The sequence below is a fragment of the Capricornis sumatraensis genome, chromosome 18 (genome assembly GCF_032405125.1).
Source record: "Capricornis sumatraensis isolate serow.1 chromosome 18, serow.2, whole genome shotgun sequence".
NCBI lineage: Eukaryota > Metazoa > Chordata > Mammalia > Artiodactyla > Bovidae > Capricornis > Capricornis sumatraensis.
Genome location: NC_091086.1, coordinates 42,163,265 through 42,307,443, shown reverse-complemented (window position 1 = coordinate 42,307,443; position 144,179 = coordinate 42,163,265). Strand labels below are relative to the sequence as shown.

The 144,179-nt window shown below is 42.2% G+C and overlaps 1 protein-coding gene and 1 pseudogene across 2 annotated transcripts; one reads left to right on the top strand and one right to left on the bottom strand.

Annotated features, from left to right (window-relative positions):
* Positions 1-40,686: 40,686 nt before the first annotated feature.
* Positions 40,687-41,407, bottom strand: LOC138094443 (eukaryotic translation initiation factor 4H pseudogene; annotated as a pseudogene).
* Positions 41,408-71,785: 30,378 nt separating this feature from the next.
* Positions 71,786-136,304, top strand: OSMR (oncostatin M receptor). Of its 2 annotated transcripts, XM_068990458.1 has the most exons (18): positions 71,786-71,855; positions 87,439-87,524; positions 96,559-96,731; positions 104,264-104,435; positions 112,257-112,526; positions 113,809-113,932; positions 114,463-114,614; positions 116,743-116,885; positions 118,969-119,122; positions 122,384-122,460; positions 124,255-124,477; positions 127,095-127,274; positions 128,399-128,503; positions 130,156-130,332; positions 130,967-131,134; positions 132,662-132,743; positions 133,767-133,839; positions 134,199-136,304. In XM_068990458.1, the coding sequence occupies exons 2-18, from the start codon at positions 87,452-87,454 to the stop codon at positions 134,772-134,774; spliced, it is 2,922 nt and encodes a 973-aa protein (XP_068846559.1). In that variant the 5' UTR covers positions 71,786-71,855; positions 87,439-87,451; the 3' UTR covers positions 134,775-136,304. The 2 variants fall into 2 exon arrangements, with proteins under 2 accessions (XP_068846559.1, XP_068846560.1); XM_068990459.1 differs by lacking the exons at positions 71,786-71,855; positions 96,559-96,731 and having other exon boundaries at positions 87,493-87,524.
* Positions 136,305-144,179: the final 7,875 nt, after the last annotated feature.

Below are 144,179 nucleotides of genomic sequence, written 5' to 3'. Positions count from 1 at the left end.
CTTCCTGCTTTCAATCTTTCCCACCATCAGGTTCTTTTCCAATGAATTGGTTCTTTGCATCAGGTGGCCAAAATATTGCAGCTTCAGCTTCAGCAACAGTATTTCCAATAAACATTCAGGGTTGACTTCCTTTAGGATTGACTGGTTTGATCTCCATGTTGTCCAAGGGAAAATCTTCTCCAGCACCACAGTTTGAAAGCATCAATTCATCAGCACTCGGCCTTCTTTATGGTCCAACTCACACCCGTACATGACTACTGGAAAAATCATAGTTTTTACTATACAGACCTTTGCTGGCAAAGTCATGTCTCTCCTTTTTAATATGCTGTCTATGTTTGCCGTAGTTTTTCTTCCAAGGAGCAAGTGTCTTCTAATTTCATGGCTGCAGTCACCACTGGCAACGATTAGGCTGCCTTAGATCAGTGTCCCCAAGAATTAGACTCTAAGATGGTGACTTGCATGCAAGAGATTTAATGGCAGGGAATGAACTGATAGAACAAGGCCTGTAAGGGAGTAAGGAAGTGGAGTTGGCAGAGGAACAAGTGAACTACGATGCAAATCTAGCTGATGTCTCAGCGAATCTCACGGGGGCACTGCAGACACACCTTCAGAGTCAACCTTTAAGGTAAAGGGACTGAGCCACTGTACCTTTGCATTAATCATTCACTGAGTGACAGCTACCCCTAAGGAGAGGATGTACTTAAGAAATCATGACTCCTTTCCTCTAAAGGCAATTCCTTTGAGTGAAACTCCACTGTGATCCTTCAACAGCCAATGCTCCTAGTGGTTGGAAAATAAGTGCATTGATCCTGAAGTGAGGACCCAGGAGGCTATAACACACAGTCCCCACTATACAGACTCTATGAATAGTTCCAAAACTTGCTTTTAAACCTAAGGGTATTTCCTGGTAATCTCTCCTTTTTAGTAGTTAGGTTAATTTCATTCTTTTCAATGGTTGCATAATATTCCAAAGGATGATGGACCACAGTTTCTTTAATCTTTCTCTGTTGATGAGCATTCAAGTTGTTTTCAACTCTTTACTGTTAGAAACAATCCTACAGATCAAATGGATTTCCAGTTTTGGATAGTGATGGAATAAGTCCCTCCCAAAGGATGCCCTTTCCCCTCTAGAAACAATGATAAAATCTGGATATAATAAAAAATCTACTACTTGAAGCCACTGGAGAGGGAACAGAAGCAGAAAGACTATAGTGGGGAGTGAATGCTTAGAGGAAAGAAGTGCTATGATGTCAGTTCCCCATTTCTGCAGCTTTTAGCCCAAGATTGATGCAGTCCATTTGGCATCTGGCAGCCTAGTGGTGAGGGCACTAATGGAAAAAGCCACAGTCTTCCTGGCTTGCAGAATCAGAAAAGTGAAGCTGGGAAGCTGTTACTAAAGTGAGTATAGGAATCCTGGGAGGGAAGAGAAAGGAACCTGGGAAAGGATCCCTACATCCTATCTAGCCTATCAGTCTGACCTCTGAACCAAGTACACATAGAAAAGAATAAAGCAGCTCAGCTACAGCAAATGATCTGAATCAAGACTAGAGCTGCCGCCCAAAGAAACATAATTTGCAGTCCAAGCCTAGTCAAGGAAATTGCCTGCTAAAGTAAAGCAACAACACACACTAGCGAAAAAGAATGGAAACCAGAAACTTCATAACTTTACTTTCATACTATGTGATACATTCACAAATAACTTGACATACAAAGAATCAAGAAAATGAAGCACATTCTCAAGAGAAAAGAGAGTGAACTACATCTGACCCTGAGATGAAGCAGATGTTGAAACTAACAGATAAGAATGTTAAAGCAGCTATTTTAACTCTTCTTGATAAAACAAAAGCAAAATATGCTCCCAAAGCATGAAAACACAGGAAAACTAGCAGAGATAGTGAAACAATAAAAGAGTGAAAATTCTAGAACTAAAAAATAGCTGAAATTTTAAAATTACTGAATGAATTTAATAACCAAATGGAGATATAGAAAAAGAATAAGTGAACTTGGAAATAACTCAATGATATTATCTATGTAGACGAACAAAGGAGAAAAAAGACTGAAAAAATGAACAAGGAGTCTCTCAAATAATATCAAATGATTAACATACAGTAGTTTCAGAAGAAGAAGAGAGAATAAATCGGGCAGAAAATAATATTTGATTAATGGTCAAAATTTTCCCAAATTTGTTGAAAAACAAAAACTTAACTTAGATTCAACATGCCTTGTCAACACCAATTAGGACAGACACAAACATACTAGCATTGAAATACATCACAGTTAAGCTATTGAGCTATTGTCCTAATAAAGGACAAAACTGGAAAGCAGCAAAAGAAAAATGATGCATTACATATTGGATTAGAATCCAATTAAGAAACGAATTTTCATCAGAAACTATGGAGGCCAGAAGAGAATGAGACTTCATTAAAGTGCTGTAAGAAAAAAAAAAAAAACCTATCAACACAGACTATCTTATCCAACAAAAATATTCTTCAAAGATAATGGCAAAATAAAAACTATTTCAGATAAAAGAAAACTAAGAATTCATTGCTGGCAGATCTACTCTGTGAGAATGCTAAGGGAAGTTCCTTAGCTGAAGGGAAAAGATTCTAGATGGAAATCTAGATCCTCAGAAAAGGATGGAGAGTATTTTTCTCTCAACTTAAAAAATAAATCTGTTAAATGCAAAAAGTATGACACTGACTTGTGGGATTTATAAGACAGGTATATGTAATACACATAACTATAAGAAAAAGGACAGAGCAGAGGTGGATATGGCTCTATATATTTGCACGTTTTCAATATTTTACACAAAATGTTATTATGTTACCATGTTAATTATGAAAAGAGTATATATTGTTGACTAGTGATCAACAGTCAACCACTAAGAAAAAAAATGCAAATAAGCACAACTAAAAAGCCAATAAAATCTAAATAAATTTAAAACATTCAAATAATTTTTAAAGGCAATAAAATATAGAGGAGACAGGTAAAAAGCAAAAAGTAACATTTGGTTAGCCTACCCAAACAGATCAGTAATCACATTGAATATTAACAGATTAAACAATTTAATCAATAGAAAGAGATTGTCAGAAAGAAGTTAAAAACTACCGCCTATAAGAGACACACTTTAAATCTGAAGACATAAAAAGGCTTATAGTAAATGAATGGGAAAAAACATACGTACTATGCAAATAGAAAGCCTAAGAAGACTGCAGTGGCTATGTGAATATAGATTCCAAAATGTTGTGGGTTGAATTGTTTCCCAAAAAGATATATTGAAGTCCTAACCACCCCCTGGTGCCTCTGAATGTGATCTTATTTGGAAATAGGGTCTTCGCTTATATAATCAAGTTGAGATGAGATCATAGTGGATTAGGGTGGACCCTAATCTCATTACTGGGCTTCTCTGTTGGCTCAGATGGTAAAGAATCTGCCTGTATTGCAGGAGACCTGGGTTCAATCCCTGGGTTGGGAAGATCCCCTGGAGAAGGGAATGGTATTTTTGGCTGGAGAATTCCATGGACAGAGGAGCCTTGTGGGCTACAGTCCATGGGATCACAAAGAGTCAGACACCACTGTGTGACTAACACCTTCACTTAAACCAATGACCAGTGTCCCTGTAAAAGTGAAAGTCACTCAGTCGTGTCTGACTCTTTGTGACCCCACGGACTATACAGTCCATGGAATTCTCCAGGCCAGAACACTGGAGTTGGTAGCCCTTCCCTTCTCCAAGGGATCTTCCCAACCCAGGGATCAAACCCAGGTCTCCCAAATTGCAGGCAGATTATTTACCAGCTGAGCCACAAGGGAAGTGCAAGAATACTGGATTGGGTAGCCTATTCCTTCTCCAGTGGGTCTTCCTGACCCAGGAATCAAACTGAGGTCTTTTGCATTGCAGGTGGATTCTTTACCAACTGAGCTATCAGGGAAGTGTCCTTATAAGAAGAGGAAAATTTGGACATAGAGACGTGAAGACAGGGTCAAAAAGACTGCGTAATGACAGAGGCAGAGATTGGATTGACAGATCTACAGGCCAGAGAATCCCAAGGAGTGCAGGCAACCATAAGAAACCGGAAGAGGAAAGGAGGCATTCTTGCCTGGTGCCTTCAGAGGGAGCATGGCCCTGCTGATACCTTGGACTTCTAGCATCCAGAACTGAGCATGTAATTTCTGCTGTTTTAAACCTCCCAATTTGTGGTACTTTTAGTTAACCCCAGGAAACTGATACATAAGACAAAAAGCATTATTAAAAATAAAGTGGGCTGTTTCATTATAACAACAGGTCAATTCATGAGGAAGGTGTAAACAATCATAAATGCATATGAAACTAAAAACAATCAAAGAATTCATGAGATAAGAACAGATAGAATTAAAAGGAAAAATTGAAAATTCCACAACCTTAGATATTTTATCAATCCTCTTTCAGCAATTACTGGAACAACAGACCAAAAAATCAGCAAAGACATAGAAGATCTGAAAAATACACTACCAACCACATAAATATATAAAGGAAAGAAGAGTTGTTAGCCTTGGAACATTCTTTCCTGCTTTCTGCAATTTTCCTGGTGTCCTCAATTATAGTCTTGGTCTTTTTTTCTGATATGCAACATATTTACTCTATTTCCCCCTCAAATTTGTGGTAGCAAATGTTTTTAATTTACTTTTTTAAAAATATCTTTCATCTTACATCATTTATGCAGCATTTCTTTTTACTCTTTCTCCTTGGTCAACTATTTTCAAAGTTCTCTTTTCTTATCTTCCATCCATTTCTCCTTTTTGTTCTGTTTTAAATTTATACTTCCTCTTGTAGATTTCTGGTTTTCTTAAAATAATAGTGGTAAACATTTCCAAATGCTCTAAATTACATCGTCTTTTAATCATTTTACCACGACCCTATGAAGTCTGTACTATTATCACCATTGTATAGATGAGGGCATTGAGGCAGAGGCAAGTTAAGTAACTTATTCCAGGTCACACAGCCAGTAAATGATGGAGCCAGATTCTAACCAGGCAGTCGACTTCCAGCATCTGTGCTCTTAACTACTGGACTATGAAATCTGTCTCCCTGGATTGCCAAATTAAATATTTTAGCTTCTATTTTATAATAACTCTCCTTGTATTTCCTCTTTATCCACTCCCTCATTTTCAAAGGTTTTGTTCATTCTATGACATATTATTCTTCATAAATTACTTCTTAACTCTTTTCATGGAAAAAAAATACTTCCCAAGCCTCCTGTGGAAGACTGAAAAATGGTCCCTCAAAAGATATCCATGTTCTAACCCCTGGAACTTGAGGAAATTATTTTATATGGCAAACTCTTTGTAGATATGATTAAGAATCTTCAGATGGGAAGGTTATCCTGTATAGCCTGCCAGGCTCCTCTGTCCATGGGATTCTCCAGGCAAGAACACTGGAGTGGGTTGCCATTTCCTAATCTTCCTGACCCAGGGATCCAACCCAAGTCTTCTGTCCTGCAGCCAGTTTCCTTACTGTGTGAGCCACCAGGGAAGCCCTGGATCACTTGGGTGGGCCTTGAATGTAATCACATGTATCCTGAAGAGAGAAGCAGAGGCAGATTTGACACCCAGAGGGAGGAGAAGGCAACGTGAAGTCAGCAGATGGAGATTTGAAGATGCAGGCCTCGAAGATGAGAGCGATACAGTCACAAGCCAAAGAATGCTAACAAGCTCCAGAAGCTGGGAAAGCAGGGAAGAGCCTCCCCTAGAGCTTCTGAAGGAAGGAAAGCCCTGCTGACACCTCGGTTTTCTAGACACTGATTTCAAGTTTACAGTCTCCAGAATGTGAGAGGAGAAATCTCTGTTCTTTTACATCTCCCAGTTTATTACAGCAGCCACAGGAAACACATCCTTTTCTCTCAGTTACACTGTTAAAATTTTCTTCTTGCCGCTTCTTTTAGGAAAAGAGAGAATTTTATAATATCATTTTTTAAAACAGTAAATATAGGCCCATTTTCATTCAATAGTTTCCTCCCCAGTTTAGGAGTTTCTTGATAGAACACAGAGGAGAGAGCATATGTGGACATGTTTCCAGAAATATAAAATGTGGTTCAAGACCTAAAGGTGATCTTCAGAAACTGCTCCTTAATTTTCAACATTTCCAAAGATCCAGGAAAGCCACAGGGTGATTTTTCTGCCTCTATTTAAGAGATTTGAACCATCTCTAACACTGGCATGACCTCTCCATCCTGTTGGGTTGTTAACTCATTGAGGAGGGCAGGAATTGATTCCCCAAACCCACTGCTATCTGCCCCTGAGTATCTGGCCAGAAACTACACATGGAAGATGAAGAAAAAGTGTGTATCAACAGCTGTGTTTTCCTTTTTCTTGCCTTTGCTGAGAGAGAGAGAGAGAGAATCATGTTTAGGTCCATACTCCGCACAGCTTATAAGAGCCCTTTATCAAGGTCCATTAAGATATATAAGGTGTTTGTTCACTATCATCATTAATATAATTATAATAATGTGACTTGTATTATGTTTAAAAGAGCAAGAACAAAAATATTAGATGCTGTGACTTGTATGTGCTTTGAACTCGCCAAATAGCATTGAAGGTCAGAGGAAGCAGTTTGATAATAACAAGATCAAGAATTAGAACATATTTTTGAACTTTCAGAATTGAAGGCAGTAGGGGCGAGATATAGAAGTTCAGGAAATGGATGATGGTGTAGAGAAAATGGTGTCATTTCAGAGTATAATTGAATATATACTCATTTTAATAAACACTTGCTTGGCTGAATTCTACAGCTTCCAGCTCTGCTTCAGAAGGTCTTTGTTGATCTTTACAAGGACAATTAAGTGGCAGGAATGTGTAATATAGTGAAACACTACCAAAACAAACAGCGCTCTTAAAACGTTACGTCGAAGTGGCCATTGTTGCTGGTGTTTCTGCAAGAGTCAGAAACCACTTGCTAATAGCTTAATTCCATTTCTCTGCAGACAAGCTGATCCGATTGCAGAAGAGGGACCCTGTGGTCTGCTGGTTAGAGAAAAGTCCTGGAAGCCTGAGTGAGCCCACGGTTTACAGCATAGCTGAGCAACTGACTCACTCTGAAACCCAGGGTTGCATCGTTTAACCTCACGGGGCTTGTTGTCCATCCAGCTGGAAAATGTGGAAAGATGTGAGGCTGAACTGAAAATCATTTGTGGCCCTGCTGATTTGCTGGACCACAGGGTACAGTTTGAGACTGCTGGGCTGACTGAGTTCCAGCCCCGTGGGCCGTGACTGGGAAAGGCACACCTTGCAAGAAGCAACGAGAGTTCATGCTGGTGAGAGTCTCCTCTACAGGAGAGAAAAGCCTCTCTGCAGAATCAGCGGCTGAGGATTTCTAGTCTCTGTCCCTGGCTGGTCTCTGTCAATAATCAGATTTCCCTAAATGGACCTTTAGTGGGTCTTAGTAGTATCTAGATCCCCAGCTTGCCAGCACATGCTGACTGTGCTCGGCAAGGTAAGTACCCTGCAGTGCCCCTTGCACCTTGTTCCAATGATCTGCAGAGTCTGTGGGGACTGAGGGTCAGATCAGATTTGCTGAACCAGAGAAGGACTTGAGGGAACAGAGGAGCAAGCCCTGGTTTCCAAACAGAAGTTAACATAAAACACATATCTTTTAATGGAAAGAAAATGGATTGAAATTTGGTGAGTTAAGTTAAAAGGGAAAACAATTCAAGGAAGGGACTGTTTATCTCATAGGAAATTGACATTTGGTATTGCCTTCGGGTTTCTGAAAGGCAATAAAGTATCCCAGGAATGATGGCTTCCGATCTGGGAACTTAAAAAATGTTGTAGTGCGAGACTGGCCTTTGAAGGTAACACATCTGATAAAACCTACTAACGTCTTGATGGGCAATAGGTAGTTTACTGTAAGCCACAAGGGAATTTCCAAACTGCCTGGGAACCTGATAAATTTTGCTTGAATTGACTCTTTTATTCCCAAGGCTAATAATATTTCGTTTGTGTTTAAAACACCTTTTAGCTCAGCTAGCAGGTCAAAGTAGAATTATTTTGGGTAAAATAAACCATTAGGATAGAAGCAGAAATAACAAGACAAACATGGCTGTTTACTCACTGTTCACAAATCCACACACAGCAGTTTATAGAGTTGAATATATATATATCCCTGCATCCCATCTTGGATGAAAACTATCATCTCAGCAAGAGTGGCTGAAAAAACACTCAGAACCCACATGAAGTTTGTCCTCTGCCTTGTGATTCTGGACATGGCTTCAGGGCCTGGCTCAACGTTTGAAGCCTTCGATGTCCTGTATAGGATGAGTCGTGTCCGACTTTTTGCAACCCCAAGGACTGTATCCTGCCAGGCTCCTCTGTCCATGGAATTCTCCAGGCAAGAATACTGGAATGGTAAGCCATTCTCTTCTCCAGGAGATCTTCCCAACTTAGCGACTGAATCCAGGTCTCCTGCACTGCAGGCAGATTCTTTACCATCTGAGCCATCAGGGAGGTCCTATGGGATGAGTACTCGATCCTACCATTAACTCTCGAAGAATAAGGGAGTGACACTTCTTTGAATATTTTTGAAAAGTTTTCATTCTTGGAATTATATTTTTATACTCAGATCAAGTATACAATGATAAAATTTAAAAGAATGAGGAAAACAAAACCAAAAATGAAATACAAACAAAAACAAGCTTACCTGTATTTTTAAATCAATGACAGTCTTACCAAAGGAGAGGGAAAAACCAACTTAAACAATTTTTGAACACAGTATCTTTATTATATACCCTTAGAATAAAGATAATAAGAACTGTAAATAAATATGAATTCCAGTTAATTGAACTGTTTGCCACAGGTGAGTGGCTCGGTTAAGTATGAAACTACTCTTAGTATATGATAGGATTAAAATCTAAATATAATGAGGATAAAGGGACCAGATTTCTCATGGTCAGAGAAGGTTGTGCTAGATTAGAGTTGGAGGTTTCAGTATGACCTCCTGGTTTATTTTATACCTATATCTTTACTGATACATATTTTACTTCTATACGTTTATCAGTTCAGTTCAGTCGCTCAGTCGTGTCCAACTCTTTGTGACCCCATGAATCGCAGCACGCCAGGCCTCCCTGTCCATCACCAACTCCTGGAGTTCACTCAGACTCACGTCCATCAAGTCGGTGATGCCCTCCAGCCATCTCATCCTCTGTCGTCCCCTTCTCCTCCTGCCCTCAATCCCTCCCAGCATCAGAGTCTTTTCCAATGAGTCAACTCTTCACATGAGGTGGCCAAAGTACTGGAGTTTCAGCCTTAGCATCATTCCTGCCAAAGAGCACCCAGGACTGATCTCCTTTAGAATGGACTGGTTGGATCTCCTTGCCATCCAAGGGACTCTCAAGAGTCTTCTCCAATACCACAATTCAAAAGCATCAATTCTTTGGCACTCAGCTTTCTTCACAGTCCAACTCTCACATCCATACATGACTACTGGAAAAACCATAGCCTTGACTAGATGGACCTTTGTTGACAAGGTAATGTCTCTGCTTTTGAATATGCTATCTAGGTTGCTCATAACTTTCCTTCCAAGGAGTAAGTGTCTTTTAATTTCATGGCTGCAATCACCATCTGCAGTGATTTTGGAGCCCCCCAAAATTAAGTTTGACACTGTTTCCACATCTATTTCCCATGAAGTGATGGGGCCAGATGCCATGATCTTAGTTTTCTGAATGTTGAGTTTTAAGCCAACTTTTTCACTCTCCTCTTTCACTTGCATCAAGAGGCTTTTTAGTTTCTCTTCACTTTCTGCCATAAGGGTGGTGTCATCTGCATATCTGAGGTTATTGATGTTTCTCCCGGCAATCTTGATTCCAGCTTGTGCTTCTTCCAGTCCAGCGTTGCTCATGATGTACTCTGCATAGAAGTTAAATAAGCAGGGTGACAATATACAGCCTTGACGTACTCCTTTTCCTATTTGGAACCAGTCTGTTGTTCCATGTCCAGTTCTAACTGTCGCTTCCTGACCTGCATATAGGTTTCTCAAGAGGCAGGTCAGGTGGTCTGGTATTCCCATCTCTTTCAGAATTTTCCACAGTTTATTGTGATCCACACAGTCTAGGTACAAGTACATACATTATCTATTACTTATGTCCGCTGAGAAGGCCCAGAAGCAATGACCCCACAGTAGCAACGAACACACCTATTGTCTAGATTTTAGTTTCTAAATACCACACCGTTCTTCACTAAAGCAGAGGCACTTGAGGAAATGGCTGATTTCATGGCTGGGACATGATGAGTTCAAGATGAGTTCAATTTCAAGATGAGTATGGAATATCTTCTCGTATAATAAACTGTATAAGAAAATCTCAGAGAATAAGGCACAGAAGGAAGTCTGAAGAGGTCCCCTCTGCCAAATCTAGGGTAATTTGAGCATGAAAATACATGATATTTACAGATTATCTATTGAATAAAATAGAAATCCATAAATTCATACTGATATGAATTAATGAGTAATTGGAGTAAATGAAGTAGAAGGGAAAACTAATCCCTATTATACATTGCCACAAAATAAATATAAAAGGAATAGAGTTTTAAAAATCACTTCACAAACAGCCTTATAAAAAGCAGTTCAGTAAGAATCATCAATAGATGCTAAAACTGGTAAGTGAAAGTTTGAGAAGTTTGATAATGATATATCTACAGAGTCTCAAAATATCTTCTTACAAAATACTTATTAATGACAAAGGGAAATGGTGAATTTAATGAGAAGAACCTGCCAAACACCTCCTGATCCTCGTAGTCCAACTTACCATTGCCAGTAATGGCACAAATTGACATTATGCACCTACCAATGTGATCTGCTGAGAAGAACACAAGGTGACCTCAGCAGTGCTCCTGCCAAAAATACATAATTTCACTCTCATCACGAGCAAACACTGCAGACACCTGAGTCAGGTTCTCCTCTTTGGTATGCTTACACTCTTCCACGGATATTTCCAGCATTGCATATATCACATGCACAATAAATATGCATTGATGACGCTTCTCCTAGACTGTGATTCTTAGGGTCAGGGACAGCTAATATTTCTCTTTGCATATCTCTAAGTATACCACCTTCCCACATATAACTCAATCATCACATATATTATGTATGCATGCTCAGTCGTTTCAGTTGTAGCCAACACTTTGAGACCCCATCCGTGTACTGTAGCCCAACTGGCTTTTCTGTCCGTGGGATTCTCCAGGCAAGAATACTGGAGTGGGTTGCCATTTTCTTCTCCAGGGGATCTTCCCGACTCAGGGATCAAATCCAGGTCTCCTGCATTGCCAGCAGATTTTTACCAACTGAGCTACAAGGGAAGCCCCTACTAGACTGTAAATTCCTTGATGGCAGAAACTCTTATTCATTTTTTTGCACCTCCAGCATCTAACAATATATGCTCAATAAATATGTGTTGAATGAATCAAAATGCCCAAACATGGTATAATATAAAAAAAAAATAGCAAGCATGGACAATAACAATAGTATACACTTGTACAGATTCTTATCATCTTGGACCCTGGTTTTTAATTATCAATTCCCTCCAAGAGGGAAGAGAGGACTGAAGTTGTAAAGGTTTTGCTATTTTAGGGTGGTTAATTTGGCAAAAGTAAGATAGAGCATGTGAAGTTTATAAGGAAAGAGGCTGATCTCTCCCTATAACAGATAGGGAAAAGTTAAAGCATCTGTTAAGATGCTTTATATGTTAAAATTTGGACAGCTGAAATTGCATATCATGGGAAATTTCTACAAATGATTGCTCAACATTCTGTTCTCCCATCAAGATGTGAACATCCAGAAGAGACAAAGAAATCAACTCTTCTAATTATTCAGTTCAGTTCAGTTCAGTCACTCAGTCGTGTCTGACTCTTTGCGACCCCATGAATTGAATCGCAACACGCCAGGCCTCTCTGTCTATCACCAACTCCCGGAGTTCACTCAGACTCACGTCCATCGAGTCAGTGATGCCATCCAGCCATCTCATCCTCTGTCGCCCCCTTCTCCTCCTGCCCCCAATCCCTCCCAGCATCAGAGTCTTTTCCAATGAGTCAACTCTTCGCATGAGGTGGCCAAAGTACTGGAGTTTCAGCTTTAGCATCATTCCTTCCAAAGAAATCCCAGGGCTGATCTCCTTCAGAATGGATTGGTTGGATCTCCTTGCCATCCAAGGGACTCTCAAGAGTCTTCTCCAACACCACAGTTCAAAAGCATCAGTTCTTCGGTGCTCAGCCTTCTTCACAGTCCAACTCTCACATCCATACATGACTACTGGAAAAACCATAGCCTTGACTAGATGGACCTTAGTCGGCAAAGTAATGCCTCTGCTTTTGAATAAGCTATCTAGGTTGGTCATAACTTTCCTTCCAAGGAGTAAGTGTCTTTCAATTTCATGGCTGCAATCACCATCTGCAGTGATTTTGGAGCCAAAAAAAATAAATAAATAAAGTCTGACACCGTTTTCACTGTTTCTCCATCTATTTCCCATGAAGTGATGGGACCAGATGCCACGATCTTCATTTTCTGAATGTTGAGCTTTAAGCCAACTTTTTCACTCTCCTCTTTCACTTTCATCAAGAGGCTTTTTAGTTCCTCTTCACTTTCTGCCATACGGGTGGTGTCATCTGCATATCTGAGGTTATTGATGTTTCTCCCGGCAATCTTGATTCCAGCTTGTGCTTCTTCCAGTCCAGCGTTTCTCATGATGTACTCTGCATAGAAGTTAAATAAGCAGGGTGACAATATACAGCCTTGACGTACTTGTTTTCGTATTTGGAACCAGTCTGTTGTTCCATGTCCAGTTCTAACTGTTGCTTCCTGACCTGCATACAGATTTCTCAAGAGACAGGTCGGGTGGTCTGGTATTCCCATCTCTTTCAGAATTTTCCACAGTTTATTGTGATCCACACAGTCAAAGGCTTTGGCATAGCCATTCAAAAGAATGAAAAACTGCCATTTGCAGCAACACGGGTGGACATATTAAGTAGTGACATAAGTCAGATAGAGAAAGAGAAATATCATATGATGTCACTTATATGTGGAATCTAAAAAATGATACAAATGAGCTTAATATTATTCCCATGTCAAAGTAGGAAAACTAAGGCTCACTGGCCTGAGAGAGCTGTTTACAAAACAGGAACAGCCTAACAGACTTAGAAAACAAACTATGGCTACCAAAGGAGAAAGGGAGAAGAGAGTCATAAATTAGTAGGTTGGAATTAATATATACATACCACTATATATAAAATAGATAATTAACCCATACGTATTGTATAGTACAGGGAATTCAATACTCTGCAATAACCTAAATAGGAAAGAGTCTGGAAAAGAATAGATATATTTTTATGTATAACTAAATCATATTTCTGTACACCTGAAACTAACACACTATCATAAATCAAGTATATTACAATATAAAATTAAAAAAGAAGCCCCCCTCCCCACCCCCACTCCCCGAGCAGGTTGTTGTAGGAAAAAGAAAATAATAAACATAGAGCACACACATGGCCACAGTGCTGGTCACAAGGTAAGTGCTCCATGTATTAATGTATATATTTGCTGCTGTTGTAAAAACAACAAAATGTGGTTGTTTCCACCCTTTTTAATAAAGAGAGAGAAATTAAGAAAACCAGGAACATGCTCCATAATTCCATTTTCTAGATGAGTCTCTCCGGCATGCCAGAGAATTCAATCAATGGAGAGAAACACCAAACAAAAACAGCCCCCAACAAGCTTGCCCCTGCTCTTCTCCCCAAGTGGAACCATAGCTTCTTCTTACTTTCAGAAAAAAACATTTCCAAAAAAAGTTTTATATCTAATTAGAGGCGAAACAGGATGAACACAAAAATTTTAGCAGTTGGTCAAATAGGGCATGTGGTGCAGTAAAAAACTGATGGCAGAAGCCGAACGCACACTTAACTCTCCTCCTTTCCCCTTCCTCCCTCCTTCCTTTCTTTCCTCCCTTCTCTCCGTCTCTGCCTGTCCCTCTTGATATTTTTCCCACATCAGATAGGAAGACTGAAGCACACTGACCTGCGGCAACTGAAGACCAGCCGAGAGAGGAACTCCCCTAAGTACCCGGTGGGTCTAAATCAGATCAGCAGCGGGGCTGTGGTGAAATTTCTCTCGGTGACCTGGGAGAACCCAGGGAGGAAATGATGAGAACATGGCTCACTAGACCCCAAATTTCAAACAGTGCTTCGACATGGATGCCCAAACAACATATCAGTCACCTCAGTGTGGAACTGGAGCCACCTTCCAGAATGGGTCACGAAAGGAGATATGAGTGCGCTGCAGAAGGCCACTTAGAGAGCCACGCTGGGCTAGACCCACCTCAGCCTGTTTTCTGACAGGTTTGCTAGACCAAGAACCAACAGGGAGTGCTGCAGACACAGCGGATCTAGATGTCACGCGGCGGTTGACATGGTTCCTTACGAAATTCTTGTGAAGAAGTAGAGACTGCGTTCTAGGGGCAAAGAAATTCACGTGGCTTCCTAATTGGCTAGACAACCAGGGGCAAAGGATGCAGGGGAATGGTCCACAGTACCCTGGAGGGTGACCCGGAGGGCGGTGTCCAGAGAAACGTCCCATCCTACCACACAAGGACACGGTTGGCAGGAGACTTTAGCCTTATCTGACATCCCATTTTCAAGGCAGAATGTGCTTTAATGTTACATGTGTAAATGAAAAGTAACCTTAAAAAATGTTAATATAATAAACAAATAACAAATACAATATAATAAAAATGCAATAATATGAAATACAATTTATAACATTTACTTATTAAACTAATAGATATTAATAAGAAAAGTTTAGTAATAATATATCTTTTTGATGTTTCCCCATCTTTTTCAAGAGAAATCCTAATCATCTATGTTACTTGTGCTAGAAAAATGGTTGCAATTATGCACCCCTTCGTATATTTGCATTCTTTGCAACAAGACCTTGCTGCATCTCCCATCAAGAGATGTCTCTGTCCCTTGAATGAAGCGGTCTTGTGACTTGCTCTGGCTAATAACATGGGGTAGAAGTGATGCCATGCCTATTCCAAACCTAGGTTTCAAGTGGCTGTGGGTGTTTCCACTTTCTTCCTGCCACGGCTGCGTGCACAAGCTCCGGCTAGCCTGTTGTATGATGAGAAGCGCATCATCTGGACACCCAGCTGACACCCTGCAAACTGCCAGCATGCAAGTGAGGCCAGCCAAGACCAAGACTGCCACCCGACTGACTCATGAGCAAGCCCAGTCGAGATCAGACAGGCCTGGGCCACTTCAGCAGAACTTTCCAGCTGATCTGTTGACTCGTGAGCGGTCATAAAAGTTTACTATCTTAAGTCATTGGGTGTTAAGGTGGTTTGTCATGAAGCAATAGCCAACTGTTACAGTCCATGCCTGTTGTACTTGATTTGTCTTGCTACTCTGGTGCTCATAATTCTTTGCTTCAGCCATGCTCTGAATGAGACGCTATGCTGACTTCTCCACAGCTCTGCAAAGGCAAAACCTCTGCCTGGTCCACCACCTCCTCCCCCAGGCGTCCTTCTTCATCCAGGGGACTCCTCCTCCTTGGAGACTCCTGTCAGGCCCCGCCTTTGCCAGGCGGCTCCCAGAGCCCCCTCCCCACACGCCTTCCAGCCTCCTGCGGCCTGCTGCTGACGGCCCTTATCTATACCTGTATCACAGCACTCCTCCTGGGTTAAAATCACGCATTTACTCAGCCTACCATTCTTGCTGCAGTGTGAATTCTGTGAGGAAAGAAGTCTTCTCCTTTACCTGTTATTCTAACAAACAGTGCAGTTCTTCTCCAGTAGTTGTTAGTGTTCACTGCTCCATTGTGTCCCATTTTTTGCGACCCCAAGGACTATAGCCCACCAGGCTCCTCTGTCCATGGGATTTCCCAGGCAAGAATACTGGAGTGGGTTTCCATTCCTTTCTCCAGGGGATCTTCTCAACCCAGGGATCGAACCTGGCTCTCCTGTATTGCAGGCAGATTCTTTACTATCTGAGCCACCAGGGAAGACTCCCCAGTAGTCGACATTCTATAAATGTTTGTTACATGATATCAATTAAATGTAAAGAGAGAGAGAAAGAGACAGAAAGAAGAAGGAGATAGGGAGGATGTGTCTATTTAGCCTTGAAAAAAGAAGCTATAAAGGGCTGACAAATTTAGTAAAAGATATCGATAGCTTGGGAACAGCTCCAGGTTACCAGTTAGATCTTCACTGGTCCAGACTAACCAGCTGATGAATTTCAGCTCCCTTAGCCATCTCCCCTTAGCAGGTGACATGTGTTCCTTGAAGGAGGAGATGCCGCCAATGATGAAAACTCTGTAAGGGTAGCTGAAAAGACACATGAAATCTATCAGGTGGGAACCAAGATCATGCAGTCCTATGTCTGAGGGCCTGTCTCCCATCCACAATTGAGTCACTGATTTGATCATTTTCAGGAACCACAGAAAAGCAATCCTAGACACAATGTAATGACTGCACAGACAGCATGTATTCATCACTCCAAGGAAAAGACTTCAAAGTGACATGATCACTCTCTTCAGATAACTTTTTTAAGGGCTGCTATATGGAGAAGAAATTTGCTCTTTCTCAGTCCCAAAAGGCAAAGTCAGAACCAATGGAGGCCGAAGTCAGACAGATGTATGGGTGGATTTCTTAATCACTGGGTGCGCATTAGTTACTCAGTTGTGTCTGACTCTTTGCGACCCCATGGACTATAGCCTGTCAGGATCTTTTGTGCATGGGATTCTCCAGGCAAGAATACTGGAATGGGTTGCCATTCCCTTCTCCAGGGGATCTTCCCAACCCAGGGATCAAACCCGGGTCTCCTGCATTTCAAGAGACTCTTTACCATCTTAGACACCAGAGTTAGCAACTCTTGAAAAATAGTGCCATCTTTGGCATTGGAGATGGCCAAAGAGAGACTAGCTGACAACAATATCAGCAAAGCTGCAAGAAAGTTTCATGTAATGGGAGTAGATGGAGTCCCCTCTCTGACAAGCTATTCACCCAAAGACAGTCCCACGTGGAAATTACCACATCCCCACTTCCCACAGGCTATCTGACAACCACCTGCCCAATTGTAAACACACATGAAGGTGTCTGCCTTACTCTAAAGAGACTCTTTCATGCAAAAGCACCTCTGCCTCAATCACACTTGCTTGGAAATCCCATCCCCTGGCTAGAGTTGACCAATCCGGAATAGGTATTTGACACCAGTCTGAAATTCAAAAATGAAAATTTGGGTACTGAGGGGTGACTGCCTTCTGAGGAACATAGGTAGCTGCTCTGCAGGAAAATACGGTAATAAGTGCTGACTGAGCAACTACTATATGCCAGGTACTGTTCTAGGCACAGGAGAACCTGCAGGAAAAAGAGCAAACAAAATTCTTGCTTTCATGAAACTCACATTAAGTAGGGGCCAGAAAACAAAGATGAGAGGCAAATAGAGAGCAAAAGCGCATTCCTGAGTTCCCTAACAGACCACAGAGACCTGGTTCTATGAGAAACACCAATGGCTCTTCAATAAATGTCGTGGTTTGCTTATGCCAACTGGAGGTGGTTTCTGTGACTTCCAACCCCAAGACTCTACGTGAAATGCATTTGATTCCATATCTATTCTCTTCACAACCACTCTGCAGCAGGGGAACAGGGGAACTTTTAAAGATCAATAGGTCAGAAGCTCATGGAAGAGAAGAGAACATTTTTCTTGCTACCTTTCCATTTATCAGTTCTCAGATTTAGGGGCTCCAGGTTTCTAGTTTCCATTAGGAAGACAGAGGGAAGCTGCTTCCCCAGATATTCAGGATGGCAGAGCAAAGGTTACATGATAGGCAGAGTTTTATGATCTTGGTTGCATCCAGGTATTATTATTATTATTTAATACATCCATACAACAGGGCAATCAGCAAGGAAGTACATTCTCCACCCAGGCTTACAATAACAAATAAAATCATTCCAAAACAAGAAAAAAAAAAAAAAAAGCTCTTTTCTCCCAAGAGCTTACAGGGGAGAGGCAAGTCAAACAATACAGGACATAGATATGGCCTGAGATGCGTCCAGGGAGTTTTAAATAGACCGTGTCACCGCGTGGTCGGGTTTCCAGGGGCTTTCTGAGAGCATGAGGGGAGAGCTATTTGGATGACCATTGGGCTGGCATGCTCAGCAGAGGGGTGCAGGTTCTAGGACATTGTGTGCCCCATTCTCCAAGGAGCCTGTGTTCCTCAGGCTTTTAGTTTTGGAATTTTCAACTTATTAAGAAAGTAGAAGAGAGATTAAGAAAAAAAAAAAAAACTTGCCATTTTGCCAAATCTGCTTTTATTTTAATGACTCCTACAGTGAGATGCAGATCTTCTTTCAATTTTATACTTGCTGATTAATTTCCTGTTGACTCTGAAGGTAACTGAAAACCTTTTGGATGAAGTAGAAATAGCCTTACTTGCCAGTGATTCTTGGTAATGGGATAGAGTCACTCAGGGCCAGCCTTTAGGAGCTTCCTCTGAGCTCTGGGTAGGTGGGTGGTTTGGGCACATGTCAATTTAAAATGTGTTCACTCATAAACATATTCAACATAAAGGCATTCTTTTCCCTCTTACAGTGTCCCAGGGTGGGGTGGGGTGCGTGGGGAAGTTCAAGTCATATTCCATCCTGGAGGTCTGCTCTAGTCTAAGTTGTGAAATCAGCTCTGTCTTCCCTCACCTGCCTTCCCACTCCCCCTTCTTTGACTTTTCCCATCAGTCTTGATACTTTCCTCTCTCTTCCAGTGTTCAGGTCTCTATAAAGTTTTATTCATCATACCCACTTGCTGGAAAGAAAATACTTTTATATTAGTCATGTACACCTGAATATGAATTTAAGCCCAATTTCTTCTCCTGAGGGCGTGTGTGCATGTTAAGTCACTTCAGTCATGTCCAACTCTTTGTGACTCCGTGGACTGTAGCCTGCCAGGCTCTTCTGTCCATGGGATTCTCCTGGCAAGAATACTGGAGTGGGGTGCCATGCCCTCCTCCAGGGGATCTTCCACACCCAGGGATTGAACCCCTGCATCCCTGTCTTCTGCACTGGCAGACAGGTTCTTCACCACTAGCACCACCTGGGAAACCCCTACATATTAACCCCTGCATTGCAAGGGCAGACAGGTTTAAGAGAGAAGTAATAGGCTGGTTGTTCCAAGACCCCACTCTAGTCTTGTGTTTCCTAAGCCAGACACTTGATTTCTCAATTTTGATTTTTTTAAAAAAAATGCTATAACATCAGAGGCTCAATAAGATAATTGTTGAATCTCCTTCCTGTGAATTTTAAAGCTTTCGACTTGTATTCCCAATATGAGCAGGGGGCGTCTGGGGCGAGCTGGAGCCTCCCCAGGCCTCTGAGCCAGTCACGCTGTGCTCAGCTGTCTTCATCTGGACGTGGGGGATCCGAGGCACCGTCCAGCAGCTGAGATGCGCTGTCTGCAGATTTTCTCTCTGGAAAAGTTCCTGCCAAGACTTCATGCGAGGAAGGTCTCAATCGTTCTGTTGGGTATTTATCCACACTTGAAATTCCTAATACTAACTTCGTGATGCTCACCTAATACAGCATGACCGCCATCACGACAGCTTTAAGCTTTAACCAAATGCGTCTGTGTAGAACCACGAATCCCCTTGTGTCCCCAGGGGCTCTCCTGAAGGGACAGGGGTTCCCAACCTGGGTTGCACATTAGACCCCCTGAGGAGCTTCTAAAAGTCCTATGCCCAGGTCATCTCCTAGACCACTCTTGTCAGACTTTCTCCCTATAGTGGACTAGACAGCAGGATTCTGAAAACTCATAATTCTGGTTTTCCTCAGAACTGAGGACCCCTGTTAAGACATCTGAGGTGGAGCTGTGTTTTCTAACCCCTGCCAGGGGTTAAGTAAGGGTCTTCTAACCCCTACTCTACCTCACTTCTCTTCTTTTTCTCAAAATCTATGTCATTTTGAGATTAAGGAGTCTCCATTTTATTACTCTGTATTTCACTGGGGAAATCAGACTTCATGCTGTCTTTCATCTCAACTTTTGTTTGTCCTTGAATAACCCACATGTCGGCCTCCTGAGTGTCCTAGTCCCTCAGATTGTAGGATTTTTTCTGTCCTTTCATACGTTAAATTAAATTCCATTAAGCCATGTTCACCCAACATATCTAAGCATTCCTAGGGGACCTAAGTTTCTGTGGATCCCTCTTGCTTCCCCTAAACTTTTTCTTTCTCTGTCTTATCTCCGGCCACCATTATTCTCTTCCTCATTGTTTTTCTTCATGATTGACACCATCTCCACTCCTTCATCCCCTCAAAGCACCGCTAATAAAAGATTCTGCATGTCACTTTATGGAGAGTCGAGTGCTAAGGAAGGGCATTAACACATAGAAGAGCAGGCATTGCCTCAAAACTGAATATCAGGCTTCATCGTCAGGCAGCCATGGAAAATTCCAGTCACGCTGAATTATATTTTACTTTTGGGGCCACATCCACTCAAGAGACTTTTTCATCTTTTCTCTCACTGTTAGTCTCTATTCCCCCAAATTCCTGACAAGAGTTTTTATGCAGGGAAATTTACCTGTTCACGTTAGACTGCACTAGTCTCAGCTGACTTGAACATCCCTATCCTCATTCATTTGGCTGAAACATAATGGGGTGCACAGTGGGTAGCATAACATCATTCCTTTAGCCAGGTCACTTTTTTGGGCAGAGCCCCCCTCCTAAGTCATGACTTCCACGTGTCTGTCCTCCTTGTCTGTTTGCCCTCATTCTGGTCTGAGCTCAAGTCCTTGATTCACTTAATAATCAATCAGTCCAGGGCTGGGTAGTACCAGACCATCCACTATGACCTTCTGCCAGGTGCTGGTTGGGTCAGCAGAGCATCAGAGTTGGGAGGTTGGACCAAGGATGATCCAGCAGCTCCACTTAGGGATGAACAAATTCAAAAGCAGCCTGGTATCAGCTGGGAAGGGTGGAGTGGTTCATGGTGGGCACTCGGGCCTCCTGGGTTCACATCCAGACACATGGTGCTGAGGCCCTGGGTAAGTTACTAACTTCTCATAACAGTGTTATCATTAACTCTGAGGCTAATAATAGGGGATAAGATAATGTATCCTATCTCATCAGTCTGATAGGATAAATGAACAAATACATGCAAAGTTCTTGGAACAGTGTCTGGACATTGGTACATGCTCAATCTTACTATGACCCAGGGTCCCACAGCCAGACAGAAAATACCAGATCAAAAATCCAAGCCTTTCAGTTTCCATTCCCCCATGGTTCTTACTCTGTCAGGCAATAAAAGAGAACATGTAGGTGAGCCCACAAGACCTTGCCAACAAGCTGAATAAACAAAACTAATACACCTGAAACAATTAGGGGCAGCCATTAGGGAATGACAAAAGGGATAAAACAGAGATTCTCAAGCTTGGCTACACATTAGCCTCATCTGGGGGATTTTTCCAAATTCTGATGCCTAGACCATTCCCCACACCATTAAATCAGAATCTCTAGGGATGGGACCCAGGCATCGACATGTTTCAAACCTCCTAGTTAATTTCAAAATGTAGCCAAGAAGGAAAATCACTGGCTGGAGCAACCATGACATCTTGATGGGCCATGTCAGCTTACAGAGGTGACACAATTTGCTTCTGATGATGACAAGGGCTTTCAGGAAAGCCTGAACCTAACCAAATCGCATGACTCCTCTTCCAGTCATTATGCTTTTAAGCTATCACTGATTAGGACTTTATTATGTGCCAGACTGGACACTCATCATACATTACCTCACTGACCCAATACAGTGATCCTATGAGACCAGTCCTATAATTAGCCCCACTGTACAGATACAGAAACTAAGCGTTGGAGAGATGATGTCACTGAGCCGAGGTGACACAGATCGATCTGGGACTCAGACACCGGCCTTCCAACCTAGGGCCTACAGAACCAGAGCCTGATTCCATCTCGCTGTTCTGCCCCCTGGAGCATCCTTTTCCAGAAATGCTTCTCTCACCTGCCACTCACAATCTGAGCGCAGAACTCTCCCCAACCTCTCACCATCATCACCTCCACCTTCTTCAGCACCATGACCCCAACCCCCATGCTGGTCATTTTAAAAAAATACAGCTTTTTTTTTTTTTTGCCTTTGATTTAATCCCTCCACCCTGAAAGAGATCAACTGTCCCCTTTCCTTGTCACAAACATTTACACAGCCTTTTTCTTAGTAATTCCCACTTTTAGTTTCCTTTATGGTTCCAGCTACTTTTATACCTAAACTGTTGTGTTTCCAGCCTGCTTTGTAGTCATCTGGCCTCCTCCCACTCAGAAATATTTGGCAAAGTATTAAGGCAAACCTTTGTCCCCATCTGTGTTCCCATCTCCAGTCTTCCAGAGTATAATCAATCATCTTAATCACCTTGCTCTGAAATGTCTTCATCAAAGGAATTTGCATTTTTTTTTCCTTTTAAAGACCAAACTCCTTATCTCATTTATTTCACATATTTCATATATATATATATATATATATATATATATATATATATAGAGAGAGAGAGAGAGAGAGAGAGAGAGAGAGAGAGAGAGAGAGTCTATTGCTGGTTAACAATATTTCCACAAATTTATAAATTTCAGGTTTATGTGAACCCTGCATTGATCAAATCTATAATACTATTTTGCCAACAGCATTTGCTTACCTCATGTCTCTGTGTCACACTTGGTAATTCTTGTAATAATTCAAACCCTTCCATTATTATTATATCTGTTATGGTGATCTATGATCATCTTTGATGTTACTATTGTAATTATTTTGGGAGCCACAAGCCACACCTGTATTGAATTTAATTGATAAATGTTATATGTGTTCTGACTGCTCCACTGACTGGCCGTTCCCACATCTCTCTCACTCCCTATCCCCTGAGCAACAGTACTGAAATTAGGCCAATTAATAACCCCACAATGGTCTCTAAGTGTTCAAGTGAAAAGAAGAGTCACACATCTCTCACTTTAAATCAAAAACAAAAAAATGATCAAGCTTAATGAGAAAGGCAGGTTTAAAGCTGAGATATGCTGAAAGCTAGGGCTCTTGTGTCAAAGGTAGCCAAGTTCTTAATTCGAAGGAAAAGTTCTTGAAGGAAATTAAAAATCTATTCTGGTGAACACATGAATGATAAGAAAGTGAAACAATCTTATTGCTGATGTGGAGAAAGTTTTAGTGGTCTTGAGAGAAGATCAAACCACTCACACCATTTCCTTAAGTCAATGCCTAATTCAGAGCAAGTCCCCTAACTCTCCTCAATTCTGTGAAGGCTGAGAGAGGTGAGAAAGCTGCAGAAGAAAAGTTTGATAATAGAAGTTGGTTCATGAGGGTGAAGGAAAGAAGTCATCACATCAAACTGCAGGGTGAAGCTACAAGTGCTGATGTAGAAGCTGCAGCAAATTATCCAAAAGACCCAGCTAAGATCATTAATGAAAGTGGCTACACTAAACTAACAGATATTCAATATAGAAAAATTCAATATATATTGGAAGAAGATGCCATCAAGGGCTTTCAGAGCTAGGGAGGAGAAGTCAGTGCCTGACTTCAAAGTTTCAAAGGGCAAGCTGACTCTCTTGTTGGGAGCTAATGTAACTTGTGATAAAGTTGAAGCTAATGCTTATTTACCATTCTGAAAATCCTAGGACCTTAAGAATTACACTAAATCTACTCTTCCTGTGCTCTGTTAGTGGAACAAGAAAGCCCTGATGACAGCACATCTGTTGACAACACGGTTTACAGAATATCTTAAGCCCGCTGTTGAGATCCACTGCTTAGGAAAAAGATCCCTTTCAAAATATTACTGCTCATTGGCAATGCACACAGTCACCTAAGGGCTCTGATGGAGATGTACAAGACTAATCTTATTTTGTGCCTGCTAACACAACATCCATTCTGCAGTACAAGTTGCTATGCTATGTCACTTCAGTTGCGTCTGACTCTGTGCGACCCCATAGACAGCAGCCCACCAGGCTCCCCTGTCCCTGGGATTCTCCAGGCAAGAACACTGGAGTGGGTTGCCATTTCCTTCTCCAATGCATGAAAGTGAAAAGTGAAAGTGAAGTCACTCAGTCATGTCCGACTCTTAGTGACCCCATGGACTGCAGCCTATCAGGCTCCTCTGTCCATGGGATTTTCCAGGCAAGGGTACTGGAGTGGGATCAAGGACTAATTTTGACTTTCAAGTTTCATTACCTAAGAAATACAGTTCATTAAGCTATGTGTGGCATAGATAGTGATTCTGTTGGTAGATCTGGACAAAGTAATTGAAAATCTTCTGGAAAGACTCACCATTCTAGATGCCATTAAGAATATTTTTGATTCTTGGGAAGAGATCAAAGTATCAACATTCACAGGAGTTTTTCAAGAATTTAATGACAGCTCTCACGGATGACTTTGAGGGGTTCAAGACTTGAGTGGAGGAAATAACTGCAAATGTGGTAAAAATAACAGGAGAACTAGAATTACAAGAAGAGCCTGGGACTTCCCTGGTGGCACAGTGGATAAGAACCCAGCTGGCAGTGCAGGGGACACTGGTTTAATCCCTGGTCTGGAAAGATTCCACGTGCTGTAGAGCAACTAAGCCCTTGAGCAACAACTACTGACCCAGTGTTCTAGAACCCACAAGCCACAACTACTGGAGCCTGTGCATTTCAGAGGCAGCGAGCCACAGCAAATGAGCCCCTGCACCCTAGCTACTGAGGCCTGTGCCTGTGCTCCACAACAAGAGAAGCCTGTACACTACAACCGAGAGTAGCCCCTGATCACCTCAACTAGAGAAAGCCAGCCCGGCCATGAAGACCCAGCACAACCAAAAGTTAAAAAAATAAGAATAATAAATTAATTAATTAATTAAAAGAAAGAAGTGGAGCCTGAAGATGTGACTGAATTCCTGCAATCTGATGATAAAACTTGAATGGATGAGAATTTGCTTCCTATGGATGAGCAAAGAAAGTGATTTCTCGATGTGAAATCTACTCCTGGTGAAGATGTTATGAAGGCTTTTGAAATAACAAGGATTTGGAATATTACATAAGCTTAGTGGATAAAACAGTAGAAGAGTTTGAGAGGGCTGACTGTAATTTGGAAAGGTCTACTGTGGGTAAAAGCTGGCTTAAAGCTCAATATTCAAAAAACTAAGATCATGGCATCCAGTACGATCACTTCATGGTAAATAGATGGGGAAACAACGGAAACCATGACAGACTTTATTTTCTCCAGCTTCAAAATCACTGCAGAGGGTGACTGCAGCCATGAAATTTAAAGACACTTGCTCCTTGGAAGAAAAGCTATAACAAACCTAGAGAACATATTAAAAAGCAGAGATACTACTTTGCCAACAAAGGTCTGTATAGTCAAAGTTACGGTTTTTCCAGTAGTCATGCATGGTTGTGAGAGTTGGACCATAAAGAAGGCTGAGCACCGAAGATTTGATGCTTTTGAACTGTGGTGTTGGAGAAGACTCTTGAGAGTCCCTTGGACTGCAAGGAGATCAAACCAGTCAATCCTAAAGGAAATCAGTACTGAATTGGAAGGACTGATGCTGAAGCTGAAACTCCAATACTTTGGTCACCTGATGTGAAGAACTGACTCATTGGAAAAGACCCTGATGCTGGGAAAGATTGAAGACGGGGACGACAGAGGATGAGATGGTTGGGTGGCATTTCCGACTCGATGGACATGAGTTTGAGCAAGCTCTGGAAGTTGATGATGGACAAGGAAACTTGATATGCTGTGGTCCATGGGGTTGAAAATAGTCAGACATGACTGAGCGACTGAACCAACTTACTGACTGTGGGTAAAATGCTATCAAACAGCATTGCATATTACAAAGAAATCACTTATGAAAGGAAGACTCAATGGATGTGGCAAGTTTCATTGCTGCCTTATTTTAAGAAATTACATTTGAATCAGTTCTAATGAGGTGGATGAAACTGGAGCCTATTATACAGAGTGAAGTAAGCCAGAAAGAAAAACACCAATACAGCATACTAACACATATATATGGAATTTAGAAAGATGGTAATGATAACCCTGTATGCAAGACAGCAAGAGAGACACAGATGTAAAGAATAGTCTTTTGGACTCTGTGGGAGAGGGCGAAGGTGAAATGATATGCGAGAATGGCATTGAAACATGTAAATTAGTATATGTGAAACAAATTGTCAGTCCAGGTTCGATGCATGATACAGGGTGCTTGGGGCTGGTGCACTGGGATGACCCAGAGGGATGGGATGGGGAGGGAGGTGGAAGAGGGGGTTCAGGATGGGGAACACATGTACACCCATGGCAGATTCAAGTCAATGTATAGCAAAACCAATACAATATTGTAAAGTAAAATAAATCAATTAATTTTTAAAAAAGACAATTTTACTCTTAAAAAAAAAAAGAAATTACCACAGTCACCCCAACCTTTAGCAGCAACCATCAACACTGAGGCAGGGCCTTCCACCAGCAGAAAGATTACAACTTGCTGATGATGGTTAGCATTTTTTTAGCAATAAAATATTTTTAACTGTATGTACATTGTGTTTTTAAACCTACTGCTATTGAACACTCCATGCTGCTAAGTCACTTCAGTCATGTCTGACTCTGTGCGACCCCATAGATGGCAGCCCACCAGGCTCCACCATCCCTGGGATTCTCCAGGCAAGAACATTGGAGTGGGTTGCCATTTCCTTCTCCAATGCAGGAAAGTGAAAAGTGAAAGTGAAGTCGCTCAGTCGTGTCCTACTCTTAGCGACCCCATGGACTGCAGCCCATCAGGCTCCTCTGTCCATGGGATTTTCCAGGCAAGAGTACTGGAGTGGGGTGCCATTGCCTTCTCCGGAACACTCCATAGACTACACTATAGTGTAAATATAACTTTTATATACACTGGGAAACCAACAAAATTCTGTGACTCTCTTTATTGCGATATTCACTTTCTTCCTGTGGTCTGGAACTTAACCCACAGTATCCGGAGGTATGATTGTAACACAATTTGTCAGTGTAACCCAGGGCAAAGACGGGGCAAATCCTCCCCTTAAAACAAAAAACCCTCAACTCTAACTTTTATGAAGTAGAGTTAAATGTGGGTTTCCCAGGTGGTTCTAGTGGTAAAGAACCCAATTGTCAATGCAGGAGACATAAGAGACACGAGTTCAGTCCCTGGGTTGGGAAGATCCCCTGGAGGAAGGCACAGCAACCGAATCCAGTATTCTTGCCAGGAGAACCCCATGGACAGAAGAGTCTGGTGGGCTAATGGGGTCACAAAGAGTCAGACACGACTGAAACGACTTAGCATGCATTTAGTATGTATTCTGAGTCAAATGTATGTGGATAGGAAAAATAGGACTTTTTGTGTTAATAAAATATTTACATTTGCAGGGAAATGAATCCTTGTTATGATGAGGTAGATTTCACTTTGAACTTTCAAAGAGAGAGCAAGCCATGAACCAGAGTGGAAGCCCTCTCCTTCTTTTCTGTTTGCCAAAGCTCACCTCTATACATACACTGCCTCCCTTAGCCAGTCATCTCAGAGACCAAAACTCACCCTTTTCAATGTTCAGTCAGAAGTTAGCCCAAAGAGAAAGGCCATCACACAGGACACAGAACAAAAGAAAGTACCAAATGATGTAGGACTTCGTTATCTTTCTAGGGTGTGCTGGGCTTAACCTCAGCAAGCAGGAATATGAAGGTCAATCAGAATTAGTTTCAGCTGTATGAAACAGAAAATTATAATGACTTGGGACTTCCCTGGGTGTCCAGTGGTTAAAACTCTGTGCTTCCAATGCAAGGGGCAAGGATTCAATCTCTGGTAGGGGAACTAAAATCCCACATGCCGGGTAGCATGGCAGAAAAAAAAAAAAAGAAAAACGGAATGACTTGAAGAAGGAAAAAGATTCTCTCTCTGTGTATCATGATTAAGAAGGCTGGAGGCAGCCAGAGCAAGACTGGCAAGTAATTTGCGGGTGTAGGGAAGCAGGCTCCTGCTCTGTGCCACTCTACCACGTGCAATCTCCATTACAAAGTAACATCACTGTCAAGGTGGTGCTGGTGTACGGTCACTGCATCTGTCTTCCAATCAGTGGGAAGGGAAAAAGGGAGAAGAAAGCCACCTGCTTCTCCATTTAAGGCCACGCTGTGGAGGCTGCACATACACATACCTGCTGACATCCACTGACCAAAAGAGAATCATATAGCTACAGCTAGTTGCAAGAGAGGCTGGGAAATGTAGTCTTTATTCTGGGAACTTAGTGTCCAGATAAAATCAGGCACTTAAAAGGGGGAGAAATGTCTATCAGTGGACAACAAGCAGCCTCTTGTACAGGTCCAGTGACCTGCTTGCCCCTTTAAGAGAGGGCTCACTGCCCAAGCTCTTGGGAGTGCCAACAGCAGACAGCCTTCAGCTCCGCCCAGCCACGGAGCATGCCTGACCCCAGGGCCTGCCCATGTTCACTGACTGCTTGAGGTGGGTGCATGGAGGCTGGCTTTCCAGCCCAGTGGGGGACAACTCCAACAGGCCATTTTTGCTCCAGAGCCCCCCAAAGGTTGGCTGAGCTTGCTCCTGGGGAAGTTTGAAGTTCAGTTTCTCCTTTGTCCCAATCTGGCTCCAGCTCTTTCATAGCTGTTGTCTCAAGGACACCGCCTAATAAGTTTCCTGTGCCATAAACTCTCCTTCCCAGGGAATTCAACCTGCCATGGCGGGGAAAGAGGACTTCCAGAGAAAAGACTATAGGAAGTAAAGAAAAAGAGTCAGGAATTAGGGATGTACATGAAGCTGTTAGTCAGAGTTCTCCAGAGAAACAGAACCTGCAGGATGTGTGTGTGTGTAAATAGAAAGAGGTTTACCATAAGGAACTGACTTCCCCAATTTCAGAGACTCTGAGACCCAATCTCAGGCAGGCCAAGTCCACACATAAAGTGAACCATCAGAGACACCCTCTCAAGGCCCAGGAAGTTCCCTCTGGATCCTCCAAGAATTTCCCTCCACCCCCAATACACACATGCACACCTGTGCTCACACCCACACATGTACACAGGCCCAGGGGGTGGACTTTTGCACCTACGGTGGTGTAAGCCAGAAAGCTGCCAGATTTCAGCACCCCCTCCCAGGCCCTGTAAAGCAAAAGACTTTACAGAATTCTTGGGTAAAGAATCATTCCAGGCATTGAATAGTAACTTCAGGAAAGGTGAGAGAAATCAGGATCCAAAAAACACAAAGGAAAGTGTCTCTCCACCCAGGGCAAGAGACGGCAGCAGCAGTTTAGGGGCTCACAAGGCCCTGAGCCATGTTTGTGCAAACAGTAGCCGAGCCAGGGAAGCTCATTCTTCCTTACTTTTCAAGTCCCGGTGAAACAGAAAAGAAGAAGCCATCCCTGGGGGTTCAGCAGGAACGGGCTGAGCTGTTGCCCACACAACCTCCCGGCTCAAGACTGGTCTAAGTCCATCCATTCTTCAATGATTTTTACCCTTATTTGTTGTCATCAACTCCTTTTTTTTTTTTCTGTATCGATCTAAATATATATTACAATTGCTTTTGTCTTTTCTGTTCGATTACTGGCAGCCCAACTAGGAAAGTTTAATATGTACCTAAGAGGGTCAAGGATGGCTTTCCTTCTCATGTGCACTCAAAAAAGTCAATATCAAGATCTCATTAGAATGTTCTCATAACTTTCCTATCCAAAATATACATAGACAACACACATTCTATAAATGTATACTATGTCATAAAACATAAAAGAATATATATAATATAGTCTATAAGTAATAGTGGGGTATTTAGAAAATATCAATTACTGGTTCTCAAAATCCTTGTTAGAATATATCCAAGCTACAACAAAAGAAACTTGGAAGACTCAGGACGTGGTTTAGAGCTGGGTGGCTTGTACTGATCATTAAAAAAAAAAAGCCCAGTCCCCCTGGGAAACTAAGACCCAGAGAAATAACATGCTTTGTCCCCAAACACCAAGTCAGTTGTGGAGTTGGGTTTTGAACACAAGTCTTGACCCCTATGGCACATCACAAACATGTTTTCTTGGCTTCTTAACTTCATACAGTAAGCCTGTCATTTTCAGAAAAACAGTCTCACATGCAAGTGGGACTTTCCATTGTTTGCTAATGGATTGGCAAATGATACTAAATTCTCAGCCCAACTTGTCTTCTTATTATATCCACAATGGGGTCGTCAGTGTCTTACCAGGCACAGAGAAAGAAGGGATTCTGCTCATGAATCTGGATTCCTCGGAGTTAGCTAAACTGCCCCAAACTTCAAAGATCTGCGACAGCTGACATTTTATTGCGTGATACAATAGTCATCCGTTCCCCACCCCTAGCCTCCATCAAAAGTGCAGTCATGTACATAAAGAATGACCTTTTTAAAAAAGAAGTTGAGCATTCTCCCTTGAAACAAATAGAGCTATGCTTCTGGTGTTGCAAACCAATATAGGCCATCACAGCCCCTCCCTCCAGGAAAATTAATAATCCATGTGGGTTTTCAGGAATTGCTAGAAGGATGACAACTACCCTTTCTAGATTTCCCGGAAGAATCCTGATTTCTTTCTGACAAATAAGTTCATTAAGCATGTAATGAAATTTGCTTTGATTTTTAGACCTTTGTAAATGTTTCATGTCCATCAAAACATTCATCAGAAAAAAAAATAATAATAACCCTGTGTTGGACCTTGCATTCTGATAGTGTGTTTGGAAATGTGGGGGCTGTAACGCAGTGGGAAGAACAAACCAGAAGACAACAGCCTCCAGGCAGAGCATCTCTGCCTAGGCTGGGGGACTGGCTCCTCCCACCTGCCCAGTCCCCAGGTCACTGACAGCAGGCAGCAAACACTGACCCGCTGCTTCCGAACACAGGCGTGGGCAGCACCCTAATTTCTCCCTACAAGGCAAATTTCATCTTGCCTTTTGCAGAAGATGCATTAGACTCATCTTTCCCTCTGAGGGTTACATGATGACTGGCTACAGGCCGTAAATACAACTGAGTCATGAGTGCAGAATTGCCAGTTGTGCCCATTCAATCATACTTAACACTCAGAAGTTCTATGAAACCCCAAACACACAAAAACTACTTGAAAGCAGGGTCCAGATCAGATCAGCCGTGGGGGGCGTCTCCCTCACTGCTGCTCCCTCTGCCATTTCCCCTGAAACCCGACCAGCTCCTCTAGTTGCATCTCCCTTTTTTCCAACTGAAAAATATAGATTAAAATTTTTTCTTTTGGTTTCTAAATACCGTTCTTTTTCTATTATTGAAGTATAGTTGATTTACGATAATTGTATTAGTATCACATGCATGGGCTTCCCTGGTGGCTCAGCAGTCAAGAATCCACCTGCCAGTGCAGATGACATGGGTTTGATCCCTGGGTTGGGAAGATCCCCTGGAGAAGAAAATGGCAACCCACTCCAGTATTCTTGCCTAGACAATTCCATGGAGGAGCCTGGAGGTGGCAAAGAGTCATTCACCACTGAGTGACTAAACAACAAAAGCAATCAGGTGTATAGCAAAGTTATTCAGCTTTTTCTTTTTCTTTTCTGCAGATTATATTCCATTGGCTTCCCACGTGGTGCTAGTGGCAAAGAACCCACCTGCCAATGCAGGAGACATGAGAGACATCAGTTCAATCCCTGCGTCAGGAAGATCCCCTGGAAGAGGGCATGGCATCCCACTCCAGTATTCTTGCCCAGAGAATCCCATGGACAGAGGAGCCTGGTGGGCTACAATCCATGGGGTCGCACAGAGTCAGACACAACTGGAGCGACTTAGCATGCAAGCATATGTTATTACATGATGTTGGGTATAATCCCTGTGCTATACAGTAAATCCTTCTTGCTTATCTGTTTTATGTCTAGCAGTTTCATTCTTTCCACCTTTCTGTCATCCCCTCTGCACCCCTGCACCTTCAGTCCAGTTAGATCTGCGTGTAAATGGTGAGCAGCACAATCTCTCTCCTTCCCGAAGCTGCTGTCAGTTTCTTGCTGCAGGAATCAATCTCGTCAACGGCCCCGAGCCAGAGTGTCCTGTGCTCCCCACCCTTTCTTCCTGTCACCTTCCCATTCATTTCCTGTGAGCTCTGACCCTTTCTTGGGAACATTAATTAACCATGATGCTTTTTAATCAGAATTCTAGGAAAGTGGATATCCGTATGACTCACTGCAGTTTAAAGCAGTATTTACTATATTTAATTGAGCAGATGAGGTTTGTTTTTTTCGTTTTGTGTTTTTTTTTTTTTTTACTAGACATTCACTGTATGGATTTACAACCATCTGTGTGAAACCATTCTGGGAAAGAAAAATAAAAAAAAAAATCAGCACCACTGGTTATAATGAGGCTTTGCCATATCACTAAAACTCTGAGTGAAAACATATGGGATGGTTATCTTTAAATGATCTCATAAATGTCTTTACTTAGGAATACAACAGATTTCTTTTATAATGCTTGGTTTAAAAATAAAACACCACCCTTGGAAATTATAGTCTACCACTCTTGGCTTGACAAGAAAAGGCTTTTACAACTTATATTGTTAGAAATTTTAAAGGAATCTACGATTTATACAATCATGAGCTTGTTAAATAAGCTATGTAAATTTATGTGGACCAGGGTCTAAATGAATTCAGGCCTAAATAAATCAAACCCTAGCTAGACCATGATTTAATTAAAAATTGACAATATGACTCATGGCACTTAAGTTTACTGGTGTTTATTGCCAAAAGAGGCATCATGGCTATGACAGAGAGAAATGTAGGAGGGCTGACAGACTCTTCAAGGTTAAAACAGAAGTATCAAGATGAACATGGCATTGTAGGAGTTTCTGTAACTGCTCAAATAAATGTCTTCAGAACACTTTGACAGCAAGTAAACTCACAAGGTAGTCATAAAAATTCATAGATGTACACCTTTATCTTCAGCTTTTATCCCTCTCCTCTAGGGTTTGGGGGTTTTAGGTTTCTCTTTACCTTCTTATGAATGTATGTCTATATAGATATAGATGTCTGCATATTTTATAGAGAGATCTTATGACTATATTTTATATATCTTTTCAAACTTTTGTTCTTGTTTTCACTTCTAATACATGACTTTTATACAGTATTTTCTCCTTTTTGTCTATTTTCTGGAATATACCCTCTGTGACTGGCACCCCTATTTGTGTTTGAGATGCTTGTGTAAGTTTGGTGACAAGCTTCCTTTCTGGAACATATGCAGATCACCTTTCACTTGGGGAGGCCCCTCTTCAGCCTGTCATCTCCCCCAAGGGCCAGAGACCACAGCCAGGGTCCCCTAGGCACAAGGCAGGTTTCAGGGGAGGGCAGGTGCAGCAGGAATGTGTCTGAACCAAAACCAGAACGAATAAGCAGACACGTATGTGTGTGCTTATGGAATACCAGAGCACTATTTGAAACCCAGATTCTCCTAGAACCTGAGGGCACACGGCCTTGGCAATCAGTGATCAGTATCTGACTCCCAGCCCCCAAATGGAGCAGGTGGAAAGGAGCCTGTAGCCCTACATCTGTTTCCACCCTGGCTATCTCCTCCTGTCTCAGCGCAGCCCATGGGCCCATCCACAGCTGGCTCCTCCCTGGGGTTCCCTCTGAGCAATACCATTGTGCAATGGATTCTCCACCAACTTCTCCAAGGTAGGCCTTTCCATCCTATTTGTGTCTTAAGGAGAGTCTTTAATGGCTTCAGGCAAAGGAGTCAGTAATTTAGGAGTTTCAGGACTCTGGCAGGGTGGGAAAGGGGTTTCTCCCTTAAGACAAAAGGTCTGTTGGTGTCCTCCACACCATCCAGGGGTCTTTTGGACCTGTGCTCCCCACCTCCCTACAGCAGGGCCCTCTCTTCCTCTGCAGCCAGCTGGTCTGAGAGCTGCAGGGCTGCAGGAGGCTGGGAAATACTAGGGCTCTCAGGGAAGGACAAGAGCCTGTACTCGCCCACACCCTGAGCTTACTCAGGAGATCGGAGAGGGAGCTGGTGTCCTTCCTTTCATTCTTCAAGACGAGCTTGGTCCTTTCTCCTCGGATTCTTGAACGACTTTTGGGAGAGTCAAATGGAGAGAAACACAAGATTTAGGACCATGTTTAAGATTCTGCAGACTTTTCCTCAAGAACAGCCAAAGCCCAGGGCCTAGAAGCCCCCTCCCTGCCAGTGGTGATCAACCAGGGAGGCGAAGCGGGGGAGAAAGGACACAGTTCATAGTGACAGAGGCACGAGCTGTGAGTAGAGCTGAGCTGGTGAACCTGATTTGGGGAGACCGGCAGCTCTTGTATTCCTCCCTCTTTTCCTTCCAATCCTCCCATAGCAGTTGGCAACCTGAGAGCTGAGCCGGGCCCGTGCATTAGCCTACGGCGCCACCTAGCCACCCCAGAGGGTACTCGAGAAACACTGTGCCAGGAGGTTTTAGGGGTTTTTTTTGTTGTTGTTATTTCCATACCCAGAAAAGGGGGTTTCCATTTCATTCACGGAGTTCTGGGAAATGGAATTTGTATAAAACCTTTCTTGCACACGATGGAAAACATTTATTAGCGTCTAATGAGAGAATGTGGCCTAAAAGCAATCGTAATAAAAACTTACGAGGGTAAGAGTTCAGTGCTCTACACTTGCATTTTGCCCTAGTAACAGCTGTGACTGCAGTTTTTGCTTCAAGAAGTTGATTCTGCCTCATGTTATTGAATCTACCCTACATTATAGACCTTATTCAAATGACAAAGAGCTACTGTTTCTCCTATTTTCTTTTCTTTTTCTTTTCTCCTCCAGGTCAGATTTAGCTCTGGGGGAGGCCTGGGAATCCTGAAGGGAACGGAGGCTCATGAGAGACCGATTCTATGGGGACACTTGGGACAATATCAGTCAAGGGTGTGGCAAATTTATGACATTGCTGTACCCCCTGCCACCTTTTCAGTCAGATGAGGCTGTCCCGGCTCCCACAGACCCAGCTCCAGGAGGAAATTCGGGAGCTTATCAAGAGAGCAGGTACATCCTCACCATAGATGTCATGGTCCTGCCGGCGAAGCTGGAGCTGGCCTTCCCATCTGAGATGGATAAAGCTCTGAGGCCAACAGACCCAAGGTTGCCTCTAAAGCTTCTGAAAAAAAAAAAAAAAAAGATGTCTTAATGACTGCATTGGAAATAGGCAGTCTTTGCCTAAAGGCTCAGGAGATCTTGGAGACTGTAAACATGATCTCTGGAGCCAAATGCCTGGATTCCACATGTACTTCTCTGTTATCTAAGCCCTGCCTCAGTTTTCTAGATTATGAGTATAATCCTAGTGTTTATTTCATTAGGTTTTGGTGAAGATTAAATGAGATAAACTATTTAAATGCTTCAGATGAGGCCTGACACATGGCAGGCACTTCATAAATATTAACGAATGTTTAATTATCCTAGAATTGAAAGGAACAACCTGAGTCTTCTTGCACTGAAACAGTTTTTGTTAATTAGCATAGCAAATCGTGCCTCTGTAGCAAGTCTCCGTGGCAATTTCTTTGGCTGTCCCCACACTGGCAGCAGAAACAGGAGGTATACATACAGCTTTTTAAAAAACCATTTTTTTCAGGGTTTCCCTGGTGGCCCAGTGGTAAAGAATCTGCTTGCCAATGCAGGAGATATGGGTTCAGTCCCTGATCTGGGAAGATGCCACAAGCCTCAAAGCAACTGAGCCCGAGCCCTAGAGCCCTGGAGGCCCAACTACTGAAGCTCGCGTGCCCCGGAGCCCATGCTCCACAAGAGAAGACACCACAACCAGAGAGCAGCCTGTGTGGCAACAAGACCCAGCACAGCCAAAGATAAATGAAAATAAATAAAATTAGTTTTAAACGTTTTTTAGGAGAAAGCATCCAAAACAAGAAAAAGTAGACCACCAGTTTATCTCAGTGGATGCTCAAATAATGTTGCTAGCTGATCAGGGTTGTTGTTGTTGTTGTTGTTGTTGTTGTTCGCTATTATTGTCCCTCTCCAAATCACAGCACCATCTCAGGCTGATTCAATGAACTTTCCTGAACAGTCCTATGGCCATATAAGGCTTTCTTTCATTTATTAGTTTGTAAGTTTCTTGAGTGCAAAAATCCTGCCTGGTCACTCTATGCCCCCAAACAACTAAAAACTTATATAATTCCCTGGTGGCTCAGTTGGTAAAGGATTCCCCTGTAATGCAGGAGACCACCTGCAGCATAGGGGACCCGGGCTCAATCCCTGGGTCTGGAAGATTCCCCTGGAGAAGGAAAAGGCAACCCACTTTAGTTGTCTTGCCTGGAGAAAGCCATGATCAGAGGAGTCTGTGGGCTACAGTCCATGGGATAGCAACAGTTTGACACAACTTAGAAACTAAACCACAACCACAATTTTGGATTAAACACCTAGACAGTTTGAAAGTGGTGCTTTTTCTGAATCATAGTAATATGACTAAGAGTCAGACATTATTAGTCAACTGAACTGACACTACAGTCAAATGAAAAAGGGTCTTAAGGAGCATCTCTTAAGGGTCAGCCTCTAGATATTATCATCGACTCTGGGCCATTATTGTCTTCCACCAATGCCTCACAAGAATCAAATTACAACGTAGCATTATGAACAGCCCATTTCTTGGGAAGTGGTAAACTGATGCCTTTTCCCGCAAGGTGAGGGACTGAAGAATTTACCAGAAAGCCTTGACATGGTGAGTAATGCCAACGAAATAGCACTTTATCTCCAGAAGACAGGGGGTACGCATTAACATACAAGCCTTTTAAAGCTGCAGCCCAAGTGCAACGCTTCCCCGAACTTCATGGATCAAGATAAATGAGGTTGTGGTCAGGTTCCAGTGCTGGAAAATGGCTTGACAAGTTTCATATATGTTGTGCCTCTAGGTTTCATTTATTTATTTAACCCTAATTAAACTCCAATTAAACAGAAAAAAAGAAGATGAATATTAATTTGGCTTGAGAGCAGAGTATCACGCTCTTTCTAATTTTTAATGCTCACCCTGCAGTCATATGGCAGAATTATAGAATCTCATCTAAATTGGATCAATAGCCCTTAATTAAACATTCTTACAATTTTTTTAAAGATGGGAAGACATGGATAGATATAAAAGGCTTTTTGACTGCTACACCATATAGCATTTTCTTTCAGGTCTAGTTGCAATGTTTTATATTAGGCATACCCAGAAATACAATCTTCATTGGCTTACAGTGATTTACTCGTATAACAGCAATTGCAATCCATGAGATCTTCTGACTTAGAGAACAGCTCTTTTTAATTGAAAACTGTGGCAAAGACCACCTGACCTGCCTCCTGAGAAACCTGTATGCAGGTCAAGAAGCAACAGTTAGAACTGGATATGGAACAACAGACTGGTTCCAAATCAGGAAAGGAGTACGTCAAGGCTGCATATTGTCACCCTGCTTATTTAATTTATATGCAGAGTACATCATGCAAAATGCCAGGCTGGATGAAGCACAAGCTGGAATCAAGATTGCCAGGAGAAATGTCAATAACCTCAGATACACAGTTGACACCACCCTTTATGGCAAAAAGTGAAGAAGAACTAAAGAGCCTCTTGATGAAAGTGAAAGAGGAGAGTGACAAAGTTGGCTTAAAGCTCAACATTCAGAAAACTAAGATCATGATATCTGGTCCCATCACTTCATGGCAGATGGGAAAACGATGGAAACAGGGTCAGACTTTATTTTTCGGGGCTCCAAAATCACTGCAGATGGTGACTGCAGCCATGAAATTAAAAGATGCTTGCTCCTTGGAAGAAAAGCTATGACCAACCTAGACAATGTATTAAAAAGTAGAGACATTACTTTACCAACAAATGTCTGTCTAGTCAAAGCTATAGTTTTTCAAGCAGTCATGTATGAATTTGAGAGTTGGACCATAAATAAAGCTGAGTGCCTTACAAATTATGCTTTTGAATTGTGGTGTTGGAGAAGACTCTTGAGAGTTCCTTGGACTGCAAGGAGATCAAACCAGTCAATCCTAAAGGAAATCAGTCCTGACTCTTCATTGGAAGGACTGATGCTGAAGCTGAAACTCCAATACTTTGACCACCTGATGTGAAGAACCGACTCATTAGAAAAGACTCTGATGCTGGGAAAGATTGAAGGAGAGAGGAGAAGGGAACGAGAGAAGTTGAGATGGTTGGATGGCATCACTGACGAGATGGACATGAGTTTGAGTAGGCTCTGGGAGTTGGTGATGGACATGGAAGCCTGACATGCTGCAGTCCATGGGGTCGCAAAGAGTTGGACACAACTAGCGACTGAATTAAGCTGAACTGAACTGTGGCAAATCAAGCACAGGTTATTATTCTATATTGTTATCAGACAGTGATATACTGGAGGTGGAAAAAACCCACTGGCTTCTCATACCTCCACACTGAGCCAACACCCAGCCTCTGACAGGCACCAGCGATCTAATGAAGTGTAATACTGTACAAATGATCTACTTGGCTGAAAAGTGTGGTCAAGTACATCGACATATATACTTGAAGATACCTGACTTTGTATTGTTATTGTTGTTCAGTCGCTCAGTTGTGTTCGACTCTTTGCGACCCTACGGACTGCCTGCAGCATGTCAGGATTCCTTATCCATCACCATCTCCCAGAGCTTGCTCAAACCCATGTCCATTGAGTTGGTGATGCCATCCAACCATCTCATCCTCTGTCATCCCCTTCTCCTCCCACCTTCAATCTTTTCCAGCATTGAGGTCTTTTCCAATGAGTTGGTTCTTCACATCAGGTGGCCAAAGTATTGAAGTTTCAACTTCAGCATCAGTCCTTCCAATGAAGGGTAAGGACTGATTTCCTTTAGGATTGACTAGTTTGATCTCCGTGCTGTCCAAGGGACCCTCAAGAGTCTTCTCCAACACCACAGTTCAAAAGCATCAATTCTTTTTTTTTTTTAAATATTACGTAAGGTTTTCTTTTATTTAAAAGATCATTCACAAAATACCATATCCATAGATTTACTTTCTGTCGTCATATAGCTGAATGTGTTAAGTGTTTGGAATTCCATTCTTACATTTAAAAGTCAACTGGATTGCCCAAAAGTTTAGATGAATTTGTTTTGTTCTTAATCTTTTCCACATTGAAGATGTAAGTAGGTCATCTGAAAGCATCAGGTTTGATTACAACCACATAATGCATGTCTTTCTTTAGATAAGTATTGGTGTTACACAAATGGTTCTTATCTCAGAAGCAAAGATGACAGGTGGAAGGAAGGATAGGAGGCAGAGTTCTGTGAATTGCTGAGACCTGGGGACAGGGAGAAGCCGAGGGCGGCAGCTAACGAGGAGCTGTTTCCTAAGCGCGCCGCCCAGGCCCGGCTGCCCCGGCCCTCCAGTCTTGTTGGTGAGGGTCTCTCTTTTCCGGGGCTCTAGCCGAGCCCGGACTGCTCCCAGTGGGATGAACTGGGACTTGGGTGCTGAAAAATGTGTTCACACATAGGTGTCTGAGCTCAAAAGCTGCTGCCTAGCTGCCCGGCCCTGGGTGCGGGCTGAACACTCTATGTGGGAGTGAACGTTCTGAAGCTGAGACCTGGTGACCTTGGGCCACCTCCCTGTTACCTGACAGCTCTGCATAGTCAAATTCTCCGTTCATCAAATGAGAGAGTAAAGTGCCAGATCCTAGGCCCATTTTCATTCCAAAATTAAGGGACGGTGGGAAGCACAGGCTCTCACTGTGACTTAATGCTCGGGGACAGAGAAGCACAGAGTGAGGCAGGACACACAGTGGGGGTCTGAGAGGGAGCCGCGTCCACACAGGGGTGAGCCCAGCACAGCGCCGCCCCCTGCGGCCCCCAAAGCACCTCTGTGCCCAGCGGAGAGGAAGCTGGACGGCAGTTCACCACATCCAGCCACAGAGGGGCCTCTAGCACGGCTGGTGCCCGAGGGAGACCAGCTTGGACACAGTGCTGGAAGAGTGATAAAAACACGCGAGCGCAGCAGGGCACTGAGTCTGCCTCCTGCGTGCACGCCCCACCGACAGTTCACACCATTTTCTCAGGTTCTGCTGTTTGAAACGTGAGCCTCTTCCGCGTGAACAGCCCATCTGGGAAGCGGGTAGAGGAGTCAGGACTACCTATAAATAGTTATAGGAAGGAATCTGCAGAGATCAACAGATACTTTATCCTTGTTTTGAAAGCAAGGTGTCCCAAAGGCTGTCTGTTGATCCCAGCTGACTAAAAACAAGGGGCTATCCAACGTGGGACTTGCTTTCTTCCTCGGAAGCCACAGCAATACAGAACTCGACATGCAGGTCAGAAGAGAAGCACTGAGAAAAGGCAAAGGAAAAGGCCAGTGCGGCAGAAGTAAAAGGCGAAAGCAATGGAGAGAAACGCAGCACTCCAACCCAGAGAGCTCCCGCACCGCGGCTGCCTCTGCCCCTCCAGAGAAACTCGCGTGCTGGAAGGAGACAAGGAGCGGGGAGGGAGAAGGACAGAAGGGAACGGGGAAAGGAGTGGCAGGGAAGAAAAAAAGCACAAAATAGGCACTAGGCAGATACAGCAAAGCCAAGAATGTACTAAAAACCACTTGTTAACTGCCGACATGCACTCACAAGCTCTGTGTTTCCCTTGTAAGGAGGACAAAGGTCAGGCGCAGGAATGGTAACTGCAGGACTGCCGGTCCGGGGGGCGAGCCAGGCTGTGGTCTCTCGCGAACGCCCCCCACACCCCATTCCCTCCCCACCACAAGCTCATTCTTGCTCCTTGTGAACGACTTCCTCTCTGGGCCTGGCTCCCCCAAAGATGGCAGAGTTGGGGTTGGCTACTTGATTGAGGGGCGTTGTGACTGTTCGAGGTTTAAGCTGGAGCCGTGGTCTCTGTGCTCGTTCCTCTTCTGTGGGTTCTCTGAAATCCATATTGGACCCTCGAAGGGGAGGGCCATCTCTGAAACGACTTCCCATTGGGGGGGCCTGTTCACCGGTCACCTGGGCGACTCCCTTCCCGGCCTCCTAAGAAGTCATCCCTGAAACCTCTGTCATCTGGTCCACCTTTCCTGAAGCCAAAGCCGCCTTTATCTTGTTTTCTGCCTTCTGCAATGTCCACACGAAGTGACCGGTCACCCAAGAGTGCACCATCGTATGTCAAGGCTTCCTTCAGGGAATCCACTTCATCAGACTCTACATAGCAGAATCCTTTGAATTTGTCTGTGTCTTTGTCTGTGACTAGCCGTACACTCCTTATGCTGAGATCCTTGAAGATAGCGTCGATGTCGCCCTGAACTGTATTAAAAGGTAGATTGCCCACATATGCTGTGTAGGGCGGCTCTGTGGGCAGCTCCTTCTGGCTGCGGGAACCATGGCCGCCAGCACTGCCACGGGACCCCCTGCCGCCGCCGAAGCTGCTGTAGGCCCGATCGTCGTAGGTACGAAGTCCGCCATTTGCCGTCTCCGCTCCGAGAGGAACCAAAAGCATCAATTCTTTGGTGTTCAGATTTCTTTATGGTCCATCTCTCACATCCATACATGACCACTGGAAAAATCATAGCTTTGGCTATACAGACCTTTGTTGGCAAAGTAATGTCTCTGTTTTTTAATATTCTGTCTATGTTGGTCATAGCTTTTCTTCCAAGGAACAAGCGTCTTTTAATTTCATGGCTGCAATCACCATCTGCAGTGATTTTGGAGCCCAAGAAAATAAAGTCTGTCACTGTTTCCCCATCTATTTACCATGAAGTGATGGGACCAGATGCCATGATCTTAGCTTTTTGAATGTTGAGTTTATGTCAGCTTTTTCACTCTCCTCTTTCACCTTCATCAAGAGGCTCTTTAGTTCCTTTGTGAATTCAATATAATTCCAATCGAAATTCCCCTTGGCTTTGAAGAAACTCAGGAAGTTCATTCCAAAATGTACATGAAGGAGCAAAGGAGAAGAACAGACAAGACACTCCAAAAGAAGAGCCCTATGAGAGAACTTGTCTTCCAGATATTAAAATTATTCTAGGGTTAAGGTGATTAAGAGAGTGTGGTATTAGTGAGAAAGAGATAGACGAAGAAGTACAGCAGAATATAGAGCCCAGAATCGGATCGAGATATATGCAGAGATCTGACTGGCTTTTTCTAGAGCTGACATTACAGATACCCTGTGCCTGTGATCAGTTGCTCAGCTGTGTCTGACTCTTTGTGGTCCCAAGGACTGTAGTAAAGAACCCGCCCGCCAGTGCAGAAGATGCAAGAGACTTGGGTTCGATCCCTGGGTTGAGAAGATCCCCTAAAAGAGGGCATGGCGACCGACTCCAGTAGTCTTCCCTGGAGAATCCCACGGACAGAGAAGCCTGGCAGGCTACAGTCCATAGGGTTGCACAGAGTCAGACATAACTAAAGCAACTTAGCATGCATGGACTGTAGCCTCCCAGGCTCCTCTACCCATGGAACTTTTCAGGCAAGACTACTGGAGTGGGGTGTCATTTCATATTCCAGAAGATCTTCCCAACCCAGGGATTGAACCTGAGTCTCTTGCAACTCCTGCACTGGCAGGCGGATTCTTTACCACTAGCACCACCTGGGAAGCCTGACAGATGGCTAGGGAAAATAGACATTTTTTTCAATATATAGGTCTGGGGAAAACAAATTACCCATATATTTAAAAAATAAAATTCAACTCTTCACATCACACATAAAAGCCAAATTCAGGTGTAGTAAAAACTTAAATGTAAAAATAGACTTAGAAAATTGAGGAAATAATATAAGGGAACAGTTCTATGATTTTCTGGTTTAGAAATATTTCTCTGAAAAACTATATGCTACAAAAATATATGCTAAATGAAATGATCCTTAATATGAGATTAACTATATTAAAATTAAGATTTTATGATCCTTAAAAGACACCATAATGAAAGTAAGAAGTTAAGTCAGAAACTGGAATGTTTTTGCAACACAAAAACATAAATCAATAAGAAAAAGAAAAACAACCCAACGGACAAATGGACAAAGTGTTAAACTTGTATTTCTCAGAAGAGAAATAAACAGACAAAATTAAATGGAAAATGGGTAATAATACTAGAAATTAGAAAAAAAAAATACACAAAACCACAGTGATCAGATAACATTTTACAGTTACTATACATACAAGATGGAGAAGGCAATGGCACCCCACTCCAGTACTCTTGCCTGGAAAATCCCATGGACGGAGGAGCCTGATGGGCCGCAGTCTATGGGGTCGCTAAGAGTGGGACATGACTGAGCGACTTCACTTTCACTTTGTAGTTTCATGCACTGGAGAAGGAAATGGCAACCCACTCCAGTGTTCTTGCCTGGAGAGTCCCAGGGGCAGGAGAGCCTGGTGGGCTGCCGTCTCTGTGGTCACACAGAGTCGGACACGACTGAAGCGACTTAGCAGCAGCAGCAGCAGCATACATACAAGAAGTAAGAACCCTGATAATACCCAGTATTACTGAGAATACACAACAATAGCTACACCGTTTAGGAAAATAATTTGGCATCATCTAGTAAATCAGAAAAGTAGTTGAACTCTCTGACTCTGAAATTCCACCCCAAGGTAGGGTCCCTGGAGATACTTCTGCACTGTGAACCAGGAGAGATGCAGAAGAGTGTTTATAGCAGCCCTGTGTGTTTGTAGTTGGAAAAAAAAAAACACTGAAACCAGACCAAATGTTAATAAACAATAGAATGGATGAATAAATCATGGTGTGTTCACAGTGAATACATCAATGAACAAATCAGAAAGCTACACTCATCAACAATGGAATTCAGAAAGGAAACATTGAGTAAAAAAAAGCAATTAGCCGGACAAACTCATTCAGAATGATTTCATTTATACAGCATTCAAGAACACGCAAAACTAGACAACGCATTGTTTTGGGATTAAAATATATGAGGTAAAACTACAAAGAAGCTTCCCAGGTGACACTCGTGGTAAAGAACCTGCCTGCCAATGCGGGTCAGAGACATGGGTTTGATCCCGTAGACAGAGGAGCCTGATGGGCTAAGTCCACAGGGTTGCAAAGAGTCAGACACGACTGAAGTGACTTAGCACCTGAGCACAGTGACTCTATGGGCTTTCCTGGTGGCTCAGACAGTAAAGAATCTCCCTGCAATGCAGGAGACATGGGTTCCATCCCTGGGTCAGGAAGATCCCCTGGAGAAGTGAATGGCTACCTACTCCAGTATTCTTGCCTGGAGAATTCTATGAACAGAAGGGCCTGGCAGACTACAGCCCATGGGGCTACAAAGAGTTAGACACACAACTGAGCAATTAATACACAAAACTATAAAGAAGAGCAAAGGGATAATGAAGATAAAGATCCAGGTAGTAGTTATCTCGGAGAAGGCAATGGCAACCCACTCCAGTACTCTTGCCTGGAGAATCCCAGGACGGGGGAGCCTGGCGGGAGCCTGGTAGGCTGCAGTCCATAGGATTGCTAAGAGTTGAACATGACTAAATGACTTCACTTTCACTTTTCACTTTCATGCACTGGAGAAGGAAATGGCAACCCACTCCAGTGTTCTTGCCTGGAGAATCCCAGGGACGGGGGAGCCTGGTGGACTGCCATGTATGGGGTTGTACAGAGTCAGACATGACTGAAGCGACTTAGCACCAGCAGTAGTATCTCTGAAGAAAGGGAGGAGTGGAAGGAAGGGAAGGAATCCAGAAAGAGTGCTTTGAAGGCTTCCAAAAATATTGCAATACTTTTCTTTTTAAAGTATGTGGTTGGCAATGGATTGCTATTGAATTATTATTATTAAAACTCCCCAATTTTAAAAAACTTTTTCTTTTCATACTCAAATAGAAACTTCAAAAAGAGCACAGAGTTTCTATGTATCCTTTATTCAGCTTCCCCCAATGACATCATCTTACATAAGCATAGTTCAATGATCAAAACCAGAAAACTGATCTTGGTACAATGCCATGAAGTAAACTGCAGACCTTATTCAGATCTCACTAGCTTTTACCTGTTGTGTGTGTGTGTGTGTGTGTGTGTGTGTGTGTACTTCTGTGAAGTTTTATCCCATATATAGATTCTTGTCATCACAACCACAATCAAGATACAGAACTGTTCCATCACCACAAAGAAACTTGATAGTCACAACCTCCTTCCAACACTAAACCCTGGCAACCCCTAGTCTGTTTTCATTACTATAATTTTGCTACTATATACATTTTTAAAATGTTCTTTTGTATCTATTTAAAATCTTAAAAAAACTTAACTTAGATGGGGGAATTGCTTAGGACCTGTAAAGGTTATCCCCACCATCTCTTCCTGCCCCATGAGGTGAAATTCCCCTGGACTTGTTGAACTGTTCACCCCAACTCATCTCCCTCACCCCTGTCTAAGGGGTCAAGGGGAAAGATAAAGACACTTTTTTCTCCTCTTTAGAGGGCCATCTTAGATTCAGGAGACCATCTTGTCTTCTCCAACTTGCCCCTCCCTCTTGACCTCAGGCCACTGCAACAGGTGCTAACCTATGACAGACTCTGTTCATAGGGTGAAGGATGAAGTTATCCCAACATGGGGAAAGTTACCAAACAAATTAAACACAGATGGAGAAATTGCAGATACACTGAGAGCCATCTGATCTTGACTGACAGCCTTGGGTATTACTCAGACATGCTTGACAGTTCTCACGTCTTACTCCCATGCTGGCTGGCTCCTTTGGAAGCAGAGTCCCTGGCTGATCTCAGACTCACTACAGGTACAGCCAGTTTACTTTGAAACCCAGTGCTCTAATCCAGTTAAACCCCAGCCTTCTGGGGGTAAAGCCATCCCCTACTCTGTGCCTTTTTATGTAAAAACAAACAAAACTGTTTTCCATCTGGGCTCTTGTAATACCCCTGATGCTTACTGCATCTTTCAAACCTGGTTCAAAACAGTCTCCACCCCCTCCCTTCTCTCTCCCTATGGTTCTCCTCTTTCTAGTTAGGTGTGTTTTGTTTTGCTTGCATTTTACAGCACTCAACCAGGCATGTATAGGCAGACCTTGTTTTTGGCTACAATCAGCCAGTTCTTGGAATTGTCCTCCTAAACGGAATCATGTTTCCTTCTAAGAAAAATGCCGTGATTGGAGCCTGCATTCCTGAAGAAAGTCCAGCCACAGTTAAATGAGTTTATTAAAGTGTATTCCTTGGGATATTATCATGTAATTTGATTGCTGTGGACAAATAACTCCGGAAAAGACAGGATTTAACAAAGTTAATCCCCAGCCCCTGCCACTGCAAGAATGCGCACGTCTTTTTTGTGTGAGGTCATTTTCACAGATCTTTTTTGCAGGGAGAAGGAGGAGGTTTCTATGGGCAGGCTACTGGAGTGGAAAACTACCAAATTAAAGCATATATTGGACAATAATATATCATTTTTTTTTAAAGCAAGGTTAAAAGAACCGAAGGTGTTATTCTCCAACTTCTATAAAACAAGCATAAACATGTGTACGTGATGACTAATTGCAGATCCACCCTCCATGTTGCCGTCTCCCTGTAGGAGCTGACCTGTAAGAAAAGGCTCCTTTGCTCTTCACCCAGGCCACTTCCACAAGCGTATATTTCCAAAGCACTTCCCAATAATTCATCTCCAGAAAACTCCAACTGTAGTTAAGACTCAGGTGCTCTATTGACCTTCTTACCAGAAGGAACAACCCCCTCCACTCCCTCTTATTTCCATTTTTCCAGAGGCAATGAGTTTCAACTCCTGTGACATATCCCTTCATATCTCTGGGAAAAATGCTTTCATTGCTACTTTTTGATGATAATTCTGTTTTAGCCATTATCCATCAACTTTCCTCTGTGGAGACAGATGCTGCTCTCTTCTATACACACACATACACATACATGTACACACACAAACACACAGGGTACATTGTCCATTCACTTATGGTCCCAGTAAAGTTAAAATCAATACTCAGTAAATACATTATTACGTGTTGGTCCCTTCAATCGTGTCCGACTCTTTGCGACCCCAGGGACTGTAGTTACTTCCCCAGGCTCCTCAGTCCATGAGATTCTCCAGGCAAGAATACTGGAATGGGTTGCCATTTCCTTCTCCAAAATGCATTATTATGATTACACCTAAATGACAAAGTTTAGCAATGTAAAAAAACTATGATCATTTTTTTCCATCCACATTCTTCTGTGCCTAAAGGTAATATATGTCTTTCTTTTTCATTTGCTTATTTTCCTATGTATTTATCATTAATTTATTTCTGAACACTCCCCCTGTAAATTTCCTCTGGATATATTCAAATAAATTAAGCGCTTCATTAATTTCATCTTCTTGAAGATAACTCGTCTAGAGCCTTCTGGCCTGCAATTATCTGGGTAGAATGATTTCTAACCCTCCCTCCTGTTTTCTTGAAATCTCCCTTTCCTATCACTTTGGCCGTTTCTTTATATCTTTCTTGGATTGTACCTCTTGTTTGCGTCTATATTGGTTTACTTCCTATTTTGGTGGAGCACACTCTTCAGCAGTTTCCTTAGAAACAGTTTGTGGAAGGTAAAGTTTTTGAGAGATCTCATTCATTTGAAAAATAGCTTATTTAGTGAAGTGGAGTGTCTTGGGGACCAGAATCCTAGAGAAAAATTGCAGGTGTGGTCAAAAGCCTCCCCACATTCTGACTGTGATTCTTCTTCCTTCTCCCCACCTCGAACTCCCCTCACTCTGCTCCACTGAATAAGGAAAGTGGACATAAGCAGGGAAGTGGGAAAATGGAAGACTCTGGCTAGGCAGGACCCCAGAGCCCATCCAGGCCAGTGTACACTAGAGGACTGCCCACAAACCATTTACTATGCACAAAATACAGTTTGGGGGGAAATAGGTATTAATGGCCTTAATTTTTAATATTTTTGAAACATTCACAAGCTTGCAGAAAAATTAAAGGTACAGAGGAAGAATATTTGTTTCCATTTAAGTCAATGGCCAACTCAAAGCCCCATTACCACCAAATTCTTTGGTATGTTTTCTACAGACAAAGGACATTTTCCTATGGAAACAAATACAACCACCAAAATCAGAATACTGACACTGATATGTTATTACCACTGAATTCTCAGACCCTATTAAATTTCACCATTAGTCCCAATCACGCCCTTTACAGCAAAAGAATCCAGTCCAAGGTCACGGGTTCCACACGCCATATCTTTTTAGTCTCCATTACGTCTGTAATAGTACCTCCATCTTTGTTTGATTTTTATGACCTTGACACTTTTGAAAATTACAGGCCAGTTATTTTCCAGAATAATCTTTGGCTTGGGTTTTCCTAATGTTTTCTCCTTTTTCGGTTCATGTTTTGCATCTTTGTCAGGGCCATCACAGCAGTAATGCTTCTGATGGCATCCAGTCTACGAGACAGACACAATTTCCATTTGCCCCAATCCTGAAATCTGCCCGTTTCCTCCACTGTACGGTTGCACTTTTCTCATTTGTAGTTAATAAGTATTTTCTAGAAAGGTATTTTGAAAATACATAAACACATCATTCCTTATCAAACTTTTAATCTACTCATTATTTATTTACTCTCATGTTTTTTATTTTATTCTGTGGTTTATTATTGACAGTATCATTAATTACTTTTTCAGAGTACCCCTAATTTGGCCAGTATTCAAGCCTGGGTCCTCATCCTTCTTTAAGTGATGGTATTTGGAGGTAAGACCTTTAGGAGACAATCAGGTCATGAGGGTGAAGCCCTTATAGTGACATTAGTGCCCCTGTAAAAGAGGCCCTAGAGAGTTCCCTTGTCCCTTCTGGACCTGTGGTTACAGTGAGGAGACAGGCACTTCTCTCCAGGCACTGAATCTGCCAGCACTTTGATCTTGGACTTCCCATCCTCCATAACTGTGAGAAACAAATTTCTCACACGTATAAACCACACAGACTACATTATTCTGTTATAGCCGCCCAAACAGTCTAAGACAAGGAACTGAGTACAGCAAAAGGCATGGTGTTAGGGCGGACCAGCAAGGCAGAGAAAGATTCAGGAAGCAGTGCTAAGACATATTTCTTCATTATAAAAGCACATGTCAACCTCTTCATAATTTCAGAGAGGCTATGGGCTTCCCGGGTTGCTTGGTGGTAAAGAATCTGTCTGCTGATGTAGGAAATGCAGGAGATGTGTGTTCAATCCCTGGATCAGGAAGCTCCCCTGGAGCAGAAAATGGCAACCCATTCCAGTATTCTTATCTGGAAAATTCCACAGACAGAGGAGTCTGGTGGGCTACAGTTCATGAAGTTGCAAAGAGTCAGACATGACTGAGAGAATGAGCACATATACACATTGCAATAAATATCAAACAATTTTAAAGAAGACCAAGAAAGAGGTATTACAGCAATGGGAATTTGCAGCGATGATTTTTTTTAAAACTAGTTGGCAAGCCTCCGATGCTTAGGGCTCAAATGTGCTATTGATCACTCCGAACCTTTCCAATTCTACACTCACCCACACTACCACCACCTCACCACTTTATCTTTAATAAGCCATTTGGTAAATGCTGATGATAATAGTATTAATTGGGGAATTCCTTGGCAGTCCAGTGGTTAGGACTCAGCGCTTTCACTGCTGTGAGTCCAGTTCAATTGCTCTTCAGGGAACTGAGATCCCATAGGCCATGTAGTGTGGTCAAAAAAAAAACAGAAAGGAAATTAAAACAAAAATGGTATTAAATGGCTTGGAATTTGAACATTTGAAACTTGTTGGCGAGGCTACCATATAATGCTACAGTGATAACCCTCAAAGTTTGACAGCTGTCTAGTGAAACCAGCATGAAAATGTATCTTGACACATGAGTGGAAAAGAAAGTTGCTTTTCAGGAAAACGTAAAGCTCAAAGGACATTTTAAGTAAGATATTTGGGGAAGGATAATTTTCTCAAGATGAATAATTCCTAGATAATTATTCAAGTATAGTAATAGGAAGAATTTAACAAAACCGGCAGCTGAGCAAGAAACCTCTTATTTTGAATTTATTTAAAATGAATATAATCAAGCTATTCTGATTACTGTAGCTGAAGTGATATGGTCAGTGCTGAGTTTTATAGATTAATGCCTCTGTGGTTTATGTTCTGATACCCATAGAAAATCATTTGTTGCAGTTATTTGAAATAGTTATAAATGGTGTCTTACCAAAAAACAAATTTTCTCCTTAACAGCAATTTATACATTACGCTTTTATTTGTTTTTTTTTTTTTATATTTTCTTTCCTTTATTACTCTTTCTTTCTTTTTTATAAACCACTGTGCCGAGGGCTGACTTTCAGTGGATCTCAGGGAGGGAGCTGCTCTGCTATTTTGCTTATTTAATATGTAATATTGATCCTGACAATGCCATTGGATTTATTAAGGAACCCTTATCTTTTACAGATGGTACTAAATATTTGCTATTGAAATGACAGAATGTTTCAGATTTGCTTCAGAGGAATCCAGTGGAATGAAAAACAGTGACTAGACATAGCAATGGCATAAGATTGGACAGGAATAGATCATCGTTTAAGCTAGGTGATTAAACAATGCCCGACACGTGGGTTTTACATGCCATTTTTCTTTAACTTTGTATACATTTGAAATTTTCCATAATACAAAGTTTGTAAAAAATAAAATTAGATCTCTTAGGTGAGAAGCTGGGGAGCTTTGGTGGTTTTGATGGACGTAGCCTCTAGAGGATTGAAATAAATTCATCTCTCTGATGGGTGGCACAGGGAGCCCCTTGAAAAGGTAAAGAAACAAAACTTGGCTGAAGACCAAGGGGATTTCATCCTAGGGATCTTAACCCTTGGCTCACAGAAAGCTCCAGGGCTGAGCTCCTCCACCCCTTGGAGAAGCACCCTTGGGCTGCTCTTGCCTCTGAGTCAGGGGTTTTCCTGACTCAGCTTAACTGGGAAGACTGATTAGGGAGAAGTCAAGTGAGTAAGAAGGAATACATCTATTTTTTTAAATAGATTGTCCCAAAAAAAGCTTATTCCAGGGGTTTCATATTTTCATCTGAAGCATTTATACACCCTAGCAGAAGCCCTGATAAAATGTTGGTGGGAGCCTTCTTAACTTCCTTATTTATCTCTTCTGCAGGAAAAAAAAAAAAAAAAACCCTCAAAATCAGATGAATTTCCAGAGAAAAAATTTATCAAAATATTAACACTTTAACATTTAATTGGGTGATTAATTTAAAAACATAGTCATATAATAAGTTATTTCAGACTGTTCATTGACTTTATGTTTTTAAATGGCAAAAGAGATTTAGTTTCTTTCTAACAATATATCGGTATTCACATAAGACCTTTTTTTTTTCCTAGGGGGTTTATTTTTGTTTGTTGTAATTCTCATAGAGTAAAAGGTTCAAGAGGAGGAACTGTGAGACAGAAAACTGAAAAATTTGATTACTGAAGGCTTTTTCTACCCCCTGTTGTATGCCATGCAGGATCTTAGTTCCCCTAGACGCGTGCCCCCTGCAGAAGCAGTACGAGGCTCTAACCTCCAGGGAATTTCCAATCACTGAAGGCTTTGAATGCTAAATTTCCATCAGTACTTAAAGGAATCTTTAGTCATCCACACACACATGAGTGTCTAGCCCCTCTCTAGACCACCCTTTCTCTGAAGAAATCAACTCATTCTTTTTAACTTTTCCTACTTTGTTCTACAAACTGGCAGTTACTAAACAGGTAGCCATGGGCACCTTTGCAGGCAGCCTTGGAAGCAACACCAGCACAGAAAAGACATCCCACAGGCAGTGTTTGGAGCCCAAGATAAATATTCTAAGCTCAATATTTACCTTGGAAGTTGGGCTAGATTTGGTTCTTTTATTTTGAAAACATGAATTTCTTTCTTCTCCCACGCCATGTGTGTGTGCTAAGTTGCTTCAGTTGGATCCAGCTTTTTGTGACACTATGGACTACTGTAGCCCCCCAGGCTCCTCTGTCCATGGAATTCTCCATGCAAGAATACTGGGGCAAGCAGTTTGCCATTTTCTCCTCCAGGGGATCTTCCCAACCCAGGGATCGAACCTGTGTCCTCTGGGGCTCTTGCGTTGTAGGCAGATTCTCTACCACTGAGCCACCAGGGAAGCCCAAGAATACTGGAGTGGGTAGTCATTCCCTTCTCCAAGGGGTCTTCTGGGCACAGGGACTGAATCCAGGCCTCCCACATGGCAGGCAGATTCTTTACCATCTGAGCCACCAGGGAACAAAGATACTGTCTTACCATATGGACTTTGGGCTTGACCAAGTGAATCTCATTGGCCAAAAAATGTGAACAGACAGGATGAGAGCAGAAGCTTTAAATGGGCTTGTGTGATTTGGCTTCTCTTAGGCTTCTGTGATCCGCCATGGGAAGAACATGTCCTGAGTAACTCTCCATCAGGGAGAATGCGAAAACACACAGAGGAAATCTGAGTCCACTCAAGCCTGAAGCCAAGCCCAGGTGACCAGCAGCCTGAAGCAGAACTATGAGCAAAATAATTGCAAGGACTTCTTCTTGCAAGTCACTGAACTCTGTGATGGCCTGTTGTCCAGCATTATTGCTTCAGTGGTAACATAAAAATCATCCACACACACACAAGGAAACAGAAATCTAAGAGCAGATGCATTTTCTAGTCACTGTGTAAAGCAGTGACACTTAACCTACTTACACTTAGGAACCTTCTTAAGATTTTGATAAATACTTTGATCTAATTCTTCTTCAAGTTTCCTTGATTCTTTATGTTTCTCCCCAGGTTTCCATGTGAGCCCACCTGATTGATTGGCAAAATCTAGAACATATCTGGACTGCTAGTTGCAAGGGGCTTGGGGACATGTAGCTATTTAGCTTTCCAGCCATTGAGACCTAGAAGGAGTTTGCAATGAGACTTGAGAGAACTTACTTGCCAACCTACTCTTTCTAACACACCATCCCAAGGAGGAGGAGTTTAGGGTGGGGTGGGGGGGAATGAGAAGATGACGTCAGAGGGAATTAGAAGAACCTGGTAACCCAGAAACTGTGACAAGAGGCCATATGAAGAAGTCAAAGGTTAATCACTTAGATTAAACGATGTAGAGGAACACCATGCAAAAATATAAAGAATCGATTGAATTGGGCAATAAGGATATCCCTGGAGACCAGACGGGGGCTGTTCCATTAGAAAGGTGAGAAGATGAAAAGGTAGAGGCAATGATTCCCATGGTGCAACTCTTTACAGAACCTCGATTGAGAGAGAAGGGGGAAGGATGTGGTTACTACCCATGTGTTCTTTGTAATAGTGGATCATTCCCCACTGGTGGATTGGTCAAGTTGGAGACTAGGAATAGCCTCAATGTCTCTGTTTGTCATTTTTTTTCTTTATTTTTTCCTCATCCTCTGAATGAAGAGGTCTTTTCTTAGGTCTCCCAAGTCTTCTTGCGAGTCAAGGGAAATGACTTTCAGAAGTCCATGTGTATTTTCTTGTCAGATTGTGTATATGCTCAGTCACACAGTTGCGTCCTACTCTTTGTGACTCCACGGACTGTAGCCTGACAGGCTCAGTTGTCCATGGAATTTTCCAGACAAGACTACTGCAGTTCAGTTCAGGTCAGTTCAGCCACTCAGCCGTGTCCAAATCTTTGCGACCCTATGGACTATAGCCCACCAAGCTTCTCTGTCCATGGGATTCCCCAGGCAAGAATACTGCGGTGGGTAGCCATTCCCTTCTACAGGGGATGTTCCTGACCCAGGCGTCAAACCCACATCTCTTGCATTGGCAGGTGGATTCTTTACCACTGCACCACCCGGGAAGCCCATTCAGCATCATTTCTGTCAGATATCTGAGCCCAAAGCTGTGAGCAAGTCCCCTGAAATGGCTGCCACTGCTCATCGTGCTCCACTCACTCCTGGCCCCATGCAGCCTGACTCTCACGACTGCCTCCTGACAACGTCTATCTCTCACTCTTGCTCACCTTCTTTGCCCTACAGTTCATATTAATTCTCACATTGTGCCCACAGATCTCAGGACTCACAGGTTTTTAAGTCAAACCATTCTTGGCCTAATGGTGTTGTTTCCTGTTGTTCATTTACTCAGTTCATTTACTCTTTGCGACCCCACAGACAGCAGCGCACCAGGCTTCCCTGTCCATCACCAACTCCCGGAGCTTGCGCACACTCATGTTCACTGAGTAGGTGATGCCATCCAACCATCTCGTCCTCTGTCGTTCCCTTCTCCTCCTGCCTTCAATCTTTCCCAGAATCAAGGTCTTTTCCAATGAGTCAGCTCTTCGCATCAGGTGGCCAAAGTATTGGAGCTTCAGCTTCAGCATGGGTCCTTCCAATGAATATTCATGATTGATTTCCTTTAGGATTGACTGGTTTGATTTCTGTGCAGTCCAAGGGACTCTCAAGAGTCTTCTCCAACACCACAGTTCAAAAGCATCCATTCTTCAGCGCTCAGCTTTCTTTATAGTCCAACTCTCACATCCATATGCAACTAGTGGAAAAACCATAGCCTTGACCAGATGGACCTTTGTCAGCAAAGTAATGTCTGCTTTTTAATATGCTATCTAGGTTGGTCATAACTTTCCTTCCAAGGAGTAAGCATCTCTTAATTTCATGGCTGCATTCACCATCTGCAGTGATTTTGGAGCCCCAAAAATAAAGTCTCTCACTGTTTCCACTGTTTCCCCACCTATTTCCCATGAAGTGATGGGACTGGATCCCATGATCTTAGTTTTCTGAATGTTGAGCTTTAAGCCAACTTTTTCACTCTCCTCTTTCACTTTCATCAAGAGGCTCTTTAGCTTCTCTTCACTTTCTGCCATAAGGGTGGTGTCACGTGCATATCTGAGGTTATTGATATTTCTCCCGGCAATCTTGATTCCAGCTTGTGCTTCCTCCAGCCCAGCGTTTCTCATGATGTACTCTGCATAGAAGTTAAATAAGCAGGGTGACAGTATACAGCATTGATGTACTCCTTTTCCTATTTGAACCAGTCTGTTGTTCCATGTCCAGTTCTAACTGTTGCTTCCTGACCTGCATACAGATTTCTCAAGAGGCAGGTTAGGTGGTCTGGTATTCCCATCTCTCTCAGAATTTTCCACAGTTTATTGTGATCCACACAGTCAAAGGCTTTGGCATAGTCAATAAAGCAGAAATAGATGTTTTTCTGGAACTCTCTTGCTTTTTCCATGATCCAGCGGATGTTGGCAATTTGATCTCTGGTTCCTCTGCGTTTTCTAAAACCAGCTTGAACATCAGGAAGTTCACAGTTCACATATTGCTGAAGCCTGGCTTGGAGAATTTTGAGATTGCTTTACTAGCGTGTGAGATGAGTGCAATTGTGTGGTAGTTTGAGCATTCTTTGGCATTCCTTTCTTTGGAATTGGAATGAAAACTGACCTTTTCCAGTCCTGTGGCCACTGCTGAGTTTTCCAAATTTGCTGGCATACTGAGTGCAACACTTTCACAGCATCATCTTTTAGGATTTGAAATAGCTCAACCGGAATTCCATCACCTCCACTAGCTTTGTTCATAGTGATGCTTCCTAAGGCCCACTTGACTTCACATTCCTGGATGTCTGGCTCTAGGTGAGTGATCACATCATCGTGATTATCTGGGTCGTGAAGATCTATTTTGTACAGTTCTTCTGTGCATTCTTGCCACCTCTTCTTAATATCTTCTGCTTCTGTTAGGTCCCTACCATTTCTGTCCTTTATTGTGCCCATGTTTGCATGAAATGTTCCCTTGGTATCTCTAATTTTCTTGAAGAGATCTCTAGTCTTTCCCATTCTATTGTTTTCCTCTATTTCTTTGTATTGATCGCTGAGAAAGGCTTTCTTATCTCTCCTTGCTATTCTTTGGAACTCTGCATTCAAATGGGTATAACTTGCCTTTTCTCCTTTGCTTTTTGGTCCTCTTCTTTTCACAGCTATTTGTAAGGCCTCCTTAGACAGCCATTTTGCTTTTTTGCATTTCTTTTTCCTGGGGATGGTCTTGATCCCTGTGTCCTGTACAATGTCACAAACCTCTTAGAAACAATATATTTCCTTAGAAACAATATATTGTGTCCTTAGAAACAATATTCTCCATGATCCTCTGGCATTCATATCAATTAGTTTGCACCAAATCCAAGCTCTAACCCTTAAATAATGCTAATTAACATTTCTGTGTCTCAGTTACAAGATGGGGATAATTTTGTACCTGTATCCAAAAGTTGCTGCAACAATCATTTTAAGCGATTATGGTTCAATGATCTTATTTTGCAAATTTAAGAACAAAATATGACCATGTGAGGAGAAGCCAATGGCACCCTACTCCAGTACTCTTGCCTGGAAAGTCCCATGGACAGAAGAGTCTGGTGGGCTGCAGTCCATGGGGTCGCTAAGAGTCAGACACAACTGAGCGACTTCACTTTCACTTTTCACTTTCATGCATTGGAGAAGGAAATGGCACCCCACTCAGTGTTCTTGCCTGGAGAATCCCGGAGACGGGGGAGCCTGGTGGGCTGCCGTCTATGGGGTCACACAGAGTCGGACACGACTGAAGCGACTTAGCAGCAGCAGCAGCATGACCATATGAACCAGTGCTTGAACCCCTCCATAGATCTTGGAAAAATCTATGTCATTAGCTTTACAGGAAACCTATCTCTGCCTACCTTACAGGATCATTAAAGAAAGACACAACATAGACCCAGGGCCACTAGCATATAAGGCAGCTTTGTGCTTACTACACAAAGGCGAGGGCTCCAGACTGACACATGATTCAGGGCTTGGCCAGCAGAGCAGGCCTGGATTTTCAGCCCTTACTCTTCCCTCGGCCAGATGCCTTCAGCATCACACGTGCAAGGCTGCTGATACACCTGTGACATGGGTGTACTTTCCAAAGTGCAGAGACCCAGGGTGGGGGTGAATGGGGACTAAACTCAAGTCCTTTTCTCTCACCAAACTGTTGTGTCTAAGCATGAAGGTACCTATGCCTGAGAAGAGAGCATTTCTGCCTTCACACAAAGGCTCCGTCTTTCTGCCAAACCCTGCATCCACTTTTTACAGATGTGCAAAAATACCATCAAGCTGTGGGTGGCCCAGCACCTGTGGCAGCCCTGATAATTGGCACCAACTAGGCACTCTGCAAATATCAATGTTGCTCTCTAGGGGCCTCCCATTCTTTCCTGCCTGTATCATCTTCTCCTTACTTGCTCACTCTTGTATAACTCAATGTCAAGTTAATTAGCATATTTTCAAGGAAGTAATCGGAAACCTAAGTTGTTCTGGGGAGCTGCTTTACCGGTGTGTCCCTGGGCTTTATGGAGCAGGGAGGGGTTGGGGGTGGCGGTCCACAAAAGACAGCACCTTTGGGATTTTGCCAGGTCTCTTGGCTGTCTGAATTGGCACACCGGTAGGAAGAAATTTGAGGTTGCAGCTCCTTGGACACACCCCAAACTCATTTTAGGTAAAGCCAAGCCAAAGGGCTGTTCCTGGCTAGTACCAGAGTCTGCGGGTGGGAAGGTGGGAGGCCAAGTATCAATGCCCAGCCCTGTCAGACAGGTCTTGCCACCTTCAAGGGAAGGCTTGAAACATTCCGAGAGCCTGTTCTCTAAAAACGTGGCCACTAGAGGGCACCTGCGTGTCTCATTCTTTCTGCAGTTTGTCCAACTGAACTGACAGGTTTGCTGAGCTGCTTTGGATCTTAACCACGCCTGCCAAGAGACTGAGGGCAGTTGTAACAACTAGACAGCATATTCAAAAGCAGAGGCATTACTTTGCCGACCAACGTCCATCTAGTCAAAACTATGGTTTTTCCAGTAGTCATGTATGGATATGAGAGGTGGACCATAAAGAAGGCTGAGTGCTGAAGAATTGATGCTTTTGAACTGTGGTGTTGGAGAAGACTCTTGAGAGTCCCTTGGACTGCAAGGAGATCCAACCAGCCAATCCTAAAGAAAATCAACCCTGAATATTCATTGGAAGGACTGATGCTGATGCTGAAGCTCCAATACCTTGGCTACCTGATGGGAAGAGCCGACTCAGAAAAAACCCTGGTGCTGGGAAAGATTGAAGGCAGGAGAAGAGGATGACAGAGGATGAGATGATTGGATGGCATCACAGACTCAATGGACATGAGTTTGAGTAAACTCTGGGAGATGGTGAAGGACAGGGAAGCATGTCCCTGGGGCGCTGCAGTCCATGGGGTAGCAAAGAGTCGGACACTACTGAGCGGCTGAACAACATACCTCACAGGTAGGTTATGAAGGTGGACAGCAGAGGCTTTACACGTTCACCAACATTATTTCAGCTGAGTGAGCTACCTCAGACATTCAACTTCTCCATCAAAGGACACATACACTTGATAATGCAAAGGCTAACTTATATTCCCAACAGCATTTGAGAATTAACTGTTGACCCACATCCTCATTAACACTGGACATGATCAATTTTGTACATTTTTCTAACATGATGGATTTAAAATACATATGGAGAACATCTGTTTTTAATGAGTTTCTGTATTTTGTCTCTTCCTATCTTGTTATTATTCTTTGCCCTGTGAGTGCGTGCTCAGCTGTGTCTGACTCTCTGCAGTCCCATGGACTGTAGCCCGCCAGGCTCCTTTTCCCATGGAACTCTCCAGGCAAGAAATCTGGAGTGGGTTGCCATTTCCTTCTCTAAGGGATCTTTTGACCCAGGGATCGAACCTGTGTCATTTGCATTGGCAGGTAGATTCTTTACCACTGTGCCACCTGGGAAGCCCCATTCTTTGCCTTACATGGATGTTAAAGCTGATATGCATTTTCTTTTAATCCACAAAATCTCCTTGTGCAAGGAAATATGGTTTCTGTCTAGCCCTGTCCTACCGGAAGGCAGAGCCCCCGTGCAAGTCCTCATTCTCTTCCAAACCCCGTGGCTGTCTCCTCACAAGGACTGTTCACTCTGTGAAACTGCTCTCCTTTCCGAGTTTTGTGACGGAGCCTGTCACTGTCTGCTGCAGATGGAAACCTCCTGCAAGGCCAGGCCGGGTTTGCTTACTTGCTCTGGTCAGCAAATAGATGCTACTCAAAAAAGTGTTACAATTGACAAAGATAGGCTTCAGACTTGGCTTCTCCCTGCCAAAAGAATAAACGGAATATAGGATTCTGACCACAATTAATGTGTAAAACAGGGAGTTTGGCTAGCATCGATGCCAAAGGAAAAATAAGCACTAAAGCAGACAGCGGCCCTCTGCTGATTCAAAACAAACGTTGTGGCATAACTTCAAATTCATAATCTGTAGCAACTTGTAAGGGAATTTTAAGTGTCAGCTCTAGTTTCAGATGACCTAAGGATTTCTTTTCCACTTTAAAAGAAAGTTTTTCAGATTATACATACTTCTTTTTAAAGAAATACATGATCACTGAAGACAATTAGCAATTTCTTCAAAAGTATCAAAAAAAAAGTGACCTATCACCCTTCCATTTAAAGATAACTGCAAAGAACGTTATCATTTATTATTTCCTTCTAGTTTATATTTACAGGCACACATATAATGTATAAATATTATGTTTTTTTCTAAACAAGTATCATAAGATTCTGTATCTTGCCTTTTCATTTTTATCATTGGCATCGGCCTGTCATTAAATACATTGTGAAACCTGATTTTCAATGGCTGAATGATATTCTATTACAAAGATATATCATAATTTATTATAATATTCAGCTTCCTTCTATGTCTAGACAATGTCTTCACTCCCTCAAACTCCTGTTTCCTCTTCCTGGAACCATGGGCTGCTTCCATTTCCCAGTCTCCCTTGCAGTTTGGCTGGACCATGTGACTGAGTTCCAGTCAGTGCAATCTAGGTGAAAGTGACTGGCCCTGGCGTTAAAGTCAACCCGTGCCAACCTCTTGCCCTCTTTCATTGCTGCAAGTACGTGTGGAAGCCACGTGTTCCAGATGCAAGGTGATAACCGTGAAGTAGCCTTTATCCTCGACTCACCAGTTGGAACAGAAAAGACAGCTCGACTAGCATCAGACTATGACTGAGTGAGAAACAGACCTCTTTGTGTTGCTGCACAGAGCCCAGTGAAGTAAATATGTGAGTCAAAGACCTGCAGGTTGCTTCCAACTTTCCATTACTGTAAGTAAAGAGCAACACATTGGTTATACGCAATTATGTTGCTAAAATAACCAAGCAGTATAGTACTGCAGTTTTTTTCCTGTTTTAAATAGGTAGATAGTGATTATTTTCTTCTTTATATTTTCCTATAATTGTATAGTTTTCTACAGAGAACTATTTTTTTAACTTTTGTAATATTATTGTGTTTTTTTTTAATTTATTTATTTTTAATTGAAGGATAATTGCTTTATGGTATTGCATTGGTTTCTACCAAACATCAACCTGAATCAGCCATAAGTTTACCCATGACCCCTCCCACTGGAACATCCCTCCCACCTCCCACCCTTCTAGGCTGTGACAAAGCCCCAGCAAATTCCCATTGGCTATCTATTTTACATATGTAGTGGATGTTTCCATGTTATTCTCTCCATACCTCCCACCCTCTGCTTCTTCCCCTCCCCAAGCCGTGTCCATAAGTCTATTCTTAAAGTCTGTGTCTCCACTGTTGTTCTGCAAAAGGGCTCATCAGTGCCATCTTTCTAGATTGCATATATGTGTGTCAGTATACGGTAACTGCTTTTCTCTTTCTGACTTACTTCACTCTGTAAAGAATAAGAATGTATGGAAAAAAGCCCACTGCTGGGCATACACACTGAGGAAAGCAGAATTGAAAGAGACATGTGTACCCCAATGCTCATTGCAGCTCTGTTTACAATACCAGGACATGGAAGCAACCTAGATGTCCAGCAGCAGATGAATGGATAAGAAAGCTGTGGTACATATACACAATGGAGTATTACTCAGCTATTAAAAAGAATACATGTGAATCAGTTCTAATGAGGTGGATGAAACTGGAGCCTATTATACAGAGCACAGTAAGTCAGAAAGAAAAACATCAATACAGTATATTAATGCATATATATGGAATTTGGAAAGATGGTAACGCTGACCCTATGTGCGAGACAGCAAAAGACACAGATGTAAAGAACAGTCTGTTGGACTCTGTGGGAGAAGGAGAGGGTGGGATGATTTGAGAGAATAGCATTGAAACATGTATATTATCACATGTGAAATAGATCGCCAGTCCAGGTTCGATGCACGAGACAGGGTGCTCAGGGCTGGTGCACTGGGATGACCCTGAGGGATGGGATGGGGAGGGAGGTGGGAGGGAGGGTCAGGACAAGGAGCACATGTACACTCATGGCTGATTCATATGAATGTATGGCAAAAACCACCACCTCCAATTAAAATTAAAAAAAAAAAGAATGTATGGAAAGAGATAAACAGCATTATCTGGGTGACAACCCCTGAAGCTGAGGTGTCTGGCCATAGACTTTCTGAAACAGGGCCCACTTTTCCATGGGAGAGTCTGTGTCCCAACCCAGCTCCCTGTGGGTTAGGGGCTCTAGTTCCCCCAGTTCTAAGAAGCCAAAGTCTAAAACAGCTGCCAAGAGCCCATATTCTCAGACAAGTGCTGCACAGCATGCATGCAAACTCAGGCTGCATGGAATGCAATTCTGTCTGTTCACTCTGGATGAAGCCCACTGGTTGACATGTAGAACTCACAGGCAACACTTCAGACCAGTGTCTCACTTTTGTTGTTGTTGATCGTTGCATTTTTTAAAAATTTAATATTTTACTAAGTAACATAATTATATGGATAAAAATTCAAATGATACGAAAAGGAAGAGTTAAAACTATCCCCTCTGTCCCTCAGTTGTCTTCCCCAGAGGCAATTAATTTTATTTCTTTTATATCCCTAAAGAGATTATAATTGATTATAACCTGAACAGAACAACCCTCCCACCAAAATAACAAATGTGGCTCCTCATATTCTTTGATTTTTAAAGATATTACCATAAAAAATAAAAACAAATGATAAAAAAAAGAATCTGCACAGATAGGTCCAAAATGAAAAACTACAAGCTCTCCCTACACATTACCCCCCATTCGTAGCCCTTCTCCTCAAGAACATCCACAGTCACCAAATTTCTTGTAATCCTCCTCCAAACAGGCTCATGCATATATGCCATAAACATTAACAAATTAAATATATAAATGGACATACCACATACACATCTCTGATTCTTTTTTCACTTAATTGAATATCTTGGACATATTTCCACAGCAGCTGATAAAGCACATAATCTTCCTTCCTTTCCTTTGAAAGGATGAATCATAGAATTTTCAGTAGTCTTCCATTGAATGATCTTCGGTTTGTTACTAGTTTCTGCTATTACAATGTTTTTCCTACCATCACCCCATTTCCCTTACAATGTTTTTCCCTTACAATCTGTGTGTGTTACAATTTTGCAACTATGAATATTTGTAAGTCTACATTTCCAGCTAAGTGAATATTATTACTTTTTCTTCCTAAAAAGGAGGGGTATTTTCAAAGGAAATGGTCTTATTCATTCTTTTCTGAAATATTTATACTTTCATCTTTAGGCATCATGTTCCAATAATTTCTAAGAAAACAGTTTTTATGATTATTTTTGCTACAAAATCTAGTAACATTAATAACATTTTTTTCCTTCTTGGGTTTTAAAATTTAGCTTATTTTGTATTGAATTTGAATGAACATTTCTCCCTGGTCTGTTTTCAAAAAATGCCCTGAGAATGTGGAAATTACCTGAGTTTTATTCCACCGTGACTAAGCATCATCAAATAATTGCTGTTATGTTCGAATTGAATGAAAGAACCTACATTTTAAAAGCTGACAAGATTGGATATAAAGGTGAATAACTTTAGGAAGTATTCATTTTAGTCTAGATGAAATTTAAACACAAATGGAATCACCAGATAAAGATAAACCTTACCATAACTCCCTCAAATAAATTTTGTTTTTGGCATTTCAACAAAATTCACAGGAAATTCAAGGACAAGTTTCACCAATCCTCCTTTCATTCCCCAAACTGTTTCCTTAGTAGTATTGTGTTATATGAACTTCCCTGGTGACTGAGATGGTAAAGAATCTGCCTGCAATGCAGAAAATGCGGGTTCGATCCCTGGGTTGGGAAGATACCCTGGAGAAAGGAATGGCTACCTGTTCTAGTATTCTTGCCTGGAGAATGCCATGGACGGAGGAGCCTGGCAGATTACAGCCCATGGGGTCACAAGGAGTTGGACACAGCCGAGAGACTAACACTGTTACTTTTTCATCATGTTATTAGTACTCATAAACTTTTTATTCTAACATGACGTTTAAGTTAATAGATTAGCCTTACACAATTCCAGCAGGCTTTCAGCAGTTTTCAGATTGAAGTCTAAGGCAAAAATATTTGAATCTTTTGAAAAACTGGATTGTTTCAGAAGAATATTTTATTGGAGAGAGAAATCTACCCTAGAAAAGTGGAAAAAAAAAAAAAAAACAAGTTCCTGTATTTTCTCCCAATAACTTCATCATTTAGTACTTCAAAATATAACTGTAGGGAGTGTCTTTTCAGTCATAGCTGAGTAGCTCTCATTAAACTGCCTCTCCTACATACAACAATATCAAACACTAGGAAAAATACAAATAAAAAACACATAAAAAGCAGTGGAGAATTGACAAAAACAGTAAGATTCTGGAAGAGAATTAACACTTGGAACAAAGGAAAGAGTATAGAGTGAGTTTCCCATTTTTATGGCCCTTAGCCTGAGACCCCACAAGTCTTGTGCAGTGTGAGGGTAACTAAAACTCTGTTAGAAAGTTTACAATATTTCTGGCTTGAAGAATCAGAGGTCAGAGTTTGATGCAAACACAATTGTTTGGAAAATAAAGTGAGAAACAGCAGAAAAGAAATACCTAGAGAGGAAAAACCTTATATTCTGTGCTTAAACTTACATCATTGATAAACTATGAATCATGACTGTGCAAGACAGAATTCAAAACAGCCTAGATAAAAACAAGCCCCCACCAAAAAAAAACCCAAAACAAAACAGTGAATTTAGATTTGAGCTGCTACTACTGCAGTCAATATCTTGTTTGCAGTTTGAGTCTAACCACATTCTGCAACTGCTCAGTCGCTCAGTCGTGCCTGACTTTTTGTGACCCTATGATGGAGTGTAGCTCACAGGCTCCTCTATCCATAGGATTTTTCCAGCAAGAATATTGGGGTGGGTTGCTATTTCCTCCTCCAGGGGATCTTCCCAATGCAGAGACTGGACCCACATCTCCTGCATCTCCTGCACAGTAGGCAGATTCTTGACTGCTGAGCCATGGGGAAGCCCCTAACCACATTCTTTAAAAAAAGAAACTCAATGTCACTGGAGGAATGTAATAGAACTCATTTTCATAACATAATATTTACAATGTCCAGGTTGTAATCCAGAATTACTTGACAATCCAAAAATAAATAAACAAACCAGGAAATGCGATACATTCTCATTTGAGCCACAGTGAATATAGCCTGACTCTAAGATGTCTAGATGTTAGAATAACCAAGTCATGCTCTAAAAGCAGTAATCAGAACTATGCTCAATAAGGTAAAGGAAAATATGCCCAGCATGAGCTAAAGGATAGTAAATATCAGGAAAGAAATAGAAAATATATATAAAAAAGAAAAATTTTAGAATTGAAATATATACTACCTATCATACAAAATTTAGTAGATGAATTTGAAAGCAAAACTAAGATGAGAGGAGAGGAGTCAATAAGCTTAAATAAAGTTTGATAGAAGCTTTCCAGTCTAAAAAACACAAAGAAAAAAAGTGAAAACAGCAAAGTCCCAGGGCATTTGGGACTGTATGAAGGGAGAGGTCTAACATATGAGTAATTGGGTTCTAGGAGAGAGATGAGAAAGATAAAAGAGTAGAAAAAAATTTGAAGAAACACTAGCTGAGAATTTCTCAAATTTGGTAAAAGACATAAATTTACAAATTCAAGAAGCTCAACAAATGTCAAGCCTGATGAATAATGATACTAATTTTTAAAAAATCTCTAAACACATCATTGTCATACTGACAACCAAACAGAAAAAAAAAATATTGAAAGCAAGCAGAGAAAAATGACAGATTATATATACAGGGGAATAAAAATTTGAATTACTGACAACTTCTCAACAGAAACAACAGAGATCAGAAAATCACAGAACAACATTTTAAAAGTTTGAAAGGTAAAAGCTGTCAACTGAATATGCTATACCCAGCAAAAACATCCCTCAAGTATGAGATGAAGTGAGGTGTCAGTCACTCAATTATGTCTGATTCTTTTGGACCTCATGGACTACAGCCCACTAGGCTCCTCTGGCCATGGGATTCTCCAGGCAAGAATACTGGAGTGGGTTTCCATTTCCTTCTCCAGGGGATCTTCCCAACCCAGGGATCCAACCCAGGTGTCCCACGTTGCAGGCAGATTCTTTACCATCTGAGCCACCAGGGAAGCTGGATGAGATGAAGGAAAGGCATTAAACACACACACACAACTAAGAGGGTATATCTCCATATCTGCATTTAAAAATGCTAAAGGAAATCCTTCAGGCTTAGGGAAACAAGAACAGATGAAAACTCGGATCTTTGGGAAGACTGAAGAACACTGGGGTAAAGGTAAACATGTAAATATTAAAGACTATTTTTCCTCTTAATTTCTTTAAAATACATATTATATGCCAGTTTTATCTTGTCATAAACATAATACATTTTATAATTATGACATAAAGGACAAGAAGCATGGTTAAATGGACCTAGTAGGTGAAATGGTTTAATATTATCTCAAGCAAACAGTAAAAATTAAAGATGTATATCTTAATCCATTGGGCCACATACCAAAAAGTTCTGTAAAGAGGAACAACAAAAACCCAAAAGGCAAATTTAAAATAAAATGCTTTTAAAAATTCATATGATGTAAAAGAAGGCAGAAAAGGAGAAACAGAAGGATAAAAAGCAGGGAGAATGAAAGAGAAAACATATAGTAAAGTGATAGGTTTAACTCAGTCATACCAATAATTACCTTAAATGTAAGTGTGCTAAACACTCTCTATCAAATTAAAATGCAGAGAATGTACTTTAAAAAAAACTTCCAACTACATGCTCTCAATAAGAGATGCTGTTTAAATATCAATATGAACATGACTATAGATTCATTTTAGGTCAAGGTTAGCACATCATTTTCAAAAGTTTCCAAAGTTCCCACCTGACTCTCCCTCAAAGTACTTCCTTCCTGACTGGATTAATGTTCTGTCCTGTAGTATTAATTACTATGCTCATTTTTATTAATCCCCATAACCACAGGCCAAAAGAATGAAAGCAGTTATCCAAGCAAACACATATTCAACAGTATCTCTAAAGCCCATGGAGCAAAAAGAAAAAAAAGAAAAAAGATCCAAAATGCTTCCCTGGCAGCTCAGACTGTAAAGAATCCACCTGCAGTGCAAGAGACCTGGGTTTGATCCCTGGGTCAGAAAGATCCTCTGGAGAAGGGAATGGCAACCCTCTCCAGTATTCTTGCCTGGAGAATTCCATGGACAGAGGACCCTGGCAGGCTACAGTCTTTGGAATCACAGAGTCAGACACAACTGAGCAACTAACACTACTACTATGGTCTGGTTTCTGATGATTTCTGGAATAAGGTGTGAAAACTATTGGAATACACAGGAGAGGGTGGAATGTGTAGAAGCGATCAATCCTTCAACCAATCTTCCACTAACATTTAGTTCAAGCAAGAAACTCCTTTAGAACTATTAAGGATGCTATTATCCCTCACTTAAATCCACTTAACAGACACTGAAGGAAAGCAATTCATACTCAAGTACTTAAAGGAATCCTCTGAAATTCTAAAATATGAAAGCTCCATGTGGCCCTATAACATGTAACATCTTGCTTTGTCATTGTCAGCTCCCTTTTTTGTTTGCTTTTGATTTTTTTAAAAAATATACACATTTGGAAATGATAACTGTCTCTTAGCTAATCAAGATTTATGATATATTTTAGATTAGAAACTTTTCAAAATTCCTGTTTTGTTTTTCGCAATATAAGAATACATTTACCAAATAACATTTTAATTTCCATTGTTTTCTTAGAAATAATGCCAATGTCACCAACACTCATAACCACAGAAGCATGCTTTAAAACCTAAAAGCGAATCTTTAATATATCAAATGTGATAACATCCAAAAAGAAATAGAGAATTCTTACCAATGAAGATAATTGTAAATCATCATCCACTACTTACTTGATGAAGCCACTTTCTTCAGAAAACTCCCAATTCCTTCAAATTCTATCAGTCTGGTTATCAAATACTGCCAAATATGTAATTACAAATATTTGTAGCAGTTTAACAAATAGAATAATAATTTATGTTTCACAGCTTACATAGATGATTTCATATGTCTATATCTATGTGTGTGCTAAGTTGCTTCAGTCGTGTCAGACTCTTTGCAACCCCATGGACTGTAGCCCGCCAGGCTCCTCTGTCCATGGCGATTCTCCAGGCAAGAATCCTGGAATGGGTTGCCATGCCCTCTTCCATATCTACATCCATAGACAGATCTATGTAATATTCCTGATACTTATAGAACTGTATTTCCCCTGAGAAACTGGATAGGGTAAGGCTAACTAACATTCCACTCATGTCTCGCCTGTCATAGTGTTGGAGCAAAAATGGAAATGAGTGAATGGCCTTTCGCACATACCAGCCAAACAGGCTTGCAAGAGTTAAACAATCTTGGTCATTCTTTAGCTGTTACTACTAACAAACACTTGTAGTTGGGCTTGTCCTTCACAAAGCTAATTACTCTCTGACTCCGTATAGATTATACCCCCACACTTGGCATTCTTGTTCCCTTACAATCGCTTGGAGCATTCTGCATTTCAGAAAAAAGGCCATGGGCCAATTATTTCAGGGAAACCAGACCCTGTTGCTGAGTTGCCTCAGGCCAGCTGTAGTTGTTTTGAAACTTTGCAAAGAAAGAATAAAAATGCTTGACCTTCATGAGGATATAAAACCTCTCTCTATTCCCAAGGGATGGGGCACAGTACTTGAGGTGCTAGCCTGTTACGTATTCCGGGCAAAGATTAAAGCCATTTTTCTATTTCCTCCAAACTCAGTTTCCGTATTCTTTATTGGCACCGGTGGACAGGGGGCCAAGATTTTGGCAACAATAGTTACATATGTGAGACTTTCTGGTGAAAGATGAGGAAGGATGGATCAAGAATCATTCCCAGGTTTTTTGATTTGGTATCTGAGTTAAAGGTTGGGGCATTCACTTAATATAAGAGAATCAAAGGTGGAAAAGTGAAGCATTTGAACTTGAACATATTGATTTTGATGTACAAATAAGCTGGTCTATAGTTCAGATGAAATAATTGCAATGGAGAGGAAGATTCAGGGTTCAAGAGAGCACAAGAGACCATGAAAATCAGGAGCATGGACAGGATCATTCAGGAGACTGTCGATTCAGAGGAGAGAGTCAACAATGGGCCCTGGGTCAGGCCAACATCTAGGAGACAGATGGAGAATGAAAAGGGGCAGGGAAATGATTACAGGACATTTTCGCATATTGAGGTATTTAGGGAAGTCATTCTGGCTTATACACAAGTTAACCTAAATTTAATGCTAACTAAAACAGCCTATCTCTGATACAGAGAACTCAAACAGGAGCTCTGTAACAACCTAGAGGGGTGGGGTGGGGAGGGAGGTGGGAGGGAGACACATGTGGGAGGGAGGGGGACACATGTATACCTATGGCTGATTCATGTTGATATTTGGCAGAAACCAACAAAATTCTATGAAGCAATTATCCTTCAATTAAAAAAAATTTCAGAAAAAAAAAACATGTCCATCTGCTTTAATTATGAAAGAAAAGGGAGCACTGACCAGAAGAATGTCCATGTTAAAAATAAAGATTAAATGCATCATTAAATGCCTCCATTCCTGGGATACCAGCGCTGATACTCCTTCAATAACAAGACTCCTTTTCCAGGTGCCAAGGCCATAGTAACTCCCTGTGTACGTGCTGATCTGTTTTTTTTTTTTTCTTGAAACCTTAAAGGAATGTATCCCTGACTTGTTTAATGTTCTTTGTTTGGACAACATATTAAACTGTGCGGAAAACCATACTTCTCTGTACCTTTCTCCTGGCTTCTGCTGCTGGCCAGCGATCCTTGGCGTTCCTTGGCTTGAGGCAGAGTAACTCCAGTCTCTGCCTCAGGAATCACACAGTGTTCCTCCTGGGTTTCTGTGTTCACATTTTCCTCTTCCTATAAGAATAACAGGGTTCGGGTTAATCCAGTCTCAACTTGATGAAATTTGCAAAATCTATATTTCCAAATAGGGTCATATTCTGAAATTCTGGGTGGACATGAATTTTTGGAGGACACTATTCCACCTAGTACATCATCCTAAGGGAATGATCACAGATTTACAGGTGCTATACTAACTAGTCTCTAGAAAGAGGAGTATATGCAAGGAATTAGAATGGTGCACAAAATAAGTGAATTTTATGTGGACACCTGTTGAAGGATCGAGAGGATGTCCCCTCTGGTTGACTCTCCAACCCCAAACAATCAGAGCCTCCTTATCCCCTCCCCTGTCCTTGGAATATATGTTCTGCTGGCTGTATCTGTACCAGGAGCCATTTTCAAGGATGCAACCTTGACAGAACAATGTGTTGTTGAGATCGTGGGGTCTGTACACAGGACTGAACCCCATTAAGGCTTCTATATAACTTTTAAGATTCTGGCAGGTGGGTGAGGAGATTTGGAGATGTATTCATCTCGCTACTGTGGGAGACAAGCCTCCTATGTAAGTTCATTGCTTATTTAAACTGCCACCTACAAAATCAGTCCTGAATGTTCACTGGAAGGACTGATGCTAAAGCTGAAACTCCAATACTTTGGCCGCCACCTGATGTGAAGAACTGACTCATTTGAAAAGACTCTAATGCTGGGAAAGATCGAAGACAGGAGGAGAAGGGAACGGCAGAGGATGAGATGGTTGGATGGCATCACCTACTCAGTGGACATGAGTTTGAGTAAGTTCTGGGAGTTGGTGATGGACAGGGAAGCCTGTCATGCTGCAGTCCATGGGATCACAAAGAATCAGACACACTGAGCAACTGAACTGAACTGAACTGAACAAATCTGAATGGGTCTGCCTCTCCTTGACCTTTGTGTAACGGGGCCAATTTAGAATTTCACCAGGGGAACTAGAGGGTCCTGAACCAACAGCAGGGAATATTTTGCAACTCAGTTTCTTTCAATTGTTAGAGGAACCCAAAGCAAGTTAAGACTCACTTTGCAGAAATTCATCACACTATTTTTTTTTTTTTTCACTCTATGAAAAAGTCAATCAGAAAGCCTTCCTCACCCTCAGGACCTGGTGTGACAGAGCTTCCGTAGCCAGATGGCTAAACTAATGGACTCTTTAAAACTCTTAATGAGAGGTGTGGCAAAGTACCTTACATTTATTTAGACAAGAGTACCTTTAACTTCATTGTCATTAAATATTTACTATATGCACCATGGTCTTCGTGGCATCATCAGACACAACCTGTCTAAAAAGAACTCTTTCCCTGGGATGGCATTGGGAGGAGCAATAACCGTGGACAAACATAAAAGCATTTGGGCTTTAAACATAAAAGCATTTGGACGGATTCTGACATTTTGAGCCATTCAGTTAATTCAAGAAGTGACTCTTAAGATATGATTCATGGGTGGTCCTTCTCCATTACTCTTAGTTCTCCCAATCACTGTGATACTTTGCAGCCCCTGAATCTCATCAGGCTTAGTCGCCCAGAGCCAGGTCCCATGGACAAGACCGCAGAGCTGCAGGGCACCCCTGCCCAACACCCCAGCCCCGCCAATCTCCCTTTGGATCCAAGGGTGGCACCACAGCAGCCGTATTTAGATGGTTTCCATACCAGATCCCAGGTGGATATGCCTTTAGCTAGTCCACCATGTAACTATGGTGGGGGTTTACTGGCTAAGTCTTGTCGAACTCTTGCAACCCCATGGACTGTGTAGCCTGCCAGGCTCCTCTGTCCAAGGGATTTCCCAGGCAAGAATACTAGAGTGGGTGGCCATTTCCTTCTCCAGGGGATCGTCCACACTCAGGGATGGAACCAGGCTCTTCTGCATTGCAGGCAGATTCTTTACCGACTGTACCACCAGGTAAGCCCCCGTGTAACTATGAAGAGAGGGCAAATATGCATTTCAAGGGCCCTGTATTTGAAATATGTATTTCAAAGATTAAATGGCATTATTAAGAGAAAAAGTAAGCCACGTTATAGCACACATAGCTCTTTGTGTAAGGCTATGGGACAGTTAATGCAAGGACAACTGTGTCTGCCAGCGAGTTTCTAGGCAGGAACGCGAACCAGGATCCTAGAACTCAAATTTTATTGCTCTGAACTCCACACAGTCGGAAGTTTGCCTGGAGCGCTTGTCTGTGCCCAAAGAATCTCTGCCGGGAAGCCCAGGGGTTGTGCCTCCAGGCCGGGATAACAAGTGGCCCCGCGGGACCCCACCCGCTTCGCTCCGCTCTGCTCCCGCCCGGGTGGCTGCCTGCGGGGGCCGTAGCCCCCGCCCGGGTGCCCGGCCCGCCGTTTTCGGTTTCCACTTTTCCTTCCCAGGCCTCGCCCACTTCCTTTCCCACCGGTCCCCGCCCGGCCGCCGAGGCCCGGGGTCCCGCACCTCTGCAGGGTCCCATCCGCTCTCCCCCCGGGGGACCCAAAGGAAGAGAATTCCTGTGGGTCCCAGGAGTGCCAAGAGTGCGCAGCGAGACGGGAAATTGCAAAAGTCCTCGGCCCTCTGCCCTCCCCCGCGTCTTTCCCGTAATTCCCGCCCCTGGGCGCGCGCCCCGCAGCTGATTCATAGGCCGGGCGCGGGGCCGGCCCTGCACGTCCGCACCCGCGCTCGCCCGGGCCTCGCACCGCGGCTCGGCAGCCCCGCCGCCGACGATTCGGCCCGGCTCGCGGAGCCCTCGGCCCGCGGGGTGAGTACCCGACCGCGCGCCCCGCTCGCCTCGGCGCGCGCCGCCTCCCTCCGTGTATTCTCCGCCGGCCCTTGCCGTCTGGACGCGGCCCGGAGTTCAGCCCCCTGCTCTCCTGCTCGGTGCCCCGAAGCCTCGCGTTTGCTTGGGCTGGGGGGTTCGCTCTGCCCCGAGAAGGCGTTTCGAGGGTTCCTCGCCGGTGACCCGCGCCCGGGTGCATAACTACTCATTCTTGCCAGAGCGCACGCCGCTGAGGTCGCCACGACGGTTCCCACCCTGCGTTTACGGTCCCCATCCCACCGCGTCCTTCGCAAGGCAGTCGGGGGATATTTGTGGGGTTCAAATACCCATTTGACCCACTTTTGCCTCGTTCCCAGCACCCCAAAGTTAATTGGGCGTTAATTGCGGTCTCCAGCCTTCCCTCACGCTCCTTTAATGCCTACCTGACGGTCATACCTCTCTCGGTCGGCGACCTCCCTCCGCCTCCCTCTACACCTGGAAGCGAGAGGCGCTCACACGCAGGTGCAGCCGAGAAAGTTCTTGGGGATGCGGTGGTGTCTGGGGTAGACGCCAAGCGAATGGAAGGAGCACCGAGTTGGCTGGTTGGGCGATGGAAGCCTTGTATTTGTAACCGCGCCGCCTCTCACCCTTTTACAGACAGCCCTTTCCTAGGCAAAAAGCACGGAGGGGTTCAGTAACTTGTCCAAGACCATAGAGCTGGCGTCGGTGGCGGTGACGTCGCGGAGTACTGAGAGCCCATTCTTGACAGCCTTTGGCCCGCTTGTGCCTCCATCCGTCCTGCCTGCCTGTCCTGTGGCTGGAGGCACAGTATTCAGTGCCACGGGGCGAGGGTGCCTGGTAACTGACAAGCTTGAAGACTCTGAACAAGTTTAATCTCCAACTCAAGAGGGATCAGTGTAGTCAGAGGCTATGACAGAACTGAATGCCGTGTATTTAATTTGAGCTAGAAGGAAAGAGAAGAAGGCAATGGCAACCCACTCCAGTACTCTCGCCTGGAAAATCCCATGGATGGAGGAGCCTGGTGGGCTGCAGTCCATGGGGTCGCTGAGAGTTGGACACTACTCAGTGACTTCACTTTCACTTTTCACTTTCATGCATTGGAGAAGGAAATGGCAACCCACTCCAGTGTTCTTGCCTGGAGAATCCCAGGGATGGGGGAGCCTGGTGGGCTGCCGTCTATGGGGTCGCACAGAGTCGACACGACTGAAGCGACTTAGCAGCAGCAGCAGCAGCAGAAGGAAAGAAGCTGTGGGTCTTATTCTCAAGGCTAAACTGACTTTAGGACGTAGGTCAGGTTAATTTATGGCCTCAGCCTCTGTTTCCTCCTCTACGAAATAATAACTGTACACACTAACTATGGATCAGGCACTAAGTACTGTACATATACGAGAATGATTTAGGCTTCACCACTGAGGTGGGTAACAGTTTTCCCCTTCTGATTTTATCAGTGAGAAAATTGAGGCCCAGAGAAGTTAAGCAACTTGTCTGTGGTTACACAGCTAGCAAGTGACAGAATCAGGATTTGGCCTTGGAGGCTGCCTGTAACCACTGTCTGTGTCTCAAAACTTTAGGACCCTTTGTGGAATGCCCCCCGCCCACCCCCACCCCCCCCATGTATCAGTTCAGTTCAGTTGCTCAGTCGTGTCCGACTTTTTGCAGCCCCATGAATCGCAGCACGCCAGGCCTCCCTGTCCATCACCATCTCCCGGAGTTCACTCAGACTCACGTCCATGGAGTCCGTGATGCCATCCAGCCATCTCATTCTCGGTCGTCCCCTTCTCCTCCTGCCCCCAATCCCTCCCAGCATCAGGGTCTTTTCCAATGAGTATGGTGCTTCATTATTGTAGCACTCTTTCCTGAGAGTGCTTTGCCTCTCTCCTGAGCTGCTTTAATCTGCACTCAGAGACCCTTGAATCTGAAGAGCACCAAATAGTCATAGTGGCCAGGGGTTTCCAGACTTAGCTGTGCCTCAGAATTATTCTTGGAGTCTTTAAAAGCACTGGACACCAGCCTCAGTTACCTACTCAGAATCTTCAAGGGCATGCTGAGTTTGGCACCTCTGCTGATAGCTTTCAGCATCGTTAGAATGCCTCCAGTGGCAGGGAGCTCACCACCTAACATTTCATTGTTGGATAGGGCTAATTCTCAGCTGTAACTTGCCTCCTTGCACCTGTTCTGCCTCCTTGTACCTGTTCTGCCTCCTGTTGTCTCAGCAAATGTGTCTAAACCTTCTGTATCAACGGCCACCTTGAGAGGAAGCGGCTGTCTTAGGTGTCCAGTGGGGACTGGAGCCACACTGGGGAGAATACTTACACAATGGGTTTTTCCTTCTCCCTCTTTACCTTGAGAGACTGGGAACACCTGCAGTGGTGCTCAGAGGTGTTGTTTTTTTGTAGCCCATTTGTCCTGAAAAAGGAGCCAAATCGGGAAAACGATCATGGTTCTGAAAGAGGTGGTACTGTGATTTGACAAGAGGAAAGAGTGTGTTTTCCTTGTGGGAATATCGTAGGCTCGAGCAGAAGGAAAGCTGAGCAAGTGTCATCTTGCTCTCTTTACAGGAACACTGGGCCCTAGCCCTGCTTTCTCTGGAGGAAGTCCTCTTTGACTGAACAAAATATATGAAATGGGGAAATAGAAGACAGATAAGTTGTGAGAAGTTCCCCTCCCTCCAAGCAGGATTCCTCATAGTTCTGTAACACAGATTTCTTTTATAGAAGCTGTGTCCTTGTGTTCACAACCTTCTATTGGTTTTCAGAAGTTATTTACTCTAGTTTATCTGTTTTATTTTTTATGTTTTAAAAATAATACAAATAATAAATGAATATTTATATGAAGCATAGGGGGGAAAATGTAGAACTGCCTTTGTCACTCCTATTCTTACTCAGAAGAGGGGAATTTCAGGTTCGTACCTATTATTCCAAGACTTTTTTTTTTTGGTATACATTTGCAAATATGTATGAATGTGGTGGTTTAGTCGCTAAGTCGTGTGGACTGTGGCCCACCAGCTCCTCTGTCCATGAGATTGTTCAGACAAGAATACTGGAGTGGGTTGCCATTTCCTTCTGTAATATGGATATATACTATGTTTTAATAAATGTAAATGAGACCTTACTATCATTGTGCAGCTTACTTTTTCACCCCCAAGTCTTAGACCTCTATCATGTCTGTATGTGCCTCTTTTATTAATGGCTACATTCTAAAGTAATAATATTTATTCTTATTTCTAATTATGTTAGAGATATTTATTCACCCTTTCCCTTGTTGATGGACATAGAAGTTAATTGAAATTATTCAGCATTAGCAACAGTGCTTCAGGGAAAATTGGGCATTCACTTTTGTGCTTAAGCCTGAGTGTAATATCCTGAGAGAGAGATTTGTGGATCTAACAGTTTATCCATTTTTCACTTTGGTAGATAAAACTCTTCAAATTGCACAGCTGACCCACCTCCCTCCTGCCCCCCGCCAGGTACTGTGAATAATTTAAACTCAGCACACGAGAATTTGTTTTCCTCATCCTTCCTAACACTGGGTATTATCTTTTTTTATCTAAATTTTCCTGGTGAATGAGTGAAACTCAGTAAGACATTTTAATTTGCATTTTGCTCATTACTGCTGCAGTTTAATATCTCTAAATGTTTATGGATTGTGTGTTTCTTCTGTGAATTACCTGTGCACATCCTTTGCTCACTTTTCTATAGGGTTATTTTCTCTTGTTTCTGTTTAATGCAGAGGCTCTACAGGTATTCGGTTTCTTAATCTGTTGTCTCTTACAGAGGATGCAAATATTTCTTCTAGTGTAAAGCTTTTCCCAATTTTTTTTATTGTGGTAAAATACATAATATAAAATTTATCATTTTAACCGTTTTCCTCAGTCCTGTCCAACTCTTAGCAACCCCATGGACTGCAGCCTTCCAGGCTTCTCCATCCATGGGATTTTCCAGGCAAGAGTAGTGGAGTGGGGTGCCATTGCCTTCTCTGTTTTAAGTACACAGGTCTGTGTTATTAAGGACATGCATATTGTTGTGCAAGCATTACCACCATCCATCTCCAGAACTCTTCATCTTGCAAAACTGAAATGCTGTACCCATTAAATGATAACTCCCCATTCTCTCCCTAGCCCCTCACAACCATAATTCTACGTTCTGTCTCTATGGATACTCCAGGTACCTCATAAAAATGGAGGAGTCATATAATCTTTGCATTTTTGTAACTGACTTATTTCACTTAGCAAAGGGTCCTCAAGGCTCATCCCTGTTGTAGAACGTATCAGAATTTCCTTCTGTTTTAAGGCTGAATAATATTCTATTGTTTGTATATACCACACTTTGCTTATTCGTTCATAATGCTTTTATTTTTAAATATCTTTTGCTGCACAGAAGTTTTCTTTATTTGTTTTTAAATGTATTTATTTTATTTTTGTCCATGCTGGGTCTACGTTGCTGCGAGGGCTTTTCTCGAGTTGTGGCGAGTGGGGGCCACTCTTCCATGTGGTGTGCCGGCTCTTCCTTGTGGGGGCTTATCTTCTTGCAGAGCACGGGCTTCAGTAGTTGCAGCTCGTGGGCTCTGGAACACAGGCTCAGTAGTTGTGATACATGGGCTTAATTGCTTCGTTGCATGTGGACTCTTTCCAGACCAGGAATGGAACCAGTGTCCTCTGCATCAGCATGTGGACTCCCATCCACTGTACCACTAGGAAAATCCTGCAAGGAAGTTTTAGATGTTTGTGTAATTGACTGCAATCTAATCACTTACGTGCTTTGTCTAGGTTAGAAAGAACTTTTTCACCTGAAAATTATTTCTAAGCTTTTATTTTTCTAATAATTTTATTACTTTGGTTTTATATTTAGCTTTTCAAAATACCAGATTTTTGTATAAGATGAAAGGTAAAATGCCACAACTTTTTCCTTAAGTTTTAAGCAGTTGATCCAGTGAGGCTCTGAGTGCTCACTTCTGTCTGATTCTTTCACGATCCTACAGACTGTAGCATGCCAGACTCCTCTGTCCATGAACTCTTCCAGGCAAGAATACTGGAGTGGGTTGCTGTTTCCTCTCCAGGGGATCTTCCAAACCCAGGGATTGAAACCACATTTCTTGCATCCTCTGCATTTACAAGCAGATTGCTTACTGCTGTACCACCTGGCCTGGGAAGATATAGTTGATTCAGTATGGTTTGTTTATAATCATACTTTTTTCCAACTCATTTGAATTCTATTATTCATAGCAAAATAAATTCCTGTTTACATAAGGACCTGTTTGAGGATTCTATCTTATTTCATTGATCTATTTTTGTCTCTTCTGCCAGTTTCACTCGTATCACTGAATCACTTCTGCTATAACTTCAGTTCAGTTCAGTCGCTCAGTTGTGTGCAACTCTGACCCCACGGACTGCAGCATGCCAGGCTTCCCTGTTCATCACCAGCTCCTGGAGCTTGAGCAAACTCATGTCCATAGAGTCCATGATAGCATCCAGCCATCTCATCCTCTGTCGTCCCTTTCTCCTCCCACCTTCAATCTTTCCCAGCATCAGAGTCTTTTCCAATGAGTCAGGTCTTCGCATCAGGTGGCCAGAGTGTTGGAGTTTCAGCTTCAGCATCAGTCCTTCCAATGAATATTCAGGATTGATTTCTTTTAGGATTGACCGGTTTGATCTCCTTGCAGACCAAGGGAGTCTCAAGAGTCTTCTCCAACACCACAGTTCAAAAGCATCAATTCTTCAGCGCTCAGCTTTCTTTATATTCCAACTCTCACATCCATACATGACTACTGGAAAAACCATAGCTTTGACTAGATGGACCTTTGTTGGGAAAGTAATGTCTCTGCTTTTTAATATGTCATAGCTTTTAATATGGTCATAGCTTTTCTTCCAAGGAGCAAGCGTCTTTTAATTTCGTGGCTGCAGTCATCATCTGCAGTGATTTTGGAGCCCAAGAAAAGAAAGTTTGTCACTGTTTCCGTTGTTTCCCCATCTATTTGCCATGAAGTAATGGGACCAGATGCCATGATCTTAGTTTTTTGAATGTTGAATTTCAAGCCAACTTTTTCACTCTCTTTCACTTTCATCAAGAGGCTCTTTAGTTCCTCTTCTCTTTCTGCCATTATGGTGGTGTCATCAGCATATCTGAGGTTATTGATATTTCTCCTGTCAATCTTGATTCCAGCTTGTGCTTCATCCAGCCTGGAATTTCACATGATGTACTTTGCATATAAATTAAATAAGCGAGGTGACAGTATAAAGGCTTGATGTACTCCTTTCCCAATTTTAAACCAGTCCTTTTTTCCATGTCCAGTTCTAACTGTTGCTTCTCACCCTGCATAAAGGTTTCTCAGGAGGCAGGTAAGGTAGTCTGGTATTCCCATCTCTTTAATAATTTCCCAGAATTTGTTGTGAAGTTGAAGGCTTTAACATGGTCAGTGAAGCAGAAGTAGATGTTTTTCTGGAACTCTTTTGCTTTTTCTATGATCCAGTGGATGTTGACAATTTGACTTATGGTTCCTCTGCCTTTTCCAAATCCAGCTTGCACATTTGAAAGTTCTTGGTTCATGTACTGTGGCAGCCTAACTTGAAGGATTTTGAACATGACCTTGCTAGCATGTGCAATGAGCACAATTGTATGGTAGTTTGAACATTCTTTGGGATTGCATTTCTTTGAGATTGGAATGTAAACGAAACTTTTCCAGTCCTGTGGCCCCTACTGAGTTTGCTGGCATATTGAGTACAACACATTCGCAGCATCATCTTTTAGGATTTGAAACAGCTCAGCTCGAATTTTGTCATTTCCACTAGCTTTGTTCGTAGTAATGCTTCCTAAGACCCACTTGGCTTCACACTTGTGATGTCTGGCTCTCGGTGAATGACCACACCAGTGTGGTTATCCAGGTTACTAAGACTGTTTTTGCGCAGTTCTTCTGTGTATTCTTGCACCTCTTTTTAATCTCTTGTGCTTCTGTTAGGTCAGCCTACTGTTTCTGTTCTTTATTGCGCCCATCTTTGCATGAAGTGTTCCCTTGGTACCTGTAATTTTCTTGAAGAGATCTCTAGTCTTTCCCATTCTATTGTGTTCCTCTTATTTCTTTGCCTTGTTCACTTAAGAAGGCTTTATCTCCCCTTGCTGTTTTCTGGAACTCTGCATTCAGACGTGTGTATCTTTCCCTTTCTCCTTTGCCTTTCACTTCTCTTCTTTTCTCAGCTGTTTGTTAGGCCTCCTCAGACAATCATTTTGCCTTCTTGCATTTCTTTTTCTTGGGGATGGTTTTGGTCACTGCCTCAATGAGTAGCAGTGCTTACTTTTTCAAACTGTTACCAATGCTAAGTATTAAGTCTTTTAAGTTAGCTTTGCCAATTGGACACCACACAGACACACACACAGATATAAACAATTGCAGCTTTAATTTGCATGTATTTAATTATTAGTGACAGTGTCTAGTTTTCTGTTTTTATTTTTGGTTATTAATATTTCTTTCTCTTTTATAAATCACATAATCATGTCATTTATCAATTTTTCTTTGGAGTTTCTTATCTTTTTCTTATTGATTTCTGAGAATTTTAGATATATTAGGGACATAACCCTGTGACATGAATATTGAAACTATTGTTCCCAGTTTGGTTTTAGACCTATTATATGTCTAAAATATTTTCAGTGTTCATTTGATTGTTGTAGCAGTCTTTACTTTTGCTCCTGGTTTCATGTCATGCTTAGCAGATTATATAAATATTCACCTATGTATTACTCAAGTAATTTTTTCTTCCATTTTTGCTGAGACGTAATTAAATAAAACACTTTATAAGTGTAGAGTATATGATAGTGATTTTACTTACATGCATCATGAAATGTTTATCACAGTAAGTTCAGTGAATATCCATTGTCTCATATAGATACAAAATTAAAGAAATAGAAAAAATTTTTCCTTGTGATTTTCATCACAACTCTTAGGATTTTCCTCTTTTAACAATTCTCATGTATAACATGGAACACTGTTAATGATCTTTATCATGCTTGTATTTATTTATCTTATACATAAATACATCCCATGTATTTATTTATCTTACAGCTGGAAGTTTGTACCTTTTGACTGCATTATCCAGTTCTCCCTACCCCTACCTTCTGCCTCTGATAACCACAAAATCTGATCTTTTTTTATAATAGTTTGTTTGTGAAGTGTAATCAGCGTTCCGCTCTATGTCAGTTCCTGGTATGCAGCATGGTTATTCAGTATTTCAATACATTTCTAAATGATCACCATGATTAAACCTAGTCATCTGTCACCAAAGATATTACATTGTCATTGACTATATTCACCGCACTGTCCATTTCGTGTCTGTGGCTCATTTATTTTGTAACAGGAAGCTTATGCGTCTGAATTGCCCTCATCCATTTCCCTCCTCTTCTGCCCGCTTCCCTCAGGTGACCGCCTGTTTGTTTTCTGTATCTGTGACTTTGTTTCTGTTTATAAATTACCTATGTTCATTTTTTAGATTCCACATACAAGTAAAATCATATAGTATTTGTCTTTCTCTGACTTGTTTCGCTTATAATAATCTGTAGCTCCATTCCTGTTATTGCAGATTCCGAGATGTAGTTCTTTTCTCTGGCTGAGTAATATTCCATTATGTGTACATGCCACATCTCCTTTATACATTTATCTATTGATGAGCGTTTAGGTTGCTTCCACAGCTTGACCAGTATAAATAGTGCTGCAATGAACTAGGGGTACTTATATCTTTTCAAATTAGTATTTTTGTTTCCTTCAGATAAATACTCAGAAATGAATTTGCTTCTTCATAGCAGGCTTCCCTGATAGCTCAGATGGTAAAGAATCTGCCTGCAATGTAGGAGACCCAGGTTTGATCCCTGGGTGAGGAAGATCCCCTGGAGAAGGGCATGGAAACCCACTCCATTATTCTTGCCTGGAGAATCCCATGGACAGAAGAGCCTGGTGGGCTACAGTCCATGAGGTTGCAAAAGCCTGGATAAGGCTGAGCGACTAACACTTTCACTTTCATGGTAGTTCTAATTTTTAATTTTTAGACTAACCGCCAAGCTCTTTTCTATAGTGGCTGCACCAATTTACATTCCCATCAACAATTCAAGAGAATATGTATACTTATGAATGATTCACTTTATTGTGGGGCAGAAACCAATACAACATTGTAATCAAGTATCCTCCAATTAAAGCTAAAATTAAAAAAAAAAAGCAAGAGGTTTCCTTTTCTCCACATTCTCATCAGCATTTGCGTTCTTACAGTTGTGAGGTGATATCTCCTTGTAATTTTGATGTGTATTTCGCTGATGTTTAGTGATGTTGATCATCTTTTTCTGTGCCTGTTGGCCATCTGTATGTCTTCTTTGGAAAAATGTCCACTTAGGCTCTCCACTCATTTTTCAATTGTGTGTTTTTTTTTTTCTTTTGATGTTGAATTGTATGGGTTCTCTGTTTATTCTAGTAAATTTAATGGTCTTGCATTTTTATCTTTGTTCATCTGGATTTTATTTTGTTGAAGGAAATGAAGCTATACCAATAATGATCAAACCAACATTAATTGGGCTTACTGTCTGTATGATCTCATAATCTCATTTGATCCTCATGGCAATCCTATGAGGTAGGTTATTTAATCTTATTTCACAGAAAAGAAAATGAAAGCCCAGGTGATTTAAGTAACTTGCCCATCGTCATACAGTTAGTAAGTGCCGAAAGGGGAATTGACTCTAAATAGTCTTATGTCAGAGTACCTGTACGTAACTATTACATCTTCCTTTTCCCACACATGTCTGGGTTAGTACCATTTGGGGGAATAATGTATTTTTTCAAATGAAGATTCACCTTTGGCATTTACCAAATGCTTGCATATTCTTTGGGTCCAGGTTTTGCAGTTCTTTTACTTCACATACAACAGACCTTTACTCCTAGCTGGAATCACAACTAAATGTTGCTTTTAAAAAGCAAATGAGCAGTGTGTGAGTCAGTTGAGCCTCATAACTGAGGACTGATCTTACAAAACTGGTAGAAACACTTACCTGGGTAGTGTTGCTGGTGCTTTTACTATACATGTAGTATTTATACTGGGTAGGTTTAGAGAGCAAGGGAGAAGTGCTTGAACCCTGGGCATACCTTTGGAGGAGGAAGGGATGGTGAAATTGGAGTGAAATTACCCTGTCGGTTACCAGCCCTACACTGCAACAGTGGAGGCCCTTTCAAAGGCAGAGTGTTACTCGCCCAGTCATGTCCGACTCTTCACAACCCCATGGACTTTAGTCCTCCAGGTTCCTCTATTCACGGGATTCTCCAGGCAAGAATACTGGAGTGGGTTGCCATTCCCTTCTCCAGGGGATCTTCCCGACCCAGGGATTGAACCTACGTCTGCTGCATTACAGGCAGATTCTATACCTTCTGAGCCACCAGGGAAGTCCATTCAAAGGCAGGGCTCTTTTAAAAGCTGTAAGAAGAATTAGACCTGGCAAATGTGGGGTTTCTCTAAGAAGTGAGCAACTGTTTGTACTGCCATGTAGGACTCTTCCATAAGGTACACACACTGGGCACATATCCTGTTTCAACAGCTTCTTTCTTTAAAATAGTATTTGCATATAACATCATCAGGGCACCGAGCCAGTTTTGAAGAGGTTGGCAACACACCCATGTTCTTGGGAAGCAAGTGACTGATTAAACTGCTTCTCATGGGGATTATTTGCAGTGGGGAAACTTCCCAGGAATAAATACTTCAGTAATGACTGAATAAGAAGCACTGATGAAGAGGGACAGATTTTTCAAAATCCGTGCTTTTACTACACATGTAGTATTTATACTGAGGGATGTTCAAAGGCCATCTTCTTTTTGCAAAGAGACAAGATTTGAATGAGAAGTTCTACAAAAAAGTGGGTGATTTTTCTTTTCTTTCCTCCCATTTTCCCCCCAGAGAAGGAATGTCAGTGAAAGACATGTATGAATTAGGCAACATTTGACAACATAAAAAGACAGGCCTGAAAAGGAATCTCTTTTAATTAAAATTTAACACAAAGAAGAAAGAATGCAAGAAAATTGGTACAAGATTTTACTCATTAAATGGATATTGACTGGGTAGCAACTATATTCTGGAACTGTGATAGACAGTGGGGAATAAGATCCAAGCCTTCCTCAGGCACTCATAGTCTGGGTGGGAATAATGGATATCTGAAAAATAGAAAGAAAGAAAAGATTTGGTCTATATCCATTAATCCTATAGTCCTAATGACAGGTACAAACTATACACTACAAACTTATCTACATAAAGTAGATGAGCAACAAGGAATTACTGTGTAGCACAGAGAACTATATTCAATACCTTATAATAACCTATAATGGAAAATAATTTGACTATATATGTGTGTGTGTGTAGCCAAATTGCCTGCTATATACCTGAAACTTATATTTCCATTTTAAAACACTAGGATTTTTTTTTCTTTTAAAAAAGAGAAATAACATATTGCTGATGGGGAAGAGAAGGGACAGTTAGGGAGCTGGGGAGGACATGTGGACACTGCTACATTTAAGATGGATAACCAGCAAGGACCTACCGTAATAGTACAGGAAACTGCTCAATGTTAGGTGGCAGCCTGGATAGGAGGGGAATTGAAGGGAGAATGGATACACGTACATGTATGGCTGAGTCCCTTGCCTGTTCACCTGAAAGTGTCAAAACAGTGTTGATTGCCTATACTCCAATATAAATTTAAAAAGTTTTTATAAAGAGAGAGAGTAGATCTGAGTAAGGGCAAAGTCATGCAGTTGAGGCAGAAAAGTATTTTTCCTGTGTGAATTCTGCCACCTCGTACATCCCAGACTTCCTTTCCTCATTGCAAATTGGATGCAGCCTTGCTCCTCCCTCACAGTTGTAGAGAAAGAAAGCCTGTTGAATGAATGGGAGGACTGGGGAATTAAGCAGAGCTTTGGAGGAAAAACTAAGCCCTGAGTGCCCATGGGGGGAACGTGCCAAGCGGCCGGCTGATGCCGGACACACCAGCCCTTATCCTTGAGGTGATGTAGGAGAGCCTAGCCTGGTCCCAGGTTTTTATTTTGATCTGGTCAGGGGGAATGGTACACAGTGTGAAGTGCCCCAGAACTACATGCTCGGACCTCTTTCTCTTTTCTGTCTGTTCTCCTCTTGGAGATCATCCAGGCCTGTGGCTTTATACGTGTGCACTGAAAACCCCTGAGTTTGTCCCCCTGAGCCAGGACCCCTTCCATGGACTCCACACTGTGTAGCTAGCTGGCTACTTGACATCTCATTTGAATATCAAGTAAGCATCTCAAGTTAAGATGTCACAAATTCAGTCCTTGATACAGCCGACTAAATCATTCTTGTGCTTCTCCATTAATGGTGATTCCATTTTCCAGAAACGCAGTCCAGAATTCTGAGAGCCATCCGTGATGTCTCAGTTTGTCAACGCCCCACACGTTCTGCCAGCTCTGTCTGTAAATCTCTCCCGAATTTCATCACCCTTCCCACTGCCGCTGCCGTCCCTCCACCCCTGGGGTCTAAGCCAGCATCAGTCTCCCATGGACCACGGCCTGAGCTTGCTCCTGCCACTCTTGCCCCGTTCAGTCTCTTCTCATTAAGGGTCCTTCCTGTGCAAGACCATGTTACTCCTTTGTTTAAAACTCACCAGCAGCTCCCATCTCACTCCGAGCAGAAGCCAAAGCTTCTAAAGTGTTTTCCCTGCCTGCTCTCCCTTTCTGTGTGCTGTCTGATTTCTCCTGTCACTCACCTCCTTGCCCCCTCCAAGCCCCGGCTCTGCGTCGTGTCTTGAATATGCCCAGCGCTCAGCACCTCAGGATGTTTGCACAGCTCACCCTTCACCTCCGGCCTTTTCACTCTGTTGTGGGGGTCTCACAGGGCAGCAGCTGATGCACTCAGAATTGGATCACCCGAGGAAGACTGACGTAGGAGGGGTGGAGGGGAACTGCGTGGGCTGTGCGTCCAGTCACCTGGGGCCTTGGATAAGAGTTCCTGGTGTCTGTGTTTTCCCCACAGTGTCAGGCTCTGTGCCTGTAGGAAACCTGTTCACAGGGCATTTCCCAGAGGGGGCTCCACAGCAGGGAGGAGTGCCTCAGGGCTCCCTGGAAGGTTCTCCCTCATGACTCTTGTTCGGCAGGTTTCGATAAACGTTACTGATTTTACCGGAAGATTTTCAGATAACAGCTAGAAGTCCTAGTCCTTCTCCAAAATGTCCTGAGTGGTCTGGAGCCTGCAGTATCTGGATGGTGGCTGCCTAGTCACAACACTGGACAAAACCACTTTGCTCTGTGCAGGCGGTGACCACTGGGTCACAGCTGCTGCCTGTCCAGTGGGTTGTAAAACCATGCCTGTGAAAACTGATGAAAAGAAAGCCAGGACATTCGATGGCAGCTGAAGCTGAGGTCCCCAGCTTCACAACCAGCCATGTGTGAGATGGTGGGAAAGGGCAGGGCTTCAGACAGGACTGTCCTGCTGATTCTACCCAGACCATAGACATATGTCCTTTGTAAATTACCATACCTTCAATTCTGTTATATGACAACTTGTGTTCTTTAGTTTCTGGTTACGCTTAACTGGTAGGTGGCCTCTAACTCCTAGTTTTAAGTTTCTTTGCCCCATGACTTGTTTAATTTTTGTGACTTGGTAAATATTTGATTTACTGAGACTCCACCTTTTAAGAAGCATCTTAAATAGCCCTTTCATGGGGGGGACACAAGGCAGCATGCGTCCTACCCCTGGAATTACCTGCTTTTGAATTGAGAAGATGAGTGAGGAAACAGCAACCCACTCCAGTATTCTTGCCTGGAGAATCCCGTGGACAGAAGAGCCTGGCGAGCTACAGTTCATAGGGTTGCAAAAAGTGGGACACAGTTGAAGCAACTTAGCAAGCACACTCTTCTCACGGTGGTGGGTCCTTGTGTTCCTTGTGTGACATACATGCTAGGAGGATGGGACCTTGTGCTGTAGACCAGGATTGGGTGGATATTTAAATACACAGTGAGTGTCAAAACCCCACTGTGGGATTTTCCTTTGCCTTCACTTTGGTTTTCAGCAGAAACTCAGTCTTCCTCCCGGCTTTGATACTCAGTTGTAGTAGGAACCCATCTGAAGTTGTCCGTAGAGATTTCAGCAGGGTGTGAATGACCTGTTGTCAAAAGTTGAAGTAGCAGAAAGTGGTGCTTCAAGGATCAGGAAGAAAAGCTGTCGTTTGCAGAGTTTTGCTCCTGGGTAAGCAGATCTGACCACTTGGGAGTAATTGACTGGTTTGGTTTACCCTCTTCCTGTCTTCACTATTGTTCCAATTTCTTGTAAAATGCTGTTTGAAAAAAACAAATGGATAGTGTGGGCAGTGAAAATGGATGATATGGTTCACAGAACATCTAGCTTTTGATGACCCTAAGCAGACTAGATGGAGGTAAAAGTTGACTTTGAATTTTTCTTTGCTTCTCTCTGCGATGAGTCAGAGTTTGCAGTAGAAAAGTGAAATTCAGTACTTCCCCTGACTAACGTGTTTATTATTAAGTGAAGAACATATTAGCCTTCTTGAGACCATCCAGCTTATTCGTTGTGCCCTCACATTGTATAACGGTCAGAGGACCTGATGAATCAGCAGAGCCCTTTTGGCCTGTAGTTCATAACCCTCTTGGAAGGCAAGAGCACTGGAAGTTTTCTTGAAAAAGAACAATGCCACTCTGCCTGTCGCCTTCAGAGACATGTGTGCGTTTCTCTCAGGTGACGTTTTAAGGAGAGAGACAGGGAAGAGGGGAGATGATTCCCCTGCAAGGAATCAATTCGAATGGAGCTCTTCTGAGAGTGTGGCTGGGTTTTTGTGCTTTATCTTTCTTCACCAAACTTTGCCTGGTGTGAAGAGATTGGTGACTCCTTACCTGTTGCCACACAGCCTCAGCGTCCCATCTGGGAAAGCTGCTCTGGGCTGGGGCGTGACCTGCTGCTCTCTGACCTCGGCTGGCTGGGCTGGAGCAGCGCAGGTGACTCACCTCCGCCTCCTGTGTTACTCATCCTCCTTTTGGGTCCAATAGAATAGCCCAGAAATGTACTTTTTACGCCAGAGGCGGAAACACAAAACAGCAAGAGGAAATACATAAGGTCTTTTGAGGCCTAGGCTCCAAGAGGACACACTGTCACTTCTGCCTCATTTATGAGCCAGAGCAAGTCAGATGCAGCAGGAAAATCAGCTCATCGTGGGGTGGGGGTAGAAGGACTCCAAATTCACAGTGACAAGGGGTGTGGATATAAGGAGGAGAGGAGAGTGGGAGCCCTTCTAAAATATACCTATTTGTTTTTATTTGTGTGGCTGCATCGGGTCTTCGCTGCAAAATGAATGATCTTTGGTTGCAGTGCAAGGGCTTAGTTGCCCCACCTCATGTGGGATCTTAGTTCCCCAGACAAAGATTCTAACCCTCATCCCCTACATTGGAAGGTGGATTCTTAACCACGGGACCACCAGGAAAGTCCCAGAATGGAAGCCTTTAATGTCATTATCTTCCACAATAGGTTCAAAGAAACCTGCTCACATCTAAAATTAAATTTCTCTTCTTTGTAATTTTTCTTTTTCAGGAGACGAGGCCCTATGGCTCTCTTGGCAGTCTTGCAGACAACATTCCTCTTGACATTGCTGCCCTTGAGAACTTACCAAAGTGAAGGTAAGAAGTGGAAAAAACAATAAAGAAAAAAAAATCACATAAAAAAAACAACAAGGTAATTGGTGCTTTGGAGAAAAATGAACAGGTTATTTTTATTTGGGAATTACTGGGAATTGGTGAGTAGCAGTGAGTAATTTAGTCTCCACCTTCCTGATCTTAATGGCTCATTTTAGTAAGCTACACCTTAACCCTGATTTCTTGGCCAATGGAAAGTTGTCAGTAGACTTAATCCCTCAACATTTCATGATCAATATATGATCCATTGCCATTGGCAGAGGAGTTCTTTCTGTACTTGGTGTGTAGAAATGGGTTATGTGATCAGAGTTAGAACAAGTTGGAATGTCCTAATTCATTGAGAGGCCATTGCCACCACGGTAATATGCTAAGTGCTGAACTGCTGTTTATAGCTAAAGAAATAGTATTTGTCTCTTAGCTACTGCAAGGAGATCCAACCAGTCCATTCTAAAGGAGATCAGTCCTGGGTGTTCTTTGGAAGGACTGATGCTAAAGCTGAAACTCCAATACTTTGGCCACCTCATGCGAAGAGCTGACTCATTGGAAAAGACTCTGATGCTGGGAGGGATTGGGGGCAGGAGGTGAAGGGGACTACAGAGGATGGTTGGATGGCATCACCGACTCGATGGACGTGAGTTTGGGTAAACTCTGGGAGTTGGTGATGGACAGGGAGGCCTAGCGTGCTGCAATTCATGGGGTTGCAAAGAGTTGGACACGACTGAGCGACTGAACTGACCTGAACTTACCCAGTAAAGGTGCGTGTGTGTATGCTCGGTCACTTCAGTCATGTCCAACTCTATGTGACCCTAAGGACTATAGCCCACCATTCTCTGCTCTGGATAATGGGATTTGTTATGTAGTATACTTATTAAAGTATAGTTAATATAAAGTATACATACTATAGTATGTGTAGTATAAGTATAAATATAAATATATACACTTATGTTATATGTAATACATATATATTTATACTACACATACTATAGTATGTATACTTTATTTTAAGTATAAATATAAATATAAATACTTATTATATATAATACATATATATTTATACTACACATACTATAGTATGTATTCTTTATATAACTATACTTTAGTAAGTATACTACATAACAAATCTCATTCTCCAGAGCAGAGAATGGTGGACTATAGTCCTTAGGGCCACATAGAGTTGGACATGACTGAAGTGACCGAGCATAGACACACGCACCTTCACTGGGTAAGTTCAGGTCAGTTCAGATGTATTATATATAACATAAGTGTATATGGACTTCCCTGGTGGCTCAGAGGTTAAAGCGTCTGCCTCCAATGCGGGAGACCTGGGTTTGATCCCTGGGTCGGGAAGATCCCTTGGAGAAGGAAATGGCAACCCACTCCAGTATTCTTGCCTGGAGAATCCCATGGACGGAGGAGCCTGGTAGGCTATAGTCCATGGGGTTGCAAAGAGTCAGACACGACTGAGCGACTTTACCTCACCTCACCTCACCTAAGTGTATATGCTAGGAAATAATACTATATATACTTATTAAAGTACATATACGTTAGTAAGTTTACTTTAGCATATATATATTAAAATAATACAATATATGATAAGAGTTTTTACCTTTAATGTTAGTTTTTCTAGAAATAACATCATATTTTATGGCTGCAAGCTCTCCCATCTTACGAATGGGCCACAATTTGTTTCCTTAAGTGTGTTGGAACCAGATGGAGAAACTGGTGGGGAAAGGAGGAGAGCCTGTGACTAAGTCTATAGCTATCTGGTTCTAAGCCCGCTCTTTTTGGCCATACTGCAATACTGTGTTGTCGAGAGCTAGGCCAAGAGTCCTGTGTCCCGGTTGGGCTCTGTGACCTTGGGAAAGCCACTTCCCTTTTTTTAGCTTCAGTTTATTCCTCTGAAAAACACTGGAACTGGACTGAGTCACCTCCGAGGTCTCTCTGTCTCTCTGACTTTACCTTGCCATTTCCCACCATTTCTCAAGGATGTCCTAGATTGCTTTCCACTCAGTTATTTCTGACTGCTGTCTACCGAGTACCTGAGTCAAGCTCCTCTTTGTCTAAAGCATCACAGGACAGCCTTCTAGAGCTTCCTGAAGCACTGGTGATATAGGGTAGGTGACTCACTAGTTCAGTAATCAGTCACAGAGTGTCTGCACTATGACAGGGGTGTTACAGTCTTGATTTCAGCAAGATGAGTAAGAATTAGGGCCGCCTCTGTTCAGCTCACGGTCTGCGGGGAGACAAACACCAAACAGGCTATGAGCGCATGCTGTGATCAGGGTTCAAAGACGGGGTGGGAAAAGCTGCAATGGGAAGAAGAGACTGCCAGGAAGGATGAGTTATTGGTGAGGGGCTGCTGGTCAGGTAGGCACTTGAGATCGTGCTGGTGCTGTGCCGGATCTGTCATTTGAGAGCTGCCGTGGGTAAGACGTTGTGCCAAGTTCTGGGGACTAGAGTTCATTCCAGGATGCATAAGACTCTGCCCTCCCGGAAATGTGAATCTCGAGTGAGACTGACAGAACAGATGACCATACCATACAAGCAGGGTGAAATGAGGGCTAGGAGAGGTGGGCTGATTTTGTATGCATCTGCTTCTCTACACAGTTATTAAAAATAATCCAACCCCCACCCCCATTCCATAAGGGTTCTGCCTTTTCATTTTCCTAAGTCTCCCTTTGGTTCACAGGTTTAGGGAGAGAGTGAATAGCAGCTGTTGCTTTCTGCTGTCTTTAACTAAAAAATTGAGACCTTTTATTCACAAAGGAGATAAAACCTCTAATCAAATAATGATAGAGGATAACTGCCCTGTTGGGCTTTGAATGTTCAGGAATCCCAACTTATTTCATTTACCTTTGAATGAATGGGGCATAACTAATTCCCTCTGCCCAAACTTGTTAAGAATCAGAATGCCAATTTATTAAGTGGGGAGTGAAACATAGAAATATAACCGGGACTCAGCCTTTTGGTGCGGATCAACTCAGAAGACTACAATATGCATTCTGAAGTGTCATCTTAGTGAAGTGAACTGGATATCTTAAAGGAATATTTCTCTTAAAATCTAGCATATTATATGGTTCTGAAAATTATACATGTTTTCTGGAGAACATTTGCAAAGTACAGAAAAGCATAAAACAAGAAAATTAACACCAACATGATCTTGTAAGGCGATTATCCTCCAGTTAAAAATTAAAATCACTCAACCTCACCATCTAGAAATATTGACTGTTAACATTTTAGTTTTAGTTTTCTTTATAGCTTTTCAAAAATAATGGAGGTGCTTTAAAAAATATAAAATGGGGTTATAGTTCAATGTGATTTTTTAAATGTATGAAAAAGGTCAGGAAAAACTTACGATTTAAACTTGGCAGTGGAGTGAGAGTGGAATTGGTCGGGAATTCAATATCTGTATTGGTTGAATATTTTTATCATGATCATGTATATTTTAAAAATAATGTTTATTGATGTGAAATTTACATAACATAAAATTACCAATTTATGATTACAGTGGCATTTAATATGTTCAAAATTTTTTGCATTTACCACTTCTATATAGTTCCAAAATTTTTTTGTTGTCTCCAAAGAAAACACTGTAATCATTAATCAGTTATCCCCATTGCTCCCTCCCTTGGCCCCTGGCAACCTTCAGTCTGCTTTATCTCTCTGTGGATTTAACTGTTCTGAATGTTCCATGTGAACTGAACCATACCATATGAGACTTTTGTATCTGGCTTCTTTTGCTTAGTGTAACGTTTTCAAGGTTCACCTGATTTGTAGCATGTATCAGTACTTCATTCTTTCTTTACTTCAGTAGCCCAGTTGTGTCCGACTCTTTGCGACCCCGTGGACTGCAGCACGCCAGGCTTCCCTGTCTATCACCAACTCCTGGAGCTTACTCAGACTCAACGTCCATCGAGTTGGTGATGCCAACCATCTCATCCTCTGTCATCCCCTTCTCTTCCTGCCTTCAATCTTTCCCAGCATCAGGGTCTTTTCTAATGAGTCCATTCTTCGCATCAGGTGACCAAAGTATTGCAGCTTCGGCTTCAACATCAGTCCTTCCCATGAATATTCAGGACTGGTTTATTTTAAAACTGATTGGTTTGACCTCCTAGCAGTCCAAGAGACTCTCAAGAGTCTTTTCCAATACCACAGTTCAAAAGCATCAATTCTTTGGTGCTCACCTTTCATTATGGTCCGACTCTTACATCCATACATGACTGCTGGAAAAACTATAACTTTGATTATACGGACCTTTGTCGGCAAAGTAATGTTTCTGCTTTTTAATATGCTGTCTAGGTTTGTCATAGCTTTTCTTCCAAGAGCAAGTGCCTTTTAATTTCATGGCTGCAGTTACCATCTGCAGTGATTTTGGAGCCCCCCAAAATAATCTCTCACTCTTTTCATTGTTTCCCCATCTATTTGCCATGAAGTAATGGGACAGGATGTCATGATCTTAGTTTTCTGAATGTTGAGTTTTAAGCCAACTTTTTCACTCTCTCACTTTCATCAAGAGGTTCTTTAGTTCTTCTTGGCTTTCTGCTATAAGGGTGGTATCATCTGCATATCTGAGGTTATTGATATTTCTCCTGGCAATCTTGATTCCAGCTTGTGCTTCTTCCAGTCCAGCGTTTCTCAGGATGTACTCTGCATAGAAGTTAAATAAGCAGAGTGACAGTATATAGCCTTGATGTACTCCTTTCCCGATTTGGAACCAGTCTGTTGTTCCATGTCCAGTTCTAACTGTTGCTTCCTGACCAGCATACAGGTTTCTCAAGAGTCAGGTCAGGTGGTCTGGTATTCCCATCTCTTTCAGAATTTTTTACAGTTTATTGTGATCCACACAGTCAATGGCTTTGGCATAGTCAATAAAGCAAAAGTAGATGTTTTTCTGGAACTCTCTTGCTTTTTCAATGATCCAATAGATGTTAGCAACTCACTCTCTGGTTCCTCTGTCTTTTCTAAGTCCAGCTTGAACATCTGGAAGTTCACAGTTCATGTACTGTTGAAGCCTGGCTTGGAGAATTTTGACCATTACTTTACTAGTGTGTGAGATGAGTGCAATTGTGTGGTAGTTTGAACATTCTTTGGCATTGCCTTTCTTTGGGATTGGAATGAAAACTGACCTTTTCCAGTCCCGTGGCCACTGCTGAGTTTTCCAAATTTGCTGGCATATTGAGTGCAGCAATTTCACAGCATCATCTTTCAGGATTTGAAATAGCTCAACTGGAATTCCATCACCTCCACTAGCTTTGTTTGTAGTGATGCTTCCTAAGGCCCACTTGACTTCACATTCCAGGATGTCTGGCTCTAGGTGAGTGATCACACCATCGTGATTATCTGGGTCATGAAAATCTTTTTTGTACAGTTCTTCTGTGTATTCTTGCCACCTCTTCTTAATATCTTCTGCTTCTGTTAGGACCATACCATTTCTGTCCTTTATTGAGCCCATCTTTGCATGAAAATTTCCCTTGGTATCTCTGATTTTCTTGAGGAGATCTCTAGTCTTTCCCATTCTGTTGTTTTCCTGTCTTTCTTCGCATTGATCGCTGAGGAAGGCTTTCTTATCTCTCTTTGCTATTCTTTGGAACTCTGCATTCAGATGGGTATATCTTTCTTTTTCTTCTTTGCCTTTAGCTTCTCTTCTTTTCTCAACTATTTATAAGTCCTCCTCAGACAACCATTTTGCCTTTTTGCATTTCTTTTTCTTGGGGATGGCCTTGATCACTGCCTCCTATACAATGTCACAAACCTCCATCCATAGTTCTTCAGACACTCTATCATATCTAATCCCTTGAATCTGTCACTTCCACTGTATAATTGTAAGGGATTTGATTAAATTAAATGGTCTAGTGATTTTCCCTACTTTCTTCAATTTAAGCCTGAATTTTGGAATAAGGAGTTCATGATCTGAGCCACAGTCATCTCCTGGTCTTTTTTTGCTGACTGTAGAGGGCTTCTCCATCTTTGGCTGCAAAGAATAGAATCAATCTGATTTTGGTTTGGACCATCTGGTGATGTCTGTGTGTAGAGTCTCCCCTTGTATTTCAGGTTATGCATATACCACAGTATGTTTGTCCATTCATCTGCTGATGGTCATTTGGGTTGTTGTCACCTTTCCACTGTTGTGAATAGTGCTGCTACAAACATTTGTGTATAAATATTTAAGTCTTGCAGTTCTTTAGAATATATACATAGGAGTGAAATTATTGGGTCATATGGTGATTTTAACTTTGTGAGGAACTTTCAAAATGTTTATTCCAAAGTCTTTTTATACTCCCACCTTGATATACAAAGGTTTTGATTTCTCCACATCCTCACCAATGCTTATTTCCATTTTTTAAATTATAACCTGCCTTGTGAGTATAAGATAGTATCTATGGTTTTGATCTTCATTTCCTTAATGATTAATGATGTTGAAAGTCTTTTTGTGTGCTGATTGGCCATTTGTACATCTTTGGAGAAATGCCTATACAAGCCATTTGTCTGTTTTTAAAATAGAGTTGTTTGTCTTTTAGCTGTTGAGTTGTCAGAGTTCTTTATAAATTTTGGAAACTAGATGAGTGATTTGCAAAATATTTTCTCCATTTTTAGTTTTTCTCTCCACCCTTTTGACAATGTCCTTAGATGCACAGAAGTTTTTAATTTTGATAAAGTTCCATTTGTCTGTTTTGTTTTTTTCTTTTTTGACTCATGCTTTGGCCTCATATCTAGGGATCCAATGCCAAATCCAAGGTCATGGGAGTCCAGAGATTCTAATTGGTATCCTAACCATTCCCAGCATCTGATCTATAAAATTCACAAAGGATGGGTATCTTTCTGGGAAAATAGTCATTGATGGCTAATAACTTGGATTTTATGGCCTTTCTTGTTAACTTTGCTTCCATAGAATGAATTTTCTGAAATTTTTTTTTCTAAATTCTGAGGATAAAACTTTACTTAGATCCTGACGCTATCTATCACGTGGACCATTAATATGGAGAACTTCTTGCTTGTATCCACCAAGAATACTTATCAACTTTTCTGGCTAGGCCCAGAGCCCCATCCTTATCATCTGTATCCTGAATTTGGCAGGACATGATGGGAGCCACACTTCTCAGACATTCTAGTCCATGTGGCCTTTGATTGGGCGAGGTGTTCCTGCCTTCACAGTTGGGGAGCAGTGCGATAAAGGCTTGGTATTAAAGAGATCTATTCTTAAGTTCCATGTCGCTTTGTGTACATGTTTAAGCTATTGAACTTGAGTTTTCTCATCTATAAAAAATGACTGTCTCAGTTTTACAATGGGCATTTCATGAGAAAAAATACGCAAAGCACCTAGCACCATGCCTGATAAACTTTATGTGCTCGATCTTATTGTTGCTATTATCTTTTACCTCCCTGTGAGAAAAATACAGGCTTCCCAGGTAACTCAGGGTAAAGAATCTGCCTGCTAATGCAGGACATGTGGGTTCCATCCCTGGGTCAGGAAGATCCCCTGGAAGAGGGCATGGCCACCCACTCCAGTATTCTTGCCTGGAGAATCCCGCAGACAGAGGACCTGGAGGGCTACTGCCCATGAGGTCACAAAGAGTTGGATACGACTGAGCAAGCACATGCGCACAGCGTGAGAAAAGCAGCACCTGTAGAAGGACCGTTTGGCAAGGTTTTTTCCAGTATTAGAGATTCATGCCATTGTTATTCTCAAAAGAAGGTAATCTCTTACCATTTAAACTAGGTGCCGGAGAGTCTCAGATCACTAGGGGGAAATCCCCAAAGAACCAGAAAAATGAATGCTGAAAAGATACGTGCTCCACCATGAACCATCAGCTACCAGTTGATTTTATCAATACACTCTTCATCTATTCAATACCTTTGCACCATTCCCAGTGTACTTTCAGTTAAGTGACTTAAGTGAAGTCACTCAGTCATGTCCAACCTTTTGTGACCCCATGGCCTGTAGCCTACCAGGCTCCTCCATCCATGGGATTTTCCAGACAAGAGTACTGGAGTGGGGTGCCATTTCCTTCTCCAGTGCACTTTAGATGGCCTCAAACCAACCAGTGAAGCCGATTGATTCAACAATACACAATTCTTTTTGAATCTGTATGGCATTTCCTCTACTTATGTAAAAAGTGATGTTTTGTTCTTCTCCCAGCATTAGCGGTGATCCCAGTCACTGCATCAGGGCAAATCCTCTCTCTGAGCTGTTTTCTAGCTCACTGACCTCAGCAAATCTGTCCCATGTTTGAGTCTCTCTTCTTTGACAGACTCTATCCCACCATTAAACACTCTAAACTTGCAGTCACTCATTATTTCGTAGAAGTCTCTTGTGTCTCTCCACTAGGTTCCTTCCTTGAGAAAGAAACCTTGTCATGATTATTTCATTTCACACTAGGTGTCTAATCTCATCCAAAGAGCCCAGTGAATTCTTGCCAGAGGTGTTTTAACTTCATTGCATTGAGATTTAAGCAATAGCCTCTAGAGATGGGACTTGTTCTCATTTATAGCTGTTTAATAAAGTATGAAATATTTGTTCGGGTTTTTTTGACCATAAAGCATATGGGATCTTAGCTCCTCAACCAGGGGTTGAACTCACATCCCCTGCACTGGAACACAAAGTCTTAACCACTAGATTGCCAGGGAAGTCTCGTAGACTGTGAAATAGTTCATAAAATATTAATTTTAGATGTCCAGAACTATGAAATTTATAGCAAAAAGCCCTCTTTTTTTATTCAGCCTTGTTATAAATTTCTAAACTATTTAGATTGTTCAATAAAGGATCCTTTTGTGTAACTGTCAATATATTAATTTGCTGTGTATCGTTGAGCAACTCATTTCATTCATCTAGGGCTTAATTTCTTCATCTGCTGAGTGATTTCTAAATTCCCTCCAGCTTTTCAGTGTCTAATTCTAGAGTGTATATGTGAGCAATGTTTTCCAAAGCTAAACAATGATGATATTGAACAGTTTAATTATCTGTGATTATTCAATCGTGCGCCTATTAAATGTTGCTTCATATCGTGTTTTGGTCTTTCAGTCTTGTCTGAACCTTTACCATTAACTCCTGAATCACTGAAGGTTTCCATCAATTCTACAAAGCAGTGTTTGCATTTACAATGGACTGTCCACAACCTTAATTATCATCAGGAATTAAAAATGATTTTTCAGATACAGATCAGTAGATTAAAAGCATCCAATGTCATCTGGATGGTAAGTATTTTTATTCTTGGCTCAGTATTTTAAAAATCCTTTTCTAACACCATGATTTGTCTTTCATGACATCTTCCCCCAAATCCTAATCTGGAATCATTTTAGCAACTCAGAACAGTTCTAAATAATCACAGTTCTGTGTTTGTAGTTAAGAAGATCTGGGACAAATTAACATGACAATTTTAGTTTGGTAGGTTGGGTGGGTTGTGCTATAAAAATAGATCATTTTCTCAGTTCTTCTCTGTTCTCTATGAAAGCTGTTGGGGTCTATCCTTGTGAGGACGGGGTTCCAAAAATCCACGATCAACCATCCTATTCCTCTTCCTTCTTCCTTCTCTGCCTACCAAAGATTTTCCTAAATCAGATGTAATAGTTCGGCAGTTCTCATGTCAGTGTGGCTCTCAGGCAGTTTCTTTATTAATACTGTGCTGAAATACAAGGAAGAAAACGTTTTAGCATTTTCTCTTCTACCCAGCAAAGAGGTCCTCCATGGACCTTGTTGGAGAGTAACTTACCGTATCCTTTGTTTCCTCACATGTGCCTTTTTCTATAGCAAATTAAATTAAGAAAATTCTGAACTCATACTCTTTTTGCCTTTGAATTATTTGGGATTGATGTTCTCTAGTCTGGTTTAAGTCATGGTTATGTCTGTTTTGCTTGATGCTTTCCCATTTGCTGCATTGGGGCACTTTGGTGGTTTTCTTCAATGACCATTTATGGTCCAGGGAGCCCTAGTAATCTATGCCCACATCATGATCATTTATTATCATGGGAGGTTGAGGGACAGTGAAATATTTTCTCACTGTAGGGAAACAGAATTTACCTAGAGGGAAGTGAAATACGGATATTTTATTGGTGGGGACCTCTATTTGCTAGTGGACAGCTACTGTTCTCTCAGGCAGTGGAGGCATGGATACAGGGACCCAGAGGGTCAGTTCCTTTAGTAAAGCATAAAAGTCACTAACTTTAAAGGTTCCAGTTACTTTAATGATCCATCATCATCACCTTTGAGATCTGAATGAGTGGCCTAAATATCGTTCTGACTATTGATTTAAGGTTGATACCAGGTCTATAATTCTGTCCCTCAAAGGGCAGCTTCCTACCATGATGTTCCTTTTTTTATTTTTTTTGTAAGGCCAAAAACAGTAGTTTATTTGGAGTTTGTTAGGACTACAGGCCAGGAGACACAGATCTGAGAAACAATTACATTGTATTCCCTGGTTTTTAATTTTTTAAAAAAACATTTATTGAGATGTAGTATAATTGCTTTACAATGTTGTATTCGTTTCTGCTGTATAGCAGAGTGAACCAGCTATACATATGCATATATCTTCTCTTTTTTGGATTCCCTTCCCATTTGGGTCACCAGAGAGCACTGAGTAGAATTCCCTGTCCTACAGGTTTTTGTTCACTATGTATTTATATGTAGAATGTATACATGTCAATTCCAATCTCCCAATGCATCCCACCCCCTCTTTCCCCCTCGGTGTCCATACGTTTGTTCTTTCCATCTGTGTCTCTATTTCTGCTTTGCAAATGGTTCATCTGTACCATTTTTCTAGATTGCATGTAACAGCGGTGCTTGTATACAGCTATTCCCTCCCCAGCCCTTCCTCCCGTTATCCCTTTCACAGGGATAATTTTTGTATTTTCATATTTTTTGTATTGTTGATGGATACACTTGTTGATTTGGGCCTAGCACAGCATTGAGCAGAGGTCATGTTGAGGCTAAGAATTGCCTAGGGAAAAGAAATTTGAGTGGAGGGCTGGAGGAATTTGTGGAAGACTAGCACTTAACCCCATTAGTGAAAGTAACATTAACCATAGACCAGGTGGATCCCATTCTTTATTCTTCTAAAAGATGGTTCTTTTTGTTACCATAGTAAAGAAAATAATGGTAGGAAAGCCTAAACTGACAGTTGTTCACATCTGTTTAGACCTTTGATTCAGGTACTAGTTCTCTTTTCAAGGTAAAAAGAGAAACCTTTTTCTTTCTTGCTAAGTAGGTTTCTTGCTGCTGAAATCTACTTGTAACCAACCACGGCTGGAGGTGTTTTGAGGGTAGAGTTTTGCTTTGTCCATTACATGGTTCCCATAACATCCAGCCCAGCCTGATCCCTAGGGCACAGAAAGGTTTGTGATGCTGCTTTTTTCTATTTTTTGTCACTTATTCATTTGACAAAAGATAATCACACCTGCCTATGCCAGATGCCAGGAACAGGTAAAGAAAATCAGCTTTGACTTGAATAGTTTGCAGCGCAGTTGAGAAGATAGTCCAGGACACACAGCAAACCTGCAATGACCTACCCCTGACCACGCACACACAGAACTCTCTCCCTTTGCCTGCCGGCCTTGGGTGGTGTAGGACCCTCCATAGCCAGAGGAAGGAACAGCCCCTCTCCAGGCAGCTCTGTTTCTGACTGGAGCCCTGGGCTCCACGTGGGGGTTATGGCCACACACAGTCTTTCCCAGCCATCAGTTACCATGCATCCCAGAACAGATGATGCCATGAGAAGCTGTTGTCTGAACCTCTTGGGCCTGCAGTCAAGGAAGGACCTAAGGGCCCCTCCACTTAAGGTTCAGAAAGCCAGCTGAGGGAGACTGCTTCTATCTGGACCATAATCTCCCTTCATAGGGCAGGTCCCTGAAATGCAACCTCACTCTTGTTGAGAAGGAACAGCTTCCTGTTCTCATGGCTCCGATAGTGTGTTCCCAAATAAGCCAATGGATAATAATAAATAAATTTATTTATTTATGTTAAATTTATAAATTTATATTAAATTAAATATGTATTATAAATAAATAAAACAAGGCAAATAGATGGGGAAAAAGCTCCAAAATCACTGTGGATGGTGACTGCAGCCATGAAATTAAAGGTACTTGCTCCTTGAAGAAAAGCTGTGACAAACCTAGACTGCATTACTTTGCCAACAAAGGTCTGTCTAGTCAAATCTATGGTTTCTCCAGTAGTCATGTATGGATGTGAGAGCTGGACCTTAGAAAAGGCTGAGCACCAAAGAATCGATGCTTTCAAATTGCGGTGTTGGAGAAGACTCTTGAGAATCCCTTGGACAGCAAGGAGATCAAACCAGTCCATCCTGAAGGAAATTAACCCTAAATAGGAGAAGGAAATGGCAACCCACTCCAGTGTTCTTGCCTGGAGAATCCCAGGGATGGTGGAGCCTGGTAGGCTGCCATCTATGGGGTTGCACAGAGTCGGACACGACTGAAGCGACTTAGCAGCAGCAGCAGCAGCATTCACTGGAAGGACTAGTGCTGAAGCTAAAACTCCAGTACTTTGGCCACCTGATGCTAAGAGCTGACTCATTGAAAAAGAACCTGATGCTGGAAAAGATTGAGTGCAGAAGGAAAATGGGGGTGACTGGGTGGGACTCAGTGGACATGAGTTTGAGCAAACTCTGGAAGATAGTGAAGGACAGAGGAGCCTGGTATGCTGCAGTTCATGGTGTCACAAAGAGTTGGATGTGACTTAGCAACTAAATAACAATAACAAATAAACCAAAGGACAGGCCTCTTGACCCAGGTGCTTACAGCTGGTCCAGGGACGCTGAGCTGGGTCCTGGCTGGCGCCGACCTCTCAGAACTCACCACGTAGTCCCACCTTGGCCTTTCTAGTCAACGTGCTTTATGGTTCTGTCCATGGCAGGGGAAGGCAGAGTACAGTAACCAGTCAAGCTTGGAAGGAGGCCTGGAGCTTGAATCAGGGAGGAATAAGCTCACTTCTTGGGAATGGATCAGTGACTTCACTTGGGCATCATGTAAATGCCAGTTTTTCATGACTTACTGATGTCTGCCAGGGCCAAATTAAACTTGCCACTACAGTGAATGAAAACAGCCCAAACACAAGTCATCACATTTTTAAAAGTCACTGAATTGATGCATTGAAGGAAACGTTTATCTCCTCCACAACATGGCTATAAAGACCACAAAGCACAACTTTGTGGTTAGACAGAATCTACACAAAGAGGGTCTGGCAGAAACAGAGCTCGTGACATTAATGAAGTGATGAAATCGTTCAGCACATAGTTTTAGACTGTGGGCTCAGGTCCAGGCCTTGTTCAAGGCGTGGGGCTGTCAATGCTGAGCAAAACTAAGGAGATGATCACAAAGTTAAAGTGTCCTAGATGTGAGGAGAGCAGGTTGCTGAGAGTGGGCTATGGGTTGAGATTAGGCCTGACCTTCTCACAGCAGCTTGGAGGAAGGGCAGTTGGAGTCAAAGTAGGAAAGAAGATTAGAAGCTAATTTAGCATGGAGAATGGAGAAGAATGTTCCAGGAAGATCCAGCTGGGGTGAGCAGAGGCCCTGAGTGAAAGGGGCTGGGAGCTTTCAGGCTTGGGCACGTGGGGTGGGCAGGACAGGGCCAGATCACATGAGACTCTGCGGATCATGCTCAGGTGTTGTTTTTTTATCCTGGGAACAGTGAGAAGGGGTGATGAGATCACCACTTCAGAGTGATGAGATCTGATTAAAACCACTCTGGTTCCACAGTGGGGAGAAGTTGGGAGGATTGGAGGAAGTGAAGTGTGACCAGTTTGAATTGAGCAGTGGGGTTGGTCCAGAGGGGAGGGGCCTGGAGTAGGTGATAACAATGAGAGGAGAGAGTGGCTGAATTCCTGAGGGATATAGGAGGCAAAATCCAGCCTGTGGCTTGTTTACATTATAGCAAGGTCACCATGACTGCTATAATGTTTGTATTATAGCAAGGTCACTGATTGACCAATTTTTTGTACTAGTTTTTAAATAACGGAGAAAATATACCTGAGATTGTGCACATTAAATAGTAAAAGTTGCATGGGTTAGGACCACAAAACTTGTTAAAAGCAATGTTTTATAGGGATGTGCTGTGCTATCCTCGGTCGCTCAGTCATGTCGGACTCTTTGTGACCCCAGGGATGTAGCCTGCCAGGCTCCTCTGTCCACGGGGATTCTCCAGGCAAGAATAGTAGAATGAGTTGCCATGCCCTCCTCCAGGGGATCTTCCCAACCCAGGAATCGAACCCAGGTCTTCCACATTGCAGGCAGATTCTCTACCATCTGAGCTACCAGGGAAGCCCAAAAATACTGGCGTGGATAGCCTATCCCTGCTCCAGGGGGTCTTCTTGACCCAGAAATTGAACCAGGGGATCTTCTTGACCCAGGAATTGAACTGGGGTCTCCTGCAATGCAGGTGGATTCTTTACCCCCTGAGATACTGGGGAAGCCCTTTATAGGGATAGGAATATGATAAACTGAAACAATGGAAGCACTTTACAAATGGGAGTTCTGCTTAGAGTGGGAAAGGACATGCATGATTAGATGCCCTTCAAGTGGGCTAAGCAGTTCTCCTTCCAGAATAGTGTTTGGTTCTGCCAAGGCCACCATCTAAGGCTGACAGCTGGGGGAGGGGAAGGCATAGTGGAGGGAAGGCCTCCAAGTTTGGCAGCTCCAGGTGGCATGTGACGTATGTATTGCCCCCTCCTCTTCACTGGAGGACTTGCCATTGGCCCTTAAAAAATGGATGCAAACTCAGTTTTCCCCAGGAAGGGCAAAGTATGTGTTGTCCTTGTCTTACAGCTGTGGGGGCAGAAAGCAGGCATCCCAGTGAGGCGCATCGGTGCTTGGAGCTGTGGTCCAAGAAGAAGAATAAAGCCCAGTCCCTACTTCTACGGTACCATATTCACGTCAGGGGCTTGACCACTGATGAAATGCCACCAACCTAAGGATACATATAGATTGAAAGTCAGGGGATGGAAAAAAGATATTCCATGCAAATGAGAATCAAAAGAAAGTAGGAGTAGCAATAATCATGTGAGACAAATAGACTTTAAAAACTGTTATAAGAGATAAGGAAGTATGGGAGGGAGGGTTTGGGGGAGAATGGATACATGCATATGTATACCTGAGTCCCTTCACTATTCAGCTGAAACTACCACAATATTGTTAATTAACTGTACTCGAATACAACATAAAAAGTTTAAAAAAAAGAAATAAAGAAGGTGAGACATCACTTTACCAACAAAGGTCCATATAGTCAAAGCTATGATTTTTCCAGTAGTCATGTATGGATGTGAGTTGGACCATAGAGAAGGCTGAGTGCCAAAGAATTGATGCTTTTGAATTGTGGTGCTGGAGAAGACTCTTTTGAGAGTCCTTTGGACTCTCAAAGAGATCAAACCTGTCAATCCTAAAGGAGATCAACCCTGAATAATCAGTGGAAGGACTGATGCTGAAGCTGAAACTCCAATACTCGGCCACCTAATGCGAAGAGCCGACTTATTGGAAGAGACCCTGATGCTGAGAAAGACTGAAGGCAGGAAGAGAAGCGGGCAACAGAGGATGAGATGGTTGGATGGCCTTACCGACACAATGGACATGAATTTGAGCAAACTCCAGGAGATAGTGAAGGACAGGGAAGCCTGGCTTGCTGCAGTCCATGGGGCCACAAACAATTGGACTCGACTTAGCGACTGAACACAACCGTCACATGCAGGGGAGCTTGGGGAGAGGTGGGGGTGGGAAGAAACCAGAGGGACGAGTAAGAAAAGCTTCTTGGAGATGGGTATAACGGGCTTGAAGGTTGAGACCAATTCCCAGTTCAGAGTGGGGGGATGGGGGTGGGAACACAACATGAGGAAGCACTGAGATATAAAGGCACAAAGCTGATCCAGCAGCGTGGGGGCAAACCACTGGTTCTTGAGAGAAGAGTCCTGCAAGGGAGAAGCAGGTTGGAGTCAGACAGCAAATGGCCTTGGATGACAGGGTAAAGTGTAAAAGGAGCCATTGAAATTTATTGAATTTAAGAATGAAAACATCAGTGTTTTAGAAAGATGAAGACTAAAATCTATGCAGGAAAAGCAAATTACATTTCAACCTGGACAAGCTTCCCAAGAGCACAATGTAAGTTCTGCCTATGTGGTTGACATCTCTGGGTACTGAAGATTGTGAAGGTTGGAGCTCAAGGATGGCAGCGTGGTCCATGTGGCCCCCACATCTGAAAAGATAAGACAAAAACCGAGGGGATCATGGCAAGTGATCTGTTAACTTCTGGGCGACAGTGGAAGTCCTGGGAACCATGAAGGACTGCCAGCTCTGCTGAGGTTAGATCTGATGAATATTAGAAAATTCTTATCAATCTTGCTTATTTTTAAAAAGGTGCCTCAATTAATTCTCTAGTTTGCAAGAATTTTCTCAGCATGCTCTCGTGACCAGAACTGTGCGTACACCTTCTTCTCTGATCTTTTCCCCTAAGACTCAAGTAGTGTCTATTCTCTCTCTCTCAGTTCATGTGATCCCCCCAGAACTAGAGGCCCAAAGAGATTGGGAGCCAAGTTTTCAATAGGCAGGAGGCTATTCCTTGCTGTTCCTTGCTGTACCATCAGAGCACAGGAGCTGGCTGACTGGAAACAGACTGAGCTTGTCCATATCCTGGAGTTATAGTAGACTCTTAGGTGTGTGCTTTAGGATAAGTCCAGCCAAGCCATTTTTCAGGACTGCATGGCTATACGCTTCCAAGTTTTTCTCTTTATTTCTAGGGGAACTACAGCACCACTGTGAAGCGGAACCAAGTCCTGCACTGGAGCTGGGAATCTGAGCTCCCTTTGGAATGTGCCATACACTTTGTAAGAATGAGGACTATGGTGGACGATGCCAGGATTCCTGCACCCAGGTTCTGGAGTAACTGGAGTTCATGGGAGAAAGCAGATGGTAAGAAGTGAGGCTATAAAAGAGTGAGGGGGTTTCCTATCTAATATTTCTTGGGGATCAGTAGTCAAATGGTAGAAGTCCTTATTGAGGAACTCCAGATAGACACCAGCATTATTTATATTTGGCTCCTACTGGATCTAAAAATCATGAATGTGAGATTGCCACTGGGAGATACAGGTCTCAGGATTTTAATATTCTTGCCTGGAAAATTCCATGGACAGAGGAACCTGGCAGGCTACAGTCCATGGGGTCCACAAAGAGTCGGACATGACTGAGCACATACGCATTGGACCCAAAAAGCATGGATGTGAAACTTGCCACTGGGAGACAGACAGATATCTGAGGATTTTCCCTCTGAATTTATTCATTGAAATAATTATGCACATTCAGACAATGTAGGATTCATTTTCCATATGTGTGAAGTATGTACATTATAGAATGCTAAGTGAACAAAGCAAAATATAAATTGTACATGTATTTTTATTAGAACAACACCAAATGTGTATATAACTAGAGCAGAATTTGGGAAGCTTTTTCCATCAAGGACAAGATAGGAAATATTTTAGGTTTTACAACCCTACATTCTCTATCGGGGCTATTCAACTCCACCCTTGTAGCATGGGAGCTGTCATAGACAGTGTGTAAATGAATGGTTGTGTTCCAATAAAACTTTATTTACAAAAAGCAGATGGTGGCTGGAATTGGCCCACGGGCCAAAGCTTGCCAACCCCTAATGTAGAGACAAGGGAGGGAAATATGGAAAACTGGAAGTAATTTTTCATTTGAATAATGAATTCATGGGTAATTGTGTTTTAAATATGTCGTAATTTTGGTTATTTTGTTGCAATTAAAATTTAGCATTCTTCATAATTTCGTATGCTTCAACTAAGCTATAGGTTAGCTGTAAAGCAATGGCATCTGATGCTCTCAACTGTATACCTTGATGGGTTATCTGAAATTCCTACCAAGAGAACCATTCCTTAGCCAAGTATTTATGCAAGTTTAACTCAAACCGATAACACTTTAACCCACAAGAGACCCAATGATTAGTTTAATACTAACAGAATAAAATCTGCTTCCTAGTTGCTGCTTTCAACACTATATGTATTTAGTTGTCACATCTCCCCTAGGAAATACATATAATTCTCATCCCTTTTTCACAGATGAGGAAGTGGAGGCCCAAATAGCTTTTAAAAAAAAAAAAAATTAAGGTCATCAGGCCACTAAGTGGTGGAGCCAGAATTCTAATCTGGAAAATCTAGCTCCATAGGCCATGCTCTTAACCATCACATCCTATTGCTGAGAGGCACACTTAGAGAAAAAGAAAAAGAGAGAGAGATTAAAAAGATAGTAACAGAAACAGAAAGAACAAGATTATCAGCAACTTTGGTACAATAGATGAGGTTTCTCAAAATTGTAACCTCCACACTGACCCCAAAATTGATAGAAAAGCTGATTATGCCTGTAAAATTTTTATTAAATTATACTTGATTTATAATATGTACATTTCAGGTGAATAGCACAGTGATTCCGTTACACATTTATATGTATTTTTATCAGATTCTTTGCCCTTATAGGCTGTTCCCTGTGTATACTAGGTTTTTGTTGATTATCTGGTTTATACACAGTAATGTTTATATGTTAACTTGAAACTCCTAATTTATCCACTCCCTGTTCTGTTCTCTCTCCTTTGGTATCCATGTGTTGTTGTCTTGTTTTGTTTGCTGTGTCTGTGAGTCTCTGTTTTGGAAATATGTTCATTTGTGTCATTATTTTTTCTTTTAGAGTCACATATAAGTGATATCATATGTTATTTGTCTTTGTCTGGCTTTCTGCACTTAGTGTGATACTCTCTGCTGCTGCTGCTGCTAAGTCACTTCAGTCATGTCCGACCTCATGAACAGCAGCCCACCAGGCTCCCCTGTCCATGGAATTCTCCAGGCAAGGATACTGGAGTGGGTTGCCATTTCCTTCTCCAGTGATACTCTCTAGGTCCATCCATGTTGTGCAGATGGCATTACTTCATTCTTTTTTATGGCTGAGTAAAATTATATATATGTATACACACACCACATTTTCTTTATCCATCTCTCTGTTGATGGATATTTAGGTTGGTTCCATGCCTTGGTATTTGTAAATAGGCCTACAGGGATCTTTTCAAATTGTGGATTTCTCTAGGTATATGCCCAGGAGTGGGATTGCAGGATCATATAGTAGCTCTATTTTTAGTTTTTTAAGGAATCTCCATATAGTTCTCTATAGTGGCCACACCACAGTGTTGGAGGGCTCCTATTTCTCCACACCCTCTCAGCATTTATTATTTGTAACTTTTTGATGATGGCCATTCTGACTGGTGTGAGGTGATACCTCATTGTAGTTTTTTTTCTTTTGCATTGTAGTTTTGATTGGCATTTTTCTAATAATTGGTAATGTTGAGCATCTTTTCATGTGCTTTTTTGCCATCTGTTTGTCTTCTTTGGAGAAATGTCTATTTAGGTCTTCTGTCCATTTTTGATTGTCTTATTTGTTTTTTCATATTGAGCCATATGAACTATTTGTGTATTTTGGAAATTAATCTCTTGATGGTTTCATCATTTGCAAATATTTTCTCCTGTTCTGTAGGTTGCCTTTTTCTTTTGTTTATGGTGTTCTTTGCTGTGTAAAAGCTTTTAAGTTTAATTGAGTCCATTTGTTTATTTTTACTTCCATTGCTCTAGGAGGCTGATCCAGAAAGATATTGCTGTGATTTATGTCAAACTGTGTCTTGCCAATGTTTTCCTCTAGGAATTTTAGAGTATCTGGTCTTCACTTAGGTCTTTAATCCATCTTGAGTTTATTTGTGTGTATGGTGTTAGTTCAGTCGCTCAGTTATGTCCAACTCTTTGTGACCCCATGGACTGCAGCACGCAAGGCCTCCCTGTCCATCACCAACTCCCCGAGTTTACGCAAACTGATGTCCATGGAGTCAGTGATGCCACCCAACCATCGCATCCTCTGTTGTCCCCTTCTCCTCCTGCCTTCAATCTTTCCCAGCATCAGGGTCTTTTCAAATGAGTCAGCTCTCCACATCAGGTGACCAAAGTACTGGAGTTTCAACTTCAGGATCAGTCCTTCCAATGAATATTTAGGACTGATTTCCTTTAGGATAGACTGCTTGGATCTCCTTGCTGTCCAAGACTCTCAAGAGTCTCCTCCAACACCACAGTTCAAAAGCATCAATTCTTTGGTGCTCACCTTTCTTTATAGTCCAACTCTCAGATCCAAACATGACCACTGGAAAAACCATAGCTTTAACTAGATGGACCTTTGTTGGCAAAGTAATGTCTCTGCTTTTTAATACACTGTCTAGGTTGGTCATAACTTTCCTTCCAAGGAGCAAGCATCTTTAATTTCATGCCTGCAGTCACCATCTGCAGTGATTTAGGAGCCCCAAGAAATAAAGTCTCTCACTGTTTCCACTGTTTCCCCATCTATTTGCCATGAAGTGATGGGACCAGATGCCATGATCTTCGTTTTCTGAATGTTGAGTTTTAAGCCAATTTTTTCTCTCTTCTCTTTCACTTTCATCAAGAGGCTCTTTAGTTCTTCTTCACTTTCTGCCTTAAGTGTGGTGTCATCTGCATATCTGAGGTTATTGATATTTCTCCAGCAATATTGATTGCAGCTTTTGCTATATCCAGCCCAGCATTTCTTCTGATGTACTCTGCATATAAGTTAAATCAGCAGGGTGACAGTATACAGCCTTGATGTGTTCCTTTCCTGATTTGGAACCAGTCTGTTGTTCCATGTCCAGTTCTAACTGTTGCTTCCTGACCTGCATACAGATTTCTCAAGAGGCAGGTCAGGTGGTCTGGTATTCCCATCTCTTTCAGAATTTTCCACAGTTTATTGTGATCCACACAGTCAAAGGCTTTGGCGTAGTTAATAAAGCTGATGTTTTTCTGGAACTCTTGCTGTTTCAGTGATCCAACAAATGTTGGTAGTTTGATCTCTGGTTCCTCTGCCTTTTCTAAATCCAGCTTGAACATCTGGAAATTCATGGTTCACGTACTGTTGAAGCCTGGCTTGGAGAATTTTGAGCATTACATTACTAGTGTGTGAGATGAGTGCAATTGTGCAGTAGTTTGAGCATTCTTTGGCATTGTCTTCCTTTGGGATTGGAATGAAAACTGACCTTTTCCAGTCCTGTGGCCACTGCTGAGTTTTCCAAATTTGCTGACATATTGAGTGCAGCACTTTCACAGCATCATCTTCCAGGATTTGAAATAGCTCAACTGGAATTCCATCACCTCCACTAGCTTTGTTCATGGTGATGCTTCCTAAGGCCCACTTGACTTCACATTCCAGGATGTCTGGCTCTAGGTGAGTGATCACACCATCGTGATTATCTGGGTCATGAACATCTTTTTGTATAGTTCTTTGGTATATTCTTGCCACCTCTTCTTAATATCTTCTGCTTCTCTTAGGTTCATACCATTTCTGTCCTTTATTGTGCCCATCTTTGCATGAAAATTTCTATTGATGTTTCTAATTTTCTTGAAGAGATCTCTAGTCTTTCCCATTCTGTTGTTTTCCTCTATTTCTTTGCATTGTTCACTTAGGAAGTCTTTCTTATCTCTCCTTGCTATTCTTTGGAACTCTGCATTCAAATGGGTATATCTTTCCTTTTCTCCTTTGCCTTTCACTTCTCTTCTTTTCTCAACTATTTGTAAGTCCTCCTTAGACAACCATTTTTCCCTTTTGCATGTCTTTTTCTTGGGGATGGTCCTGATCACTGCTTCCTATATGGTATCCCAAACCTCCACCCATAGTTCTTCAGGCCCTCTGGTTTTCAGATCTAACCCCTTGAACCTATTTGTCATTTCCACTGTATAGTCATAAGGGATTTGATTTAGGTCATACCTGAATGGGCTAGTAGTTTTCCCTACTTTCTTCAATTTAAGTGTGAATTTGGCAATAAGGAGTTCATGATCTGAGCCACAGTCAGCTCCCAGTCTTATTTTTGCTGGCTGTGTAGAGCTTCTCCATCTTTGACTGCAAAAAATATAATCAGTCTGATCTCAGTAATGACCATCTGGTGATGTCTGTGTGTAAAGTCTTCTCTTGTGTTGTTTGAAGAGGGTGTTTTCTATGACCAGTGTGTTCTCTTGGCAAAACTCTGTTAGCCTTTGCCCTGCTTCATTCTGTACTCCAAGGCCAAATTTGCCCATTACTCCAGGTATCGGTTGACTTCTTTCTTTTGCATTCCAGGCCCCTGTAATGAAAAGGACATCTTTTTTGGGGGGTATTCTAGGTGGTCTTGTAGGTCTCCATAGAACTGTTCAACTTCAGCTTCTTCAGCATTTTTGGTCAGGACATAGACTTGGATTACTGTGATATTGAATGGTTTGTGTTGGAAATGAACAGAGATCATTCTGTCATTTTTGAGAATGCATCCAAGTACTGCATTTTAGACTCTTTTGTTGACTGTGATGGCTACTCCATTTCTTCTAAGGAATTCCTGCCCACAGTAGTAGATATAATGGTCATCTGAGTTAAATTCACCCATTCCAGTCCATTTTAGTTTGCTGATACCTAAAATCTCAGTGTTCACTCTAGCCATCTCCTGTTTGACCACTTTCAAATTGCCTTGATCCATGGACCTAACATTCCAGGTTCTATGCAATATTGCTCTTAACAGCATCAGACTCTACTTCCATCACCAGTCCCATCCACAACTGGGTATCATTTTTGCTTTGGCTCCATCCCTTCATTCTTTCTGGAGTTAGTTCTCCACTCTTCTCCAGTAGCATACTGGGCACCTACTGACCCGGGGAGTTCATCTTTCAGTGTTCTTGTTGTCTTTTCATACTGTTCTGGGGACTGGGGAAACAGACACAGACAGAAACTTGTACGCACTAGGACCTGGGAGAAAGGCGCAGTGACTCCACAAGAGACTGACCCAGACTTGCCCGTGAGTGTCCAGGAGTCTCTGGCGGAGGCGTGGGTCAGCAGTGGCCTGCTGCAGGCTTCTGTAGCAGTGCCTGCGTGGGACCTTTTGGAGGAGGTCACCATTATCTTCACTACCTCCACCATAGTCTGACCTCAGGTCAAGTAACAGGGACAGAACACAGCCCTGCCCTTCAATAGAAAATTGTATTAAAGATTTACTGAGCATGGCCCCACCCATCAGAACAAGTTTCCCCCTCGGTCAGTCTCTCCCATCAGGGAGCTTCCATAAGCCTCTTATCCTTCTCCATCAGAGTACAGACAGATTGAAAACCACAATCACAGAAAACTAACCAATCTGATCACATGGACCAAAGCCTTGTCTAACTCAATGAAACTATGAGCCAGGCCACGTAAGGCCATCCACAATGGATGGGTCATGGTGGAGAGTTCTAATAAAACGTGATCCGCTGTAGAAGGGAATGGCAAACCACTTCAGTATTCGTGCCTTGAGAACCCCAAGAACAGTATGAAAACAGTATGAATGGTGTTAGAGAATGTTTTAATTTCATTGTTTTACATGTAGCTGTCCAGTGTTCTCAGTACTGCTTATTGAAGAGACTGTTTTTTCTCTACTGTATTTTCTTGCCTCCTTTGTCATAGATTAATTGACCACAGGTGAGTGGGTTTATTGCTGGGCTTTTGATCCTGTTCCATTGATCTGTGTTTCTGGTTTTGTGCCAGTGACATACTGTGCTAATTACTATGGCTTTGTAGTATAATCTGAAGGCAGGGAGCCTGTTTCCTCCAGCTCCTCTTTTCTGTCTTAAGACTGCTCTGGCTACTCAGGGTCTTTTGTGTTTCCACACAAATTTTTTTGTTCTAATTCTGTGAAAGATGCCGTTGGTAATTTGATAGGGATTGAATTGGATCTGTAGAGTGCCTTGGGTAGTGTGGTCATTTTGACAATATTGATTCTTCCAATCTCAGAACAGGGTGTATCTTTTCATCTGCTCCTGTCTTCTTTGATTTCTTTTAAGGCTGATTATTCCTAATCCCCAAAGCACTGGCTCTCAACTGGTTGCACATAGAATCACCTGGGGACCTTAAAATCCTACCCCTCAGGCCACTGCACTTGGGTGACCTCAGTGATGGCAGTTTTAGAGCTCTGGTGGGCCAGAAGCCAAACTGAAGGACATGAGGTGATCAGGGGGTGATGACAGCTTAGTGATAGACAGAGGCAGCTCCTTGGGGAGTGGAGGAGTGCGTGGAGAGGAGGTAGGATTCAGGCATGGAGGATGATGAGTGGGATATACAGAAAGAAGACAGAAGTGAAAGGAGATACTTGGGTGACTGGCATCTGAGAAGCTGGAAGATGAGTGATTTTCAGGACGATTTAGAGCTTATGAGGGACACGTGGCTTGGGAGCTGGGAAGAAGCTGGTGGGTGTGAATGTGGCTTTGCCACTTGCAGGGTGAGCAAACTTGAGGTCAGTCCTGCCTGTCCCATTGCTGTAAGGTGATAAGGATGACAAGAGAGAAAATACATAAGCACTGAACATGGGACCTCCTACATGGCTAGCATCAGTAGAGAGCAGCTACTGCTGTCCTGGAAACCAGCCGATCACCGGCAATAATAGGGTCATTCACAGGACCACACGGCGACAATCACTGTGCTGTCTCAGCAGTGGAAGCCGGAGCAGTGATGTTCCCATAACGATAAGAGTGATGGTACACAGCACTTTCTTGCACACAACAAAGTTTATAGATTTTTAGGTTCTTATTTTCTCCAGGAGGTAGAAAAAGCTAAGGTTATCTGTTGAGAGTGAGACAGAAGGGGACTGGTTTGAATTTGAGCCCAAGCCTCACTGAGCTGTCTTCTTTTATCTTGCAGCCCAGAATTCACTTGGAGATCATCCATTGTACGTTTTCCCTAAAGATAAGCTGGTGGAAGAGGGCTCCGATGTCACCATTTGTTACATTTCTAGGAACCATCAAGATAACATATCCTGTTATTTGGAAGATGAACTGACATATGGAAAACAACTTGATCAAAATGTATGGGCATTCGAGCTGAAGAACGTTTCTTTCCATAGGAAAACTGGGACCAATTTCTATTGTAAGGGCCAAGGTGTTCCAGAGGGCGTCGTTCTTTTTGTCTCAAGTGAGTGGACCCATTCTCTGTGACCCCCTCTTCCCATTTCCCGTGGAAGAGATCAAATCTTCTTTCCCAGAAGAAAGATTTCTACTTGTGGCCTCAGTTGACTTTTGTTTTCCAAGCCTTCTAGGAGAGTCTCTGTCAAAGATATTCTGAAGCCATACTTGTCGGATTTCCTGTTGCTTTCTTGAGCTTACTGAAATTTTATTCCTAGGAAATCGAGTGATAAAAAGGAGAAAGTTCAGGTCATGACCTGGACCACTGAGAAAATATCCTGTTTTGTGTGAGCCATGCTGGAATGACCACAGGATGGCGGGGCGGGGCGGGGAGGAGAGAGGCTGCAGGCTGGATGGCCCTAGAGAGGCAGGCAAGGTCATGGTCGGAAGACCTGGGTTTGACTCTTCTTCCCGTGGCTGGGTGCTCCATCTTAGCCAAGTTTCCCCCTCTGTGAGCTGGTCTAGTAATGGTTGTTGTGAGTATCACAGGAACACGGGCAGGGCTGTATGATCAATAGCCGCACAGGACTTCAGCAGATGAGGCCTTTACTGCCCTTAACTGGGTGGTGAAGGGGAGAGGAGGCAGCTTGTACTTCTCTTGCGGTCTGTGTATGTTCCCCCTCCCCGACCTGCTGTGGCCTCCTGTGTTGTCTTGCAGCCTCCACCCTCCCCCTCACAGTGGGGCAGCACGTGCATCCCCTCCCTCCCTGCTTTCTCTGCCACAGGCCATCTCCAGTCTCCTGGACGCTTGCTCACCCATACTCCTTGTGTGTCCTCTGAGAACAGCGGTGCCTCGGGGACTTGGAGATGCCGCACGTACGTTCCTGAGAACTCTCAGCCTTCAGCTGCTGAAGTTAGCAGGTTCCCCAGATCTGGGTTCCTGGCCTCCCAAGCACAGCCCAGGCTCTCGAAGCCGCAGCATCCAACACGAAACACCAGGCAACACTGACTCCATTCACTCATCACTTGGCCCATTTTGTCTGCATGTCGCCAGACTGCTGCGTGCTCACTGGCCAGCTCTGGGGCCAGCAGTGCAGACCTCATACAGTCACTCCCGCTGTCCCTGGTGACATCCCAGCAAAGCACCAGGGAAGGAGGGAGAAGGGGCCAAGGTGAGGTACCTGAATGTGACTTTCTGGAGCTGCTGATGCGCTGGCCTCTGTTGAAGTAAACTTTTCAGTGTTCAGAGCAACTCTGTGGCCTCAGATCCCAAAGAGAGCTTTCCATTTCATTTGTGTTTCAACAACGGGCTTCTGCTCAGCGTTTCATCTGCCTTTTCTTTGTATGGACAGAAGTGCTTGAAGAGCCCAAGGACTTTTCTTGTGAAACCCGGGACCTGAAGACTGTGACCTGTACCTGGGATCCAGGGAGTGACACTGGCTTGATTCAACTGCCTTCTTACACTCTATTTGAATCGTAAGTGAGCTCTGGTTACGTTAGTAACAGATTCTCCCTTGTTTGAGGTGCTCGTGACAACATATCAAAAATTTTCAACAAGTATTTTCAGACAACCTTGCCAGGGCAGGAAGAAATCCTTAAGGGGTCACAGGTATATGATACTTTCTATCCAAGTTTGGTGAAAGGAAAATGGAACATAAAAATAATAAGACCATTAGTTGTCAATCTTGATGTGAAATAACTCCATCTGGTGATCTGGATCTACCAAATTTCTAACTTTTTAGGAGTACCCAAAGTAGTAAACTAAGGAAAGTTTCCACAACCCCCGAGGGGAAGTCAGCAATTCATCCTTACATATTTAAGCACATAAATCAAGTTTTTTGAAACAGTGTTTCATCGTCAGTATTTGCTGGTGATGGATCGATGCTGTTGTGTGGAACATAGTTTGAAAGCCACTGAATGTGTCCCCCAAGGGATTCAGGGACACACATCTGTGTTGACAAAAGTGTAAACATGAAATTGTTGTGTGTGTGTGTGTTTTTTTTAAGATTTTCCGGGAAAAAGACACTTTGTAAACACAGAAACCGGTGTGATTGGCAAGTAACTCAAGACTCACAAGAAGTGTATAACTTTACACTCGTGGCTGAAAACTACTTTAGAAAAAGAAGTGTCAGTATTCTTTTTAACCTGATCCATGGAGGTGAGACTTGAGTGTAGCTTGCTGTGGTCACTGGCATAGCTTTGTTTGACACACTGTGTGATCGAGTCAATGTGCTGGAGATTTCTGCCTAGTTCACAGCCTAAGCGAAAGTCTTAGTTTGTAACTACTGTTCATGCCACGCTTCTCCTCATGGGTGCATGCATGGCCTGTGGTCCCCATTATTTGTTTGTGTTGATAACGTAATGAATGCCAAGGAGCTTACCTCCTATTCAGACTGGAAATCTAACAATGACTTATGTCATCTCCCGTCCCACAGCCCCCGTCCCGCTCCTTCCACTGCGGAAATGACACATTTATTTTGTGTGTGCCTGTGGATATATTCTCATTTCTTATGAAATCCTGTTTTTATTTTGTTTTAATGCATACCAGAGACATTAAGCTATATGTAATAATCCTAGTAATTGTTTTTATATAGTATTAAATTGCTAACACTTACTCATATTATCCAGGGGTGTTGTAGTCCATTTATTTTCACTGCTATAAAGTATTTCATTGTGTAAATATACAGTATTTCATTCATACATCTCCTTTGATGGGTTTTCAGATTGTCTCAAGGTTTATGCTCTTGGATACAGTGTTAATAAGAGCATTTTGATATATATATATCTCCAGTAAACACCTATAATTTTGTTTTGTTTTGAGCATATACCTATACCTAAGAGTAGAATTGATGAGGACTCAGAAAATGTAAATGTTCAACTTGTAAGATAATGCCAAATCCATTTCCAAAGTGGTTGTAGCAGTGTATTCTCTCCAGATTGGTGTTGTCGTCCTTTTCATTTTTGCCAGTTGAATGAATGGAAAGTGGTATTTTGTGATGGTTCTGATCTGCACATCTCTGAAGCTGCGTGTCTCTGTCTGTGTTTTGATTATACCCCCTCCTCTTTTATGAAATGCAGAATCTTTAATCATGCTGTTCATTTATTCTGGAATGCTTGTCCTTCTTTTACGTTCTTAATTCTACCCATCATTTAGATTTCAATTCAATTATCACTTCAGTCAGTCAGCTAACTACAGGGGGATGCCAGTCCAGCAGGGCTTCGGATCCAGCTGTGAGCAGGATTGAGTAATTGCCCCTAATGAGTATATGTGCTAGTGTGTGCTGGGGGAGAGGGTGGAGAGGGGGGTGTGGAGACACGCAGTAAACATATAAACAAGTCAATAGCGCAACTCCAAGCATTGCTAAGTCCTGTGAAGAAGATGAATTGAGGTAGGAGGGTAGAGAATGCCTGGGGTGCTGCTTCAGCTGGGAAGAGGGCGCTGAAGGGTGGGGAGGCAGGAGACCTCTAGGGCACTGGGAGCAAACGGAATGGATTAGAAAAGGTCTCGGGATGGGAGCAGGCTCTGGGTGTTTCAGGGACAGAGAGAACGTCCTGTGTGTCTCCTGTGAGAGAAAGGAGATTGGAGTGGTGGGCAATGGCCAGGTCACACAGCAGCTCTGGAAGGGGGTAAGATGGAAGGTGTTTTTATTTCAGATATTCAGTGATATTTTTCAGTTCTAAAATTTCCATTTAATTCTTTCTTTAAAACCGTTTTTTTCTCCACTGAGAAGTGTTTTCCTTCTGTTCATTTCAGGTGCATTTACTTTTACCTCGTGGATCTGTTTTAAAGTCTTTATCTAATCGTTGTAGCTTCAAGGGAGTCATCTTGATGCATGCGTTGGTATCTGTTGGCTGACTTTTCCCTCTGAAATTGGTGGCATTTTCTGTTTTTTGGTTTTGTTTTGTATGTCAAATGATTTTGGATTGTATTCTTGCCATTGTTTAAGTTACTTTGGTTAGACTCGGGATTCTGTTATATTCTCTTTGATGGGCCGCTTCTCCAAGTTTTGACTCCCCTCTGTGTTCTTCCCTGCTTTTGTTTAATTTTAAGAGTCCTCAGTTTCTTTTTATATTTTTTTCCGAGTTTCTAATATAATCAATGAGAAAGAAAGGCTGTAATTGGCTTACTCTATCTTAGCTGCAAGTCTGGTTTTATTTGTCATTTTCTCAACAATAAGCAAAAATACTTATTGGGTAAAACAATGAAAAAATGAAGTGCCTATTTACCAAAGTCTTTTTGGATCTATGCTTGAGTTTATTTTTAATTTTTTAATTTATTTTGGCAGTTCATCCCATGGCTCCCTATAACTTATTCCCTAAAAATGTCAGTGCTACAAATGCCACCATGGCCTGGAAGGTATCCTCCATAGGACACAATTCTGCACTTTTGTGTCAGCTTCAGCTCCTTGCTGAAGGAAAAGTGATACAAGTAAGAGCTTAACTTTCTATTTTCAAAAATTTCTTTATGTCTAAACAGAGACTAGTGCATATAAAATCTCTTGAAATTTTTATTTCTGTGTGGGTTCAAATGGAAGGGATCATCTGTTTACAAGGAGGAATGTTACTCAGCCACTAAAAGGAATGAAAGTGGGTCATTTGTAGATACATGGATGAACCAGTCTGTCATACAGAGTGAAGTGAGTCAGAAATGGGAAAACAATGATCATATATGAATGCATAATGTGGAATCTAGAAAATGGTGCAGATGAACCTATTTCCAAGGCAGAAATAGAGATGCAGACATAGAGAATGGACTTGGGAACATGGGGGTGAGGGGAAGGAGGAGTGGAATGCTTTGGGAGACTGGGATTGACATATATACCCTACCATGGGGTAGGTTGGTGCAAAAGTAATCATGGTTTTGCATTGTTGAATTTTACTGTTTGATATGAGAATACCTTCTTAAATAAATGTGGTTATGATATGTATCATTTTAATGTATACTTCTCACTTTTATGTTTTTTGCTAATGACTTATGACTTGCTACTTATTTTATATTTATTTTAGACTAGGGAAATGATGTTAGACAAAAAGCAAATTCAAGCAATTTTCTTATTAGAGTTCAAAATGAGCCATAAATCAGCAGAGGCAACTTGCAACATCAGCAACACATTTGGCCCAGGAACTGCTAACGAGTCTATAGCACAGCAGTGGTTCAAGAAGTTTTGCAAAGGAGACAAGAGCCTTGAAGATGAGGAGTGCAGTGACTGGCCATCGGAAATTGTCAATGACCAATTGAGAGGATCATTTTCCAACTACAGGAGAAGTTGCCAAAGAGCTCAGTGCTGACCATTCTATGGTAATTCAATATTTGAAGCAAATTGGAAAAGTGAAAAATCTCCATAAGTGGGTGCCTCATTAACTGACCAGAAATCACAAAAATCATCATTTTAAAGTGCTGTCATTTCTTATTTTATGCAAAAACAATTAACCATTTCTTGATCGGAGTTTGATGTGTGATGAAACGTGGATTTTATATGACAACTGGTGATGACCAGCTCAGTGGTTGGACCTAGAAGAAGGTGCAAAGCCCTTCCCAAAGCCACACTTGCACCAGGAAAAGGTCTTGGTCACTGTCTGATGGTCTGCTGCCTGGCTGATCCACTATAGCTTTCTGAATCCTGGCAAAACCATTACATCTGAGAAGTATGCTCAGCAAATCAATGAGATGCACTGAAAACTGCAATTCCTGGCACTGGTCAACAGAACAGTCCCAGTTCTTCTGCACGACAATGTCTGAATTGACATTGCACAGCCAGTGCTTCAGAAGTTGAATGAATTGGGCTATGAAGCTTTGCCTCATGCACTGTTCACCTGACCTTTCACCAACCAGCTACCACTTCTTCAAGCATCTCAACAATGTTTTGCAGAGAAAATGCTTCCACAACCAGCAGGAGGCAGAAAATGCTTTCCAAGAGTTTGATGAATCCCAAAGCACAGATTTTACACTACAGGAATAAACCAACTTATTTCTTAATGGTAAAAATGTATGGATTGTAATGGCTCCTGTTTTGCTTAGTAAATATGTGTTTGAGCCTAGTTACAATGATTTAAAATTCATGGTCTGAAACCACAATTACTTCTTCACCAACCTATATAAAATGACTAGTGAGAAGCTGCTATATAGCACAGAAAGCTCAGCTCAGAGCTCTGTGATAATCAAGAAGGGTGGGATGATATGAGGTGGGAGGGAGGTCCTAGAGGGAGGGGATATATGTGTGTGTGTGTGTGTCTATATATGTATATAATGTATATATATAGATGATTCATTTCGTTGTACAGCAGAAACTAACCCAACATTGTAAAGCGATTCTATTCCAATTAAAAAAACAAAGGTCCAGGAAATTAATCATAAATCTCTAGAATTTAGAGATATTTTTCCTCAAAGAACTAGTTGTACTCCAGGCCTAGATGTCCCGTGTATGATCTGGCTTTACAATAAAGTGTGCTCACCGGTACTTCTGTCGTCTTCCTCCTCATTTCACCTTTTTTTTTTTTTTTTTTAAATCAAGCAACACAATATCTCCGTCAGAGTGAATGGTGAGTACCTCTTAAGTGGACTGAAGCCAGACACAGAATATATGGCCCGTGTATGCTGCGCTTATGCCGACCACTTCTGGAAATGGAGTGAATTGATTAGCCAAAACTTCACCACAGCTGAAGCTGGTACGTTTGGCTCCCTGACATCCCAAGAATCTAAACTGACTGATAGGAGATGGGTGGACTTCCCTGAGAACTTCTGTACCAAAAACTCGGGGGAAAGTATTACAGCAGAGGCTGAGTACCATCTTAAAAAAAAAAAAAAAGTGAATTTAATGCCTAACGGAGTGTGGGTGGGAAGACATCTACCTCAGACATTTATTTGCCATCCAGGTTATTTATACCGAACATCTTCTCTGGGACTTTTAGTTTTCCAAAATGGTTTCTAAGCTCCTGCTACTGCTGGCTTCCTGTTGAAACTGGGGCTCTGTAAATAAGTATGACTTTTCTTTCAGGCGTGGGGACCAACAGTAGCATTTTTGCTGAGGAAAGCACTGATCTCATAGAAAACAGCCGTGGGCTGTGTTTGGAAAGGTAGTATCTGGAAACTTAATCATCATTGTTAAGTCGTTCATTCCAGCGACAGCAAACTGGGAGCTTTCTCATGATGCTCTCAGAGGTTGTTTGGTCAATAATGACTAAACAGAGAGTTTTCCTCCCAAATAACTACGTTTTAGACCACAAGTATTGCTCAGGAGATGAGATGGCGCAGCCCTGCATTCATCTCCTTCCAATGCCACATAGTAGTCCTGCCATCGCCCGGCCCACACGAGGCAGCCTGGGCCCCTGGACTGGGGAGACGCGCCAGCTTGCAGTTAATGAGCAGCAGACATAACAACAGTAACCGGAGCACAGAGTGTTTAGTGTGTGCCAGACGCAGCTCCAAGGGTTCCCAGTGTTTTCCTCAAATCCTCCCAGTGCCGTGCAGCAGGTCCTGTTGTCTCCTCACTCAGTGGATGGGGCCCGGGAGGCACAGGGAGGATGAGGAGTTTCACAGGCCCCTGAGTCAGCACTGCGGCTGACACCCAGGCCAGCTGACTCCAGAGCTTCCCCCTCACCCAGACTGCCTGGTGTGTCTCTCGGGGGTGTTATTACAGCCTGGAGAGCTTGTGGACTCACATCCGGGCTGTTTTGCTGCCTAAGGAAGGATTGTGTATATTTATTTGATTCCATCTTGTTATTCATGTCTGCAGGCTGTGGAGTTTTTTTTTTCTGTTTCAGCCTGGAAGGGACATTTTAAAGTGTTCTGACTGAGGTGGTAGCAAGGGCAGTGCACGAAAATCCACACCTGGGCTGGTCACCAGAGGTGCTCAGTAGCCTCTTCCCCTCGTCAGCCCCTCCAGGAGTCCAGTCATTTTTTTCTAGTCATATAGAGCCCCCAAGAATCCTTGGAGCAGAGAGCCCCGTTCCTGATGGTAATGTGGTATATTCCTCAACTGTGGGCTTCCCAGGTGGCTCAGTGGGTAAAGAATCCTCCTGCAATGCAGGAGACACAGGAGATGTGAGTTCAGTCCCCAGGTCAGGAAGATCCTCTGGAGAAGGACATGGCAACCCACTCCAGCATTCTTGCCTGGAGAATCCCGTGGGCAGTGGAGCCTGGCGGGCTACAGTCTATAGGGTCGCAAAGAGACACAACTGAAGCAACTGAGCAAAGAAGATTTGCTTTATCCTAATACTTTATACTTTAATATTGCTTTGCTTTGGGGTTATTTTTTTTGCAAGTGTATTCCAAAATTATACCTAAAACTTAGTGGAAAGAAAAAAACTTTCCATTTTTTTTTAGCATTTTTGGTAATTAGTTTATTTTAGATTATAATATCATAAGTCTGAAAATGCTTAACTTTGCTTTTGCAAAGTTAAAATCAGTTGAATCTACTGATGATGAACCTATACTTTTTCAACTCTGATAACACTTTGCTCAATGCTGGCAGAGTCGATGTTTATATGTATTATAATCCTACTTAAGCAGAATCACAGTGAGCAGAGATAAATGACCCCATGGGGAGATATTGTAGTGACATAAATATGGGGCACCACCAGCTGTACTGCTGTTCTCTTCTCATGCAGGTGGTCACGTACAAACCAGCAGTGGAAGATTCTGCACTGAGCTTGAGGTCTCATATGGCACTTGAGTTTTTCAATATGTTTTATACTTAATATTGGCTTCTCTGATGGCTTGTTTAGCAAATTGAAATCTGCCTCTTAATAGATTTTAAAAAATATACGGCTACCTTCATGTTGTGCTAGAAAGTGTTAGCAACTACAGGGAAAAAAAAAAGGAGTCTCTTAAATTTCAGAGATTTCCTTGGTGGCTCAGATGGTAAAGAATCTGCCTGTAATACAGGAGACCTGGGTTCAATCCTTGGGTCAGGAAGATCCTCTGGAGAAGGGAATGGCAACCCACTCTGGTATTCTTGCCTGGAGAATCCCATGGACAGATGAGCCTGGCGGGCTATTATCCATGAGGTTGCAAAGATTTTAAAGATATACGGTCACCTTCATGTTGAATAGAAAGTGTTAGCAACTGTATGAAAAAAAATTTTCATTTTTTAAAAAAATTCAGTTGTTGGGGACCATAAACTATATTTTCATAAAGCAGAGAATTAAAATTTTATGTTATGTTGCAAAACAGTGTTCTTCTTGTGCAGAGATACATTGAATCCAGTCATAAATCACTGACTTATGTGCCACAGTTTAGTGGCAAGAATGACAAGGAGGCAAGGTCTTCTAGAACAGAGTGGGGAGAGGCAAACGGGGAGGTTTGCAGCCGCTGCCCCGAGGGCCCACACACAGGGAGCTGCCCCAGGCTCAGGCCAGGAACTGGGGGACAGGTGTACATGGGGAGGAGGGGGACAAGGAGAGGATCCCAGGCTCTGACCACAGCCAGGGGCCAGCCAGTGTGCAATCAGGAGAACTGGGCTCCACTTAAGGGTGTCCAACTGCAGCCTCCACCAGAGGGGCAAGGAAGTAGCAATGGTTTGCTGTGCCTAGAAATTCCAGAAATGGGAAATTTGCCTAACTAATCTAGCATTGGACTGATGCAGGATTCTTGCCTAACTAACCCCCTAGCATTGGACCGACACAGGGTTCCAAAATTCCTTGGTGGCTTCTAGAAGCTCTGAGGCTTGAGTTTCACAAAGGCCCCCGTGTTACCTCCTGTTCCAATGTAGCAGCCCTTTTGTAAAGCACCTACTGAGTGCCTGCCCCTTGTGAGAGTGAACAGTGTGCCACGGCCAAGTGTGTAGACATCACAGAGAGTGAAAAGCCGGGATGCAGGCCTCAGGTCAGACTGGCTGTGGTCACTTTGCTGACCGAACTAGAGGAAGGTTGAAAGTATTGTTCTACGTCCGTGTTGTGACCCAGGAGCTTTCCTTTGGTTGATTTCAGCTCCATCGGAGGCGCCCGATGTCTGGAGAGATGTGACATTTGTGTCAGGACATCCAACGGTGACCTTGTTCTGGAAGGTAAGAGGCCAGAGGTTTAGAAAGACATTTTTGCTTGTCATTTGCTTTTCACCAAGATTAGATACTGATGTAGTCTTTCGATTGGGAGGGCTCTTCCCAGGAATCCTGTAGAATTTCTGACCTGGTTGGGGAATCCCCACTCTGCATCCATACCCCTAAAACTGGACCAGGGCCTTCTTCCTCGGCAGCCTCTTGCCTTGCCCAGGTAGCTGGTTCTGGTTCTGATGGTTGGAACTGCATCTCCTAACTTCCCCGCAGGCCTGCCCCTAACATCTGCAGGGCCCAGGGCATGAGGAGAAGCAGAGAAATATATACCATATTTTAAATGAATATTTAAATATTTAAATATTTTTATGAATATTTATATTTGAAAGTTATAAGTCAAGCTTAAAGATTGTAGCAGAAGTCAATCTAGTCCTTCTATGTTGACTAACCTGCCTTCATGACAACGTGGAAGGCCTGGTTTGTGTTGAGGAGGTGGTGGTGGTGATGTAGTCGCAAAGTCATGGCCGGCTCTTTTTGATCCCATGGACTGTAGTTCACCAGGCTCCTCTGTCCATGGGATTTCCCAGGCAAGAATACTGGCTATGCTGTGCTGTGCTTAGTCACCCAGTCGTGTTCGACTTTGCGACCCCATGGACTGGAGCCCACAAGGCTCCTCTGCCCTTGGGGATTCTCCAGGCAAGAATACTGGAGTGGGTTGCCATGCCCTCCTCCAGGGGATCTTCCCAACCCAGGGATCCAACCCAGGTCCCCCACATTGCGGGCGGATTCTTTACCATCTGAGCCATCAAGGAAGCCCCACTCAGAGCTCTTGAATTCCTCAGTGTCTAGTGCTAAAGCGTGGCCATGCTGGGGAGCTGGTCCCCAGCCAGAGCCCAACCCACTTTGCTTCCCACCTCCACTCTGGGCCTCCCCATCGGGGGGCTTGTTCACACACCTGTGGATGCGCCAGTCTGTACAGGCGGGTTCTGTCCACACCCAGAGCCAACAGCTGCCCCAGCCTGATCTCAGGTCTGGGGGTGCACCATCTGGCTGGGGGTTGAGGCCTTGGGAGCGGGCTTAGGGTTGTGTGGACAGAGACTTCTCTACAACCTGGAGGACCATCTGAAAGAGGGACCGTGGGCCCTGGGTCTGGGGAAGCACAGCTTGGGGGCAAGGGGTGACACAGCTGGTGGAGGGAGGCATTCCAGGAGCCCAGCCCCCTCCTGTCTGGGGTTACTCCTGTCTTCCCTGCTCTGTACTCACTGTGGTGGCGGTGGTTTAGTTGCTAAGTCAGGTCCGACTCTTGCAACCCCATGGACTGCAGCCTGCCAGGCTCCTTTGTCCATGGGATTTCCTAGGAAAGAGTAGTGAAGTGGGTAGCTATTTCCTCCTCCGGGGGATCTTTCCAACCCAGGGATCAAACCAGCATCTCCTGCATTGCAGGCGGAATCTTTACCAACTGAGTACATACTCACCAAGTGTGTTTTAATCCAGGCTAAATAACCCCCTTCCTCTCGATTCCTTAATTGGTCACCCTTTGGACATGATATGCTCTTAAGCTCACCCCAAAATGATCCTATTCTCTACTCAATATTAGTTAAAGTAGAATGTCTGATTTCAAGTGTGGTTTATTTAGAAGGTTATTTTCGCTCTTAAACTGTTTTAATTTGCTGTGTGTGTGTGTGTGTGTGTGTGTGTGTGTGTGTGTGTATAAGGCAATCAAAGGAGAGAAAAGATGAGAAAGCAATCAAGTAAATTCTTATTCAGAGGGAAGCCCATGTTGAAATGATTGTCAATATTTGTTTTCAGCCTCTATCAAAAGTGCATACCAACGGGAAGATCCTGTTCTATAATGTAGCTGTAGAAAATCTTGATGAACCATCCAGTTTAGAGGTCCTCTCTGTCCCTGCTCCGGCCAACAGCACAAAAGTAACCCTCAATCAGAGTTCTTACCAGATCTATGTCACGGCTCACAACAGTGTGGGCCCTTCTCCAGCTTCCGCAGTTGCCATTTCTGGACATCCTGAAAATGGTGAGTTTCTTTGGTTTTGTTTTTCTTCACTAGGCAAATGTTGATGGTGTTATTTGGTAGATATGAATAAATTGGAAAGAGTAGTTTGGAGAGACAAAAGATGCAGCTGCCAAACTGTTTGTCATTTTCTTTGGGTCCAGGCATGTTGGCAGGTTTCTGGGACAGTCCTCCTCGGTGTGGGAAGATTTCAGCCATGGCTCAGGACATTTCCCTTCCAGGGATTCTTCCACTGATTTGGGAAGTTATCTCAAATTTTATTCAAATAAATGCAACACAAACAAACAGTCCTAACAGAGTTAGAGTTGGTATGAGCATGCTTTGTGACTTATGGAATATGAGTTGCATTTCTTATATGGCAAAATATTTTGTCAATTTTGGCCACAAGGAGAACTAGCATCATCTTTCAAAAAGGGCTTTGCCAAAGCTGTGGAATAAACGATGATAACTGTCTAAACACTTAGCCTGTGAAAGTGCAAACAAGGTGGAAATGACCTTACATGTACAATCAATAATGGTGTTACTTTCCTTCCTGGGAGAGCTATGAAAGGAAGTTGGTTGCACTAACCCCACGCCCAGTGGTACACACACTCAGACACTGAACACTTGGACAGCACCTCACAGACATCCTAAATTGATTTGTGAACCTTGCAATAATGTCACCCTTCAGTTACTGCTATAAAAATTGTCATACCCTGCTTGTGGGGCTATGTCGGGTCACTTTATACCTGTTATTCAAATTAGGCTTACATTTAGGTTAAATGGGCTAGATTGGAGGGTGTTATTATTTTTGTCTTATTTATTTTGGTTAAGAACCATCCAGTGTGTCAAGTAAGAAAAAGAAATTGGGATTGTGCCGCAGAAGAAAAACTAAGGAGTTACTTGACATAATCTTTGCTTTTGAAGAACTGTATCAGAGAAGGAAGTGAATGGTTGTATTCTGTCTTTATTAGGAACAGAACAGGAAAGGTGGGCATTTCATTCACTCCTCGGGGAGCTGATAGATAAACTCTACCTCCAGGGAGGCTCAGCTCAAACAACTCTGCTAAACACTCTTCTCTGTTTTGGGGTCATCCCCATCTGGGGGTTCCCACTCTGTCTTCCTTCCTCATGCCCTGCCTTCAGAACCCACTCCGTCCCCTTGTGAGGCTCTATCCAGCCTTCCGATATGGTCCACATTCTTATGTCTCTAGAGTGGATAAAGGCACTGATGTGCTATGAGACAGGCCAAGGAGGTTCAGCCAATTCATGCTAAAGTGTGAATGACTGAAAAGAAAAGATTCCATTTTCTTTGCTTCTCCCCTCACTTCTCCAGACATATTTGCAAGGTTAGAGAAGCAGCTTTGGAGAATTATGCTTTAAGTTTGGGGTGAAATTATAGTCAATATGAATAAGTGGAAAATGTCAGCTTCAACATGAAAGAGATTTGGGTCTCTGATGAAGAAAGACAGAAGCTGTGTGGGTAGGACAGGCACAGGCCTTCGTGGGGGACCCCTGACCTTATACCTGGGGCTGCACATTTGTTTGGGTGCTCCCAGCTGGATGATAATTTGGTGCCCTGGAAAATTTGATAGCACCCATCAACATTCAGCTGTAATTAGAATTGCCAGATAAAAGAAAAGATGCCTCATCAAATACGAATTGCAGAGAAACAAGAAGTACGTGTGGAGTATTAAGTCCATCCCATGTCATATTTGCTTGTACCACACTGGTTGCCTCTCTGAACAGCTGCTTGCAGGCCTGGTCCTTGATCAGAGTCTGCTTTCACTCAAGTGACCGCCTGGGTCCACTGCCTTCTGAACAGCGGGAGGCTGTAGAATCAGCCTTGGAAACAGAAGTTCTCATCCCTCCAGACCTAGACTGACCTGCTTGAAGTCAGCAGCGCTGTAGTCCATTGAGACCATCACCTTTAATTGTCGGATGTATGGAAGACTACCCTGCTGCATAAAATCCATTGAGGCAGCATCCTAGGTCACAAGTACTGTCCCACCCTTCCATAAGCTGACTCTGGATGTATGTGAATCATTTCTTCCTGTTTTGCTCTGCGATCACCTCAGTTTCTACCCCTAACATCTTGGAGACAGGAGTTCATTCTGAGGCAGCCAGCATTGTGTGGGGGAATAAGCTGAATTATTCAACAGATAGTTTTTGAAAGTAGATCAAGTACCAGACACAGTTCTAGGTCAAAGGTCAACTACTTTTTCAGTAAAAAGGCAGAGCATAAATATTTTAGACATTAATATAGGCACTTCAATCATCATTTTCCAATTTGTATTTTCTACCCTTTGTTTTCAACAACAGTTGAAAAATCTTAGAACTGTTCTTAGTAAAAACAACGGTCCTGCCTGCTGATCCCTGTCTTAGGAGCTGATGTTTCTTTGGGTCTCTCAGGACAAGGGACATTTGAGGGGCAGGTACGAATATTTGTTGGGAGTGAGAGCTAAGAAAAACCTGATGAAAACATCCCTCCTGCCCTTATCCTAAGCCCTGTCACAGTTACAGAGGGAAGGCTTGGACCTGCTAGATACACAGCATGTTCAAGCTTATTTTCTTCTTTAGATACTTTTGCAGAATGTCTGATTAATTAAATCTGAAGCATTGCCCTCTTGGTAACATACAGAAAATGTTGAAGAAGGAAGAGTGAATGGTACAGAGGATGGATTTCACATGTCTTGGAAACCCCAATCCAGAAATGCCACAGGTTACGTTGTGGAGTGGTGTGACGATCCCCAGAACCTTCCCTGTGTTCTCCGATGGAAAAACCTAGGCCCCACTAACACAGGCACAGTTATTAGCTCGGGTAAGAACCTTCTGTATTACCATCTCACTCCATCCACCTAATTCAACTAGGATTTCTGGACCATCTCAGATACTCTGTGCTCACTGATAACTCCAAATCCCGCGTGGGTCTTGGAGTTCAAGTTTTGCAGTGATGTGGTCTAAGTTTTGACCTTTATATTTACTTTTACAGATCCATCCAGATGTAAGTCTGGATAGGTGTTCATAAGATTCATGAATTTGTTCTAAGCCAGCAGTCTCAAATGGATAGCAAAGGACCTCTGTAACAGTCGTCCTGAGAGCTTTTACAAAAGCAAAGATGCGGATTTGGAAGACATAGGAGTAGAGTTGATGGTAGTCGATTATCAACTCCTTCAGTTTCAGTGCAACTTGGTCTCTTTCCCCGCCACACTGGATTTGTCTTTTCCAGGTTGCAAGTGTAGCAATTTAAGGAGCATAGGTTAGTGGCTTGAGCAGTGGGTTAGTGGCGCCATCTGCTGGTCACAAGGTAGAGATGTGGGAATTGTCGATCCAGAGAGTGACTGATGAAGGAAATGGCAAACCCCTCGAGTGTTTTTGCCTGGGAAATCCCACGGACAGTGGACAGAGGAGCCTGATGGGCTACAGTCCATGGGGTTGCAAAAGTAGGATATGATTTAGCGACTAAACCACCACCACCCCACCACTTGAGGGTGACTGATGAGGCCCAGTGGGGTCATTCGGGTGGCTGGCGGGAATGAGGAGGAGTCTTCCCTTTATTGAGCAGTGTTAGAGGTGTGGGGTGAGGGGCAAGTGAGTTACTGGAAGCAGATCTTCCAGGCGCTTGCCTCTCATGGGCGGAGAAAGGGCGCGTCGCTGGCGGGAGATTTAGAGTCAGAAGAGAGTTTTACGCACATGGATAAGGGTATTTTGAGAGGATGATGTAGAAAACAGCCTCCCCCCCCCCCCCCCCCCCCACATTGTCAGATATGCCGGAGGATTCCAAGGCTCAGGGGAAGGCGGGAAGATGGTAGAGATGAAGGGCAGAAACTCCGAGGAGGAAGATTGTTTAAGGTGACCCAAATTCATTTTTCATTCTTTTCCTTTTCAGAAATAAAGAGAATGTCTTCCTGTGTTATTGACAATCTGTTGACTTTTCTTCTCTAGATGCTTTTAGACCAGGGGTTCGCTACAACTTCAGAATTTATGAAATTTCTGCAAAAGGGATGGCCCATTTATTAGAGAAAAAAGCTGGCTATTTGAAGGAACTGGGTAAGTTTAAAGCATTTACTGTGTCCATGGGTAGACTTGTTCAGGACAATTCAGAGACTCTTTGCTTCAGCTTTAGGAAAATTGTAGCACCTTTCCTAATTTTCAGTGTGCTATTTATTCTGGCCATTGGGTTTTTAAAAACATTATTTTTTAATCATAAGCATAAAACATTTTCATTAAAGACAATTCATGAAATGTTATGCAAAAGAAGACAAAACTCTGGCTGATTTTACCACCACTGGCTGTTTTGTGTGTGTTCTTTCTCAGTACAGGCATACACTTTGATATAAAAATCAGATCTTACTCTATGCAGTTTTGTAAAGTCCTTTTTGACTCATGTCACTAAGTAATATTTACCTTTTCAGTCATTATGACTGCAAACTGCCTCATGGGTTGCATATGGCAGATCACCCATCTTTGGACTTTCAGGATGATTAAAATGTTTTTCAATTAAAAACTATAAAATTCACCCTCAATTTTCTTGCAGTCTCTAATATTCAGTCTCTCTCTTTTTCTTGGCCAAATCCCCTTATGCCTTATCTGACTCGCCATCATTTTAGCTGAATCTTTGTCCATTGCACTGATAATGGTTTTTAAATAAAGTCCTAGAGGTAGAATACTTGAACCAGAAGGTGGAACTTCTTAAATACAGTTTTACAGGTTTTAAGACTTTTCGCAGATATACTGTGAAATTGCTGCCCCTCTTAGACATTGTACTTTGATTCCACCAGCAACATGGGCAAGTTTTGATCCTTTCATGTGGTTGCTTATTTAGCTTCTTGGCACACCCACTGGGAGCTGGGCGGCTGGGTCCTTGGTTACCTTGCATCAATCAGACCAGCTCTTGGTATTCTCCATTGAGTGGGTGCTGTCCCAGACAGGTGGGAGGGGCATTTCTGTGAGTGTTGGTGGCCGCAGGCCAGGCATGCACCAGCTTATGTGCTGAAACAGGCTCAGGGCAGCCTCAGAATGAAGTCTTCCCACACTTGGACGGGGCCTTCCCAGGTGGCACTAGTGGTGAAGAACCCTCCTGCCAAGGCAGGAGGCCTAAGAGATGCGGGTTCAATCTCTGAGTCGGGAAGATCCTCTGGAGGAGGGAATGTGGCCCACTCCAGTCTTCTTGCCTGGAGAATCCCATGGACAAAGGAGACTGGTGGGGTGAGGTCCATAGGGTTGCACAGAGTCAGACACGACTGAAGTGACTTAACACACACACACATACACTTGGACAACTGTGCGTTTCCACTGCCTGGGAACTAAGACTCTTCAAAGCCACCTTGACCTCTTCAAACATAACCCTTCCTCCTCCTCCCTTCCCCCTACTTCAGTTCATTCTCCCAAACACTGTTTAGAATTCAGTCAGGTGCAGAAAAAATTCTAGGGAAGCCTTTATTTTCTTTTTTGCGGTGTGACTTTGCACAAGTTACTGAATCTCTCTGGGCATCCATTTCTACTTCTGGGAGAGGCAAGGCTTGAACAAGATGAAGCTTGTTCCTTCCCAGCTATCATGAACAAAGTCAGAGAAAAAGATGAGTCCTTCACTTGTCATAAGCACCTATAGAGTGGGCTGTGGTTCTACCTTCGATTTACATGAATGCTCTGAGACTGCTTCCAAATTGTGACTCTTACGTTATCTCACCTTCCTTTCTTAGCTCCTTCATACAACCCTGAAGTGGCCACGATTAACTTGACCTCCCATTCCTTCACGCTGAGTTGGAAGGATTATTCCACCGAATCTCAAACTGGTTTTATACAAGGGTACTATGTCTACCTGAAATCCAAGACAGGGGAGGAGTGCCACCGGGAATTTGAAAAGACATTTCTTCCAGGTGACACTTTTTGATTTTTCTTTTTTTCAGTCTGTTTACAGTTTCAAGATCTCCTTACTTGAAATCATTGGAAAGGCTACCAGCCATCTCTGATCATGTCCAGGCTGATTTCTGTGCTCGCATGCTTTAATGATCGAATAGTGTCCTTAAATTAGTAGGGTGGACAGGACGATGGGGGCCAGGATTTTAACTTACTTAAAAACAATGTGGCCCGGTATTTTTAGAAGCACTCCTAGCTCCTTAAGAAGTACTCCTAGCTCCTTAAGAAAACCTACTTACTGCTTAGGAAACTTGCTTGCTAACCTCATTTTCTTTTTTTGACTTTGTTAAAGCTTATCGCAATGTATTCTAAGTAGCTCTGGCAAGCTCTTACTCTGTCTCTGGCAGATTTGAGTTCCCCCCACACCCCACCCCCCATAGCCCTTGCTTAGTGGAATGCTCATCTTGCTTGCCATCTCCCAAACATCTTAGTATGCCCAGTGTCATGAAATTATGATTTCATTTTTGATTGGTTTAGAAATGTTGGCAGTGCTGAGTCCACAGAAGTATTAGTGCCTGACTGTCTCACAAGATCTTTATTACACTCTTAAATCATCTTTTTTCTTCTTAAAAAAAAATTTCTTTTTAAACACAGATAATTCAGTAGGTTGCAAATACACAATTGACAACCCGGATCAAAAGACATTTGTTGTGAAAGACCTACAGCCAGAGTCTGTCTATGAGTTTTTTGTCACTCCTTATACAAGTGCTGGTGAGGGTCCCCTGGATGACTTCACAAAGGTCACGACTCCGGATGACTACTGTGAGTTTTTCCAAATCAGAACTCTCCTCTTAGGGGTTCCTGGGAAACTGACAAACGACACGCACAGTTGCGGACTTTGTCTAGATCAGGGATGTTTAAACCTTTCTTCTCTGTCTTTGTCTGTGTCTTTCTTTCTTTAGATGAAACTCATGAAAGAAAAAAAAAAGTTACACAGAATCCCACAACATAGATAAGAGTGAAGCTAATATGCCTGATCTATGACCTGGAAACTTTCTCAGTCCCAGAACAGTTTGAAAATCACAGATAGCGTATTTTAGTGTTGACTTGGAAACACCCTTATGACTTCTGTCTAGAGAGGGGTGGGGGTGTTTTTGTCAGCAGAAATATACGTACATGTGAATGACTATCAGCCTTCAAATGCCCTTGTATGATTTGCTTTTATAAAAGAGGATGTTTAACAACCTATCTACACTGTTCTTTGGTGGATTTGCAAGCATTGAGAACAGGAAGATGGGCATTTATGAAAATGAAGTACAGGTTGATATAGCTGAGAAATAAAAGTAGAATAATTACCTAGGTTATGATTTAGGTAATTTTATTAGACCCTAACTAGAAGGGTGCATTAGTCCGTTTTTAATGGGTAATAAAATACCTTGTGGTACTGGAGAAGACTCTTGAGAGTCCCTTGGACAGCAAGGAGATCAAACCAGTCAGTCCTAAAGGAAATCAATCTTGAATATTCATTGGAAGGACTGATGTTGAAGCGCCAATATTTTAGCTACCTGATGTGAAGAGCCCATTCATTGGAAAAGACCCTGATGCTGGGGAAGATTGAGGGCAGGAGAAGGGGGCGACAGAAGATGAGATGGACATGAGTTTGAGCAAACTCCCGGAGATAGTTAAGGACAGGGAAGCCTGGTGTGCTGCAGTTCATGGGGTCACAAAGAGTTGGACATGACCTAGTGACTGAACAATGAATAACAAAAATACCTCCAAATCTCAGTGGCATACAGAAACAGATCTGTCTGTTCATGCTCCTGGCTTGGCTGACACAGGTTGAACCCAGTGGGGCTCCAGGCTTCAGGCACGTTTAGGTCTGTTCCATGTAGTTTGTTCATTCCCTGAGGCTCAGATTGAAGGACAGTGGCTCTGAGGGGCCAGCTCTGCTCAGAGTGCATCACAGGAACATGCGAGCAAGCCAACTCTAAGCACACTCAACTCAGCTACCAGTGTGACTACTGCTCACCTCCCATTGGGCAAACCAAGTCACAGCTGAGCCTCCAAGTCAAGGGGGTGGAATATACTTCTCATACAGAGAGGGAGTGAAGAATGGGGAGTAATGATCCATTCTGTCAAGAGAGGTAACGAGTTTGAGCCACAAGTATTAAGGGCAGATGGGTCCCTGTGTTGGCTGGTTGGCGTCTCACCACCCTGCTCCCCACCAGTCAGACAGCACTCAGAGTGAATCTTGCACAAATAGAGTTCTGAGAAATAACAGACATGTAAAACTTATTTCTTTGAAGGAAAAGCAGTCACTAAAAAATCCCTTTCTTTTCCGTTCTCCAGCCCATATGCTGATACACATCATTCTCCCCATGATTTTCTGCGTTTTGGTCGTCATGATCACTTGCTACCTAAAAAGCCAGTGGTAAGTGTGTGGGGAAGGTTTCATCCAAGAAGAGAGTCAAAGGAAAAAAAATCTAGAAAGGAATTTAATAAGATAGAAATCATACTGGATCATATGAGGCAAAGTGCTGGAAGGGAAAGGACAAAGGAAGATTTGGTAAAAATATGAAAAATTTTGAGTAATCTTGTTTATCAACAGATAAGCAATAAGTCAATACATAAGGAAACTATTTGAAAATATTGTAAAACTTGTTAAATAGCAAGAGCTAATATTTATATTTCACTTTACCATGTGCTTAACAGTATTTTCAGTGCTTTACATATAACAACTCACTTAATCCTTCCAACACTGTCACTACCATAATGATCTCCATTGAACCAGTGAGGAAATCAAAGCTTCAGTTCAGTTCAGTTCAGCTGCTCAGTCGTGTCTGACTCTGCAACCCCATGGATTGCAGCATGCCAGGCCTCCCTGTCCATTACCAACTCCCGGAGTTCACTCAAACTCACGTCCATGGAGTCAGTGATGCCATCCAGCCATCTCATCCTGTCGTCCCCTTCTCCTCCTGCCCCCAATCCCTCCCAGCATCAGAGTCTTTTCCAATGAGTCAACTCTTTGCATGAGGTGGCCAGAGTACTGGAGTTTTAGCTTTAGCATCAGTCCTTCCAAAGAACACCCAGGACTGATCTCCTTTAGAATGGACTGGCTGGACCTCCTTGCAGTCCGAGACTCTCAAGAGTCTTCTCCAACACCACAGTTCAAAAGCATCAGTTCTTTGGTGCTCAGTTTTCTTTATAGTCCAACTCTCACATCCATACATGACTACTGGAAAAACCATAGCCTTGACTAGACGGACCTTTGTTGGCAAAGTAATGTCTCTGCTTTTGAATATGCTGTCTAGGTTAGTCATAGGAAGGTTAAAAAGCTTGCTTAAGGTTACAGTGTTAAGAGTGATAAAGCAAGGATTAATCTGACTCCATGTTTCTCACTCTTAACCATTCCACTCTATTGCAAAATTCAGTGAAATTTTCATTGGTTTTCCAGGTTGAAGGACAAGTGTTATCCTGACATTCCAGACCCTTACAAGAGCAGCGTCCTGTCATTAATAAAATTCAAGGTAAATGCTGGGAAATTCTAGGGATACCGTGTACTTATTAAAGACTAACCCAGGGGTTGGGCTATAATAATCATACAATCCTAGACCTCCTTAGGAAGATATAACAAAGCAAGAGCCACCTCTGCTCCCCCAGCCATGAGATGAGTGAACCCAGCTTTGACTTCTTCTGTCAGGGGCTATCCTTTGGGTTTCAGTATCATTTCCTTGTGATCACCACCATTAACTTGTGACCAGGATAAAACACACAAAAAAGTGAAGCTCTCAGTGCATTTCACATACTTTATATACCGTGATACACACACACACACACACACACACACACACACATTATCTTTGCCCATTTTGTGTTTCTGTTTCAGGAGAATCCTCATATAACAATAATGAACGTCAACGACTGTGTTCCAGATGCTATCGAAGTTGTAAACAAGCCTGAAGGGAGTAAGATACAGTTCATAGGCACTAGGAAGTCACCCACAGAAACTAAAGGTACTAAGCCTGTCTGTCTGGACCTGCTCCCCACAGAGAAGAACTACTCTGGCCCTGGACCTTGCATCTGTTTTGAGAACTTTACCTATAATCAGGCAGCTTCTGACTTGGGTTATTGTGGACATTTCCCAGTAACCCCTCAAGCCCCACACTGTCAGCTGGGACCACTGACTTCACCTGAAAATTTACTAAAGACACTGGAACAAAACTACATGAACTCCCTGGGAGAAATCCCAGCTGGAGAAGCTAATTTGAATTATGTATCCCAGTTGGCTTCACCCATGTCTGGAGACAAGGAGAGCCCACCAGCAAATCCACCAGAGCCAGCACTCTGTTCGGAGTATAAAATGCAAATGGCTATTCCCCTGGGTCTTGCCTCCCCTGCCCCAAGTGAGAACAGCAGCCTGTCCTCCACTGCCCTTTTAGATCCAAGTGAACACTGCCACTAAGCAGAGTGCCCACTTCATATCCTGAGGCAACACAGACCCTAGTAGAAGCATAGCTGGCACTGTTCCATCACCAGATACCTCGGGGCTTAATCCCAGTGAATTACCACCACTGGAAGGTCTGATGTGTATGATTTTGCTAGGTTTCAAAGGTCAGAAGCTATGAAATTTAACGTTTGTGCTTGGAGCGGGCTTGCTGTGGAAACGGCAGGATCAAGGGAACAGGCTTACCTTGCACGTCCACCTTTATGGCAGCACACCTGGCACTGGACGCATCCACTCAGTACTGGGCAGGGTGGCTGTGGTCCTTGAAGTTCAGCTTTAGCAAGAAAGCATTTCCAGGAAGTCTTACCACATATTTTGTACCTTAAGGGTAAAGGAACTAGATGTCAGGCCGCAGAAGATTCGTTACAGGAGCATAAGTTGTCAATGCTAATTTATTCTGGATGTGTTTAATGGAGTCACATATTTGAGACCGAAACAGATTTTAGACCTGCTTTGAATTGGTGACAGTAGCAAGATGGAACTCCTCCTGTTGGACCTTATTTAATAGGTAAGCCATGCAAATGAGTGGATGAGGTCCCCACAGGTGTCCCCCTGTTGTTTACCACAGTTAAGGAGCAGGGCTGGCACAGAACCCCTGCCTCAGTGTCAAGATTATAGCACTCCTACTTAGTAGACACATCTTCCACAATTTTTGATGACTACCTCAGAATAGAAGGAAGATATGTCATTAATTCCATTCACATTTTATGGTTCATCTTTTTTTCCCCAAGAACTATGATATATACATGACCTGTTTTCAGTAAGCTTCTTTTGGATTCTCCAGTAGGTTGTCTGGGCCAAGATAACACCTTCACTGTCTCCTTATATTGCTATGATGGTATAATTGTAAAAGGCTATGCAGAGTGGGAGTTCCTTAGTGGCTTGGCAGCAGCTCTGTCTCCTTAAACCAATATATGCAAAGCACCTACCTGCTATATAGCAGTGTTCAGTCATGCTAGAGTTCTTTTCCCTTCTCTCTGCCCAACAACCCTTAATGTTTACTTATCATATTTCTAAATAAGCGTGATTAGGGGCTCCTTTCTCTTTGCTGTGGTGGAGATGGTGCTGCTTGTGCCTCTGGTACCAAATGCCCTGTGTCACACCATTCCACACTAAGAACAAGAGAGAAGGAGCCACAGCTGAAAGGAAGATGGCTGTTAACTGACCTAAATAAACACAAACCAGGACTTCTGCTCATTCTTTTCAACTTTTTCCTTCCATATAACTATGCTTTTGGCTGGAATAATGGACTATGTACACCTAACGTAGTACAAACAAGTATCTTGATTAGTCTGTTTTGAGAAGACTTTGGGGCCAGTATTGTTATCATTTAGCCTCTTTGTGTCTGTCATGATGTAATTATAAAAATACACGGAAACATCAATGACGGTGATGATTGATTTGTAAGTAGTATCTTTTGTAAAGATATTCTTTAGAAAAATAATGCACAAAACCTTGAAGTCATTTCTGTTGCAGTAAGCCTTAAATAAAATATTTCATCACTGTATTATTTTGTGTTTTCTCTATATCAATGAAGTGAAACTCTTGCAATTATCGTTAAGTGATAGATCACATTCTGAGCTTATTAGAAATGTAAATTCCTAGGTGCCACTCCAGATCTCCCTACCAAAATCTCTGTGGCACAAGGCCTGGAATACATCCCAGCTCAGATACACACTCAACTTTGAATCACTGACCTGAGTCAAACAAAGATGTCTTTCTGAAATGTAACAACACACCAATGGGAAATGGCTGGGTTTATATAACTTTGTCCTTACAGTTATCACCATGACCCTAGTTTTGGCTCTAAACATTCCTTTCCCATGTCCATAAATAACCAAATAACATTGTTTAAAGACTATATTCCACTTAACAGCATTGTTTTAAGAAGTGTTATTCAGAAACTTTGAAATTTGTGTAACAATTACCAGGATTAAAAGAAAAAACCAAGTCATGGAGAATTTCAAATATAGATAGAAATAGGAGTTTAACAAACCCTTATGAACTATCCCTGGTAGCTCAGATAGTAAAGAATCTGCCTGCAATGCAGAAGACCTGGGTTTGATCCTTGGGTTAGGAAGATCTCCTGGAGAAGGGAATGGCAAGCCACTCCACTGTTCATGCCTGGAGAATCCTACGGACAGAGGAGCCTGGTGGGCTACAGTTCATGGGGTTGCAAAGAGTTGGACATGACTGAGCGACTTAACACTACTACTGTGTACTATCATCAACCCCAACAGCCACTAAACCATGGTTGTTTTAGTCCATCCATAGTCTTATTCAGTCTCCCCCCTTGATATGATTTTGAAGTAAATCATGGTTTCATTTGTAAATGTTTTTCTAAATTGGCTTTACTTTTTCTAAAATAGCCATACCATTTTAATAATCACACCTATGAAAAAACAACTGAATCAAAAGGTGGGCAGATCTAAACAGACATTTCTCCAAAGACACAGATGGCCAGAAAGCCTATGAAAAGATGCTCAACACTGCTAACTTTCAGAGAAATGCAAATCAAAACTACAATGAGATATCGCCTCACATCAGTCAGAATGGCTACCATACAAAAGTCTACAAACAATAAATGCTAGAGGGTATGGAGAAAAGGGAGCCACCCCACCATCACCATTAGTGGGAATGTAAGTTGATAACAACCACTATGGAGAACAGAATGGAGGTTCCTTAATAAACTAGAACTACATCTACCATGTGCTTGGGCTCCCGCCCAGTCGCTTCAATTGTGTCCGAGTCTTTGGTGCTCAGTAACTTCAGTCGTGTCTGACTGTGTGTGACCCCATGGACTGTAGCCTGCCAGGCTCCTCTGTCCAGAGTGGGCTGCCATGCCCTCCTTCAGAGGATCTTCCCAGTCCAGGTATAAAACTCACATTTGCCTGCATCTCCTGCATTGCAGGCAGATTCTTTACCCACTGAGCCACCTGGGAAGCTCTTGTGATTCAGCAATTCTAATCCTGGGCATATATCTGCAGAAAATCATAATTCAAAAAGATACATGCACTCGTGTTCACTGCAGTACTGTTTACAATAGCCAAGACATGGAAGCAACCTAAATGTCTATCAACAGAGGAGTGGATAAAGATGTGGTACATACATGAAATAGAATAAAAAGAATGAAACAATGTCACTTGCAGCAACACGGGTGGGCCTAGAGATTATCATATTGAGTGAAGTCAGAGAAAGACAAATATGATACCACTTCTATGTGGACTATAAAAAAACCTGATATGAATGGATTTATTTACAAAACAAACTCACAGACTTCAAAAACAAACTGATGGTTACCAAACAGAAAAGGTGGGGGGGGGGTTAATTAGGAGTTTGGGATTAACATAAACACACAACTATATGTAAAACAGATAATCAACAAGGACCTACTGTATAGCAGAGGGAACTCTACTCAATATTCTGTAATAACCTATATGGGAAAAGAATCTGAAAAAGAATGGATATATGTATATCCAAATCACTTAGCTGTAGACCTGAAAACTAAGACAATATTGTCAATCAACTCCAATATAACATAAAAAATTTTTTTAATTAAAAACATGTAAAACCTAGTTAGTAATATTCCATATAATACCGGGATATTTTGATGGTGGGTGGAACTGGCAAAAGACCTACAAATAACGCCTCAGCCTGGTGACTTGTCCTTGGCTGCAGGCAGGTAGACGGGAAGCAGGGAACTAGTCACACAGTTCTAGTATCTAGTAGTCACACAGGGAACTAGTATCACAGTGATATTGATATGGAATATTATTACTAGGTTTTGAATCTGATTTTAATTAAAAAAAATTTTTACTTTATATTGGAGTTTATTGACAATATTGTGTTAGTTTTCAGGTGTACAGCTAAGTGATTCAGATATACACATATCCATGGACCTGCTCGAAGTGCCTGCTGATATTCCAATACCTGACCTGTACTAAGTCTAGTGAAACTGATTCTCCACTAGAATGTCATTTATTAAGAAAATCAGGTTGTATTAGACAATATCTAGTATTTCTTCTAAGAACTTTGTGGAGACCAGCTGGCTTTCATCTCAAAGAATTTACAAAACATGCTAAGCATTTTGCACAATGGTGGTTCAGTGGTTGAGACTCCTGATTCCACTGCTGGGGGTGTGGTTCAATCCCAGATAGAGGAAGCAGGATCCAGCAAGGCATGGCCAAAACAAAATGACAACCTTCAAAAAGATACAACTGAAAATATAAAGCCTTCAAAATTAGTAGTTAAAATAGTATTTACAATGAATATATTCCCACTTAAAGGACATTTGCTACATTTAAGCAAATGTAGTTGTCTGTCCTCTAAGCATTAGAGGAAGTTTTTATTTATATATATATATTTTTTAAATCAATGTAGAATTAATTGCTATGGTCTGAATAATCACCTGCCTCCTCAAATTCCTACACTGAAATCCTAACACCCAGGGATGATGGTATTAGTAGATGGGGGTCTTTGGGAGGTCATGAGGCTAGAGCTCTTATGAGTGGGATTGATGTTCTTCTAAGAGACACTACAATTTCCTAGTCCCATCAAGCCATCGAGGACATAAGACAAAAGAAGTCTGGGACGTGAAGAGGGCCCTCATCCAAATATGTTCACACTCTAATTTCAGATTTTCAGCCAACAGAACTGTGAGAAATAAACTTCTGTTATTTATAAACTGTCCAGTCTTTGGTATTTTGCTATAGTTATTCAGTCACTGTTATGTCCAACTCTTGGCGACCCCATGGACTGCAGCACGCCAGGCTTCCCCATCTTTCACTATCTCCTAGAGTACTTTATACACCAGAGTTTTAAAAAATGAAACAAACTTTCTGAAGCTCAGCTATATTGTCAGTTTTCAAAGATGAGCTGTATGATGATGAAGTGTGCTTTTTGAGGGCCAACTACATTTTTGTTGAAAAACATAGAGTAGAAGGCAATATGAAAATGATACACATAAATGTGTTTAAAAACCAAACTATCCAAAATAAAGCTATTTCTGAATACATTTTACCACATTCACTCAATGATAACAGACCCTAACTTTGACACTGAATTTTATTCTCCAGGATTGACCATTTATTTCCCTTGTACTATTTTCTTTTGCCACTAGGTGGTTGTTGGCTAGCTTACCTGATCCAGTTTCTGTGAAAGTGAAAGTCACTCAGTCATGTCAGACTCTTTGCGATCCCATGGACTCTACACTCCATGGAGTTCTCCAGGCCAGAATACTGGAGTGGGTAGCCTTTCCCTTCTCCAGGGGATCTTCCCAACCCAGGGATCGAACCCAGGTCTCCCACATTGCAGGTGGATTCTTTACCAGCTGAGCCACAAGGGAAGGCTGAGTGAAATCAAATAGCTTACACAGAAAAGTTACCATCATTGCTCATTCTATATATTAATCACTAAAGTCGTAATTGTTCTGAAGATAGATCTGCTTTATCAAACCTTTCACAATAACCTGAGATTAAAAAATAATAACTGTAAAGATGTTTGATTAGATTATGAAGCATTTAGAAAGTATAAATACCTATTTTAAAACATTTGGAACAAGCCACTACTTATTTGAAAAGACTCTGATGCTGGGAAAGACTGAAGGTGGGAGGAAGGGGACGACAGAGGACAAGATGGTTGGATGGCATCACCGACTCAATGGGCATGAGTTTGAGTAAGCTCCGAGAGTTGGTGATGGACAAGGAGGCCTGGCATGCTGCAGTCCATGGGGTTGCCAAGTCGGAGACGACAGAGTGACTGAACTGAACTATGTGTTACTGAACCAGATTCTTATCTGCGGTATTTAAAAGTCACTTTTACCTAGAGTTACATGTAACAGCCTCAGTGGTACATAAATCAACAATGATGGTTTTAAAATTTGAAATAGAACAATGACACAAGTTTAAGAATTTTTAAGTACATTTTATTAAGAATGTATCCCTTTGATAAGATTACGCTTCAGGAGGCTTTTAATGCCCTTGACATAAACTGTACACATTATACAAAAACAAGAAAACCACAAAAAAAATCAAGGTGAGCAAAACCATTTAGGGACAAACCTTATTTAAATTATACACAACTCAATGAAATATTCTTACGGAAAATATATAAATACTTTTCTTTCTATGTTACAGTTATACAATATAAATCAGATTTCAATGTCTGTTCAGTGACCTACAAACACCAGAACCTCCAAATATGTAGCAGCGTATTACTAAATAAAAAAGAAGAAAATTATGTGGTTAGGGAGCATTAAGTCTGAGATTTTTTTCACAGTCCCTTACCACTTTTCAAAACTAATTTACATCATTTGTTTTACAATGCAGCTTTAGGGTTTCTGACAGGCCAATAATGGAACATTTTTCAACTATTATCTATGAAAGTTTTTAATCTCCCCCCTCCTCTGCCCAAAGACTTTGCATTTTGTGCTAAATCAACCTATTAGTGGCAAAATTACAAGATATACTTTTTTGGCATAAATTATATTTTTCAAATTAAATATTTTATAAAGAAAGTCAAACAAAATGTGCAATTTATGCGTGCAGTGGCATAGCTATCCACCTACGTTACAAAAATACTCTAAAGGGGAGAAAATCCACATTCATTAAATAAACCTACTATAAATGAAAACTACCCTGGGAACCTAGAACTAAAAGAAAAAACAAATGCTCCTAGAAAGATTCTCACAGATTTTAACATTGTCTGATAAGCATTTTGCTATTAATTTTACTGGTATGCTTTTATAATCAAACTCTCACTGTAGTGACAGTCTTGAAATGAAGCTGGTAATAATGGAGAGACAACGGTGACCTTTCCCAACTGACATTTTGGAAGATCTGAAATGTTCTTTTTATTCCAACAGCTCTTATCAAACTCTCTCAATTAATTGTTCCTTTTTTCCCTAATTTAATGGATTGTGAATTTGAGACAAAACTGGAAACATAGGACAAAAGGGGAAAAATCTTACTTCCAAAGGACCTTTCCCAAGGTAGTTTACAAAACTCCTCTCACACAAAATTAGCACCTCACTCTCACCATGCAAAAGTAATTGCAGTTATAATCTGGATGACAATTTGATTGCTTTTTATTGCTTAGTGATCTGTGCTTTAATGTGGGGATAAAAGGCATCCTCTGAATGGAATGAAAAAAATTTTTTTATATAAATAGCAGTAGACAAATCTAAATAAGCATTCACACCTCACTGTTAAACACTTTGCATCTGTAATATGCCCTGAAAAACTCAGCTTTAATTACTTCAAGCTCTGGATAAAAGAGCTGAAAACTATTAAAGCCACACCATTCGAAAGGACTTATACATATGATGTTAGAGTAACTAGTAAAATAAAGTATATACCTCCAAAGAGCCTCTTTTAACGTCAATGTCTTACAGAATGCCCTTATGCTACCAACCTTTATTAGAAAATTTTTTATTAGGGAGATAAGACTTCCCCCTTCAAATCTACCTAAGCATAAACAAGTATAAGAAATTTTAGACCATGTTTAATTACAAATACTAATTTCTAATTTCCTTATTTATCAGTATTTACTTAGTATGTGAAGCTGAAATCTGTTCTTGAAAAAAATTTCAATTAGAAACAACAATTCACTTTACAATTAGAAATTCACAGTTTATAACCAGCACAACTGCCCAAATTCCTCCAATTCAATAATTACCAGTAGTACAAATTTATATGGACTAAGATTAATTCTAAAATCTTGAAAAACTACAGTATTGACATTATTTTGGTATTTTATAGTCTGGTAATATCTATTACATATAGATGCTTTTTTCAATTATTTCTATTACCACTGACAACATCCCTAATCTTTTCTGATATAATTTAACATTTTAAACACCTAAGTAAATCACTTGGCACTGCATGTGAGCATTTTTCATCATAAAAGTCTACTTTTATACAAATAAGTACTTAAAGAAAACGTATCAGACCTGTCAGTGAAACATGGATAAACCAAATAGCACTATACACTTAATATAGACATCTTTTTTTTTTTTAGATTATTGAGAACCACAAAGCTCTGAGTGTCTCCCCAAACTAAGTGCTAAAGGCAAATATTATGATATATACATACATATCTTTCAAAGTAATAATCCAAAAAACCGTTCAGGCTAATAGTAACAAAGACTTCATTTCAGGATTGATGAGTGAGGTGGGGTCCAGGGGTGAAGATGTATGTGTATGTTTGTGTGTGTGTGTGTGTGTGTGTGTGTGTGTGTGTGTGTGTGTGTGTGTGTGTGTGTGTGTGTGTGTGTGTGTGTGTGTGTGTGTGTGTGTGTGTGTGTGTGTGTGTGTGTGTAACAAAAAAGAATTTACTGTTAACTTTTGAGGGATTAAACCACAGATTTTATACTCTATATTAACTGAGGTAGTGTTTAAAAATGAATGTCTAAAATATGTTAATCCCATTATTAATAAGATTACTACATTACCTCCTTTGGAGTTTTAAACCACTATTTGGTCTAGTATCTCTGACATTTGGTTCTCTGGAAGGCAGTTTCATCATCCAAGACCAAAGACCAAGGTGACAGGCAACGTTCTTAGAAGTACTGTTGACATTTAAATAAACACTTGGGTTCAGTGATAAATTAAAGTTAAAAAAAAAAAAGCATCTGTTTTATCTTCAATTGGATTTTATGAAAGAAAATCTGAAGAACCACTTTTTAACATAAGCAGCAGCTTACAGCCCTTATCTGCTTTGTTATAATGTAAGTTGCTACACAGTGCACATAAGAACAATTCACTGAAGTGCAGTCAAAGAGGTGTTATGAAGTGAGATGAAATGCTTCATCTCAATTGGAACTTTCAGTGCCAGTAAATCAAAGAAAAAAAAAAAAGTATCTCTGTGAGTTATGCTTTCTAGTTCACAGGGTTTTTTACAGAGATCTCAAAGAACAAGCCCATTATAGAAATGAACTGTAATAAGGGAAAATACTAGTCCCCGTACTATGACTGTGTCAGAGCTGATGCGTAACTATAAAAATGGTCTAAACAAATCAATTAAAAAAGGGTCCTAATCAGTCCAGCTGGATTTTTTTCTACTTATATGTAGACCTCAAAAAAGATCCTTTCATTTACAAGCATTCTAATGATGATGGCCATGCTTTTTTTATATACAAATTTGCATATATGTTTAATTCCTGTAAAGATTTCCAAATATCTTTAGACATACACAAATTCAACAAACAAATAAAACTCTGCCCTCATCAACTTTAACAACTTCACGAATGTGATAAAGGCAACTACTGTACTCATAAACTCACCTATCACTGCATTTAGTCTGTGCAAAACAAGAACACTGATATAAAAATTAAATTACTGCTGCTTTAAAATTTGGTACTTAAGG

Coding starts and splice junctions, on each gene's coding strand:
- OSMR (XM_068990458.1), top strand. CDS start 87,452: ATGGCTCTCTTGGCAGTCTTGCAGACAACATTCCTCTTGACATTGCTG. Junction 113,933..114,462: donor TCTTACACTCTATTTGAATC/GTAAGTGAGCTC, acceptor GTTTTTTTTAAG/ATTTTCCGGGAAAAAGACAC. Junction 132,744..133,766: donor TGCTACCTAAAAAGCCAGTG/GTAAGTGTGTGG, acceptor TTGGTTTTCCAG/GTTGAAGGACAAGTGTTATC.